This window comes from Zalophus californianus, chromosome 9 (genome assembly GCF_009762305.2).
Source record: "Zalophus californianus isolate mZalCal1 chromosome 9, mZalCal1.pri.v2, whole genome shotgun sequence".
In the NCBI taxonomy this organism is placed as follows: Eukaryota; Metazoa; Chordata; class Mammalia; order Carnivora; family Otariidae; genus Zalophus; species Zalophus californianus.
The window spans coordinates 55858357-56002535 of record NC_045603.1 but is presented as its reverse complement, the minus strand read 5'-3'; the positions used below and the strand labels follow the sequence as shown (position 1 = coordinate 56002535).

Here is a 144179-nt window from a genome sequence, read left to right as displayed (position 1 = left end):
CCACTCCCCCTGCTTGTGTTCCCTCTCTCGCTATGTCTCTCTTTGCCAAATATATAAATAAAATCTTTTTTTAAAAAAAGGGCACATGGGAAGTAAGAAATGTGATGACTCCTTGCATATCTAAAACTCTCTCCATTCTGCTTATATACTTGAGTGATCCTTTGGCTAGAAATATAATTTTGGATTGAAAAAAGAATTCCCTTAGAAATGTGCAAGCATTGTTTTAATGCTTTCTAAAAGCTATTGTTGGTGATGGTAAGTCTGATAATGGTCTGTTTCTCATCCCATGGTATGTGATATGCTTTTTCTATTCTGGAATCTTTTAATCGTTTTGGTGTTTTGAAATTTTTGTATGAAAGGTCTAGTGTAGGCAGAATTATAAGATGTCTCCCAAGATTTTCCACCTCCCTGATCTATATGCCCTATATAATCCCAGGGTCTGTGAATGTGGTGAGTTTTACTCCCATTAACTGGTTTCTATTTATGGCACAGTTGACCTTAAGATAGGGAGACTACTGGGGACTTGAATTAATTACGCGAGCCCTTTAGAAACAAAGAGAATTTTTGCTGGTCACAGACAAGGAAGCCAGAGATTGAAAGAATAAAAATGATTTGATTCACCATTGCTGGCTCGAAGATGGAGGGGGTCCCTTGGCAAGGAGTGCAGGTGGCCTCTAGATGTGGGAGTGGCCCCAGCTCAAAGTCAGCAAGGAAACGGGGACCTCAGTCCTACCATGACAAGGGATTTTGCCAACATGAATGAGCTCGGAAGCAGACTTTTCCCAAGAACTTCCAGATGAGAGCGCCAGCTGGCCAACATTTTGATCTCAAGCCTTGTGATACACTGAGTAGAGAACCCAAAGTGCCTTTTATTTTAGATTATTAAAGTGTTTGGTCTTTATTTTTCATGTCACAGTTTTTCTCACATGTCTGGTCATCCTTTTAATATTGTAAGTTACATGAGAACAGAGACTCTGTTCTTCTTCCACTGCTGATTAAATTCTCAATAAGTAATTCGAAAATTAATTGAATGAGTACATGAATGAAGGAACGAGGTGATAGAACTTTGTGTACAAGGGAAGAACATGGATGATAGAGCTCTACTTCATGGCGAACAGACTAGAAGAAGGCTTCTTTCAGAGATGAATCCTCCAATATTTTGCCTGGGGTAAGTGCTTAGTCATTATGAACACAGAGGTGATTGAAGGGGACTCAGGGAGAGTCAGGGTTCAGTATACATATTTATTCTGCCCCCTTGTTCTCAACCCTCTTATCGCTTCTGGTCGTCATTCTACCAAGCGTCCCACCATGCTCACTGAAGAGCCTCTCCAAGGTTGAGCTGGGCACATAGGAACCCTCTTTGCCTATAGCCCCTTTTTTTCATATTTTGAACAGATTCTAATTTCCTCTACATTGTTTCATCGTTTTTTATTTAATGCCCTTTCCAGAAATTTGCTCATGTCTTTATCTGCTGAAGTTTCTCTCCATTTTCTTCATTGTTGAGGATTTATAACATTTTTATTCTATTATTTTCATTTTAATGTAGTATCGAGAGTGGGAGAGGAAGGGAGGAGACAAACTCTTATGCTCAGCTTACGATCTTGAACTAGAAACCCACTCCCTAATTCTCATTACTTTTTCCTACCTTTAGGGCTGTGACACCACAAACCTTTTATCAGAGTTTGGAGAGAAAAACAACCAAACTAAATTGATATATATTAAGCTGTAAGTAAATGATGCACTTATTAATGATGTTTTATTGTTAATCTAAGAGAAACTAACTGGTGGAATTATAGACTAAGTAAAAGACTCTTTTGAGCAGAGAGCCTTTCCTTAAAATAACTCTCAAAGATACTTTTTTACAGAAGTGTTAGGAAAGAAAAATGGGAAAATGAGTATTGAGCTTCCCCAGTGCCTCCTTCTAGTAGAAAAGGCAAGAAAAAAAAAAAAAAAAGGTTGAGCATGAAGCTCAGAACTCACAGATCTCTAAATTCTTGGGTGTGCCCCTGGAGCAGAAGAACAAAAGCGAAATGTCTGCACCCAAACAGATTTCTCCTGTGTCTCAGACACTGTGTCAGAAGTAAATTTCCATGGCTCTGAGGCAAGGGTCAGCAAACTGTGGCCCACAGGCCTAATCTGTACTGTCAACTGTTTTTATCGGTAATGTTTTGTTGGAACACAGCCATGCCCTTCTGCTTATGTATCGTATGGGGCAACTTTTGCAGACCGCAGCAAAGGTGAGTAATGTGGCAGAGACAGTGTAGCCCACAAAGCCTAAAGCATTTACCATCTAGCCCTTTCCAGAGAAAGAGAGCCTGCCCCTGGTCTAAGGCAAAGAGGAGAATCCCATTCCTCTTGCTAGTAACTGATTTAGGAAAGGGCGTATGACCAATAATCGTTAGTGAGGAAATTGTGGAGAAGACAGCTGTGGGGCTTTGAGGGCGGATTTTCGCCCTTTTAAAGGAACACTCTTTTATCTCCTGCTGTGTTGTGTCTGGAAGTGTGAAAAGGGCCTGGCTCCTGGATGGTGTGTTAAAACCATTAAATTGACCAATTTAAGAGCTGCCCTCCCTCAGGACCCCCTGTTTTGTAAATACTCCTTGTTGTCTAAATCATTTTTTAAAAAGATTTTTATTTATTCATGAGAGAGAGAGAGAGAGAGAGAAGCAGAGGCAGAGGGAGAAGCAGGCTCCCTAAGGGGCAGGAAGCCCGATGTGGGGCTCGATCCCAGGACCCTGGGATCATGAACTGAGCCAAAGGCAGACGCTTAAAGACTGAACCACCCAGGTGCCCTAAATCATTTTTAAAAAAGATTTTATATATTTATTTGAGAGAAACAGTACGCGCAAAGTGGGGGAGCAGGGAGTGGGAGAAGCAGGTGCCCCACTGAGCAAGGAGACCAATGCTGGGGCTCGATCCCAGGACCCTGGGATCACGACCCAAGCCGAAGGCAGACACTTAACTGACTGAGCCGCCCCGGCGTCCCTGTTTAGATCATTTTGACTTGAGTTTCTCTTACATGCAGCTCAAAGGCTTCTCACTGTAACACCACCCTGCTTCCAACATGAAGGCTGACAGGAGGAGAGCTAAGAAAAACTAGGCTTCTGTTTCTATTTTCTTTTCCACACTGTCTTGAGGACTGTGCTGCCCTAGTTCCATACCCACCTTTTAAGGAACGAAATGTGAATGAAATGTTTCTCAGAACTGCAGCATCATGTCTGGGCCAGGAACTATTTGGGTCCCTTTGTCTGTTGGAAGCTTCTAGAACATTAGCAATGTAGAGAGAAACTCTTGCTTTAAGAAGTATGGAAATACGTCCGTCTGGACTCTTTTAGGTGTCTCTAAGTTGCTTTCTTGAGGATTAAAGAAAAAGGGTAACATTTAAATGCAAACATCAAGACGAACCATGAGAGATGATGGACTCTGAAAAACAAACTGAGGGTTCTAGAGGGGAGGGGGGTAAGGGGATGGGTTAGCCTGGTGATGGGTATTGAGGAGGGCACGTTCTGCATGGAGCACTGGGTGTTATGAACAAACAATGAATCATGGAACACTGCACCGAGAACTAATGATGTAAGATATGGTGATTAACATAACAATAAAAAAATTAAATGCAAACATCAAATGTATCAGGTTTTCCGGTTTCTATAAATTTTTAACACAGTTACGGATTTCAATTCATATTATGTATATATAGGGTTTAAATATTTTATTTCTTTCTTCAGGTAATGGTATAAAATCATGATAGTTTCTAGAAGCATAAAGTGATTATTTCATTTTGTCTTACTAATAAATACTGAGTGAAGCATTTTATGCACTGTCCCAAAGTAGTATCTTAAATTGAATTTAGTAAATCCAGTAACTTAAACTCCTTTGATTCACTACCTAATCTACATAAATCAAGGTTCCTTAGAGAACTAATTGAAGCTATTTTCCCATTTGTAGTTGAAACAACTATTTTTTTCAGTGCAACCCCATTTCATAATAAAATTCTTGCTGGTAAATTCTCTTCCAGTATGCAATTGCAATAGTCCTGAAGGCACTTTTAATTTTGTTAGGTGCAAATTGTTCGTGTTACGAGGTGCAAAAATCATAAAATAAAGGTGAAATTCCCGATACATGCAGCAAAATTTAGATCTCATTATTTATATTGCTCTATTTTGTCTGTTTAATCTCTTACAAAGTCTCTTTTTGTTTCAAGAGGACAAATAGACACTGACACACTTTTGAGAGGGGATTTTGAAGTACACAGTGAATGAAAGTTAAAGAAATATGTTATATTCTTACATGAAAATATTCCCTTTTTTCCTATTATTCCATTTATCTATTTGTCAGTCTGATTTTGGCAGGAAAAGAACTTTGGCAGGAAAAAAACAGTCTTACTCTCTACTTGGGATAAATACATACATTCATGTAAGCTTGATAATAGCCCTACTATTGTTATATTATATAACACTACCACCATTATCTTGCAGGATAAGAAACCAAAGTTTTTTAAGTAAGGTGGCCGAGGCCACAGAACCCACAAGTGGCAGTCGCTCTACCAAGTCTGTTCTGTCTGACCAGAGAGCCACCCTACGATATTCAGAGACATTCAAGATCAACGAAAAGAAATGAATTATTGATATGAATTTAAGTTAATAAGAATTGTTATAATAAACAAGACAAGTCTATAAGATGTCTGGATCAATCCGTGTTGGAAGAAAGAATTTAGTTACTAGTTAATAGAGTTTCCACTCACTCCTCTTGTTTTTCTGATAAAAAAATAATAACAATGGTGAAATAATAGCACCTATTTTCTCAGAACATCAAAGTGAACAGAAATCTTTCACCTCCATCTAACTCGACTTTTCCAAAACGAATAGGAGCTCTGACAACTCAATAGCAAAAAATAAAAAATAAATAAAAACAGAAACAAATAATCTGATCACAAAATGGGCAAAGGACCCGAGGAGACATTTTTCCAAAGAAAACATGCAGATGGCCAACGGGTGCATGAAAATGTGCTCAACATCACTAATCATCAGGGAAATGCAAATCAAAACCGCAATGAGATATTACCTCATGCCTAGAAGGATGGCAATCATCAAAAAGACAAAAGATAAAAAGAGTTGATGAGGATATGGAAAAAAAGAGAACCTTGGTGCACTATTGGTGGGAATGTGAATTGGTATAGTTACTATGGAAAACACTACGGAGGTTCTTCAAAAAATTAAAAAAAAAAAAGAAACTTGATATGATCCAGCAAATCCACTCCTAGGTATTTATACAAGAAACATAAAAATCTATATCAACAAAAACTTGTATTTGATTGTTTATTGAAACCTCGTTTATAAGAGCCTAAAATCTGAAAGAACCTAAATGTCCATCAAGAGGTGAATTGATAAATTGTGGTGTTTTCATGCAAGGGATACTACTCGTAAATAATGAACTGCTGAAACACAACAACACAGTTGAATCTAAAGTGAAAGTGAATCTAAAGTGAATCTAAAGGGAAAGAAGCAAGGTACAAAAGGCTTTATGAGTCCATGTATAAGAAATTTTAGGAAAAGGGGCGCCTGGGTGGCTCAGTCCGTTAAGCGTCTGCCTTCGGCTCAGATCGTGATCTCAGGGTCCTGGGATCATGCCTCACTCTGGGCTCCTTGCTCAGCGGGGAGCCTGCTTCTCTCTCTCTGCCTCTCCCTCCCCCCACTCATGCTCTTTCTCTCAGATAAATAAATAAAATCTTTAAAAAAAAAAAGAAATTTTAGAAAAAGCAAACTTACAGCAACAGAAGTCAGATTAGTGGTTTCTGGGGGCTAGGTTATAGAGGGAAAGGATTGGCTGCAAAGACACATGATGGGATTTTTTTTTTTTTTTGAGTGATGAATATGTTCTATGTCATGATTGTGATGATGATTATGCTACTGTGTACATTGGTAAAAATTCATCAAATTATACACTTAAATTGCTGAATTTTATTATATGTGAATTATACTTCACTAAAGCTGACCAAATGAAAAAAGAAATAGCAAATATTCTAAGAGTTGATCAGATATGAACTTGCTTGAATTTTGTTTTTCTCACAAACGTACTTTCATCTGTTCTCCTTCTTCCTTTCTTTCCTCAGACCATAATGTGACCCTTCTCATATTTAAGACCAAACTCTATCTTGACTTGACTTCATTCCTTCTGCTACATTGATTCTCTCCATTTCCTTCAGTATACTGTCTCTGTTCACTTTCTACACCCTTGGATCTTCCCCGGTTCCTCCCTCTTAGCCTTTAAACATGATAAAGCAACACGGAAACATACATTGGCCATAGTTTCAGGCAATCCTTGTAAAACAGGTTATTCTGTGTGTCTCGACTCACGCTCTTTCCTTGCCTAGAATTCCTTTCCTCATCCCTTCATCCAGCACCCTCCATTTTTACCTGATCAACACCACCTAAACAGTCAATGTTCTCAGTTCCTCTGGAATCTTTCCCTTATATCTTCTGCACCTTTGGCCCTAAATATTCCATTTTCTGTTCTCTGATTTGCTTATTCCACATTGCTTTAAAATCAACTCATTTTGAGGCTGTTTTAAGGGTATGGAATTGTGTCACTACATCTAGAATGTAGCAACTGTTTTGTGTTAAAAATGAATAATATAGTTTTGTAATATATAAAACATATGTAAGGGAGAGTCTTCATGTAAAGTGCTGATGGTGGGGAAAAAATAAAATGCTTATGGTGAGCCATTTATAGAAATTCAATTAAATTACCTTTGGGGCAAATTTAAAAAAAAAACCTCCAAAGATGGGTTACATACTTTGGAAATACTGATCTCCAGCAGAATTTGCAATATGCATTGTGTAATATTTAAAGCAATTGTCAGATTCTGAAGTTACATCATACGGATTAATTCCTTTAGAATTCTGGATAGACATGGCTTTTGTCATCTTCATTACGCCTTGTAGGAGAACTACACACATTTCAAAATGCTTTCATATATACTTTGCCATTAGGTATGTTCAGCTGCGCTGTAGCAGAGCTAAGGCATGTATTGCTATGTTATATGGTTGTATCTACCTCAAGGTAGAGTAAAATTCCTGCCCCTGGAGGTGCTGGAGTTGAGGCTGGATGACAGACTGTTCCCACTGGGCCTTTCCCCATCTTCAAAAAGATACAGATTGACCACATAAAAGTCAGTGTCCTCTTGGCTGTTGACAGCGACCTTTCAGGAGAAGTTATTTTTTATATAGGTCATATGTAACATAAAACTTAAAGCTTTCATTTTTTTTCCTTCAGAATTAGAGAGCTATAATTTAATCCAAAGCAGTCATATGTCACCAGGCAGTCCTTCACGGAATTATGTAATCATAAATCACAGTTGTCCTTAGTATTTTAAAAACACGCCATAGTTGTGTTTTCACATAGGCCTTCTTCCCTCCTTAAAGGCTTGCTATTTAAATTGGTCTGGGTTAAAATACAACTGCTGCTGGATTTGTGAACTGCCAATAAACTGGACAAACCAAATGCTCCTGGTATCAGATGTCCCATGCTACACAGAGCTAGCAAGTACAATTTGCTGTAGACATGATATTATTTAGAGCTCATATTGTTGACACAGGCACAAATCAATGCAGGTGGTAACAACAGGAAACACCCATGAGCATCTCTTGAACAATAGGTGTCACTCTTCCTCCTAAATCTGGCCCCTATTTGCTTTGGAAGAGCTAAGAAGTTTAGTTTTGTCATTTGCTGTTTGTAGATATTGTCTTCATAAGTCAAGTCTTTTATTAGCATGAATAGAAAATAGTGTTTCCCTTGTCACTTATAGACAATAATCACCCACTTTACAAATTGCTGATTGAAAAGATCATGGTCATTAACATTTGTTGAGCAGCCCCTGGGTACAATGGGCTATAACAGGAAGAAGAGAAAGGAGAAATAAATGAGAAAGTGAAGGGCAGGTTCCAGAGAGAGTATTTAAGCTGCCCATCAAGACTCTCAGACATACTGTGTGTGCTAGAAAGGCAATTTAATTTAGCAAGTATTTATTTGCTATTGACTGAAGCACTGGGATAGTTTTAAAAGATGATTTTAAAAGGCCCAGACATTGTATGCTCCCTCAAAGAATGAATGTCCAGCTATACAGACAGAACATAAGAATGTAAAAAGTAACTGACAATACCAGTCAGTAAATTAGGTTAAATGAGTAATGAAGAGCATAAAGGCTACAGATGTGCACAGCTGTATAAGGAAGAATATATGACTTAGGAGAAATCGATTTTGAGGTGGATCTCTAAAAATGGGCAACATTTGATTGCAGGGAGGAGAGTGAGGGAGGATGTACTGAGAGTCAGTGATAGGTTCCTACCTCTACCATGCTGGAGAGGATGTAGAAGTTGTTCCGGAATAATGGGAGGCAACCACCAGAAGATGGTTTGTGGCATGACTGTGGAAAACTCTGAGTAATAATAAATACATTTTGCTTTAATGGATTCTGCAAGACAAAAATAAAGGGATGAAAAAATATTTTTTACTTTCCTTTTTGTGCTTGGTAGTTGGTTTTCCTATGGTCTTTATTAACTTCCCCAAACACTGACTCGTATTTCAACTAACCTGCATATCTCGGTAACTACTCTGAAAGGCAGAAGGCCAGGTAACAAAACTGTGCTCAACAGCTTACTCTGGGAAAATAGATACCTGGAACACGAATCACTCTAATCAAGGCCAGTGTACCCTTATCTGTGTAAGAGAGGTTTCAGGTGAGCTGGGATTCAGATAAGGAAGAATTTGTATCCTGCTGAAGGCATCAGCATACATATATCCTACACTTGTGTTGTCTTAGTGACTGAGATGGCACCACCACTTGAGTTTGAGAACTCTTCCAAAGGTTCTTTGCATAACCAAAAAAGAGCTGTCAAAACTCAAGAAGTGGTGCCATTTCAGGCTCTATGATCAAAAATTGAGAAGATATTGAAGATGAGTACTATCTCTGAGATATCTGACATCTTTCTCTTTGGGTGACTGCCACTCTGTCTGACTAGACTCATCGAAGCCCAAGGAATCCTTACCTCTGCTCTCTGTCAACAGTAAACTGAGCATTTGAGCAAACCTGTGTGCCTCTGAGTCATGCACGTGGGTAAGACCATGGGGTCTTCAGGTCACAAGAAGTAGAGTCTGCACAGGTCCCTCTCAGGGCTGCTAGTGATCCGGTATCAATGCCTTCCTGTTTGGGAAAATGTTTACATCGGCTTTCATATTCAGAAGAAAAGTACTCCACTGACTTTTTGAAGAATATATTTATTATTGAAGAGAGGGAATAGGGAGAACTGGCTACTTAGTAGACACAGGGAAGAATTGCCCCTAGGTGCCAAAAGAGTCTTCATTCCTTCAAAGAGTTAAAATATCGATCTGTTTTAGAAGTAGCACTACAAATTAAATGTGAATTGACAAAATAATTTCTCTTTTATTCAGTCATTGTAAGTAAAGAAATTGTTTTCCATAATTAGTGTTTTAAAATGATGATTCAATGCTTGTCATCTACTATGGCAACTGAAAAACATCGGCATAGTGGTTTTTGGTTAATTAAATATTTTTCATAAAAATTTGTTTCTTTTGCACGAATGATCTTAGCTATAGGGTGGGCAAATATTATGCTTCCTTCTTTTATTACAAAAGAAAGACCATGAAAAGTACAGTGTAGGGAATATAGTCAACAATCTTATAATACTGTTGTATGGTAAATAATAATAATAATAACCCAAACAAAAGAAAGAAAACCAAGAAGTTGCTTGGCTAGAATTCTATATCTAGTCAGTCCAAAACCCATATTCTTTCCAAATCACAGCACTAAAACTCATAAAATGACACTTTGAAATATGCCTTTCCAAAATGAAGGGGGGTTAAAAATCTAGGAACTGATTTGAGTAGACATAAGAATTTACTATGTGATAAAGGAAGCATTTTGTATCAGTAGAAAAGGAAGGGATAGTTTATGAATGGTCATGGAACACTGTTAAATCATCTGAAAAAAATGGTAGGTCCCTTCCTCACATCAACATAAATTCCAGATGGACTAACAATTTCAATGCAAAAGGTGAACCCCCGAAAGAACTAGAAGAAAATAGGTGGCTATTTCTGTACCTCTCGTATGAAGATCACTTGCTAAATATTACAGGAGAGCAAAAGCCATGAAAGAAGCAACTTTCTTCTTTTCAAAAAAAAAAAGAAAAAAAGCAAGTGATGTATTTGATTATATAAATTATAAGACTTCTTTAAGCCAAGTTACCATATACAGAATTAAGATGAACGATTCACCAGAGAAACATTTGCAAACTATATCACAAAATGATTTTATGGTTGATATACAAATAGTTCTTACATATCAATAAAAGATGAACACCTTAAATAACAATGGGAAAATGTCTTCGATAGTAAATCCGTAAAAGTAAAAGAAAGAACCAATAAATATCTACAAAATTCAGTCTCACTGTCATAGGGATTAACTAAGCTCAGAGCTGGACTGTGTATGTTCCAAATCCAGGCGTGGCTACAAAGCTAAACTTTTTTTGACCTAAGATAAATTATTTACTTTAACATTTTAATCCATGAAACGGACTTAACATTTTTGTGCCTCATTTTCCTTGCCTTTATTACGGTAGTATTAATAGGGCATACCTTATAGTATCTACTTCATAGGATTAATGTGAGGATCAAATAATGTAATTCATTTTAAGTGCTCTAAAAAGTGTTCTTTTAAATCGGAGGGGGAGACAAACCATGAGAGACTATGGACTCTGAGAAACAAACTGAGGGTTCTAGAGGGGAGGGGGGGATGGCTTAGCCTGGTGAAGGGTATTAAAGAGGGCACATATTGAGTGGAGCACTGGGTGTTATACGCAAACAATGAATCATGGAACACTACATCAAAAACTAATGATGTAATGTATGGTGATTAACATAACATAAAAAAAGTGTCCTTTTATAGCAAATATTGGAGAATTTTTGTGTAAATTAAAATAGCAATAGAAAAAAATAAAATAGCAATAGGAATCCATTTTTTACTTTTCAGGTTGTCAAAAATTTATAGACATCATAATACTTCTGGTTAAGACTGGGAAATTAGTCCCTCATATACACTGCCAATTGAGGGTAAATTGATGAACTCTTTCAAAAGAATATATCAAGCTTTAAAATGCATAAATCCTCTGATCTAATATTTCCTTTTCTAGACATTTGTTCTGAGTAAATGAGTAATGTTTGTTAACATGTTATTTTCATTAGGGAAAAATTAAGTAACTTAAATGTCCAACAATATGAAAATAGTTAAATAAATTATGATACATATATTCTTTTTATTGAGGTATAATTGAAATATTATATTAGTTTCAGGTATACAACATAATGACTTGTTACTTGTATATATTGTGAAATGCTCACCACAGTAAATCTAATTATATTCTTTAAAAGTATACATGTGTTAAGTATATACATGTAATATATATATATGTATATATACAGGTATGCTATATTTAATGCTATATATATAATTTGTATATATGATGTTCTATGTGGAAAACAAGGCACAAAATTATGATCAGATTATATGTAGATAATACATGAATATGATGTACACACAGGCTTATCACTGAACAGGGGAATGACAAATGATTTGAACTTTCTTAACTATTGTTTCTTAAAGATTTACAACGATTACTTTTATAATAAGAACAACAATAATAAGTGCATTGCTGCTGTTTTCCTTAAAAAGACAAAGGAGATGTGGGGAATATAATAGGCATGTAGGGGAAGTTGGTTTTAGTATCTATGTGGTTCAAATTCTAACATGGTAAGTGGGAGCATTATCTCTAGGGCTGCACCTCATCCAAGTGATGAGTGCCAACCCAGCCCTTGTTCATGGATTTTTAACTAACTAGACTGAACGGTTCTTAAAACAAAGGGAGAGGCTGTGAATGTCCTGAGCTAAGAAAAAAGGCAACTTCTTGACTTTCCCATTGACATCATTTAAACTTTAGCAAATCACCATCTAAATGCATATGAATTAGTAACTCACATGGATAATAGAAAAATTGCATTTGGTTTTCTGACAAACATTTATTGAACATCTAATTCCATGCCAGTGCTTTGCTAGGCCTCAGGGATGCTACAGAAAAGAATAAAGGCTCTGACCTGCTCTAGCAAACTGCTCTCTCAGATGAAGCAGAGAGACATGTAACAAGTACTGGCTGTAGAGTAAGGCAGATGTTATCATGAGGGAAGGGCCGCATGTTGCTATTCACTAGATATTTACAGAGCGTTTACTATGTGCAAGGTGCTGCCACACACACTGAGGATATAGCCATGAACCTACTGATCCCTGCCTTTGTGGGGCTTACACTCTAGTGAAGGAAGAGAGAAAAAATAAAAGAAAAATATAAACTACAATGTAGGGAAGATGGTGGGAAGTTGTAAAGAAAGCCTAAAGCCAGGAAAAATGGTAGGGGAGCTGTTGTAATTAGATAAAGGATAAGGGGAGCCTGCCAGCGAACATAATATTTGACTGAAGACCCAGTGGAGTGAAAGGAGTGAGCCATGTCAATATTTAGGGTAGGATCATTTTGGAAGAGGGAAAGGAAATGGAGGGAGAGTCAAGCAGAAGCAGAGGACCCAGCAAGGGCAAAGACTCTGAAGTGAGAGCATAGTGGTCCTTTTCAAGGGCTGTAGATGGCCCATGTGCTTAGAGGTAGTGAGGGAGGAGCAAATATAGTATGTGATGGTGTTAGAGAGGTAAGGGTAATAATTCAGATTCTATATGGCCTTGTAGACAAATGTCAAAGTCTTTGCCTTTTACTGTGAAGTCACTGCAGTGCTTTGAGCATAGGAAGGGCATGATCCATATATTACAGTAGGATTACTGTGTCATTTTCTTGCAAATACAAAAACAAGGATGCCAAATATGAGTATATTGCAGTGATTTAGGTGAGGATGGAGGTAGATTGGAACAGGTTGGAGGCAAGGGATAAAGTGAGAAGTTGCTGGATCCTGGATATATTTTGAAAGCCAAGTCAACAGAATTTGCCGATGGATTGGAAATAGGGTATCACAGAAAGAAACCAGTTAAAAGTGACTATTTTTTAAACATGAGTAATGAAAGAATGGAGTTGCCATTAAATAAAATGGGGAGCAACTTTCGAGAGTGGAAGGTAGGAGTTCAGTGCTTGACATGTAAAGACTGAGATTACTGAAATCCACCTAAAATGAGATGTCAAAGAAGCAGAGGAATAATAGTTCAGGGCAGAGATTGGGGCTGGGGTACAGATATGAGCATCATCAGCATTTAGATGGTATTCAAAGTGATAAGATAGGATAACATTCAGAAAGACTGGGTGTAGACAGAGATGACAAGAGGTTCAGACTCCAATGTTAAGAGACTGGGAGTATGAGATGGAGCCACCAAAGGAGAGTGAGAAGGAGCAGTCCTAGGGGTAGAGGGAAAACAATCTGGAAGCCAAGAGAAGAAAATGCTTTAAAGAGGGGGAGATTGATCAACTGTCAAGTGCTGTTGGTAGGACTGAGAAGTGGGCCCTAGATTTGGAAACATGGAAGTCATAGGTGACCATAAACCATAAAAAGGCAATTTTAGAGAAGAGATGGGTATAGAAACATGAAGGACGTGGGTCCATGAAAGGGCAGGAGGTGAGGAGTTAGATACAACTGTTCCGAGAGTTCTGTGGCTTAAAAAAATAGAAAAAGAAAAAAAAAAGGAGGAAAATTGAAGCATATGGAGAAGGAAATGGTGTCCAGATGGCATCCAGATTTTTATTTTTAATATGAGAGAAATAACACTGGTCTGTATCCTCATTTTAAAAATCCAGAATAGAGAGAAAAATTGATGATGCAGGAGAGGAGAAATTACTAGATCACGGGCATTGAGAAGGCAAGGGAAGATGGAGTGTCTTAGTGCTGTTCTCTAGAAAAACAAAGTTTCATATGTTCATATTTTACTGGAAGGGTAAAATCACAAGGAAGCAGAAATGAGGATAAAGGGCATGTGGTGGGGAAGGAAAGAAAACAAATATAAGAGAATATTACCGATCTGACCACAGCTTTCTGACAAACTGATTGCTCAGTCTTGCAGGACATCTTCAGAGATGCCATATCAGAGAAGTTAGGAAGTCCCCACACAGTGCAGAATTTGTTCAACGGTTCACACCTCTCCTCTGAAAACTCAGGCTAGGAAGAAAGAGATGTGCATGCATCGAAAAGAAGTAAGGAAGTTGCCAGTGGGTTGTGCCCACAATGACTCTGGAAGCTGGGAGCATGCCCCAAGTGGGCCTCTTGTCTGGAACAGTAGTGGTGGTGGCAGCAGGAACCTAGTTCTTTGGTTGTGTAAACTGTGGTTACATTGCTCCTGCCAGAGGAGCACTGGTCAGTGCCTTGATCTGAGGTGATGCATAAACTGGAAATAGGACAGAAGGTTCCGGCTTTTGACTGGAGAACTGATAAGTCCTCCAAAATAACAAGAATGACAGGAAGTTGTTTAGGCATAGATGCATATAGGTGGGTAGTGGTGGAGTTTGTGAAAATTCTCTTCTGTTTCCTTCTGTTTTCTCAACAAAATCAGCTGGGTGAGAACAGGGGATTGATGAAGTTGGGAGGCTCATGGAGAGAGGAGGTTAAAATGATCATCTAGGAGAGTGGGAGGCATAAAAAAGCCGGGGAGCCTGGGAGCACTCATCTTGTCTAGGGAGTCTGCAAAGCTTCCTGGAGAAAGGGATCTGGAAATTGAGATGTTAAGAATGAGCTGGAGTTAATCAAATGGGCAGGGGACCTATCTTCTGGAAAAGGGAATATAGTATGTGATGAGACCTAGGGAGGAGAAAAAGCATAACACATATAAATATTACTGACCATAGTGCACAATGAGCAAAGCATAGGAATTGAGTCTGTAGAAGTAGATGGGTAGAAGATTCGCTTTTCAGGTCTTATATTTCGTAGGGGTTTGGTCTTGTCAACATTGATAATAAAAATACGGGCGCCTGGGTGGCTCAGATGGTTAAGCGTCTGCCTTCGGCTCAGGTCATGATCCCAGGGTCCTGGGATCGAGTCCCGCATCGGGCTCCCTGCTCAGTGGGGAGCCTGCTTCTCCCTCTGCCTCTCTCTCTCTCTCTCTCTCTGTCTCTCATGAATAAATAAATAAAATCTTTAAAAAAAACATTGATAATAAAAATACTTGGTGAATTAGGATGATTGAAGTGCAAGTCAAGGGCTAAGAAATTTATACCTACTTGTGAAATCAGACACACTGGGAATTCCTGATGTCCCCAGGGAAAGTCACAATTAGTCCCATGAACAAAAAAGTAAGCATAACTGCAATTCACAATTATGAAAAGTGTTAATCATTTTGCAAATAAGAGACTACATTATCTTCATTCAGCTCCTCTGTAATATCCCTATGGCTATTACATCAGAGAGGAATTTGATAATATACTTATGATACTTAGTATCTTCAATAGAAGATCCTAAGAGCACACTCGGAATTACACAAACACAGATCTATGCACATACATAGATATTCATATAATTGGCAGGGAAGCTAGATAAAATGTGAAATGGAAGAACATAAAAATAAAAACAATTACTATCTTGGCAATAAGAGTTCTTTCACTCTGCTTAGCATCTCTCTGAAAATAAGAGTATGCATTAGCATCAATTCAGATAGTAATATGTTCTGATACTTATATCTCTAGGAGGCTTTTATCCTTCCCACAAATAATCGAAAGATACTTGGACATAATGACATCTTAAACTGTAGAGAATTAAGAGCAAGTATGACAAAGTAATAAGACTCCATTTTTTAAAGAGTCACACTTGGGGCATATTCAGATTTTAGGTCTTCAGCTAAACTTGCTAACACTCGCTAAGTGTCCTACTTATCTAGTATGTCCTGAAATCGTGCATCATCGAGGACATCCCTTTGATTTTATTCATTCCTCACTGTCACATTGACGTGTCTACAATGTTCTCAGAGTTAGGTTAAAAGCTACGGAGAATGCTAAAAGAAGTACCTACCCTTGGGAAGATTCCCAGAGAAAACTCATGAGAACTACAGTTCTGCTTTCATCCCCCACTCAAGTAAGGTAATTGGCTTAAGTCCGTGAGGCTTCTCAAAGTGAAAGAAGGGTCTGGTAGAACCACAGGAATCATGAGTGCTTCCATCATTAGCCATTAAAATACAGTGGAAAATTTAAGTCACCACATGCATGACATGCTGTGGTCCACAGAGGGGGAGAAGTGGTATGCTTCCTTTAATTACTCCCACAGAACTGAGCACATGTCTAGCCATGGTCTTTTCTTTTACTATTTTCCAAATAATGAGTACTCTAATTGCTTCAGTTGGAGTGGCCCTTGCTCATTTTAATGGTTGGCTGCCAGTGTTCTTTCTCTTTCTTCCTTCCCTCTATTCTCTACACACACAGTCTCCCCTCCCTCCCTCGTTTTTGGTCTGAATTTGATGAAAGTCTGGTTTTTACTCCCTGAAAGTTTAAGTGGTTAAATTAAATCACAACTTGCTTTGGTCAATCATCTAGGGAGCTCTTTAGGAATTGGGGAAACATTTTATTTACGACTCAGCTTTCCACCTGTGCTGACATGGCATGGAATTTACAGCTATATTGAAAGCGTTATAGCCAGCACCTCAGAAATTCCACATTCTCCTGAGCTGCATTATTATGGAACATTTGTCAGGCAGCCAATTGCTGTGTCAGCCCCTAATTGATTTATATTAGCGTCTGTAGGAATGAGGTGGAGGGTGGGGGTGAACCTGGGCTCACTTCAGACTACCCAATTGCTGAATCTCCTATGGACATGAGAGATTTGCAAACAGAATTGAATGTAGACACTGTGTTTTCCTTTTGTTTTATTTTTAGGCAACACGTTTAAAATTGCAGATGTTAACAAGGCCAGTATAAACTTTTACTACTTTGTGAAAAGTTTGGGGAGCTTAACTCCCTATCACTCAATTGTAAAGAACGCCTGCCCCCCCCCCCCCCCAGGAATGGGGCGGGAGGGGGAGTGGATAAAGAAAGCTAGAAACACCTTCAAAATGTTTTTCTCTGTCAGCCTTCATTTACAAATAAAAGAGTTAGCTCTAATGGCTCTTTTTTTACACTTAGATTCCCCTCCTCCTGGATTAGAAACAAGTCTATATTACTCATTTAGAAACACCTGGACTGAGGTTAGGTCCAAGTTGAGGGAACCTGGAGAAATCAGCAAAAGGGATCATAGAGAGAATGCCCAAGACACTCATTCACCACCACATTGGTTCTCAGGTTCAAATCCTTTACACAAGAGCTCCCAAACAGTGGTGCTCCCAAAGTGTCTTGGACAATATGATTTTAGATGTGAACATCCTTGATGGGCACCACACTCCCTGCCACTTCCTAATGTATCATATGTGGTTCACTGCACACGTTTAGATTATGTGCCTGGTCCCTGTTGCTATATGAATTTGCAACGATTCACGCACTGCCATCGTGAAACTTCAGCAAGAGGTATAGGGCAGGGATCAAGGATGATAGGAAGTGGCTGTGATGTGAGTGTGGAGACCACAAAGCTATATCATGAAAGGGAGGAGTTCCTTAGATTCATCTAGGCTTTTGGTTACAGGGCAACCACAGCTGAGAGTGACTTTAGGAAAGGCCTGCCTCTTTCTACTGGCCACAGAGAATGTGACTGGCTGGTCAGCAGAGGTCCTGATGGCAGGGCTGGGCTCAGAGTGCCTCAGGCTCGCAGAGCTCACAGAGCTCACAGTGTTCCTTGATCTCCATGTGTCTGGGTTATAGAAAACTTTGTTCACAGCATGCCTGTGTCACAATGTACCACGTGCCTTGATCACAACCTGCTTCAGTTTCACGCCGTAGACTTGACACACCTTGGTCAGAAGGCACCTTGGTCACACCATGCTTGTGCCATAGTGCTCCTTGATCCCCACATGTCTCAGTCCCTGCATATTGGTCACAGAACCCCTCTCAACATGGTACATCTTTGTTGCAGCACAGTGTGCTTTGGTCATAGTATATCTTGGCCACAGTATGCTTTTCTTCTTGTGCCTATGTCTATGCGGATGGGTCACAGCAGCCCTTGGTCATTGTGGGCCTCTGTCTCTATGGTCTTGGGTCACAGGCACTCTGTGGTCACTGGGTGCCTGAATCATGCCTCATCTGGGTCATAGCATTATTGTGGTTACAATGTGACTTCTGTTTACAAAGTAATGGTAATTAGAAATCATCTCTTAGCATGTATATGTTCTCATGGGAGGTGGAGAGATGGGCAGGATTCCAGAAGCCAAGTAAGAGAGGCATCATAGAGCCAGTAAGATAGGTTCTCAAAATCAGGTTGATACACGTAGCAACAGAATCTGTGTCCCAGAATGTTGAAGTGGGCACTTTAAAAACTATCTCTATGCTAATGACTCCTGAATTTATGAATTCTCCCAGACTCATATATCCATCTGCTAGTTTGACATTACCACTTTTATGTCACTCAGAATTGATGCAGCTCCAAAACTGGGCTGACATGCTCTTCTAACCTGATCGTCCTGCAGTCTTCTGCATCTGAGATCAGACACCTCCCTTCCTCAGGTTGTTCAGACCAAAACTATGATCATTCTTGACTTTACTTTTTCTTGTACCCCACTTCCAACACATCAGCAAATCCTGTTGACTCTAAATTCAAAATACATACACAGTATAATCCTCCTTACCTTCATTTATAGCTATAACTCTAGTCCAAAGGCCATCTTGCCTAGATTATTAAAACAGTCACATAATCTCTTACCCTCTTTGTCTACTATCAACAGAGATACTAGATGAACCTGTTAACATAGAAGTCTTTCCTCTGGTGAAAACCCTTCAAAGTCTATGCCTGCTGCACTGGGAAAAGGCCAAAGTCTTTGCAATGACTTCGAAGGCCCCACAGTCTGACCTCTGTGACCTCTCTGGTGTTCTCTCCTGCTCTTTTCGCCCTTGGCCACCCCCTTCCGGCTATCTGCTCCTGCTTGGACACCTTTGCACTTGTACTTTTTCTGTTCCATGTGGAGCCCTCTGCCCCCAGATATCAACAGTGCTGAATCCCTCACTTGTTTTCAGCACTTAGCTCAAATGATCCTGAATATTGTCTTACTGCTAAGCACATTCCCTTGCTTTATTTTTCTTTTTAGCATTTGCCACTATGTAACATAGCACGTATTGTACTCATTTTGCTTATTGCCCATCCTCCACAGTCAATTCAGGGAAGGCAGCAACTTTTTTTAGTGTGTCCTGGTATTCCCTGCTAGTGGAACAATGCTTGACATATGAAAAAGTGCTTAATGCATGTTTGCTGGATGAATGAATATTAGGCAATTACTGCAGTTTAAATTTCATTTCGGCTCTTTGTTTTTCTTTTACCCTTCTGAAAACTCTTTTGAGGCTTCAATGTTAATCCCATGTTACCTGTTTGGTCCCCTACACTTTTGGCTCTTTTATTTACTCCACCTACAAACTCTTACATCTCATACCTCTCAGGACTTAGACTAATGTACATGCTAATCATTCACATCTCTTCATCAAGCACACTTTTCACTCTCCTGACCTTTCTACTCTCTTTCTAATAGCCCGTTGCAATTTCCATGTGGTTTTCTAATAAGGTCCTTAAATTGTATAAAATAAAATTCATTGCATTCTACCAAACTTGTCATGTTCTAGAGCTCAGTTAATGGTGCTACAATCTATCTAATCACAAAAGCTAGAACTTTGGTGTCTTCTGCAGTTTCTCCATGATAGTTACTTCTAACTTCAATTAGAAGACCTCTTTTTGGTCAGGATGACATTTTGATTTCTTGTTTCAGTCTTCACCTAGCAAATATAAACAGCTATGTAAGCATCTATGGGCATATGTGTATAAGATATGTACACACAGAGAGCACACAACAATAACAGAGTCTAAAGTCACGGTTCTTTTTTTTTAATTTAAATTCACTTAGCCAATATGTAGTAAGTACATCATTAGTTTTTGTTCTATTAAGCTCTAAGTCAGAAAACGGGTAGATAGAACCAGAAGTTTGACCAAGAGCCAAAAGTTCCTCAGGTGTCAAAGGGAATGAAGCCAGGCTCACTGCATGAAATTGGACACTGGGGCAGGGCTCTCTACTTGTAAATACAATGGAAAAAGCATTGACTACTGACCAGGGTGAAGGTGTTTTTTCAAACTATACACTTGCAGCACTTGAAGGAGATAGACTGGACTTGAACCAAGCTGCCAGCCAGCTCCCATGACCGAATTTGCTAAGTGCAGCATATCACCCATAGTTTCTACTCTAAGAACTGCTTCTGGACTACGGGTCCAGCAGTGTCCCCAAGGCAACCATAAAAAAACACTGTAGAGAAAAAAAGTGGTCCTAAAGGGAGCAAAGGAAAATTATAAACCTGTAAACGAAAATTCCAAAGCACATAGCTAAAACTAACTAAAAGAGACAGTCAATAATATTGACAAGTGGGAGACTGTGTCTTGAAAAAATAAAAATAATGGAACGATCTATATGTGATTTTGAAATCCTTTTGTTTAAGATTCTCAAAGCCACAAAAAAGTAAGACCCAGGGAAGAAAAATTGTGAAATGTCAATTAGCAGATATAACTCAAGAAGAAGTGGTTAAAAACAGACACAACTAGCAATCATGTATATATAGAGTCTTGACTTTAAAAAAAGAGGACCTTTTAGAATGTAGTCAAAGAATTAGAGAATTCAGACACCACTGAGCATCTGCCTAGAACGAACACAGGAGAGTAAATGAAAAATGTAAAAGATAATTTGAAGTTCCAAATTACATCTTAAAGAATTTGAGAATTCAAAAACAAACAGAAAGGTGTATAAGCAGTTTTTTAGAAAATAATTTTCCAGAATTGAGGACAGGAGTTTTCATACAAAAGTGCATCCTTAGTTTCAGGTATGGTAAATAAAAACAAACCAAAATCTACACCCAGTACAGTGAAATTGAAAAGCATAAAAGATAAAATAAAAAGTCTCGAAAGTTATGAGAGAAAAGATGGGTTAGCAGCAAAAGAATGACAATTATACTTAGAATTGATTTCAACAGATGATTCTGGAAGACAATGGAGTACTATCTCTGAAATGTCAAGAGAAAACTACCATCAATTTAATGCTTTATACCAAGTTAACCCCAATTCAAGAGTGAGGATAAGATGAAGATATTTCTAGACTCATAAAGGCCATGAAAATATACCTTCCAGCAAGTTAAAAGAACTCTTAAGGGATAGAATTCCTTGATAAGAAAAATGAATCAAAATTAATGAAATCAAATATTAAAGCAAAAATGATTGAAGGAATGGTACAATTATGTTGGGCAATCTATAAGCCACGTGAAAGAAAATTCTAGAAACACGATTGAAGATAGTGGGGGTGGTAGGAAGTGGTAGGAACTCAGTGTGTAGGAAAAATGCATTAAAGTCATTAAGAGAAGGACAAAGAAGCTTCCCCTCTTGTTAGAAAAAAACGAGAGAGAAATGCATGTTAAAATTTTAGTAGTAAATTCCCAAAGAATGAAAATACAAACAATAGGCTGAAATTAGCAAGGGAAAAAAAGAAGTGAACAAGAAAAATTTCAGCCAGGGGAAAAATGAAGAAAGCATAGGAAACAGAAACAAAATAAAATGGTAAAAATAATTCCAAATATATTAGCCACCTCAAATGGTAACAGTTGAACTTCTCTATTAAAAACTAAAAACCATGTTGGGGAAAAATTTCAAGTATGTTCTGATTAGAAAAGATACACTTTTTTATTGTGGCAAAAAAGACAACAAAATTTAGCCTCTTAGCCATTTTTAAGTGTACAGCTCAACAGCGCTAAGTGTATTCACATTGTTATGGAACAGATTTCCAGAACTTTTTCGTCTTGTCAGTCTGAAACTCTACTTATTAGAGTAGAGCAATTCTTCCCCTAACCCTGGTAACCATCATTCTACTTTCTGTTTCTATGAATTTGATTACTTTGGATACATCAGATAAGTGAAATTATACTTTTAAAATCACACAGAAAATTGGAAAATGACAGGGTTGGAAAAGATACACTAAGCAAATAGAAAATTAATTGGTGTAGAATAGATAAATATTGGACACTCCAATCAGCTTAAGCCTTGAGCAACACTGCTTTTTAAGGAGTGGGGCGTGGAAGAAGTATCCATGGAGGAGACCAAGAAAAAAATGATTGGTAGAAAAGGAGTAGAATAAGAAGAATGTAGAGATTCAGAAAGTAAGGGTTATGCAACAATATATTAGGTCAATCCAGTGAGGACCTAAACACATGAGGAAATTTGGAAATTTGGAGTACTGGTGATCTCTATTGGTGATCTTGGCAAGAGCAATTTCAATTGAATTTGAGCAAATTCCTCTCTCTTAGATTGAAAAGGAATTATGCTTTTGAGAAGTTGGAGAAAAATAGGAGAGATGATAATCTAGAGGTGAGGCTGAGGGAAGATAAATATTGCTTTATAGGACTCATATAACTGTATCGATAGATTGAGGGCAAAGGGATTAAGATGGAGGGGTGGCAACTTGTCTCTCCAGCTGCATCTCATTAGCCCCCACATAGATTACATTTTCTTTAAGAGGGGGCCCTTCACTGGTCCCTGAACAGCCCCATACCTTCACCTTTCTTTGATAACAGTTACTGCTTCCAGGGCCTAAAATTTCCTTTCCCTCTTTTGCTGCTTCCTACTCATCTCCTTAGACTTAGCTCAAATATTCCCTCCTTTGTTAAATCTTCTCTGACTCTTCTACGGGAACCAAACCCTCATTCCATTGTATTCATTGATAATATGATAATAAGATAAATATGTTATATATATATGGAATATGGTTATAATAAGTTTTTAAACACCCTATCTATAAGTTCTATTATCTATGTCATTTTTAGGTATGATTTTAAGCATGGAATTCCACCCCCCTTTTACAAGTCATATTTTTTCTGCTTCTTTACACACTTGGTAATTTTTTATTCTATATCAAATATTATGAATTTGAAATTGTTGAGTGCTGGATAGTTTGGTATTTCTGTAAATATTCTTGAGTTTTGTTTTCAAAGACAGATAAGTTACTTGGAAGTAGCTTGATCCTTTTGAGCCTTGATCCTTTTAGGTGGGACCAGAGCAGTCTTTAGGGCTAATTTTGTCCCATTACTGAGGCAATGTCCTGAGTACTCTACGTGATGTCCAATGAATTATGAGGTTTTCCACTCTGGTTAGTAGGACCAACTACTGGCCCTGTGGGAACCTCAGGAACTGTTCCTTCTAATCCTTTCAGATGGTTCTTCTTTCCCTGGCCTTGGGTAGTTGCCTCACATGCATGTGCTAATGGGTGTTCAACTAAAGACTCAAGGGAGATGCTCTGCAGATCTCTGGAATTCTCTGTGTAGTCCTCTCTTGTGTAGTACCCTAGACTCCCAGCTATGTCTCCTTGACTCAGATAGATGGCTGGGCTCCATTTGGCCTTCTTCCTGAGCCATGGCCTGGTATTATAGGGTTCACCTCATTAATTTTTATTTTCTTAGGGTCCATTGCCTTTGTGATTCCCAATGTCTAATGTCTGAAAATGATTGTTTCAATAATCAGTATGTTTCAATGAGGAAAAAAATAGGAAAGCTAGGAGCATGGTTTTCAGATTAAAAAAACTGTAAATCGGGATGCCTGGGTGGCTCAGTTCGTTAAGTGGCTGCCTTCGGCCCGGGTCATGATCCCAGAGTTCTGGGATCGAGTCCCACATCAGGCTCCTTGCTCAGCAGGGAGCCTGCTTCTCCCTCTCTCTCCTTCTGCTTGTGCTGTCAAATAAATAAAATCTTAAAAAAAAAGTAAATAAAAAAACTGTCAATAGTAAAGTTTTTAAAATTATAAATGCATAGCTATAAACTTAAACATTACCGGTTAAATTCTAACTTTGAATCACAATGAGATTTTGCATAGATTTAATGGCTTCTCTTTTCCTGTACAGCTATTATTATTATTAGCATAGAGCTTTTTGGATATTAGCATCCATGTAATATAATATGTAAACTATAAGGCCACTCAAAGGAGCTATGCTGTGTGGACAACGGTCCTTTATTTTCTGGTAGTGATCAGATTATAACCAGTTGTGTCCTGAGAAAGGCAAATCACATCCACTGATTTATTATATTAATATCTAGTTTCATTGTGAATTTTACCATAAGAAAATCATCATTTTATCAGGGTATGACTTTCTCAAGAGAAGAATTCTTCAGGGATCCAGGCCATGTCTCATTCATTTTTGATATCCCAAGAACCTATCACATTGCTGGTACTCATATATTGTTAGGTGCTAAGAGACATTGAAACACAGTTGCAAAAATCTGGATAACCAAGTATACTCAATAAGCCTCTTTTAAAACTGTATCCACAGTTGGGATGGAAATAGGACATTGTAACAGCTGCAGGATGTACTACTGCAAGAGGATATTCAGTAAATGCTAGTGGGGTCAAAGGCTTAGTGAACTACAGCAACAGTGGAACCCAGGTCCTGGCATCTGTGTTGGGGCTGCTCATTGAGGCCAAACCGTTCATTTTTAAAAGGGAGCTTTAGAAATTAATGAAGAACAAAGTCAATAAGAATCTTGGGCAGTTCTTCACAATAAAATTACTATTTCAAGTTGGGGCGGGACAAGCTGTTTTAAGTACACTCAAAATACAATGTTCAAGTGCAATAAACAATTTTTCCTCACTTACATTAAGTTAGGCTTCAAAGCAAATACTCTGGATTTAGGGGGGAGACCATATTCCATATAGTTGTTCAGAGACCCAGTCTCTTCAAGTGAGGTCAAGAAAGAGTAGCTCTGGGCTATGGCTTTCCAATCAGGTAGCTGCAGGAAAAGGACATGGAAGGGTGTGTGTAAAGGTTTTGTGGACCGGGCTTGAACGCAGCACTTTACACCTCTGTTCACATTCCACTGGGGCAAGAAGTCACACGGCTACAGATGCACCTAAATGCAAGGTGACTGAGAAATACCTGGTAGCTGGGCAGCGATACATGCAGTTCCAACCAACCAAAAAAAAAAAAAAAAAAAAAAAAAAATCTGTTGACACACCTGGCCGTCTGTTTTAGTAAACTGAACAGGAATTGATATTCCTACTGACTGTTAGGCCATATCATCTGGTGATCGTTTAAAAAAAAATACAGATCTTTTGACTTCCTTTATTTCTTCCTAGATGTCCTATTGACATACAGGTTAACCGTTCTTAGTATTTCTCATACAGTGACATCTCAGCTGGCTTTGTACCTAACAGCTTCCCTCTGATTTTCTCATGACAGTTCATATAAAGTTCTATGGGAAATCATTGCTATGTGCGGGGCAAAAAAGAAAAGTTTGCTTTTCCAAGTTTCTGGATTCTAACAAAGAAAAAAAAACATTTCAGGGCAATAATTTGTCATGTGTCTAGGAGTTTCTTTGGGGAAGAAAATTTAAGAATATTTTAGTATTTCTTAATAGCCCAAACATCTAAGAGGATCTAGCACAGTAGATACTCAAAAAAGTGTTTGCTAAAACAAAAATGAGAAAATATGCACAAGGACAAGTGTGCTTTTGCCAAATTTCAACTTTGAGCTGCACATAGGTCAGCATAAAGTCACAGAGGTGCATAGGGGCTGGTCAGAGGTACTGTTCTGTACGGTGAAAAGTTGGGGGGTTGGGGGTTACATACGGGGTATGGCTTGAAGGGTGGGCTGGATCAATGAGTGAAAGGTCCTATACACCAAACTGGGATTTAAATCGTAGCCATCAGTGGTTTTTAAACAGGAAAGTGACAAATTCAGATCTATTTTAGAAAAATAATTCTGTGAAACAATGAATTGGGTAAGAGAGAGACAAAGGACAAGACTCTGATGCAAGAGACAGATAAGGGTCTGAACTTATCTGTGGCAATGGGCTAAGAAGGGGGGCATAAACAATCTTGAGGACATTCAGGTGCCAAATCCACAGGAGTGGTGGTTACTCATAATTAAGCATGGAAGGGAGTACCAGAATGGCAACTGTTCTGGGATGCAGATGGAAAAATCCAGATAATCGACTTGTTCTAGGACATGCGGAGTGAAGTGCATGTAACACTTCTAGGTAGTTCAATTAGAATTAGAGACAAAATTAGTGTCAGTTTCAGGGGCCCTACTAAGCTATAGCACTTAACACAGTGTACTATAAATATTTATGAGCCTGCTTCCTGTCCCACTGATCATTAGGACAAGGATCATTTTACTTGTTCCTATATCACCTATTCAAAATATACAACTAAGTATATATGAAATGTTTGACAACTGATAGTGTGCTATCATATGTCAGTTCTGAGCAGTAGATAGATCAAAACAAACCATATGTAGAAGCATCAAAGTGACTACCCAAACAATGGCAATAATCTCATGAAGGCATTAGGTGTTATGTTCAAACAGGATTTAAAAAAAGTTAAACTTGTCGAAAGCCAAAATCAACCATTAAACCCAATAAAGATATGAGAAAATTATAGCAATACAAGAGTGAAATTGTAAGTTGTGAATTGCTTTGCCTTATTCCTTAAAAGGAATTCTCAAAAATTCTTTAATTAAAAAATCTAATTCTAATAAAAAGCTATAAGTGAATACTGGTTATAATTTCTGTGTTCATGGATATCAATCATCATATGGGAGGATACAGAATTCAGACCCTTGACACTAAATAAGAATAAGAAATTAACTTGCAATTTTTATAGCAGTGAGAATTTGAGAAATTGTACACATTTCAATCTATAATATAGACTTTCATGTTTTTTATCTTGGTAATATATTTCAAGTAAAATCAAACATCTTTATTAAAAGACACCCATCACTATCAGATTTCTCAAAAAAAAAAACCCCAACAAATTACCCCAAATATTGGGATAACTCAGTAAATATATGTTGGCAAACCCTCTTTTCTCTTAAAAGAAAATCCCAACTGAAGTACCTCTGTGCCATTTTTGGACAAATCTAAAACCTCTTGAGATTCTTTCAGAACTTTCTTTTTATACATTAGTTTAAGAAATACCTCATGGAAAAGATAAATTCTGGTAACTGGATATTTCTAGAATATTGAAATTATTCAATTCATGAGGAAACTGTACCCCTCTTTGAAGACTCTAATAGTTTTTTTGGCAGGACACTGAGTTATTCAATGTGTTAATAGAATGCTGTCTTAAAAAATAATGAGTTCTAAATTATCGTATTACACAAGTCTGACCACTGCAGATTCCAAGAGTGGGAGGCACAGAAAGGGCGCTCTGCGGTAACATTTGGTTCTCATTCACTTTGAAAAATACCACATCTATTGTAATATTGGTTATGAATTACTTCCTATCACATTAAATCAAAAAGACCAAAACCCCTCAGGTGTGTACAAACACCAAGGCACTTTTTTTTGTATCAAGTTTTTAAAAATAGTACCATTGGCTTTATTCTGAGAAATAACTTTTGGTTTCTTTCTGTAAGAAGACTGTGAAAATAAGTTTGTTAATGTTCCAGAGATTATATTTTATAAAATTCTGCCTGCCACAATTAAGGAATATTCATCTCCCAATATCTTAAAAAACAGACAAGATTATACCTAGTAACAATGTTATCATTAGCGTTAGTAATGAAGAAAAAACAGTGCCAAAGTTGGGCGAATATCTATTAAGATACATTGTACATGAATTGGTTTTTATCAGAAAGCATAGAAAGATTAAATTGAAAATTTTAAGCATTTCTTCTCATAAATAAGCCAAATGATTTGATATTTTTTCTGAAGTCCATATTGTTATTTTAATACCTACTAGATAAAATGGAGTAGACTCCATTTTAATATGGAGTCTCAATATCATATATATATTATTTTCCTGCAAACGTCAGTAAAAAATTGAGCTCCTCCTGTTTCTCCATACAGCTAAAATTCTATGTAATCCATAGGTTTCAGCACACAGAGTGAAAGGGAAACGTCGTATTAATGTAGGGTGAATCTAATTTTTGAATTTCAAGTGCTAATGATTTAAACCTTTGTGGCTAAGTCCGGAAAAATTAAATTCTTCAAAATAGGTTCAAAATCATTGAATAGAACCCTATCAATGCTTGCATCACATCTGGCAATAATGAAGACAAATTAACAGTAAGATTTTGAAAATCTGGCAAGATGATAAAGCCACAGCATACAAAATCATTTCTCTGCACTTAGTCACTTGTGGTTCAGGGAAGGATCAACTTCCTGGACTCTGGTGTCCATATCAAAGGAGGAAAATCTTACTGCAATCTGGGTTCCAGGTTTCTGGCTCACAAACAACAAGGCCGTACACTCACAAAGCAGGAAAACGACACCTGAGAGGAACCTGCTTTTCTAATATCTGCTTTCACTTTAGTTCAAAGAACTGACAATGGCATAAATTCACACCTTCATCACGTTAGATTTTAAAGCTTAATGTGCGATGTTAACTCTTCCCACTCATATTTAATTTCTCTTGGCCAAGAAGATTTGTCTTTAAACTACAGATGTAGACAAGAATTTGCTTAAAAAAACAAAACAGTTGAATTATTAAACTTGTTTATGTCTATTACTTGAAACAATGTCACTTCATTTTAAAAATGACTGTATTCATTTTCTGTGTGTATATATGCCAGTCATGTAATGCCAATTTCATCTAAATATTGTTTAAAACAAATATTTTAAATAGCTTAAGTAACAGATTTGGTACTTAGTTTTTAACAAGTAGAGCAGGACGACCAAATTCGAAAAATATTTTGATTCTTAAAGAATGTTGCAGAATAGTTTAAAAGTATCTTTTCTATTAGAACTGCTCATCTAGCAGAAAATCAGTAAGAATAGCCAAGAATTCCATCAACATCCCATTATCACCTGCAACAGATGAAAATGCACCTGTTATAGCCATTTTAACTATAGAAATGTGCAATAAACCACGCTCTTGTTATAATTAAAGGGATGGTGAATGTGAAACTATTTGGAAAAGCACAAGGCGTTAGACCACATAGGCATTATTATAATTAAAGAAAGATGCTTTGAACAGTGATTTAAGCAATGGTGGCTGTGCTACATTATACCAGATTATACCAACAAATCTTACTTGTAAAGTTAGGGATAAATTAACGCACCTCTAATCTTTGTAGCTCTTCTTCATTTGCAATGTGCTTTCACATATACTCATCTGATTTGAGTCCGTATTACCTCAACCCTGTGTGTTAGGCAGAAAGGTCATTTTTTCACTCGTATTTTAATGTGCTGAGTATAATTTCCATCAATTTGAGACATGATAATATGAAATTATTAAGCCTAAAATGTGTTGAAAACAATAATAACTGTAATTGTATAGATGGGGCTTGGGATCAAAATGACACATTTTATTAAATGCAATGTGCAAAATAAAATTAAGTGAACTCTATTCAAAAAGGGTACAAGACAGGTATTATTTAAAATGCTTTAGTACTCGTTTTCAATAAAAAGAAATCTGGCATTATAAAAATACATAAAATAGTCATGGATTCATACCATTAATTTACATAAGATTTTTTTTTTGCATAAAACAAAGTTAAAATAGTTTAAAAAGGTATTCTTATATGAAAGTTACTCCCAGTATAAAATTTTTATAATTTTTTGTAATTTTGGTCCATCTATATAAATAAGACACTGTATCCTTTTAAAATTCATAACTCCATTTAAAAACATAGGATTCTCTCTTTTAAATAAAAGTCCACTTGAGGTAGTATGTTCGAGCTCTTCTTTGCTCCCATTCAGTCTATGTGTCCAAGTCATAAGACTGAAAATGTGGAGTCCTGTGGTTTTCTAAAGTCTGTTTATAGGTACACGTGTGATTTTCTTGCTGAAAATCTGTCCTTTCTTTCCCATATTCCTCTGACTCAGAGTCCAAGTCTGGGGAAGAACGAGCTTTCAGGTGAAATGCTCTTGGCTGACAATCCGCTGGCTGTCCAAAGCTTGAAAAGGCATCCAGATGAGCTCTCTTCAGCGGCTTTCCAAATGTTCCTGTAAGAAAGAAACCCCTTGAGCATATGGGTCCTTTGGCTAGCATGTAAATCAAAACACATTTCAAATGAAGAAGCACCTTAGCCTGTAAGCACGATTAAGTGTTTTCTACAGGTCACTTATGGTATCGGGTGTATGTGCATCCATGTTACGGAGAAAGAACTTACGGAATGGAGCTGGGGAATGAATACATATGTCCCATTCTTTATCATATTTCATCACCTAGAGTAATAGTAATCATTGAGCAATGAAGTTCCCCAATATTACTTCTTCCAAATCCTGGCTTTAGTTCTTGACAGTCCACAATTCTCTATGAAAGAGATCTGGATTGTTGGTTCCAAGTAAATTGTGCCTGGATATGGAAAGTTTCTTTCCAAAGAATCCTTGTCTTGCCCTTTCTTCTTTACTGGCAAAATATTATTTAACTGACTCAAATTCTTGTCACAGTCATATAAAAGATATTTTCATTTTTTAAAAAAGGGAATATAAATAATTATACTGTGACAAAATTTTGTAAAAGCTGCATAAAATATTTTAAAATTCCCTTTTTTTAACCAATTTGTGGTTCATTTTCCCATATCTCCATTCAGTGAAAAGATGATCTCAGTTCTTCCATCCGTTATCCCCATGCACTAGACAAAAAAAATTCACAGACGAGTCTTGGCGCGAGCCAGCGTCTAACTACCACCAACTTGGGCTTTAAGGCTCTGGCAGTCTCCTCCACCAAAGCCGTCCAGCTTGGCTGACAAGAGGTTGTTGCCAGGTGGGACACTGTCCACCCTTGGACTCTGGTCGAAGGGTGACCCACCAGACATCCCAAACCACAATCATGCAGCGCATACAACTCCACCCCAAAAGCTGCTGTAGACCAAAACCACTTTTTCCACATGGCTGACAAATGGAGCTCCTAAGTCACTCCCAAAACTTTTCTTCTAGATGATGCCACACACAGAGCTAACCAGAAAGCTCCTAAGGCTTAGTTTCGGATTAAACACATAATCAAGTAAAATCCCCCATGTCTGACTTTGCATTTAGGAACACGTATGCTAACTCATAGGATGTCATGACAACATGATTAAAAAAAAAAACACAACAAACATTTTTCACAAGTTTGGCATTTTATACTCATTGCTCTCCCACATGCAACTTGGAATAGGAATCCTGAGTCAAGGTGTCTAATAATTTAATAAACTTACCCATGAAAGAATTACTTAAAGGAACCGATGCTGGCTCTGGACTTGGACTAAAATCTAAAGAGGACTTGTTTAGACACAAACTTCTCATTCCAGGTCCTTCATTTTGAGAGTAAGTAGAGCTGATTAACTTCCTCATGTGTGAAGGCCATCCTATGTCACTGACACTCTGTTCACAGGATTCTTCTGAAGGATAAGGACTTGGGTAGCACTCCTTTTTCTTTATGTAACTGGGCTCACAGTGGTCCATTAAGGCTGTTCTCAGGTCAGGGCCACAACCTTTTAAATTTGGGGACAATATCAGAAAGAGACAGATTTAGGGCTTCTGGAAGTCCCTCCAGGGAACAGAACAGAACTCGGGTAAGAAAACCACATACCTGTATGATAGGCTTCAAACGGATCTGAGCCGTACATATTCCCCTTCAAATACACCGGGCCTGAGGACCCCAAAAAGGGACAAAGGAACGGATCTGTGGCAACTTCCACGTCGGCTTCACTACTATTGTCAATATGGCATGTCCCTGTAAAACAGGTATCTCAGTCACTGAATGGATTTGATTCAAGTACCCTTCAACATTCTCTCCACTTGGGGGATTTCCCATATTTATAGATAAAAATTTTGGATAGAATAGTATATAAAAGAAAAAACTGGAGAAATTTATCGTAGGGTTTTTAAACATTTACTGAGGCCTATGGATTAGTAACTGACTAAATCTGTGCCATCTTACAGAGGGGACTCGATGAACCATTGTACTGGATGCGTTCACCTGGGCGCTGCCCCCCAGTGGCTTCCAAGAGAAACTGATCTGTATATGCACACTGCAGCCAAAGCGGCCATGGTCCGAAACACACAATGCCATCAGCACTGCTCCCTTCAGATGAGCAGGACCAGGAAGTGGCATTCAACAAATCATCTCTGAATGCCCAGCTCAAAGATGAGTTTGGCCAAAAAAACTAAAAACAAAAAACAAAAAAACCCCCCAAAAAACAAAAAACCACTATTGTGAGTATCTAAGCCAAACAACCCAGAAATGATGTGCCAGGTAGGAGTGGCCACAGCAGTTGAAGGATGAGAGATGCAGTGCAGGTGAGAGATGCCGCGATGGGCCATGTGCCTGGGAAGCAGGGGAACCGGGCAGTCCCAGAAGGGCTGTGCAAGACGTGATCACTAGGGCTGGTGGCCCCTAGAGCTGCTCACAGCTGACAGATCCCCAGGCCCAGCGTCCAAACAACACATTATTATGTTCCAGTTCTGTCACTTTAAACTTTCCCAAATGTCTTTTCAGTAAACCCTGCTACATTTGAACAAGCTTGCAACCAAATGAGCCTAACCAGAACACCCACCTGTATGTGCAAATCTTCTATCTATACACCCTCTGTCACTGCCTTGCCAAACACTTTTTGACTATTTGTTGCAATTTTCATCTCACTACTGCCCACACTATGAGACTGAAAACAAATATTCGTCCCTCTCAACTACAGGGTCCACCATGGAGCAGATATTCAATAAATGCTTGTGGAAAAAGATGGTAAAATGCTTGAAGAGAATGTCAATAGTTTCCTCTTTTGGAGCCCTTAATATGTGCCAAGCACCATGCAGTTTTCCAACATCATTTTATTTAATTTCACAACCTAATAAGGAAGTACTATGTAATTGCCCAAGGATACACAGTTAAGTGTCAGAAGCAGGTCTTGAACCAAGCTTGTGTGCGTGTATTACGGTGCCTCCATGATTATTCTTAAACCATGCAATTCTTAAAGCAAGAGTCAGAATTTGATTTCTCTAATAGAATTTTAAATCATTTGACTTTTAAGACCATACATGAAACCAGTTAATGTCATTTAAGAAAGGGGAACATTCAGGGCCAAAGAACATTTATAGCATAAAGAAAGTATCACGTTGCATGGAGAAATTAAACCTTAATTCTCCCACTTGTCTTCTCTTATTATCAGAAACAAAGATTTTTCTGGTATTTAAGAAAAAGGCATAGCAGTATTTAATTTCAGCTTTGCCAATGGTCTTAGGCCAGTTCCTTAATGGACGAGTGTATCGATTGCTCGTGAAAATTAATACTGTATTTGAGCCTTCCATCAGATTATTTCGAGACAACCACAGCCTGTGTTCATTTTAAACACTTACCACTGCTGTCATGTTGTGGTAAGAAAAACCCGCCTCCTGAAGACGTGACAAACTGGTGGTGGCTTCCACTTTCTGAGGAGATGTACCCATCCTGTCTGTCGGCTAAGGTTCCCTGAGATGACAAGTAACTAGGGATATCTGCTGGCAAGTTGGTCTCATCTAAAATCCAACAACAGCATTCTGTTAACCACGAATGACCATACATACCCGACAGCCTTCCCTGATGAACAGTATGTACTGTTTTGGCTTCTGTACCAATCAAATAAATCTACTCCTGAAAACCCACCTTGACTGTCTCGTCTTCAGGTAAGGAAGATGAGGGCTCTGCTGCTCTGGGAAGCACAAGCCACTTCTCTATCTTATCTTCTATTGGATGCCCCTCCCAAATGTCAAAAACAGATGATTCAAAAGATAGAGCCTTAGGAATTTTCATGGGGTAGTATCTAAGCTCTTGAATTAAGCTTGATTTCTGCCATATTTCTGACTTAATATCTACCGATACAGGAGTTTGCACATATTAGTCAAGTCACAGCCCCCTCCCACTAGTAACAGAATCCTCCCTAGACGCCTGCACACACATATGCACACGGGTACACACGTGACAAGAGAGAGCTACGTCAGAGAGTAACCTCGTAAATGAAGGGCTGCTCCTATTCTCCATCACCTGTGTGTGAAGGAGTGAGGCTGTTTTACTCCGTGTTTTGGACTATATCCTACAGCCAACAGGATCTCCTGATAAGGTTTTAACAAAAAAGGATTAATCTTTAAACATCGGCTTTATTTTGGGCCGGGGTGTTATTTTTAGCTAACCATATTCCTGCAGCTTGAAGCAAATGAGTCACCCTTCTCACAGGGCCTCGGGCTGTGAGACACACATTCTGGAAGAAAATTACCACAGGACCACAAACACACATGACTATGGCACCCCGCGCCAAGCTTCTGTTTACACACCTGTGTTGGTAATGCTGCAATCTTCATTCCTCCGCCTTGTGTGGTATATGATGACCACCCACACGAGCGATGTGCCCACCACACAGCAAACCACCGCTATGATCACGACACCCACGGTGGCCCATCCGTCATCGTCTAAGGACGAGGCGGTCATCTGAGGGGAGTCACAGGTGGGAGTGGGCATTACGCTGAGACGCACGTTGCCTCTCTCAGTGCCGAGGGTGTTAGACATTTCACATGTGTATTTCCCGGCATCACTGACATCAGAGTCCACAATGATCAGCAGCTGATTGCCTGCTGCAAAAAAGTGCCTTTCGGTGACCACCAAGGGGCTGTCATCCTTGGTCCAGTTCAATCTGGGAGGAGGGCTGCCTCCAGCGATGCACTGCAGGACAGCCGTTTCTCCCTTGGTTACGGTTCGGTCCAACAGGGGCCGCAAAAATGATGGTGTTTCTGAAATGACAAGTTATGTCCTGAATCTCCTGAATGAAATTAGGTTTTGCATATGGTAAGACCTACCACTTGAATTTACTAAAATTGGAACCCAACATCGTATTCTTCCACGGCTTCATGTGTATGCTTCTATAAGCCCAAACATGTATACAACATTCAGAATTTCATTTCATTATTTGCCTGTCATTTGCTGTAACACCTGTTAAGGATAAGGTTTACTGTTTTTTAAACCTCAATCTCTCTCACTCTTGACAAGATTGGGAATGGTGGAAGAGGGGCAATGCAAAAATTCTAGACATTTCTTAGAAATAGAAAATGTATAAAAGTAATTTCAAGCATGGGGGTATGTTGATGGATAAAAAAAAGTCAGAATGTTTAAATTTTTAAAGGGAAACTTTCTAGTGCTAGATGACCAAACCTATACATAAATTCTGAAAGTACTTTTATTAATTTGGTGTTCATAGGTTACTTTGCTCAACTCTTCCAAAGATACACATATGATGAACATGTTCACATTTTTTAAAAAGCTCCTGTTCGGGCAAAAGATAAAAGACAAACTCTGATTTCCTGAATGGAAGGGTAGGCCAAGAAAAGAGTAGATTTTTCCCAATCTGCTCACATGTTTTAGATTCTTGGATGTGTTTTATAGTGTGAAGACTACTGGTAGCAGAGTAGAGGAAGGGGGAGGCAACAAAGCATTTACTTTTCCCTGCCCCTTGGAAAAGAGGAAGCGGATTCATCTCACCGGCCACAGACTTAAAGATGTAATGCACTCCCGACTTCAAAGCTCCTGAGAAGCCCTCTGTTCTCTCTAGGGAAGGGCAGTGTCCTATGGATTACCTCTCACCCTTACAACTCCTGACACTTAGGGCCTTTGGGTGAGCTAGTATCTTTAATTTCTATCACAGAATCAGACAGTAGCCACTCACCTAGGACAGTCAGAGTTGCATTTGCAGAAATGCTTCCTGCACTGTTCTGAGCTGTGCAGCTATAAACCCCGATGTCCTCGATCTTCACATCCACGATAAAGAACACATCATCCTCAGGCATAACATGCATGCGTCTCTCCCTCGCGGCGGGGAAGTCTGTGCCCCCATCCTTTTGCCAGGCTATCTGCGGGGCTGGATGTCCCAGGGCAGCGCACTCCAAGCGCGCCATGGCCCCGGCGCGGATGGTAAGGTCCATGGGGGTCTTGGTGAAGGAAGGGAGCACTGAAATCAGAGAAAGAATGTGGGCATTAGCACTATAGAGTTTTAGAGGTTCATTTTCATTGTTTTTGTTTTTTTTTTTTTAATATATACTTACAAATGCCCCTGCCATAGCTCAGGCTGGGGTTATTTCTGATTGCAAGACAAGGAATCTGAAGTTGAGATGAAGAGATCCCCTCAAGGTTACACACAGGTACAGAAATGATGAAGTCAGGCCGAGACACAGGTCACCTCCTGTACAGACTGAAGGTCTTTCTCCTATTTTCCAGTTACTTTTTAGTTTCCTCAGTAATTATCTGTGAGATCTTGGGCAAATCAATTAATCTCTTTGTACCCTGACCACTCACTTCATCATCATCATCATCATCTTTTTTTTAAGTCCCTCCTGGCTCTAACATTCTATGACTTTAGATCTGTGTTTTGTCCTACAATTTTAAACTCAAAATTGTTCTATGCATCAGGCCTCAGCAATCATTTATAAAATGAATGCATTAATGAATCATATACAAAAATCTTCTACCATGGAAGGTACAAATGATTAAATTATACAGTGGTGAGGTTCCTGTCATAAAAAAATGTATTCGGGTCACACAGAGCAAACAATTACATATTTTTATTAACAGCAGCTAATACTTATGGCATTGGGTGAGCATTCACTGTATTCCAGGCTAAGTCCTTTACACCAATTATTTTATCTAATTATCGTATCTCTGTAAGGTAGGTACTATTGTTCCTAATAGATAGATGTGGAAATGGAGGCACATGAAGGTTAAGTAACTTGATAAGAGTCACACAGCTATAAGCAGGAGTGGCAGGAATCAAACCCAGATCTCTGAATTAAAGGTGGTGTGCTGGAATGCTTCACGGCCTCCCACATCCGACTAATATATTGTGAACTCCCAAAGAGCACAACCCATGGGCGGCTCATCTCTGTGCTACCCGCCACGATGGGGTCCTAAATGCAAGCAACTGCTCACGTAGATACCAAGAATCTTAGTTTTGTGGAGAGAGAGAGAGGCAGAGAAAGGGAGGATGAGGTGGGTAGCTGTGAACAGAAGATGAGTTAGGAATAAGAGAAAGAGAGAAAACCAAACCTAAAAGGTGTCTTTAAATGCAAATGGAAAAGTTAGATCACATACTGTTTACTGTAAGCTTGGCTTTGACAGAGTAGGATGAACCGAAGTGATTGGAGATGACACACTGATATTTCCCTTCACTGGTAAATTCCACGTTGCGGAGCCGGAGAATGGTAGTATACTCCATCACCTCGCCACCTTGGGCCCGCAGGTGTGCATAGTTCTCCATTTCGGCATCATGCAGCAGTTCATTGTCTTTTTTCCAAGCAAAAGTCATCGGGGAGTCGCTGCTGCTGGCGGCTGAGCAGATAAAACTCAAATTGGAACCTTTTATTGCCGACTGTGTTTCTGGCTGGACAGTGATCTGGGGTTTAGGAAAATCATCTGTTCAAGATGGAGAGGAGGAAACAGGACAATTTTAAGGCCTAGGAGTCCAAACACTACTCAGTTTTTAATACCAAGAAACTCAAAACAAGTGAGGGCTTAGGTTTTACCCTTTGTGTATGTTTCATAGATGGGCTAACAGTCCTCATGTTGAAATGATGGCCTGGGACAGTGTTTATATTCAAAAATAATAGTCTCATCTCAGTTAATGATTGATAAATAGGTGTCGGTCTCTATTTGAAGTGAACAAATTAGTTTATAGTTTATCCTAGGCCCCTTATGCTTTTTAAAATATAAACACAAGAAAAAATCAGCTAAGAAACTTTTAGGCTCATGCATCATCCTTAAACGCTACCGGTAGGAAGTGCAATTTTTCCCATGTTACCCACAAATAAGCAGCAGCAAAATTAAGAAATCAATATCACTAAAGACAGCAATTAACACCCCATTTACCAAAAACAGAACCCATATTAAAGAGCAGTAATTTTTTAGATAGAGTTGAAACAGTCCTCAGCAAAAGAAAAACCATCTCTCAAACTCCCTGTTGAGACCCTGGCTTCAGCATGGGGTTGCGGGTGGACCATCAATCAGGCACTGTCAGAGCTGCATGATAATTAGAGCTGGGCAAGTCTTTCATTCCTAACGGTTATTTTTAGTTCTCTGTGACTTTTCGGAGAAGTTACCTTTTTTGAACTGCAGTTTCTTGGAGATGGTCTAAACCCAAAAGGAAACAGCTTACATCTACCAAAATGTATTATCTGGGTGCTCTGGAAAAAGGACACTCGCATGCCTCTGTGTGTGCGTGCGCGCATGCATGCGTCTGAACAAACGGGCTTTGGGAATGCTCTGGAAACTCCAATGCTGCTCACTTCCAATAACATGTTGTCATCAAGATGGTTTTTTCTTCTGTATGATTATTCTAGAATTCTCATCTGATAAATCAATGTTTAGATTCACAATGGAGGGACTGAAAGAAAAATCTAAAGATACCATATACACGTCCCCATATAATAGAGTTCTTATCTTGGGACTAGAGAACTGCGAAATAAGCACCATGGGAAAGGCATGGCTCAGGCCCTTCTAGACAAATGCCAAAAGCTTATTTAGATCCAAAAGCTCCATCAGACATTTTATTTCCAGAAACTGTTGGCACTGTTTAATGCTGCAACCTAAAAAAAAAGTATTTTTCTTGTACTTGACTAAACAATCGTAGGCAAAGCAGTTTCAAATAAATTTTTAAAGACCAACGTAAAATCAGGTTCTGTAATATCTTAACACACATGCTAAAATTTAAGCTAACTTTGATTTTGTGTTCTATATGCACATTTATTTTTACAAAGGTCTCCATGGCAGTGAAGAGTAAACAGCAGTGTAGTGTAGTCCACAGAAGCCTGCACCAGGAAGAGGAGAACCTGGGGTTTCGATCTGGATCTGCTGACTAGCTACGTGAGGTTTGAAATTTCTAGCGTTGAGATGCTTAGACGCTAAAACAATGGACCTTACGCTGACTGATAACAAATTCAAACTATCTATTACATGTAATGCTTTAACCACTAGGAGCAAAATTTTTAGCAGCCTGTAAATCAGGCTGATAATTTTCTCCCTGTACCCCAACATGCAGCATTGATACGGGTTAGTTCAGTGTCTCCACAAGCCAGTCAGCAGACTTCCCACTTCACAGACGCAGATACTGAGATTTAGGGAGGAGGTGGGGTTGCAACTGCCCATCAGTTCTCCCAAGATCTAAGGTCCTCGCGTTCCACCCAACCCCCTGATGTCCAAACAAAGACATTTAAGGAAACTCTTTCTCATCTGTAACATTAAAATCATCAGCATGCTATAGATCCATTTTCATCTACCTCAGCAGATATAAAAGCTTCATTAAGAGAACATAAGCTTATTCAAGACCATTCATTGGAGGGAAAAAAAGAATGAAGGCAGAGGCAACAGTTACACTCACCACACACAAAGCCATCTGGGCTAACAGCAAAAATACTTCTTCCTTTTAGCAGCTGAGGATGGGCACAACTGGCATTTACAAAGCTCTGAAAGTTGTTTTCTGCCACCCACTGTGGGAGCCATTTTAGTTGGCAATCGCACAAAAGGCTTGATGTATTTAAATGCCTGAGGAGAGTAATTACGTTCAATTTGTTTTATATGAAATGCAGATTCTACGAGTAAACTAACTCAAGTAAATATTAACAAAGCAATGAATGTGGAAACAAAATACACACACACCCCATGCAATAAATATTCTCTAGTCCATCTTAAAATGTACGAAATGTATTAGCACCATGTTGTTGTTCTTACTGACCTACTATGAGGGAGAAATGCTGATATATTGAAAACACCTCACTCTTGAAGGCTTGCTATCATGATCAGGTCCCACAAATTTAAATTGCAAAATCATAACAGAAACAAAAAGAAACTTCTCAACAAAAGGAACAAATCGCCAACTCCCTTTGCTTTCTGGTATGAAAATTAAGTAATGCTAAGAACGCAATAGATACGATTTATAGACACGTGATCTCGGCTGACATACCCCCTGACAGCTTCCCTGACACCACGTTTCATTTGAAACTCTTGGAAAGAAAAGGAAAGCTTACAATTGCTGTAGTTTCTTCATTTGTGAAAATGCATTGCCTTGTAATGACATGATTGCGTTGTCACTCAGATCTCTGAAAACAACCAAATTGAATACATTAGAGGGAATCATGGTCACTGCCTTCCTCAGGCAAAAGCTGGGCCCACACTGTCCACCCCATTCAACAAACTACTCCGTGTGCTGAAATGCACCAACTGGGCAACTCCAGAAGAACCCATTAGGAAGCTTGGATCAAAGAATACGAATATTTGTATCAGAGGCAGGTTCTGTTATAGTAAAAAAGATTTGCTTTATATCATCATGTCCAGGTTATTTGACTCATGGAGGCCTAAGCTGTTCTGTATTTTTTTTTATAGTTTTATGGTTTGTTCTGCCGTATTATTTTATTGTGTTTCTCAATATTCAAATTAGTAACCAATAGTAACTTTTAAATACACAAGTAAAATTTCTCATAGTTACGCTTTTTAAAAAACCCATCATGTATAAAATTCTATGACATGCACTGCGTTAAATGATTTACACATTTACATAGTATTACATTTACTCCTCATAGCAACCCAAAAGAATATGGTTTTACTACCTTGCTCACCATGAAAGGGGAAGATGTGAACTCAATTATTTTCCATTTCAAAACCTACGCTCTTGGTCAGGAGCCCATTCTGCCACACGCAACTCACCCGTAGAGAGAGTAAGGCCTTCAGACAAGATGTACTCGCTAAAACACACTCTGGGTAGGACATTTATAAAACCAGAGAATATTCTAGGCTGACTTTATTTTTAACTAGTGCTTACAGGCAGTTTGAATTAAAGCACTCTCCACAATGATTACTACTCTGTTTCTCTTTATGGGGTCAGAGTATACATAAAGGATTCTGAATGAGATGAAAGGTAACAGAGGACAAAGGTACCAAACATGGGCAGAGAAAGAGGCTGGGAGAGTCAAGACGGTTTAAAAAACTGCAGCAGAGGTTAATACTCCAATGATCCACTAATTCCACTTTCCCAGAAATGGAATGGGTCAGATGACAAACCCTTTGGCTAGTTTCCCTTTGAAAATAATTTGTTTCAAGAAGTCCAGCAACACTGGTCCGCCCTTCCAAATTCTGCTTTGCAGAATCATCTGACTCCAGCCTGAATTGCTTCTGTCAGCATGACTAGCAATCCAAACCCCCCTCAAACTAATAAATGAGTCAGAAGACAACAAGGTGGTCACAGACAACGGCGAAATCGTCTCTCTCAACACACAGTGCAAATGTGGGTTTCCCCAATTGTGTTCCGAACTTTTGTCCAAGTTAATAGATATTAAAACTTTTGGCTATAAACATTCCCTACTAGAGTGGAGATACTTTACATCACTTTGTACTTTTTCTGTACAAGTGGAAATAATCCCATGGTTTTAAGAAGCTGGTTGGTTGCGTGCTCATGCAGGTTTTGACTCCTATCAAGGCTGGCTAGCTTGCCCTCCTAGTGGGTGGAAATATCTGCGTCCCTAAATGTCATTTCAAAAACGTGTGAGGGGGTGGCGCAGAGACTACGAAGACAAGAGCCAGTGTGGCACAAGGACACACACGGACAGTAGAGGCAGCCCTGGTGTGAGTCCTGCCTCGGGCAACTGCGAGACGATGGGCTGGTAGCAAAACCGAATAAGAGAAAGAACAAAGGTGGAAAAACAGGTTTTATGTTTTATAATTAAACAACAGCAATGACTCATAAAAGTCTCAAAGTAGTGTCACTACTCTCCTAATGTCACCCCTAAGGACCATGGGAAATTGCTTTTTTAATCTTTAAAATGCAAGTCACCATCTTAACTGTTCAGCAGAATCAATGGATACTCAAAACTTCCACTTCTTAAAAGTAAAGGTAACAGGAGCTACTGGATAATTTTCGTATGAGGATTAAATGAGACTATATATAAATACCTGGCATAATGCCTGATGTATAGTAAGTGCACAATAAATGGTAGGTTTTTGAAAATTACATATATCACTACTTAAGAAAAATAACTAACTCAAAGAAAACCCAATAATGTATAGTGATGTCCTCAAATGCAAAGGAAAATGTTTACCTATATACTTTCATATAGATACATAGATAAACTGGTAGAGAATAAGCAGATGTGTAAATATACTTTATGGTACAGAGAGAATGCCAACAAAATTAGATTCTAGTTTATCTTTCATGACACATAGATAGATAACCATCTTAGGCTCCTTTAGGGTAACGAAATTCCAGTCACTCACAGATGTTCTAATGCGTCCAAACCGGTAAAGGCTTTTTTGGTAATAGATCGAATCCGGTTTCCCTGGAGTATTCTGAGGGGGGAAAAAAGTTACAATGGAAGAGTTAAAGCTCCATTTGGGGGTGGAATTCTCATCAAAAGAATTTCTTTTAAAATCAATAGGGGAAAAAAAATCATTGTGAACAATTCTATTTTCTTCAATTAAATGATATACCCTGTACAAACGTATTCATGCCATCTATTTCAGTAATATAATTCAGCATGGTCTCAAAGCATTCAACAGAGAACCAGCAAATATAGGTATTCAGTAAGTTAGTCAGGCGGTTAAACTAAAGACGTGATTTTCAAAGTCTTCTTAGGAAGAGGTAGAAACTTCCTTCCAGGTAAATGGTCTCAGAAGTGTAATTAGTAAAACAGACAATAGTGGAGGTCTTCTCCTTACGCTCCCTCCCCATAGACAGTTTCATCATCCACGGAAGTTTAGGGCTATATGGAACTCGATTTGAAAACTTAAGACACAGGGTCTGGCCACGGACAGGGCCACTGTAAGGTGAACAGAAGCAGGTTTCTGCCTGTACTGCCTGGAGCCTACTGCAGTGTTACCAGTGGGCACTGGGGCTTGCCACTTACAGACTCTGTGAGCAGAATGCAACACTGAAAGTTCCAAAATGGTGAGATCAGGAGTGTCCTTCCACACAACGATAATCCCAAGATTCTAAGCACTTGAAACAATTTAACATTCTGGGCTGGATATTAAAAGAAGTCACAACTCACCAAAGTGTTGAAGAAAACCGCCATACCAAGGAAGAAAAGCTAATTAATACCCATCTTGTATAACAACACTCATCTGGGGAGATGACCAAGGGAAGCGACCAGATTCAGCCTCTAGTTCTAAACTCTCTCAAATCTCAGCCTGCAGAATGGACTTCAATGGGTGTAGGTCAGACAGGGAGGCAACCATGAAGCAAATCCTACTCACAGCCGCCTCAGTTTGTCAAGCCCAGAGAAAGCACCGTTCATGTCTTCAATAGTCCAAGAAATTTCATTGTTCTTCAGATCCCTAATTATAAGAAGAAATGTTACTGAAACTGGTACCAGGCGCTTAACAAAAGATATAAGCATTCTCCTTAAAGAGATGCTCAGAAAGCTAAGATTGCCACCCAGGTGGCATGTAATTCGTAATAAATTCCTCATAATCCCCATCATCTCCACCCGTTTCAAAACAACAGAAAACGCCTTCCCTCTCCCAACACTAAGTTTTTGCCCCAAATCAGGACAGTTGATTCTGTCCCCTTAATTCCTCTATCAAGATGACTCAATTCTGAAAGACCTGAACAATCTGAAAAATACATTAAACTTTAAAAACCACTGCTCCAACCACACAAGTAGGAGCTGGCCAAAGCACACAGCTTGTCTTTCAATTATGTAATGCTTCAAATAGTGAACAGAGCAAAAGTTTCTGACAGTGCAAAAACAAAAAGCCCGTTGCACAACATTAAAATGAACATTTCAGAGATTCTTCAAAGGTCAATTAATCTAACTCTGTCTTCTTCCTCTTAGGACAGAAATCAAGTCTGGATATGATAAACAGGCATCTTCTTTTGCTGCCCTTTGTATATCTTTTATGTTCTGTGTACTTTTTCTTAATCTGCATTTTTATAAGAAAAATCAGTGGATTTGAAATCGTTTCCCTTTTGAGCAGTTACCAACTTCCTGGAGATCCTGAGAAGGCTAAGTGTAATCACCAAACCAATCTGATCATTGTCCTTTTTAATCCCTTTAAGAAACACATATGGATGAAATGGACTGATTCTAATCAAACTGATCTGGGAAAGATTAAGACACTACTTTCTGAGTCTGTACATATTTCCTTCACAACAAAGGAAATCTGCTTGGAGAAAAGTGGGCACGTTTAGGAACCAATTAGGTTCATGTATGGAGAACAAAATGTGTACTTACAAAGTCTTTAAACTGGAAAGCCCCCGGAAGGCACAATCAGCAATGTAGCTGACTTTGTTATTCCCAATGTGCAGTGTATTTAGTAAGCTTAGGCCCAGGAAGCTTGAATCATCCAACCTCGACAAGTGATTGAAAGTTAGGTCCCTGTAAAAACAAAAAACGAAAAACAAAAACAAATAATAGCCTTTATTTTCCTATTCAACACAATGATTTGTTTTCAAACAACAGGTAATATATGTAACCACAATAAGCCTTATTTTAACACTCTGCCTTCTTAATAATACTCAGGTAAACATTATTTCTAATACTAGTAATTAAAAAAATTCTCTTTATTTGAAAATAACCATCACTGATTTAGCCCATGTGCCCTAGAACTCAAGTAGCACAGTTGGCTTCAACTTATCACAACAAAAATATGACTAGGTTGCATGTGAAAAAAGCTGTCACCTTGGAAACTTTGTTATGAAAATTTCACAGATCAGTGGTAAGAAGCTCATGCTCTGGCATGATCCCTGCTTTCGAACCTGAGGAGAATAAAAGGCAACTCACAGCTCACTGAGTTTCTGGCAGAACTCCCAGGCATCAGGGCTGATCCTGTTGATGGCATTTTGGCTGAGATGAAGTTCCTGCAGCATCAGCAAGCCGTAAAGCCAGCCTTTGGTAATCTCTGTTAGGTTGTTATGGTCCAGCTGCCTACATTTACAATAAGAATCAAAAGCAGGATCAAAAGTTCATTATCTAGTCTCTTCAAAGGAGACATATGATTACAACCTATTACATATTCCTATTGTTACAAGATGTTTAGCCTTTGCTATATAAAGACCTCAGCAAAAAATACCACGGGCTTATAAATTCTTGGTCATGTTACCTGAAACAAAACTGAGTATTAAATTATAAGATTGTAAATTATGAGATTTTAACATAGGATTTCAAATAAAGCTAGTGCATGTTCACTGAGCACTCCACGATCATACTACCGAAGCAGGAATTGTGATAAGCCACACTTACAAGATCTCCATGTTGCTCAGCCCCCAAAAAGCTCCATCCATAAGTTTTGTTACTCCATTTCTTTGCATTTTCAGAGACTTCAGAGCACCGAGCCCTTGGAATGTGAGCCCATCTACGTTTTTAATCTTGTTCCGGTTCAGTTCACTGCATTGGATAGAACAGTTAAACAGCTTGTATGACAAAATTCTGGAGGTGGTAATAAAATGTGACATTACTACAATATAGTTAAACCAGCCCGTATTAAATTACATACAAGGTTTTAAATTTCTAAACATTTTAATTGAGAAGAATTTGGATTTATTAGCAGGGAGTGAATTTCCTCCTGAAATGTGTGATATATTTTTGGAATAGTGAAATATTGAAACTAGACTACGCTTTACTTTCTAAAATGCTTATCAACTCAGTGTATTTGTTTTTAGATTATCCAGAGGGAGTATACTGAATATTATGTTAAAACATGAAGTCTATTCAGGGGCAGGGCTTATTCTGCTTACAAAAGTTGGTTACTCTCTCTTTCACGGTTCTTTTTCTGTTTAATGCTTTCTCTTCAAGGCAGTCATTTTCAACCTTGGGTGCACACTGAAATCACCTGGAGAGTTTTAAAAATTACCGAAGCCTGGATCTTACCCCCCGAGGTTCTCATATAATTGGTCTAGGGTGTGGCCTGGACATTGGAATTTTTAAAAGCTCCCCAGTGCCTATAATGTGAAGCCGAGGTTGAAAACCACTATATCGTAGGAGCCTGTTCACAGATCATTCCACCACTATTAACGAGACAGCTCTTTGCAGCCACTTAAGCTATGAGAGCCTCCTGGAGCTGCCGGTGTTATTTTCATGAACCGCAGCTGTTGGGCGTCACCATGATTTCGCCAGTGCCACAATGATGCCTTTGTATGGAGATCGTTCAATGATGACACTGTTCATTCCTTCAGTACCAATCGAACCTGCCCCGTCAGGCAGGAGTTTGCACTAGGTGACTGTGAAGGCTCTTTCCGATTCAGAAATTCGGCCACTCTAGTTCTCACAGGGAAGAGAGCCACACCTTGCTTCTAAACTCCTTCGGTCACGTTGTGGATTTTAGGCAACAGACCCCAAGGGTTTAGAGGAGATGAAGAAACACTGTCTAGGAGAACATCTTACTTACAGGTGCTGCAGTCGGGGCAGTTTAAACATCTTCGGTGGGATAGCTGAGATGCGGTTCCTGTTCAGTTTCAACACCAGGAGTGTGCTGGCCAGATGGTCAAAATACCCGGGTTCCATTAAAGTGACTCGGTTGCTGTTGAGATACCTGTTAAAAGGGTGAAGATGAGCTTCTCCTTCTGGCTCTTTGGAAAGTTAAAACACATACATTCTCTGTGTTATAATCTCCAGAGGACCTAACCATCATTTGTATCAATGGACACTTAAAAATTAAGTCTTTGGGTCCTTGTGGACCAACGTTGACTACGATTCACGCATACTGCTAAGGAAAGGGTGACTGGAGTACTTGAAAGGTGTAAGAATTTGTTACAGACGCTTATCCAACTTTTAGAAAATTCACTTATTAATGAAACGGAGTGGTTTAATTTTTTAAAGAAGCACTTTTAATTCCACATGGTTTTTCTAACAAAGGATGCCTAATTTTTTGTAATCCGAAAAGTGCAACAACAAAATAAAGACTGTGGTTATTTGGGTTTATGGCAAATTACACGTCAATAAGAAAGTTATGTTACTGATAACCAGCAGTTAAAGAAAAAGGCAGATTTTGTTACATCTTAAAGTTGATTTTTTTTATTATTATGACATGGTATTTTCATCATAGGTGAGTATTTTTGTTAAAGAAGACTTGACTTGGGCGCCTGGGTGGCTCAGTCGTTAAGCGTCTGCCTTCGGCTCAGGTCATGATCCCAGGGTCCTGGGATCGAGCCCCACATCAGGCTCCCTGCTCAGGGGGGAGGCCTGCTTCTCCCTCTCCCACTCCCCCTGCTTGTGTTCCTGCTCTCACTGTGTTTCTCTCTGTCAAATAAATAAATAAATAAATAAATAAATAAAAAAAGAAGACTTGACTTACAGATATTTGAGTTGTAGAGGCAGAAGGGGAGTTTTAAGCTCTGTAATATTATTGCTGCTCAGGTCCAAAGTTTCGAGGGACTGAAATTGTTTCAGATGTTCAGGTAATATTTCAACAATTCTGTTTCCAGCTCTGGAATTTAAGGATGGCACAGGTGACAGGGTTAATAATAATACAACAATCTGAAAGGTGAGAAATATTTTCTATTCCTAATTTGTTCTTCAGAAATAATGGAAAACTACAGTTCTAAAACTGTACTTTTAGAAGTTAAACAGCAATTTTTGTCACTTTAATTTCACCTTAAATAGTAAATCATATTAGAATGTATGAAAGCAATCCCATATAAATCTGGGTGTGTTTAACAGCTGTGGTTATCCAAACGCTAAGCACTTAAAAACCGTCTGATTTTTACATATATATTTTTTTTATGGTCACCAGTCCATCTTCCTTATCATTTTATTAAATGGTATATAAATTGACTAACACTGAGTTGGTATTCCAGGCACTGATGTGTTAGTTCCCTATTCTTTTTCTTGATTCCTAATCTATTTCTACTTCTTCTCCTGAACAGTACCCATATGACAGGTACCAACGAACTTAAAATACTCATCAGATTGGGTTTTTTCTTTTCTTAAGCCGTGCGAGAGAGCTCTCTCTTCAAGAAATAGCAAGTTTCAAGGTATTGCCATAGTCTTTGAAACCAGTGGATATGCTCCAGGGCTTTGAATATTATAAAGGTTATTACATAAAAGCACACCAGTCTAAATAATCTCTATTTAATTAGATTAATACAGTTTGACATTAACAGTCTTAAACACCAGACCATGATGACCAATATGGTAGCCACAGGTAGCACTTTAAAAATTAAAATTAAAGGTTAAAATTCAGTTCCTTAATCACAGTAGCCACATTTCAGGTTCTCAACACCCACATGTGCTTGGTCGCTGTCAAATGGGTCAGTGCACATACAGAACATTTCATCACTGAAAGTTCCATTGGTGAGCCCTATACTACACCACAGATGAAAAACAAAACAAAACAAAAGAGGCCAAGTCAAATCTCTTAAAAGGTCAACAGTACAACAGCTTTCAGGGGGAAATTCAACACTAAATGACAATCTTGCGAGAAAACAGGAATCAAACTGATGTGCAAGCCATCTTATTTGTCATATTAGATCAGGGAGCCTGGACTTTTTAGACCATCATTTGGCAGGGGAAAACAACATGTCAACGTGGCAAGGCCAGGAGGAAAACAAAGTCCACTTCCAAAGAAGGTCTCTTTACAAACCCATGGAACAATGAAACAACCTGAAGGCTCTAGGCAGAACTCTATACGTGATATGTCACACACTGCTGTTTTTATACATAGTCTATGGGTAAGCCTCATTTAATGAGAAAACTTAGGAAATACATCTCATGTGTGTGTCTTTCTACCAATACCGTATTTCTATAGTGCTTTGAGAGTTTCATTATAACACACAGGCCTCTCACCATCTCAGAAGGTCCTTGAGTTAAGAGTACCTCGTGTATTTTTCACAAAAATCCTATGCTGCGTTCTGACACAGCACTTTCACGCTGCTGGTCTTCTCTGCCATACTCTGAGCTCCTCTGAAGTAGGGGGATAGGTCCCTACCCCTCTGTCCTGGACTGCATATGAAACCTAAGAACGTTGAGAACACCTCAAATGTCAAGCTGAGGCTAAGCACTGTTCATATAGTATGCCACTTAATCACAGAAATGTCTCTCTAGTAATTATAGATAATTGTAAAATTAGGAAACTAGAGCTTTTAACCTACGAAGGCATATTGGTCCCAAAGCAATTGCTGAAGGCTTGTTTCATAGAATACACTGTCAAATATATTTTGGCAATTAAGTTCTTATTGGAGATGCACCCCCAGAAAGGGCCACAACTTCTCACCCTTGCAGAAATGCTGAACTTCTGGTTTCAAACTAATGTGGGAATCAACACAGGCTCATGGAGCCATCACCATGCCAACGCTAAGGATGCCCTGGAAATAGGGTCTCCCCAGTCTTGCTTGCACCCCAGGAAGACTACCCAGGGGTGTGCATATGTTTGTCATCCACCAGAGGAGAAGACCAACTTCCTGAATACGTGCCAATGTCAGGTGCTGATTTCCCCACAAGAACGAACAATAAAGGGAGAAAACAGGTTGGACCTTTTCTATTTAAACAACAAACAAAACTTCTCAAAACATTGTTAAAATCCTCCAATATGTTATTTTTAAGGACTGCAGGGAATCATGTGTTTTGATCCAAGTCATCAGGGAATCTAACTCTACATTCTGAAGTTATCCTATACAAGGTAACAGGCATAGGTGATATATCTTAAAAGCTGAATTTGTGATTACAATAAGGTTAAAAAAAGGGGGGGAGGGGATTTAACAGTACTATTTACAAGTAACAAATATCAAACCCCTTAGTCTCCCATAAAGTCTTACAGACTTTGTTTAGAGTCAAGTCAGCCATGACCTCTGATTTTGACCATTTCCCACATCTGGATTTGCCAGTGTATAAACTCCTTGATCTAGTTGTGAGGTACAGGGTAATGCAAGCGAGACAATTAGTCAGTTTCTAGATCCCGGAGATGGATTTAGTCCAAGAGAGAAGCCACGGGGCCTTAGGGTCAGGGTGTGTGGGTTAAACAAAACCACACTTTAGGGGACAAAAATGCTCTCTTAAACACATAACCCAAATGTTTGCATTACCAGGATATCCTCCCACAAACAGCAGAGTAACCCTGAAATGCTCCCCTCTCTCCAATGCCCTCCCCTGTGCCTAGTCACTGCCTCCCATCAAACTCTGCATCTGGTTGTGGCCCCCAGGCTGTCTGAGGCTTGTACAGCCACACTCAACATTTAGCAACACAAAGAAAGTGCTCAGCTAGAGATTTTTGCAGTAAATGGAACAAACTGGTTTTTTGTGGGAGAGAGAGGGAGACCCACAGGTGTCTATCACGTTGGTCAAATAAGGCTACGAGTTAGATAACAGGCCATACAATCTTTGGTTTATATGTTCGTTTGTTTATTAAGTAATTATGAACAAGGTATTAAAACTGCCAATTACTTGAGTGACGAATAAAATTTTCCTTGCAGTTAAAGTATGCTCCAGCCAAAGCCAGCAATTTCCTGAACTGCACACTTCCTAAATTGCAGTGTGAAAGTGCTCAGTTACAGATGGAGCGTGCACAGTGCCCTCTTTGTCAGACCTGCTTCCTTGCACAAAAATCCCTTACAACTGCCAGGACAATAGTCCCTGTATCACAGAATTTTAACTCTGTGCTAATGGAACTGAATTATATCCAAATACCAGCTTCATATTAGCTCTCAGACTAACTGACAAATAACCACCTGATTTGTCCCAGTTAACAAAACAAACTTGCTCTATATCATGCAAAAGTTTTTAAAAAAGGAGACAACGCCATTAAAACTAGATTGAAAAATCTTTTTAATCACCTAAAACCCTCAAAATAAACATAATTCTAATAGAGTTGGTCATGAATAGCCGCTTCTAAAAGACAAAGATTCAATTCAACTCCAGCTTTAATTTTTCTCCAAATACGGATAAATGCCAAAACTGACGAACACACTGAAAGCACTGCGGTTAATTAATATTTTTGGCAGGATGTACAATGCTTTAAGAAAACAAACAAACTGTGTGAATACCTTTTTCCATGACTTGATGTGGAAGTACCATCTTTCCATTGTTCAAAAATCACAGTATGTAAGTCGTGTAAGTATTGGAAGGCATTGCAACCTTGTGCAAATCCACCTCAAAAGGACACCGAACATTTTGGTCATCTGTGTCTGTTGACAGTACAAGGTGTTCCAGGGTCAAATCACTGCCGAGGTCAAGTAGAATTAGTCCCTTATGGGCACACACACACCTGGGGGCTTGGTCTGTGGGAGCACAGATGGTTCCCTCAGGCATCCAAGAGGCCACAGGAAAAACAGGAGTCCCAGGTAGTTCACTCAGCCTTCGCTTCTCAGGCTCAACCATAACGGTTTCACTTTGCTGCTAATTTCCCCTTTCAACCCACTTTGCCAAATACCTTTAAAATGCAGAACCAATCAGAGCCTGCCATTTTCTTACGGTGGTATTTGCTCTGAGAGTGCTGGAGAGCTAATGAGGAACAAGATGGATACGGTCCCTGACCTCAGGGAGCTTATGTTCTAGTGGGAAGAAGAGGCCGGCAGATGGAAGCGGTCACCACGGCGATAAGTGCCGTGCTACGGGGGCAGTGGAAGAAGAAACAACAGCCTCCCAAAAAGTGGTGGGAGGGGTCAGCAAAACTTACTACAGCAAGGAGACAGGCTAGTGTTCCAAGCAGAAGCAAGTGTGCGGAAGGGAAGGCTTCCCTTTGAGGAAATGGAAGAAAGCCTTGATGGCTGGAGTAGAGAGTTCATGGGTGAAGACTGGGGAGAAGATGAAGTCCATGGGTGAGGTAGCTGAGAGAGGAATGTAGGTTAAGTGGGACCCTGTAAACCTCGCAGGCACTGGGCCTTTATCTTGGGGGGAGCAGGGCAGAAGATTTCAGATATGGGGTGACAATATTAGACACGCAGTTTAGAAAGTGTGCTCTGGCAGTAGTGGGTAGAAACACTGGTGGGGGACAGGCATGACCAGGTGCAGGAGCACCAGCAGGTGCAGGGGACCAATGACAATTTGTTGGGACAACAATGACCTTCTGCCTAGCGATCCACTTTGGGGGTGAAGCACCACTCTGCATCTGGTTCCCCAGAGCACAGGCTGTGCTCTTCTCCCTGCTTGACACAGAGGCTCAGGTTTCCAGCTCTGCAGCCTCTGGACACTGAAACCCAGTTCGGCACTACTAGAGTTCCCATCCACTCTCCATTACCGCTTCTGTGTGTGTTGCTGACGTGGAAGGCCTTCTAAAGTGTGTGGTGCAGACTGGGATTCCAGCTGGCTCAGGTGTGAGATGCTACTGACCATTTTAATGTCTGTTGTCACTGGGAAAATGGACAAGTGTGTTATTCCCATATACAAGATTGTGCTCATTTGTTCTGATCCTCTGAACGCCTGCACTGAATGTAAACCCAGACTAAATTATAACAGTAAAATAAAAGTTATGAGGTTAGTGACGTATCACTCGGTAAGATGATGATTGGTTTTACTGTCTGACTCACTCCTATCTCCACAAAGCCTAGGAGTCTCAAAAGAATTTCATGGACCCTAAAGTGGATATAAACGGTGTCAGTTTATTTCCAGAGTCTAAAAGGAGAGTGGAATATTCTTTGTGAGGAACCAGCATATCGGGTTTTTTCCTACTGGAATTCCTGAACCAATTAAACTGCAGCCTCTTGATGAATAAGAAATATCTGTCAATAGTTTCAACTGTCTCCTACCTATTATAGATGTTAACAGGCAGCTTAAAGCTTTGCCACTGTGATGTGTGAAGAAAGACGTGTAATCTTAGCTATGTAAGAGAAAGTTATGTGCGTGTGGCATTGACCTTTTAGAGAAGGTGTGCACAGCGAAGCTTACTTTGAAACCATTTTTTATATGTTGCAATGCCCTCTCTTCTTAGAATGCATCACTCTAACCACACCCCTTGAGTCCAATTCAGTTAGTGTAGCTAACAAATGGCTGAAGCTGTGGTCATTCTACACAGCCATAGAGAAAGCATATTAACTGTATTGACTGGGACAGTCAGCCTGGCTCCCAGGAAATACTGATTTCTATATATAACTTGCAAGCAAACATGTTAGCACCCATTTATAAAAGAATTACAAGTTGTTAAAGAAAACACTACATTTTTGCAAATACATTAAAAAAGAAAAGGTCACTTACATTTCCAACAATAACTTCTTCATCCCCCAACTAAATGCTTCCTTGAAAACCACCGTGGCTGGAATAACTAACACCCGATAATGTTAGGCTTCTTTTAACAGAGAGACTTGGCAAGCAAAAGAACCTCTCCCATGCAGATAAAAATAAACTGTCTCTGCTCATCTTTTTTCTAAAAGATAATTAAGAAGTTTCATTAAAAGAACACATGTTCAGACTGGTCCATTGGCACTGTGGCATCAAAGAATAAAGCCAACTGAGGGAACTTTTGCAAGGAGAAAGATTCTTGATTAAGAACTAATGATACTAAGCAGCAAATGGGCCACTGTAAGGAGCAAAGCGTCCCTTCTTTCAGCTAAAAGCCAGGTCAACATAAAATATAATTGCCCTTTGGATCAACAACATGAATAAAGATGGTCGTAATATTTTAATACAGACATCCTACAACCATCAGGGCCATATTTATATGCCAATTATAATACATGTTAAAAATGAAAAAGAAAGAGGGGTCAAAAGCCCATTTTCACCACGTAGAAAACAACACTTTTGGATCCCCAAGTGTGAGTTCAATTTAGTTCTTTATGTAAACACAAATTTAAGGGTGAATCCCTTAAAATTTAAGATGCCAAAGATACTTACTGAACAAGTATTTTAATCTGAAATGATTTAATTATGTACAATAAAAATTAACTGTGACCAGTGCTTCATCCAGAAATTCTAGATCAAGCTTTAGAATGGCTAGTAAGGATTTATCCGAAGTGTGGTTCAAGATGTACATGTACATCAGAAAATGGTACGACCATTACAGCTACCGGCCAAAAGAAGGTAAAACTGCCATTCCAGACATTAACCGACCAGTTAAAAGTAGGATCTTGTTGAAAGAGCAATTCCAATCACAGTTCCCTAGCAAGGGGATTTTGATTCTCTTCTCGGTTGTATTTTGATTTACTAGACTTTGTGGACCTTGATTTTCTCACCTGTCAAGCAGGGGGACATTGAATGGAATGATCTCAGGCACGCCTAAGGAGCTGTGATTCTGGATTTGGATGACAAGCCCTGCAGAAGACCAGATTTGCTACAATGGCTCAGGCAATCATTATGTAGAAAATGGAGTGTCTTGCAGAACCTGCCTTGCTCTGGGGGGACTTCACCTCTGTTGGAAGTCCCACTGCCTGGCTGCCCATCTTCATCCTTGGTTTCCTCCCTCATTTTCCTGGAGCATATCCTCCACTAGCGTTCCAAGAAACCATAAGCAGAGGTACGTCCCTCAGTGTTTGGAAATGTCTTTATAGGATTGACAGTTTGAGTGCATATAGAATTTAGAAGCCATTCTCCCTTGGGATTTTGAAGACACTGTTTTGCTCTATCCACAGCACTCATGGAAGTACTGACTGAGGAGCCAGAGGCCATTCTGATTCTCTCTCCCCGTGTTTCTCAAACGTGGGCAGGCATAGGAGCCGGGGGGCGGGGGCTTCTCTTCCAGCAGGTTAGATGGAACCTGAGAATCTGCATTTCTACCAAGTTCCCAGGTGATGCAGATGTCGCTGGCAGCACAACGAGGAGAACCACCGTCAACCCCTACAGGTGACCTGTGTTGTGTTCTATTTTTTTTTCCTCCTCTCAGAGCTTCTCTTTACTCCTGATATTCTGAAACTGTCCAGTGATGTCTCCAGTGTGGGTCCTGTTTCAATTGCTGGCACTCAGTAGGGCCCTTCAACCTAGAGACATGTGTTTCTCAGTTCTGGGATACTTTTTTTTGTATGTCTGATAATGTCCTCCCTTCTAGTTCCACAGACGTCTCTGTGGAATTCCAATTAGATAGGTGTTAGACTTCTGCCTGATCTTCCTATTTTCTCATTTTTTCCTCTCCCATTTTCCATCCCTTTGTTTTTGGTTCTTGTTTGGAGAAACTTTTCAACTTTCTTCCAACACTTCTATTACCTTTTAAAGCATCTGTTATATTTTTAACTTCCAAGAGTTCATCCTTTTCTATATATATTATATATACATTATATATTATTCCTTATATAATAAGGAATAATATTCCTTATTATTATTACTACTACTGATTTACCATTCTTTACTTGTTTTATGGATATCACATCTCTTTTCTTTCTGCACATATGTGGTTCAGAGGTTCCCTTTTCCTTCCACTGTCTCTGGTTCTCTTTTTCCATTTATTTCAGACACTGATCTTATTTATTTTTTTAATTTTAGAGAGGGGGAGAGGAGGAGCGGGGGCAGAGGGAGAGAGAGAATCTTAAGCAGGCTCCACACCCAGCGGGGAGCCTGACGTGGGGCTCGATCTCCCAACCCTGAGATCATGACCTAAGATGAAATCAAGAGTCGGACGCTTAACTGACTGAGCCACCCAGGTGCCCCGTAGACACTTGATCTTATTTGAAACTTCTACAGAAGTCTGGTGATCACTGGGCTAACCATTCATATTTAATAAAAAGCACTCAAAAGCTTACTGAGGACTGTGTGCAAAATAGACTTGTTGACTGGCGAGTCCCACCACAGACGGCAGAGAGGGGACCTATTTCATGATGGGATCTCCACATGTCTTATTGCTCCAATCTTCCAGTCTCTGGTCTGGTGGGTCTAAGCATGACTGCTAATATCTGGGAGGGCTCACAGGTGAACAAGCTGGGGCAAGGGAGTGTCATCCTCAGGGTTCAGATAAGATTTAGTTTCTGTGATTGCAGAATATGCTACCCTCAATCCCCACCCCTTCCTTGCCCAGCTGGGCTTGTGTCCCAAATTCTAGAGACTGTTTCAACTCTCCAGAGGGTAACTTCTAGTCGTCTGCCTATGACAGTCACTAGGATTTGAGTTTTGGAGGATGAGTATGGAGGAGAAACCTGGAGGTCTCATTGCTTCTTATAAAAGAGTTTTAACCTTTCCCCCATTTTCAGTCCTACTCTGCACCCCTACCCTTATGGGCTTTGAATTTCCAAACTCAGAATGGTTCTGCAGAAAAAACAATATGCTGCTTTTGGGATCCACTCCATTTTCTTTTAAGTCAGTTGCAATTTGTCCATTTGCTTGCAAAATGTTTATGACATTTCTTATCTGGACTGTCTTCTTACCTATTTTATCTTTGTTCCTGTCTGTGTGCAGTTTTTTTAGAACTTACTTCCATTTTAAGGGAGTTTTAAGAAAGAGCAGAGTGAAATGAATACATTCAGTCCACTATGCTTAATAGGAAGTCTTCAATAGATATCAAATTAATGAATAAAAATGCCTTTTCTCTAAAAAGCAAAATAAACCACAAAACCTTCCCTCAGAAGAGCTCCTATAATTTTTTACCCCAAAATTCACCCAACTTAAGCTTTGTATATTTTAATGAAAAATCAGCCTATATATAGGATTTTCATTTAAGATTACAGTACAAACCAGAAAACATGACTTTATTATTCTGAACCTCAAAGTAATAAACAGTTCTCATACAGAAGATTAATTCTTTATGTGAACACATCAGGTTAAATTAATGTTATTTTATTTTCTGATATGGTTCACAGACCAATGGACTAAGAACATCACATTTAACCAAGTATTTAAATTGTTCTTGTGAATAAAACATAGATAATATGGTGATGATGACCAAAAAGGCAGGCAAGCTCATATCCCTTATCTTTATCTGTAGACTGACACGAACCTTTAAAGGAAGTTGCTAAGATACAAATCACTGTACAAAATTTGATGCATTACAAGCTAATAATGAAACAGCAAAAAAAGAAATTAAGAAAACAATCCCATTTGCAATTGCACCAGAAATAATAAAATGCCTAGGAATAAATTAACCAAAGAGTTGAAAGAACTATACTCTGAAAACCATAAAACACTGATGAAAGAAATTGAAGACATGGAAAGATATTCTCAGCTCACGGACTGGAAAAACAAACATTGTTAAAATAGCTATACTACTGAAAGGAATCTACAGGTTTAATATTACCCTTCTGAAAATACCAACAGCATTTTTCACAGAACTGAGCAAACATCCTAAAATTTATATGGAACTACAAAGACCCTGAATAGCCAAAGCAATCTTAAAAAAGGAAAACAAAACTAGAGGTATCACAATCCCAGAGTTCAAGATATACTACAAAGCTACAGTCATCAAAATAGTGTGGTACTGGCCCAAAAAGAGACATAGATCAATGGAACCCGAACAGAAAGCCCAGAAATAAACCCCAATTATATGGTCAATTAATCTTCAAAAAAGGAGGTAAGTATAAGTAACAGGAAAAAGTCTCTTCAACAAATGGTGTTGGGAAAACTGGACAGATGACATGCAAAAGAATGAAACTGGACCACTTTCTTATACCATACACAAAAACAAATTCAAAATGGATTAAAGATCTAAATGAGAGACCTGAAATCATAAAAATCCTAGAACACAGGCAGTAATTCTCTGACACTGACCATAGCAACATCTATATGGGTCTCCTGAGGCAAGGGAAGCAGCAGCAAAAATAAACTATTGGGACTACATGAAAAATAAAAGGCTTCTGCACAGGGGAGGAAACAATCAACGCAATTAAAGACAACCTACCGAATGGGAGAAGGTATTTGCAAACAACATATCTGATAAAGGATTAGTATCCAAAATATATTAACAACTTATATAACTCAACATCCAAAAACCAGATGATCCAATTAAAAAATGAGCAGAAGACATGAACAGACATTTCCCCAAAGAGGACATCCAGATGGCCAACAGACCCATGAAAAGATGCTCAACATCACTGATCATCCAGAAACGCAAATCAAAACTACAACGAGATATCATCTCACACCTGTCAGAATGGCTAAAATCAGAAATGCAAGAAATAACAAGGCTGGTGAGGATGAGGAGAAAAAGGAACCCTTGTGCACTGTTGGTGGGAATGCACACTAGGCAGCCACTATGGAAAACAGTACAGAGGTTCCACAAAAAGTTAAAAATAGAGCTACCCTACAATCCACTAATTAATCGTACTGCTGGATATTTACCCAAAGAATATGAAAACACTAATTCAAAGGGATACACGCACTCCTGTTTATTGCAGCATTATTTACAATAGCCAAACTACAGAAGCAGCCCAAATGTCCATTGATAGATGGATAAAGAGATGGTGTGTACACGTACGTACACACACACAGTGGAATATTACTCAGCCAAAAAAAGAATGAAATTTTGCCATTTGCAATGACATGGATGGAGCTAGAGAGTATTATGCTAAGGGAAATAAGTCAGTCAGAGAAAGACAAATACCATAATTTAACTTACATGTGGAATTTAAAAAACAAAACAAATGAGCAAAGGAAGGAAAGAAAGAGACACAAACCAAGAAACAGATTCATAACTACAGAGAACAAACTGCTGGTTATCAGAGAGGATGTGGGTGGGGGAAGGGCAAATAGGTGATGGGGATTAAAAGTACACTTATCTTGATGTGTACTGGGTAATATGGAATTGCTGAATCACTAAATTGTGATAATATATCACAACTGAAACTAATATAACACTGCTAACTACGCTGGAATTAAAATTAAAAAAAAAGAAAAGGAAGCTGCTAGTGGGTGCGGCTGCATCTGTGGCCCTTGTGCTGGGGCATGGACAGAGGTGGGCATAATGAAGTGCAAATGTCACAGAACTACATGCCTAGCTAGCTCATCTATTCAATCAATCAGGATCCCAAACCTCTCGATGTACTAAAATGATGGTCTAGAAGCAACCAGAGAAATTAATTTGGGATAAGGCAGTGTTTTGAATTTTTAATCAGTCATTTTTAAAAGGCCTATGTGAAAGCAATTCTTATGAAAATGACAATAGACCTGGGGAGCTTGGATGACAACTCAACAGGAGCCAATAATACAACACGGTCCTTAAAGGCTAACATAATTTTAAGCTTCATTAATGTCCAGTATTCTGGTGAACAGGCATGGTCCCACCATATATTTTTTTTTAATTTAAATTCAATTTAGTTAACATATAGTGTATTATTAGTTTCAGGGGCAGAATTCAGTGATTCATCAGTTGCATGTAACACCCAGTGCTCATTATATCAACTGCCCTCCTTCATGCCCATCCCCCAGTTAGCCCCTCCCCTCCAGCAACCTTCAGTTTGTTCTTTATTGTTAAGAGTCTTTTATGGTTTGCCTCCCTCTGTTTTTATCTTATTTTATTTTTCCTTCCCTTCCCCCTGTTCATCTGTTTTGTTTCTTAAATTCCACATATGAGTGAAATCATAGGGTATTTGTCTTTCTCTGACTTATTTTGCTTAGCGTATCTTGTTTGGGTACCATATTTTACACTGCCATGCTAGATGAAGTGTATATGGGAGAACCTTAAGAGTCTAGACCTGCATTGCTCAGGACAATAGCCACTGGCCATGTGTAGCTACTTAAATTTAAATGAAATAAAATTAAAAACGGAATTCTTCAGTACACTAGCCACATTTCAAGTGTTCAATATCTATGTGTCTAATAGCTACCACAGCGAACAGCACAGATATAGAACATTTCCATCACTGCGGAAAGTGCCACTACATAACCCTGGTCTAGACTGAGTATCATATAGAAAAGGGTAATTGGGATTTGAGCCAGGAAAAAGAGAGGGCTTTAAGAAAACCTTGTATTTTAAGACTTACAGGTATTAATCTGCAGAAAAGAGAACAAAGTTGTTCTCTCCAACACACAGAACTAAGACAAGAGGTAAAGGTAGGGGAAGAGTTCAGCTTAACAAAAAGTCCTAGTAATTAGGACTATTCACAATGGAACGGTTTATCACCAAGAAGTAAGCTTTGTCCCTGAAAGTGCTCAAGGGAAGGCTGGATAACCTCTTTTTTCCAGAGATCTCTCCATAGGGAGAAATGTCCCTTCCCATTCTAAGCTACCAGGATTGCATGCACTCAAAACCACTACCAACAAAAAAAATTGGTTTTGGCCAGTTATACAATCTACCAAACCATTTCTAATTCCTCTCATCCTTTAGCTGATACTTAAATGGGGATGATGGTGAGGAAGTGAAAGCAAAAAAGACAAGAGGAGGAGAATAAGAGAAAGAAGGATTTATACAATTGACTACATTTCCTGATTTTGTAAACATCCATTCATCTTTAAAAAGTACTGCTTCTATTCGTAGGCCAGTGCCTTGTGCAGGATTACATGGCAATTAGTGATTAACTTCAAAAAGCATCTTATTTTTTTTCTAAAAAAGAAATGCTCATTTTGATTCTATTCCAATGTTTGTTTTGAAATAAAAACATTTAAAATTGCTCATGCACAGTAAAACTGACAGTCCAAGAATGTACACCATGTTTATCCTGTGCTGTAGGGTACTTGCAGCATGAATATTACCTTGATATTTCATTTTGCCTTCTGCCTCGTTCTAGAGACTGCTCTATTTGCCAGCTAAAGCTTCACAGGGAGGACGGGAGACTGTCAGGCAGGTGATTTTAGAAAGGAAGCGCTTATACTTTTAACTGCCTTTCCTTTCATGTTTTGAATTTAGTACTTAAGCAACTTTCAGCCAAGGAAAGAAGTGGTGCTACTGGTTAGCAGCCTGTTTCATTGTTTTGGTCTCTCTACCCAACTAGAGCCCGGAGCCTCTCATCTATGGAAGATGGCAGAGATACTAAAATGAGGACGAGGCAGAGGAAAAGGAACCTGGGCCAGGGGAGAGACATGTTGACTCTTGCTACCCCATCATGAAAAGCAACTGGCTGTAACTTTATGGTTTTGTCTGTCTTGGCAGCACAAGGCTTGCTCAGCACAGAAACGTCTCCGGCAGAAGTTGCACTAGATACTTCAAAGCAGCAATCAAAATGGCTAGCATGACGTTGAGGGGAGAGATGAGAAAATGGTGCAGGTTCAGGATAAACACTGGTAATACAGAAGACTTTGTGGCAAGCTATGCTGGAAGGTCAAGTTCAAGGGAGTGGGGGTCAAGTTTATGGGCTCTGGGAACCGCCGCTGCACAAAGTTGTCTGCTGGGTCGCTATGTCATATCTAACAATGTTGCTACCTTGGAAAAAACAAGTTTTAGTAATGAAAAAGATTTTCAGTGCATGTGGAGAGGCTTGAACAGAAAGGTTAGCTGAACAGTTTTTTCTACAATTAACTATATACAGTATTAATTGGGACTGGGCTACCCAGTCATTCATTCAATAACCACGCACTCCCTCCCAGGTGCCAGACACTGAGCTACAGGCTAGCGTTGCAGTGGGGATGAAACCACACATGCGCTCAGCCTTTAGGAAGTTTCATTCTGGTGGGGGAAATGGACATTAAAGAATCACAAATATACAACTGACAAATGTCACTGTGTGTATGATAATAATGTGGACACTGTACATAAGGGTGATAGGAAAATGTGTCAGGTGACACGAAGTCTGGCTAGCAAACGCTGTGCAAGGGTAAGTACTGTAGGCAGAGAGAAAAGTCTGTAACGGGACCTGACACAGAGCAAGCTGACACACTGCTAGAAGTGAGAAATGAGTCCAGAGGAGGCTCAGTGGGGAAAGAGGATTCTGATCATCCAGAGCATTATAGGTCTTGTCAAGGATTCTGCTCTTAACCTAAGAGCCACGACAGGATCACAAATTTATGTTTCAATTAAACTGACAATTTGTACACCTAGCAAACTTGTATTGTGGGGACCAGTTTTATGATTAATTGTGAAGATAAACATAGAGGGTAAAGAATACATCTCTGTGTATAAACTCTTTTATGTGCAAATCACGTATAAACACTTTAAAATCCAATAAGAGAATACAACTTATATTACGATGCTTATGTGTTTTGTAAGACGAGCTTTATGAGCTTATTTCCATTAAACACAATAACATCTGGTTTGTTTATACTGGTGAAGGCTGCAACCCTCTGATGCAATGTCCTTTAAACACAAAGACGCTAGTCCATTCATCCACATCAGCAGCGCATACATTCGGGAATGAATTTTTTAGTTAAGGGGGTCAAATTCTATGGGATCCTCTATACCCACAAATGGGTAAAGAGGAGATATGGTTTATGTCCACTTAATCAGAACAAAGCTCCCTGATTCCCCAGAAACTTAAATTCTAATTTTGACTAAACCTTCTCCTCACTTACCTACTCAATATGACACACTGGTAACCTCCTTTCAAATGCTAATTTAGATAGGTTTGGTTTAAAAACAAACAACTATTTGAACTTTACCACATAGTTAACAAAATTACTTAGCTACATCATCACTTGAAAACCTACGTAACATTTATCTTCCTTATATGAAGCTGTGTCTCTGAGCTGTGAACTACTAAAATATCAATGCTTTAAAAATGCTTTAAAAATCACAAAGTAAGTTTGATGAATTAAATAAACTCTGCCATACAACCAAGCAATAGTCTCTTAAACCACTGTCTCCCAAGATGATTTTTTTATTAGGCTGATTTTTGAAATGTTCAATGAAAAATGCATGCTTACGGATGAAGTTCCCACCTAATATGGTGCTGGGGTCAATATACTGATAACAGAATACTGCAGATCTGATTTCTAATCACACGCTCAACTCCACTCTTTTCATCATACATAAGTCAATGCTTATACGACACCCACCCTATGGTCAATTTCCTTTTGTGGGGACAAAGAAAGGTGTGGCCCTAACATACAGCAAGGCTCAGAGCTCAGGACTGTTCTAAGGATGAATGGATAGCAGGTATTTGGCAAGTCCTAATTGTTTATGATCAAAAAAGCACGTTATTTGTCTTCATGGCATTTGATTTTGAAAATGAACATGGTTTAAAGACTACTTGAAAACAAGGAGAGATGAGGATTCTATGCTTCAATGAAATATACTCATTTCATTCCCCTGCTTAACAAAAACGTCCCCCAAACCTTTAAAACACCTAAGTGCATCACTACAATGTACCCCCATGTCCTTTCCTTCTCTAGACCTCACACACCCTTGCCCTCTGCATACTCGGAAGCTGCAGCCCTCTTCTGCACTGGCCCAGCCAGGCGTCTGTCTCCCCATCACCCTACATGGAGGTGGAGCATGTCTTTGTTGTCTATTTTCCCGTTATTCATTATTCAAAGCCACCTGAGGGCAGAGGCCAAGCTCTACTTTTCTTTGTTCCCCAGCACTTAGCACATAGTAGGTGGTGTTGCTGGGCACCTAAAACAGCTCAAAATCCACCTTATAGATGCACGAGCCCTTGGGCTAGAAATGCTGCTCAGTTATTAATTATAACTGAGTGTTCACCAACTCTTTGAACTATCTGGAGAGAGCAAAAGTTTTCCAGATAACCCACTCCAGATGCAAGTTCGTTCTCCCTCCCTCGTCTACTGCTGCCAGGAGAAGGTTTCTAAATCGCGCCTTCCTCCTTTGCCCCAACTGCTGTGGCTCACACTTCTCAGAGTCCTCACCTGTGCATTATGCCATTCGATTCTGCGACAGAACTACCTGAGATAGAGGCGCAGACATCTCACACTGTTCTTACAGATTAACAAAGAGGAGGTAATGAAGTATGCCTGAGGTCAGACAAGTCACTAGTGAGAGACAAGACAACAACATGTATGCCCTGTTTCCAGCTCGGGTCTCTCCCTCGTCCACTCACATACTTAATGGAACCTCCTATGGGCCAGATTCTGGCCTGGGCCGCTGAGGGGATGGACAGCTCAGTAAGACCTTAGTTCTACCCTGGAATGAGACATGTGACAAATGCCACTGAAGAACCTGCAGGAGTTTCAAAACTGAAGGCAAAAAGTCACCACTCTTCTCAGAATTCTACAATATTGTTCAGGCCACACAAGCTGCCAACATTCTCTGCCACCCAGGACTTTTCTCTGTAGCATGTAAATCACACTGGACCTCAGGAAAGGACATAACTCCCATACCTCCCTGTATCCCAGAGCATCCCCAATACAGGAAGACACGTGATGTCACGGACCACATCTCACACCGCATGAAGCCAGTGCACAAGGGGAAAACATCTATCACAAATCACCCTTGAAGATCCCTTATAACACCAGCAAAATATTCTTATGCAAACATATTCTCCTTCCCTCTCCCTCTCTGAGTCCTACAGGGCCAGTTTTGACTTAAGTGTTGGAACAGATCGATTTTGTGTTATTTTTTTTTTATTTTGAATTTTTAGTTCAGGACCCGATGGAAGTAGTTCACATGTGTGCTGGGCACAGGGTCAATGAAAAACCCGTATCTCTGAAGACCAAAGTCATCCCTGGTGGGTTGAGATACTCAAGCTTTTAAAAAAGGGAAATACAAAAGGGGACTTTTATTTCCCACACACTTGCATTGCAAACACACTGCAAGGTGTGTACGTGCTCACTGGTGAGAGTGGTGAGCTGAATCCCTTCCCTACTTAAAACTAATTCTTTTACTTATTATTGTTGCTGTTGTTAAAATTTATTATTATTATTTACCAAGCATGGAGAGCTGAACATAAGTAAAATGTAGGCATGCTCTGTTTCCACTGTAAGTTTTAGCCACTAGCACAAACTTAAGAGGAGAGCTACCTGAATAATGCTAAGTGCGTGTGGCTTTCCGTAAATATTCCTTAATTGTTATACCTAGCACCAACTATATGCCGTACACCTGCATTAAGTGCTGGGGAAAAGGAGAGGCAGCCACAAGCCCTAAAGTATAGCATGGGAGAAAAATACAAACAAAACCATTTCATTACCATGTAAGAGTTGGACACTAATAGGCAGGATGGGCCTGGACAGGGCAGGGGAGGCTTAAGGAGATGACCTTCACCCCCAAGATGCTGCACATGACCCTTCCTCCCCTGATTCAAGTGTCACCTTCCTAGCAAGCCCTCCCTGCATCCCCATTTAAAACTGTCAAACCCCATTCTGCCACACACTCCTCTGCCTCCTCTCTGCTTTTTCCACCCTAGCACTCACCACCTTCTGACCACATCTCTTATTTATTTGACTTTTTGTCTTTCTCCTTCCATGAGAAGGCAGCTCTGTGAGGGCAGGGATTTTGTCTCTGTTCACTGCTGAATCTCAACCTTAGACCAGTGCCCAGCACATAGTAGGATTTGGTAAATACTCAGAAGCCTTCCTGGACCACATTAAAGGGCAACTGCCAGGGCTCTTCTAGTCCTCCTCGCTTTTCCTTGACAACATTTATCAAGAACCTGAAATCATCTTTTTAAAAAAATTTGTTACTTATTGTTCTTTTACTCCTCACTAGAATGGAAACTTCACAAGAGTGAGTTGTCTGCTTTATTTACTGCAGTGTCCCCAGCCCTTAAAACAGAGCCTGGCACTGCTCATTTATTCAATGATTTTCACTTGAGTGTGTGATCATCATCATCATGATCACAGCTCAGTCACTGAGCACTCAGCATATGCCAGATGGTTTTATCTGCATTCTCTTTCCAAATCCTCACAACAACCTATGAGGTGGACACTGTTACGTTGTCTCATTTTGTAGATGAAGAAATACAGACAGTAACTTGCCCAAGATCTCAAACCTAGCAAAGGGAAGACCCAGCAAATAATTCCAAGCCATCCAACTTGAGCTTTGCTTTAATCACTGTTCCACTGCTGTGACACAATGCTGTTCACTCTGGGCTCCTGTAGTGGTCCCCCACCCCACCAACCACAGTCATCTGCCCTCTCTACACCACCCTCGGGCACCGCTAGGACATCCTCCACACTAAAGCCAGGAATGACACTGTCAAATAGCAAAACTGATCACCTCACTCAGCTTTAAATCTCTTCACTGGCTGTCATTGGTAGAGTACACATTTTGGGGTCGCTCCAGCAAAGTGATCAATATTAATAATAACCACTCTGGAAGATGACATTGCCATTTCCAGAAAAATTAGAGACGATGAAGAACATGATGGATGTGGGGGAAATGCTCTACCGTTGAGATAAGAAATAATGAGAAAAGGCTTATTTGATTATAACAACTGGAGTCTATCAGTAGTTCCAGAAATATTTATGCAATATCTAATCAGAACCGGTAAGGTAGATGTGTTCAAATGGATATTCCTGGGTCCCACCTGATCCCATTAATTCAGAATCTCTAGGGATAGGGTCAGGAGATCTACATTTTTTAACTAGTAATCTGGGTACTCCTTTGACATTCGGGGACCTAATCCTTTCAATTCTAACTTACAGGCAAGTACTTACATGTTGGGCAATATTATATAAACCATCAATGTCAAGACGAAGACCCTAACCAGCTTTCTTTAATGAACAGTGAGAACTCTCTTGTTCAACAATAATGTTATAGGACTCGTGGAGTCAAACCTGTCCTAACTCAAGTCACAGTTTTCAAAACTGTCCAATGCTTGCATGGTTCATGCCACCTCACAGGAAGCCAAAACTACCACATCTGATAAAATCAACTTACTTATGTTAATGGGGGAGTTCAATGCTCACTCAACCACCATCCCAAGACCCTGGTATTTTACCAGGCTTCCCTGACATTATCAGAAATGGTCTGCACATTATCAGATGTTCTTCTCTGGATATGGGGTGTCATATGCTCCTGAAGATGAGCAAAGAAGAAGGTCTCACCAGGTGAACGTCCCTGCCTCCAGCTGGGAAGGGTCCCCACAGCACAGACCAGCAACGGGATGGAGCACCAACATTAAATCTTTTGCTTAAGACTCCAACTGATTTTCCTTTAACATATTTTCAAATGATTTAACTTGTGAAAATGACCCCAAAAATCTGTCTCCTCCACGAAATGTGAAAAACAAAACTAAACAAAAAAACCCTTGATCAAATAAAAGTCAAACAGTCCTGAGAGCTGCTTGGAAAGACATGGTGTTTTAACCGTGGTGCCATAGCAATTTTCTAACCTAAGCCATGGTATGTAGTTTAACGATTTCTTTTGAAATTTCAGAAATATAAGTACTGATTTTTAGCTCTGATGTTCAAGTGCTTCTATATAAAAGAAAATGTTCTACCCTATATAACACAAGACAGAAATTAATGGTGCTTTAGAAACAATGACTGTGTATTGCAATATCCAAAGAGGCCTACAGGAGAAAACACATTTGTAGAAGAAAACAGCCAGAGAAATACATTTTCAACATATTTCATAGGTATGAAGACAATTTTTCACTACCCATATTGAATAAGCAGTCCCATCACATAAATAACCCTCTGCAGATGCTATGCAGTCTAGGTAATAAATAGGATCTACCATTACATAAAATGAACAAAATAATCCCTGGTCAGACACAATGCAACAGATTAAGGAGAAAGAAAAGTGAGATTATTCAAGGTCAGTAAAGATTACTTAGCACTCACTAAAGTGAAACAAATGAAAATAGGGAGAACGGTTCAAATTTTGAAGGTTTCCATCTTTCCAGACTGCATTTCGGTTTTCTAATTATATACAAAAGCTTGGAAGTGTAAAATCACTAGGTTATTTATTTCCAATGGAAGTTTCTAATTTCCTTACAAGTTCTTAGAATTTCAACTCTATACCAAGCCAAGGGGAAGACTGTTTTCCTCCACCCACCAGATTCCAAAACTCCACTGTGGACCCTCTCAGCCATGAAGCACGCAATGACCCTCAACTCAAGACTCTCTTGAACATGCTGACAGAATCTGCCAATAATACTTAGGGCAAGAACAGCAGGGGGAAGCAGCATTCCCTGGGATTTAGAAAGGCTCCACTGGTCAAATGAGAATAGCTAAAGCTGTTTAAGATACCAAAACCAGTACTCCACTTAGACTCTAAATTCTTAAGCAAATGTGAAAGACAAAACAGGTATTAATGCTAGCATAAAAATGTTTTTTAAATTCAGTGTTTATTTGTCAAATACCAACTCCTTTTTCTTTCATTCCTTTCTGTGTCTGATCTTTGGAAAAACCACATCAGTATCAAATGTCACTTAGTTCTTATTCAAACAGAGGAAAGCAGACACAGCGGCTGCACCCATGACTTAGGTGACCTGGGCCCTCCGTAAAAACCACCCTCTATAAATCACCAGATGTAAGCAATTGGGTAGTGATCACTTTAATTAATTGAACAGCTTTCCTGAAATTTACTATATAATTTTAACCCCCACGACACCTTTCCCAGAAGCAACCAACAATGGTGGGCTTTTCTTGTTTAAGGAAGGAAAACATTTTAACCTCGGTGGCTTAGATATATTTTTAAATTATTCAAGATTAAGGTGGCAAGCTTCTTAAATTTTAGAAATCAAATACTGCACATTCTAAAAGCTACCCTTAAGTGCCGAAAGTCAAAATTATTCCAAAACATCTTCAATGTGTGACACTAAACATGTTATCTGTCCCAAAAATACAGAAAATTTAGCAGAATTTTAATTTTATTTGAAAACTCATCTTTGCAAAACAATATGCAATGGTACTTATAACTTCAATCACATACCTAATTTTAACGGTATAAAGTTGATATTTTTTGATGTTTCTGAGCCTCGGTTTTTATTACAGGTGCCACACTTAAAAGAGAATACTCCAGTGCCCTTATTACCAACTCCCACTTTCTCTCACAAAACAGCCCCGATCACCCTCCACTAGGAACTGTGTAATACCTAACCCACAGATCCCATGCCAGCCACTGAGTAATAAGCAGAATTAGTCCTAGTCTGCAGGACATAATCAAACACATGTCTCTATGAGTGAAGGCAGTGTCTCTGAACCTGGATACCAGGTCAGCAATGACAGCAATATGGAAAGTTTGTTGTTACAATGCTACTTAAAATTTAGGAAAGAAAGAGGCTGGGAAACAAGTCAACCAATTTAAAAAACGCTTCTCCATTATCTACAGAAGGAAGTATTCATATTTTTGCTTGTAAGACCTTTACTCTAGCCCATATGGAACTGCTACCCATGGTCCCTGCAAACATACATGCAAAATCCTGCTAACATTCACTTACAAGGACAGAAGTGTAATATTTGCTGAGACTGGTCCTAGATTTGGAATGGTCTCCAATTCATTGTTGTTCAGTTTCCTTTAAGTGCCAAAAAAAAAAAAAAAAAAAACAAAAACACAGAAAAAGGCTGATTAGGTCATCTGTAAATCACAGAGGTGAAAACTTTATAAAGTTATTTAAAAATACCTCCCAAGTTTTTAAATAATTTATTGTAATCCAAATGTTCTTTACGGTTAAATAGCATATTTTATTCAAATCTCAAATAGAAAGTAAAACTCACAATTCTCGAAGGTTTTGAAGGTGGCTCATGGAATTTGCCTTGATGAAAGACAATCTGTTGTGACTCAAGTCCCTACAAGAAAACAAAAGTCAAGTTGTAAGTAGTTTCCAAAAATCACTAATAGTGCTTAATGATGTGCAAGACAGAATGGGTTTATGAAATTCCTCTACGACACTAGTGACAATGTAAGAAATAATTGGTTCATCCTATCCCCAAACTAGATGGCAACGAAACTGCCAAAATCAAAAATACAAATTCTGAGGACAAAATTAGTTCAGGAAACTGGCAGATTCAAGGGCTTTAAGCCCACAGATTTTCAGGAGATGTGTTTTGGCACAGGGTGAACAGATCTCTTGTGAACTGGCTGTTTTGCCTCACCCTTCCCATCTCCTACCATCTCCTCACTTCCAACCTGATATGATGAAGTCATGTCCTATGAAAAGTGGCTAATTAGGAAGGCTGCTGAAACTCTAACGTCTAAAGAAACCTTTTTATTATCATAAATTAAGCATCAGTGTTCTTATTACAGGCAAACAAAATAGAAATTGCTCTTCACACATATTTGTTTCTCTGGGTTCAGGCACCAAATTACTTAAGGTATCATGGTGTGTGTATGTGTTGAGAGAGTCAAAATCAACAATTCTGCTTTCCTGCATTCTCCAAATCTGAGTATCAGATAATATAATGTATAATTTAAACCACATAAACCACCTACAAAGTAGGCTATCTAGGAACCTATGATCAGATTTCTTTGCAATCATTAAATAAATCTGCTTCTTAGAGACTTCATCTAACTTATTAACAATTTCCCTAAGACATCGTTATTTAAAAAAAAAAGCAAAACAAAACTCCTACATATACAATATCCTAGACTAGGCCATCATCTTGGCATTTAAGACTCCACAATATTAAAGAAAGCCTGGTAAATATTTGCTTACATTTCTTTCTGCATGGACACACTAAGTGTGTGCCTGCCATGTGGTGAATTGAAAGTGAAGTGGCTAGAACAGCTACTGAAAAACAGACTTACAAACAGTACGGCTGAAAGCTCTCCCCCCCCAAAGAGGTTCACCAACGCTTACCAAATGAATTCTCTCAGTGTTTAAAAATGAAGGCTTTTAACTAACCAGCGTTTTAGAGAACCAAACTGGATTGGCACACAGCATGAACCAAAAATGAAAGGCAGAAAAATAACACCCAGAGAAACAGTGTAACTTCATCTAGTCTCTGAAGTTAACAATTAGAAATCAGGGATCCTTTCAATCTTTGCATGCTTGTTTTGAGAACAAACCTGGATTTCTCTATTTCACCTAAAAAAAAAAAAATCTGCAAAGGTTTTATTTGAAACATGTTTGCCTAAAGACCTACCAGACAGTAACAGACATGAGTAGATTTGTTCTGGTAGAGTATAACATGAAAAAAATCTGGCACAGTCTTTAAACTATAAAAATCCTGCAATTACAACCACCGCTGTGCATGCTCACCACGCTGGAGCCAGACACTTTCCCTCACAGCCCAGCTCACGTCCGTCTGGAGTTCATCAAGGAACCCGTGAGCCCAACAGCTCATGTTAGGATTCAAACAAAACCTGTGTGCTTTTAGCACCACAGACAGTCACAGATTTCCCACAGGGTTTCAAAAACAACCAGCGAAAAGAGTCCTTCACCTGGGAGGTTGCCTGAATCAACAGAAAGTCTCATTTGGATCCACTTAACTAAAGAACATTGAACAAGCAGAAAACTGCATCCCCTATTGTTTCAATGTTTAAAGGGAAAAGGGGAACCGATCTGGCATTTACATTTAATACAGGTGGTTTTCTTTTTAATTAGAAAAAAACGAAAACCACACTTCATTTTGAGGATTATTCATAGGGCAAATCCTATGAGAAAAGAGAGTGTTTAACTTTTTTCCAACCAGTAATGGGATGAGATCTCCAACAAAAGACTTTTAAATGAGAAACTGCCTTCCGAGAAATGTGCACGTGCTGGAGACCACTCATTTCTGATCCAGAAGTGGGAGCTGGCAACCTTAAATATTTTAGTTATTGCAACACACTTCCATTCCTGAGTTTTGTGTACTATTAAAACCACATTATATGTAGGAGAAAAAAAAATCACCCCTTAAGTGACTTTTACTGCTAAATACTTAAAGCCATGAAACTTTTAATGTGTCTAAATTTAGATTTAATACAGTTTATGTTTCAGAAATGATTACTTTCCAGTTAAAGGATGTCACATTTTCCTAAATCTTCCCTATATTGTTTTTATGGCTAGACCACATTAAAAACAAATACAAGTTGTACAATGTCGGTATTTTCCTCAAACCCATGAGAACGTTCAGTAAGAAAAGCAGATTCTTCATTTTCAGAGTTCCATTAATGAACATCTTCCCCAGGAAACCTTTCCAAAAAAACTTTGTGTAGTGAGGTTAATAAATGGGATAAGTGGTAAGGCGGGGAGGTGTTAACGATTTACCTAGAACTCAGCTGGCCAAATGCTAGAAAATCAAACTCTACAAGGTAGGAAAAAAAGTCTCTCCTCCTGCACATTAGCAAGTGAATAAATATATGTGAAAATAATTAATTTATAACATTTAGTTCCAGCCACCATTTTGCTCCTTTTCACATTTGGAAATCTGACTTCCAAGTCAAATTTTAAAATGCAAATCCAGCACAGCTCCTTAATCAATCCCACTGGGGCCTGCAGAGCTGCTAATTCAGCAGAAATCTGGAAAGCTGAAAAACAAAAAGCCAGGCTGTAGCTGTTTTAAGACACTGATCCAAAGTGACTCATAAATCAGCCTGCTATGTTCAAGTTTTAGTCTGGAAAATATAGAAAAACAGCTGTGAAAACCATAAGGACCATGACCCCCCACCCCAGCCCCAATTCTGGTACCGACCAGACGATTTATACAGGAGAACGCTAAAGAAGGCACAGCAGCAGAAAGTACCTTTCGGACTTTCGCCTCAGCCCAGCTCATGCAAACATTTCTACGTGATAAGATAAATAATTCTGAAATTCCAGTGAAGTTTTAATACATTAAGCTCTCACTGGCAATTGAGCAACTTTTCCCTCTTTTGGCTAAGTAACATATTCCAACAAGCAACTCCTCTTTGGGTTCAGAACTCTTTGTAAGCACAAACTCTAGATGTAAACTCAAGTCTGCCTTTAACGGCAGTTGTAAGCAAAGCTTCAAATAGTTACTGTTTTAAAAGCCACTTTCATCAAAGTATTACAAGTCACTTTTTGAAAAGAGAACTACATTATTATTTTACAGCTCAAACTATTCAATTTTTCACATGTGAGATTAAGGCAATAAATTACAACTAAAAGTGAAAAACATACACATGTAGAGAAATTTTTTTTTAATTTGCAAATTCAACAAATGACACAAAAGATAAAGTTTGCTTAAATGGTGCTCTCATAAATTAGCCCTAAGGCAAATGTTTACTATCTTAATTACCCAAGAAAAAGTTAGGATATGGGAAAGAACAATATGTATTTTTCTACTTATTTCTGAACTCTGAAACAGTCTACCTAAACACTTTTATAATTATGTAAAATTTAAGAAACAGCTATCTTATGCCTCTTGTTCCAAACACCGAGTAACAGAGAATTAAAAGCCCAATTCCACGTGTTTTTCTGCTTTCAAAGGTGGAGAGAGGAGACCTCTAGAGCTTTAGGCACAAACAAAAGAAACATTTACAATAAAGAATTTAGACCACATGGTTTGGTGACAACTACAAAGTTGGTTAAAAGTCACACAAGTACAAGAATGACAGAGCTGTCCAATGAGTGATCACAGTGGGGCTTCTGACAACAGACCTAGTGCTTATTTATACAAGTGGAACTTATTTTCACATATATTTAAGGAATGTGGACTTTGTATTGAGACAATTTACTGCTGGCGGAAATGTAATTAAAGATTGTGCTAACTAAATAAACTGTAATTTGTTTTTTAGTGTGCCACCAAATTATCTGCAAAACAAAATCCTAATTAGGTCAGCTACTTTTAAGACAATATTTAAATAGGTATCAAAACCCTTTCGGTTTAACTTAACTTTTAATCAATACCAATAGTTATTTTTTTAAAGACATCCAAATTCACACAAAAAATATATATTGTACACTGGCATGACCTAATAGGCTACTTGACATGAGAAACTACTAATATAAGCTAAATTTGGTGAATCATTCAAGCATTTCTAAACACACCCCAGGAAGAGCTATTCATTTTTTTCTCATCTCTCTATTATTCACACATGTTCACCTCCAGTCATTCCAAATGTTCAGTTCCATATGTTGTCAATAGAGCCATTCACATTTCATGAATAAGGCAGCATGACCTCACAAGAGGCAATTGAACAGAATTAGCCACAACTAATTGAAAGTCTTCCTGCTTCAGGTTAAAGCCCTTATCTCCTTCAATTATAAAACAAAACCAAAAAAACTACTAAACAAGACATCCCATGATAAGAGATTAGAAAATCTAAAACTCTAATTCCACTTTTTTTATTAAACTAAGGTTTATTAACACAAAGAATATGATTTTGATGGCTAACCATCCCATAATTCACAAAGATTTTGATTAGCACAATGATTTAAAAACACAATTTCTTTAACTATGGAACCAAACTTCCTACTACTATTAGCAGGATGTTAGGATAGTCTAGTAGAATTGTTTTAAGAATGTAGAATTTCCATTGCAATTCTGCTAGGCCCAAATCTAAGGGTTAAGGATGGACTTCACTTTAATTTCTTTTAGACAAGATAACTTTTTTTTCTAAAGAAACACAAGTTGTAATTGTTTACATTTTACAATAGTCCGCCAATTTTAAAAAACTAGGGCTGGGAGAGAATAAGGAGACGACGTTTGGAAAGAATCAGCCTTTCTAACTAAACTACATTTTCTTCCTTGTTCTTCCACGCAGTTGGCAGTGATTCAGGTTTTCAGACTTCACATCTAGCATCCAAAAACTTGCATAACAGCGCCCAGTCCTCCTAAACTGCTGAGAAGCTACAGAAATCACGCCCTTCGTTCTGAAACCTCTAGCTCCTTTCCTTCCACATCTACTGATTAATTTCGCCAACTTCTTACTGGAACGAGGATGTGTTACAGTGTGGTTGAGGCTTTACGGAACTTCCTATAGCGACATTAAGCACGGGGGAGAGAACAACAAAACGATGCCTACTATAGCTTGGACAGTGACGGACCTTTGTTGAGGAGCCTTCTCAAACGAAAGGAGCTCATTCAATTACTGGTTGGGAACAGGAAAGGGGGCCTGAACCAGTTAGAAACTGTAGTTGAGCCACAGGACCTTACACTCTGGGAGAACTGCGAACTCTTGTAACCCACAGATTGCCACCTCTCCTGTCCCGCCCTCGCAGGGGCGCGCATTTGAATCCACTTGGCAGGCTCTGGGCTCAGGACGTTGACTCTACTCCTCCGAGTTGTCAGTGGCTCCCTTCCCTCGCCCACCTGCGGCCAGCGAGGGGCAAGCCCAGGGCCCACTGCGCGGCCCGCTAGGCACTAGGCAGGGCGACTGAGGCCTCGACGGCTCCTTTTCCATCTCCACCGAGCGCCGTTTGAGGCCTGGGTCAGGAGTAACTGCCCCAGAAAAGGCAACCGCGCGCCCAGCGCCCCTGCCCCTCGCGAATCTCGAGCGGCTCCCCCCTCTGCCCTCAAGGAGAATACTTACAGGCGAGCGACCCAGGGTGGGAGCGACTCGGGAAGGCGCGCCAGCCGCTGGCGGCTGCAGTCCAGGAGGTCCCCGAGGCAGCGGCAGGGAGCGGGACACAGGCGCTCGGCGGCGACCCCGGAAGGCTGCCCCAGCGCCCCCGGGCCGCCGCGACCGCTGCCCTCGGCCGGGCCCAGGCGTCCCAGCACCGCACCCAGCAGCAGTCCCAGTGCCACCGACGGCGCGCAGAGCCTCGGTGCGCCCATCGCGCTCTTGCGGCCTCTCGCTCTGCCCGGCGCTCCGCAGCCGGCGCGCGCTGGCGGCCCGGCACAAACTTGCAGCCGCGAGTGGCCGCCCGCGCTTGGAGCCGCGTGCAGGCGCCCTTCTCTTGCGGTCGCCGGCAAACTCCTTTCTTTTACGCCCAGCAGCTAAGCCCTTTCATGCCCCGGAGCAGCGAGAGGGAAACCAGAGAGGACGGCCAGCTGCGGCTGCCCTGCAGCCCGAGTGGCGTCGGCGCACCGAAGTCCCTCTCGCCCGCAAAGAAACTTTTTCGCCTCCTCCCTGCGTTAGTGCGCAAAGTCCCGGCGCGGTGGAGTCGGGAGGTGGGGCTTGCGGGGCTGCCGCGCGTCCATTGGCCGGCCGGGCCCCGTCGCCCCGAGTCCACGTGACAACAACAGGGTTCCAGACCCCGGCGGGAGCGCGGGAGAAAGTGGAGCTGAGATTGTAGGAAATTTGGAGTTATATTTTCCAGCCTCTCTGGCCAGCAGTCTCCACTACGTCTTGGGAAACATATATCAAATGGAGTTGAAGAGAAAAAGGGAGTGTGCAAACAACTGAACAACTATTAGGCCAGCTTTCGGAGTTGGAGGTATTTTGGCAAACGTGAGGGGAGTAAAGTTAGCTCAGTTACCAGGAAAACTTTAAATTCCAAATTTTTTTAAAAAATTAGAAATTATCCTACCATCCACAGATGAAACAGTGGTTTCAGTGAAAATACAGTTGTTCTAACATTAGTATTGGTCGATTTTTCCCGTACATATCGGCTCAAAAAAAAAAACAGTAAAATGTAAAAGTTTTTGGAAATGGTATATTGCGTTACAAATAGCCAGCTTTAGTGCACTGGATAGAGCTGGGGGCAAATTATGGGAAATTACCTTCTAATAAGTTGTGATGGCAATCATAGAGTGTATGCAATAGCTAGAAATAATAAAAACAGTCACAGTTATTTCAAGGCAAAATGAAAAGTAGGGCCTTTAAGGAAAAGATTAACATAGGCACCGTGGTCTACCTGGGCTTTGAGTGATGACAAATTCTGATTGAGAACGCTACCAGGCTAGAAGTACTTGTCTACCTGCGTGGGGTCGGCGTGGGGAGTGGATTCAGGCATATGGGACTTCCCCAGTGAAGTCTGTGTTCTAACTTAACTCTTATAGGTGATTAAACCCCAGAGTTCATCTGTGAATACCGTGCACCTCTAGGTGAGGATATATACCCAGAGAAAGTAACTAACCTGTTGTGGTAAAAAGAGGAAGCTTATTTTAAAATTCAACTTCTGCAGTGATTGTTTCTTATGCTGTCTGCCAAAGCATTCCTTTCTTTTTTTTTTTTTCCCCCTGCCAAAGCATTCCTTAGGGGCTGTTTAAACCTGTTCATTATTGAGGAGTGGAGATATTTTGTAGAGTGGAGACTTTAACTCCAATTCCAGTGCTTTTTAATTTCCACTGTAGCAAATCACCTGTAAAAGCTACCATTGGTGTTAACTCCACCACTTTTTTTTTTTTTTTGATGATGTACAACTAGGAAATATTTATAATGATGGCACCTTGGTTTTGAATGATCATTCTGCCTACTTGGAGTGGTCAAGAAATACCACAGTCATGCTATGGAATTTCCAGCTCAGTCTTCTCCATCTGTTTCATGTAAGGAAAGTCAGGCTTAGTGCATTGGAGTTTTTAAAAAGTAAATGCCTTTATGTATAAGTGTGGTGACTTACTAATTGACATATCACCCATATGACAGAGATAGTCAGAAATGGGCTACCATTTTGAGGACGTTTGGCTCAGTTTCTTTCCCCATTTTCCACTTCCTTTATTTCATTTTCTGTGAATTTTGTTCACACCTCTGTGCTGATATTGACCATATCCGTATTTCTAGCCCACATCTTTCCCCTAAGCTCTAGACTTATATATTCAACCACTCTCTAACTGGATATTCAAATATACCATGTCTAGAATTAAATTTCCTCATCCCTGAGCCTTACTCCTTTTCCTCGTGAGTTTCTTATTTCGAGGAATGATACCTCCCTCTATCCAGATGTCAACTACTCCAGAAACTTCATTCACCCTTAATATTTCCTCATTGTCACCATCACCTCTACATTCAATCAATTAGCAAGTCCTAATGAAACTAGCAACTAAATATATATCTCCTCTCCGTCTCCATAGATGCAATGCAAACTCAGACCACCATCAGCTCTTGGTTGGATTACTGCTACAGCCTCCTTCCTAGCTGGCATTGCAGTCCTTTCTCCATAGTGCACTCAACGTGATAAGCCAAAAGCTCAAATCTGAGCCTGTGACTCAAAAGCCTAATTCCTACTGTTCTCAGAGCAAAGTTTAAATTCTCTAGCATAACATAGTCTTTGTATTGGGCTTCTACTCGCCTCTTTAATTCATTTTATTTAATCATGTTCCTTTTATTCTAGGAACTACTGGCAATTCTTTTCCCATGCTGCCCTCATTGCCTTTGTCTCTCTTTCATCCCCATGGGCCTCTGTCTCTCTTCTGTCTGGTTGGTTTGCGCTTCAACTTAAGCATTCCTCTTTTTGAAGAAGGCTTCCTTGAATCCCCTTTTAACTATCCCTCACACTTTGAGCACATCCACTGTTCACTGGAATGTAATTGGCCATTTTCCTCTGCTACTTCCTAGATAATGCTTAGAATTTCCATATAATCATGTTTCCTGTATATCCTTTAAGGATTTTAGCAGATTTGTGATGTTAATTAAGTTACTTAAAATTTCAGTACCTCAGTCTCTCCATCTGTAAGTTGGGAATACAATAAAAAATTTAAATTTAAAAATTTGATTTCCATTACGAGTTCACTGGATTAGCTGTCACTCTCTCTTCCTTCTGTAAGATTTATTGACTAATACCTACAAGTAGTTGAAATCTAGAGGCTATCAGCCCCTCCCCAGTACATCCTTCACATGTTTGCTCCTTCTAATAGGATGTTGATCCATAGTAGTTCCAGGCTTGTTTATATCTATAATTACACAAATGAATTAAATATTATGTTAACCAAATGAATCCGAGTGCAACCAGAAAGTAGCTTTATTCCTTGTAATGAATAATGAATTTGATAGCTTAATGAAAGCTAATGATGAATGTGAAACTTGGGAGAGATTCTTAAAAGGTAATTACTAAAACAATGCTATCAGATTAGATATGGGCAAGACAGTTGAATAACTGGGGAGAAATTATAGATTAGGAGACTTCTTCACACAGATTGCTTTGCAAGCATCTCGAAATTCTTATTTCACTTCAAAGTAATTGTAAGTGGAAATCAATCAGCAGAGGATGTTTTATGGATGTGGCTTATGCTTGCTCAGAGCTTCACATGGTCATTGAGGGAGCAAACTATGAAGACATGAAATGGTTTTAGCACACATTAAATATGGCTGTTCTCCATCTCAATATGACCTCAACCATTCAGTCAATAGAAAGAGGAACTAGTTCTACATGGGAACTTTAAATCACTTTACTATTTTCCCAGACTTCTCAAACCCTTTATGAACCATAGGACAGAACTTCCATGGAGTGGCTACTGAATGAGCCAGGTTCCTCACACCCCTGTGCAGCTTCTTTTGTATGTATGTAGACAGTAGGAATGGAGGCAGAGTCCCAGAAATGATGGTCTGTAATAGAGGAGGAAAAAGAACATAAAAATCTTTTAATCTCCTCAGATTTGTCAGTGAATAACAGTGGTCCAGGAACAGTTTTAATGTGTCATTGAATTCTCTGATCTTCTTATGAGGTAGTTTATCTGTGTACACACATACACACCCACACAAATCTATTAGTATCAAATGTTGATTCTCTGTTCTTGTGGCTAATCTCTCATAAATAAGGATGTAGTGTGAAGGAGCCAGATTCATTTTGAGTGGAGGTCTTTTAACATTTGAATTAAAATGAGATCAAGTGCTGGATTTCTGTACTCCTTCAGAGGTTTACACTGGTTAACTGGGTAGTTGAAAATTGACTCTATTGGAAATGACCTAAATCACACCAGACAGTTTCTCATTAATAACTTTGTCCTGGTGAATGACAATTCCCATTGATTTTTAAAACAGCCTCCTATCGCCCATTTTGTGGTTAGTGTAACCCAGCCCCAGTTCTCGTTTCAGTTTTCCTGTTTTTTTTTTTTTCCTCCCTCTGGCAAGTGTGAGACTTTCTTATCTTGAGTGTTGGCAAGGGCAATGACTCACCGATAAAAAGTAATAGAGGTGCTAAGCTGTCAGTTTTAACATCCCAGGGCAAGAATGAAAGCTAAACACTCAGTACTTGCTTTATCATTACAATGAATGACACAGTTTGTGTAAGTGTGAACTGTGAAAAGGGAAAAGAGATAAGGCAAAGGAGGAAGAAAAGCACAAAAATCCCCAGATAATGGTGCCAAAAGCAAATGTTGCCATACTCTGTAACCTAACCATATCTTTTCACATTCATTAAGGCATTTTAGAAGATATAGATAACCCGCCTTTCTCACAAAAAGTGTAATGCTTTACTTAGAGAACAGGAGAGTAGAATCTTTCTTTATAAACGCCCTGCTATGAACATGTCCTAACTCTTTAGAAAATAGTTAGAAAAATGAAGATAACCACCCATCTGTGTCTCTCAAGTTGGCCAACCGTGCGATATTACTGTAATTGAAAACAAACAATGTTATCTGAACATTCTATTCATTTAACCACAAATTACACATATGCTATCTTTTATTTTACCCATTTCTCAAGTCACCCACTAGGAATAATATGTGCTCTGAGGAGAATTCATATTGTGAACACAACTGGATACCCTAGAAATCACCTAGGTGTAGCTGGGAGCCACTGGGAGGTGGGAGCCCTGAGGTGGACTGGGGAAGAAAGGGTGAAGGCTCAGGGCTCTGACCTCCTCCAGATTCTCCTCAGTAGTGTATCCTTTCCCAGCAAAAGATCCTTTCAATGGTCTCCAGTTTCTCCGTTCCTTTAAGGACTTCAGGGCACATTCTCTTCTTTCAATGTCTGTTCCCTGCTTTTTCTGTAGCCAGCGGTATTACTAAGACCCTACTGGGAATCTCAACACATAAAAAATAGCCCACCCTGTCAGAAATGCAGAAATCCAAATGATTGAGAGTTTGTTATGGAGGATGCAAGGTAGTTAGAAGTCTGACAGGGAGGTCATACGTGCCATAGCTTTGGCGCACATTACCTCATGGTGTTGGTCAGTAAAACAGATGAAGACTGACACAGTGCTGAACAGTAGTATTGCGTGACTGCAAAGTCCTGTGTAGATTCTAGTTCCTGTTACTTAACGCCCACATTGCTGTTTTCTTTTCATGTTTCAGGGAGATAAAGTGAGTTCACTACAGAAACATTCTGCTGCTGGGATTTTTGACCAGTGGAATGTTGGAATTAAGGAAACCCTCAACTATTTGTCCTGAGGAAAATAATATTTAATCTTAAAATAGAAAACAAACAAAAGCATTTTATAACCTTAATATAAGATCCTTAATCTATGTGTTATGACAACATACTATACATATCCTGAGATTTTTAATAGGTCTTTTATTATGCCATCTCAAAAAGTTACTGCATAACTCAATTTGTTATGATTTATGCCATGAGGTCAAAAAGAATCATTAGGCATATTTACTAGAAAGACTCATATATTCCTCCTGGGAGCTTTTCTACAGAATATTTTTCTTCTACTTCTTGGATGAACAGTTGGCCTATACACTATTCTAAGATTTAATTTGCATCTCCAAACCATGAGAGCACTCATAAATGAGTTATTTATTGCTTTTATTTATGGATTCATCCTCTTACACTTTTGATGTTTACCCAAGTCTATCAAATTATCATGAATCAAATTGTCATGAATATTCTCAGAATCAAGTCCCTTGCATTAAAAACTCTGCTTCTATTCCTAAATATAAGGATCTCTATCAAGCTACAGTTTTTACTGTATCATTATGCATCATTCTCAAACAGAGAATGAAGAAGTATTTTGGTTATATCGGGTCAGCTTCAACATGACTCTGTGCTCCTGTTGTAGTAAAGGCAGAACAAATACTTTCGTTCTAAAATCTTAAGTTTTTAGCCCAAAGCTTTACACATTTCTATTATGTTTATACGGATATACAGAAAGATTCCCTCAGAAATACTGACATAGAGCTTGCAGAAGCTTTCAAGGGTACCTTGCTTATCCGTTTGCCCCTGGCACAACCATATCTGCAGCAGGCAACCTCCTCCGCTCCCACAATTCTTTCAGACTTGAACACCTTTTTCAGTCAGAGCATTCATCCTTACAGCCCACATAAATAAAGTCCTCCTGCTCTCTTGCTGGTCATTTGAGCTTTTCTGCTTCTACTGGGCAAACTAGAAGCTGTTCCCAGAAATATTCCTTAGTTTTCTTCTTTGTGAATTAAATAAGTGCAATTCTTTCTTTCTCACAAGCACTACTGTTCCTCTATCTAACACCCTCATGAGGATCAAGAATGTCTCTTTTCTGGTTATTTGCCTTGTTGGATATTCCACCCCTGTCAAGCTTTCACTGTTCTAAACATTTGCTGTGTGTTCACTCATTTATTACTTACTACCACCCTGTATGCTATCATCCCCATGTTGCAGACAAGGAAACCGAGGTATGGAGATGCTAAGGAATTTTCCCAAGTCGAAGCTGGGATTGCAACCCAGTCAAGCTTACTCCATGGTGCCCCCTCTTAACCACTATGCTACACTGCTTTCCACTAGAGTCAGAAGAAGCAAGTTTCCAAAGCCTTCCGGAGAAGGGGTTTCTCCTTGGTAGATTGGAATCAATAGGGGAAGCCTGCATGGAATTTGCCTCGTAATTCTTGAAGGTGGCTGACTGCAGTCACTGCCTCTCCTTTCTTTCCTCCTTCTCCCCTCCTTTCTTCATTGGTCCAAATTTAGGAAAAAACTTGTCTTTATGTAGATGTATAAATCAGTCACCTTACTTTCTGATTCATAAAGGTTAAGATCCCTGCCCAGTATCAGAGTGCTCATTGAAATCTAACTATTAGAGATTAACTAACTATGTGCTCAGACATGATTGTCTCCCTAAAGTTCTCTTCTGCAATGTCAATACACCTTCACCTCCAGGAGTATCACATAAGGTGTCGTTGGCATTTTAGAATCAGTGTTCTGTAAAAGTCCAAAAGGCTTGCAGGAGAACCTACGTGGTTGCTAGTCAGAAGAGGGTAAAGATGCAGAAAAGGAGACAGGCTTGGCTTTCTTTACAATTTTGTCTAGGGCTGTACCTAATTAGGGAACCATGAATGGGATACATTTGTCCAAGAAGCCCAGAGAAATGAAATATTAATACTAGAATTATATTTCAGCTGTTGAGATGCTTTACATGTGGTAGCAGAATTTTCTTTTAGCCCTTGGTTTATTAGGTAATGCTAGTTTTTATGCTTTTCTAACTCTTGTACAGTGTACGGAGAATTTTTCTTAAAGTGTCCCAAATTGGCTAGTTTGGTTTCCCAAACTTTTTTTTTTTTTTTTTAAAGGGTGCCCTTCAAAGACCTTTGCCCTAGGAACATCTCAGAAGCTTCCTTTCTTTAGGGGACTCTGTGCAAGTCCTCCCAGTGATGCTTGAGTTAGAGTGTTTCTTACATTCAAAGACCCATCATGGAAACAAACTTACTGGAGTTCTGATAAAAATCTATATTTTCTAATATTATAAGAGAAAGTGCTAGAGACACAGGCTCACCTGTATTAAAAGTTGTGAATTCATTTTTGAATTTTTATTATCATCCAATATTAAGAGCTCTCGTCTATGATTTTATGAGTCTGTACACAAAAATAATTCATATAAAGTATATTGATTTTTTCAGGTATTTCTTAAGTAAGTTATTAAAAATAAAGTTCATTTGAACAGTTTTTCCTAGAACATTAAATTATTTAATGCAGTGGTAAAATTTTTAAAAACCAAGACCTATCTGAAGAACAGGAATTTGGGCACAATCTTTATTTCACCTAATGAGAATATACCGTAGGAAGTTAATGAAAACATGAATAATTAATTATAACAAATGCTGATGGGTCTGTCCCAAAAGGATTCTATGGCATTAGAAGTTGATGAGCATTTTCCTGAAGTTTGTGATTATTCATTGAAATTGATATGCCTGTAAAGGGAACAATAAAATGTACTATATTTTTTTCTTGTAACTTTGGATCTTTTCCTATAGTTTTAATGAGAGTACATGCTAAGTGTCTCAAGGTGAGGGTAGAATTCTCCATCTTGTTAGTAATTATACTTGACTTCTTGTGATCCAAGACAAGAATGTTGGAAACAAAATTATGCATAATTTGAACATACTGATTGCAGTCACAAAAACTCTTTCTAAAATTTTTGCCCTAGGCAAAAAAAAAAATTAAATCAGCTTTTATAAAATCACTCAAATGTAGCATGCTCGCCTCCATTAAAAATAACTAAAATATCCTAAGGCGATCCATATTTGGTAACTATAGTTACTTCTTTAAGATGTGTTTTATGTGTGACTAGATCTGAAATTAAGAGCATTCTGTTTCTTAAAACTCTGATATTTAAAAAAATAAAAGGTTTAGGTCAGAGAATCTTTAAAATATCTCTCATCTTTTGTCATCCTTAGTTCTAAAACTTTATGCTGGATATGATTCATCTTTGTACTATTTAGAAGGCCCAGGATAAAACAAGAGTACTTATAGATGATAGATAGTGTTTCTCCAAGGGTGATCAGTATAACTTTAGCATCAGACCCAGGGGAGGCTTAATAAACAGAAAGACTATTTGGCCCCTTTCTCAATGTACTGAATCAGAAATTCTCTAGATGGTTTCTGGGGATCTGCATTTTAACACACCCTCCAATGTTTGAGAATCTCCAAGTTGCTACTCTGGAATCGTGGGGGATTAATTCTCCTATTATCATGTGGCCTTTCTTATAGTTTCTTTCCATGGGTGATGAAACCCTTACCATGAGTGCATGAAGCTCCTCTCTCTTCCTACCCTGCTCTGTGGAATATAGATGAATCTTACAGAGTACAAAAAAGGATACTATGACTCTATCTCGGGTAATCATGGTTGCCTAGGACCAGTATGGAAATTTGGCAAAAAAGAAGCATAGTTTCCCATATATTTACGTGGACAAGGAGAATATGTTCTGTGGTGCCAAGCAATAGATATTTATATGATATGTAACTATAAATAATATGCTACTGTACAAACCAATTATACAATCAGCCAATACTAAAATACCACCTATCTCAACAGGCCGAACTATTCAGTGACCTATTTATGCTAAAGGCAAAGGAAGAAGCACTTAAAGTTATAGAAAAATCCAGAGATCAGGAAATTCCTGAGTATATTTCTGTTGCAACACTTGTCAGGTATTGTGTGTGTTGGTTTCTTCCCTATGACGTATGAGCTCCTTGAGTCTTTGAGCCCAGGAACGGTCTCAAATCCCCATCTCAGCTGGTGGCACCACCTCTCACCTGGTCACTGGGGCTTCCCTTCCACTCTTCTCTTTCTCTCACAATTTGCAACTCGCCTCCCACATTAGGAAGTCCTGTCAGTTCTGTTTTTGAAATATATGCTGATTCTCACCAGTTACCACCCCTCCATTCCCACAACCCCATTCCAGCTATCTTCGTCTTTCTCCTGGATGAATAGACAAACCTCTTACCTAATCTTGATGCCACTCTTGAAGTCCTATTATCAGTTCTCCACAAAGCAGCCCGAATCTTTTTAAACATAAGCCAGACTCCTCTACTCTTCTGCTCAAAATCTATCTGCAGATTCTCCCACACTTGATATTAAATCCAGAGTTTTCACCGTGATGTGGTCTGCAAGGCCCCGCAGGAGTTGCTTCCTTCCCCGACCTTATCTCCCACCCCTCTGCTCTGATTTGTGTCACTCTCCCTCTGGCAGCACCACGCTTGGTCTCTTTCCTCTTGTTTCTGGAACATACCAAGGTTATTCTCACCTGAGGATAGTTTTAGTTGTTGTTCATTCAGCCAGGCCTGGACTGTGCTTCCTTGCTCACCCCCTAGCTCATTCTCGCCTCAGTAAGGTCTCTGCTCAAATTTCACCTCCCAGAGAAACTTCCCTTCCACAGCTTCAAAATCACCTCGCTCTCCTCCCTCCCTGCCCCTAGATAAGCTCTAGTTTTTGCATTATTTTACTGCTTTGTATTATCACTACCTGAAATTACATCCTCTCTTCCTTTCCTTTCCTTTCCTTTCCTTTCCTTTCCTTTCCTTTCCTTTCCTTTCCTTTCCTTTCCTTTCCTTTCCTTTCCTTTCCTTTCCTTTCCTTCTCTTTTCTCTTTTCTTTTCCCTCCCTCTCCTTCTTTCTCCCCCTCTCTTTCTTTCTTTGTCCTTATGTCTTCCACCAGAAGGTAAGGCCCTTGGCAGAGTGGGAACTTGGTCCTGTTTTACCAGTAAAACTCCACTCCTAGAACAATGTCTGGCATGGCACAGTAATCAGTGAAACTTCAATGGATGTCTGTATCTCCAGAGCAATCCCATATCAGAGGTTTGTGTATGGGGCTGAATGTCTCATTGAATGACTATTAGAAGCTTTGTGTTTCCAGTTGCAAATAGTCCCCTTAAGCAGAATGTGCCCCTTGCAGATGAGTGCCCTTACCTGGTCCTCTCCTCTGTCTCCTTGATCATATTTTTCCATTAGAACAGGTTTGTTTTCTCCTGTTTAGATGAAAGAAAATCAAAGAGAAGCTAGTTCTTATTAAGTAAAAAGCATCATTATGGTCTGAAAATATGCAGGGGATAATCTCAATCTGTTATCAGTTGAGACCTGATTTGTGACTCAGTATGTGGTCTGTTCTGGAGAAAGTTCCATATGCACTCAAGAAGAATGAGTATTCTGTTGTTTTAGGATGGAATGTTCTGTATGTATCTACGAAGTCCATCTGGTCCAATGTGTCATTCAAAGCTCTTGTTTCTTCCTTGATCTTCTGCTTAGATGATCTGTCCATTGCTATGAGTGGAGCATTGAGGTCTCCTACTATTGATGTATTATTATCAGTTATGGTTCTTTATTTTGGTTAATTGGTTTATATAATTGGCTGCTCCCATTTTGGGGGCATAGATATTTACAATTGTTAGATAAAAAGCAATTTGGGGCTCATTTCATCCTGTAAAATAATCTAAAAATTAATTTTGCCCAATGAAAGGATATAGGGTGACATTCAGATTATCATGAAGCAAGGCAATATTAGAGATAAGACAACAGACTTAATAATGGGCCTTTGTTATTTGTTTCTCTCTTTCTCTATGCCAATAAGGATCTAAATACTCTGTATAATAATCTACCTGTTATTGGTATTCTTCCAATTACATGTTTCAGATTTCTCATCAGATTCTCAGAGGACTCCAGTTTAGATTTTAGGCATTAACTGTCTCACTGTCACATTTCTAAACAGAAAGTCTATCTTTATGGAATGGATACTTTAGAACGTGTATAATTGAAAATCTGAAGGCTCCCAGCCAGTATAGTGGTCTTATGGAAAGGTGTCTTCCTATTAATACCTTCAGAAGTATCTGAAAAATATCCTCTGCTATAATAGGAGGGGAAGTATGGCTTCTGATAATATTATCCACAGTGTTTGGAAATAACATTAATGATTAATGCAAATGAAATAATAAAATTGCTTTATGTTACAGTCTCTCCCACCCCCCGCTTAGAATTCAGTTTGAGGATAATTTCACATTGGTGGACAACTGCTTCCCACATGTGAATTACACTTAAATTATACCAATGATGTCATTGACATGGAATAAAAAGTGCTGTGATTTTTAGTGATGGCTATTTCACCACAGCTGTGAGCAATGTGTTCCATAAAGACTGGTATAATTCTCCCAGGAGCCATGTTAAACCCTCACTCTTGCAACTCTTTAGTAAAATAATAATGATTAAAAATGGATGCTAAAGACATTTACCCACAAGGTCAGTATTTTATGTATTTCCTAGTTAATAAGTGCAAAAAAGGTTCTGATATTATTATATACATGATATATTAGGCTAACGTGCAGTACATGCTTTATTATTAAGCAAGTCTGCAAATTAAAATACAAGGGTGATCAAGTCCAATAAGGGTGATTTTCTGGTTTGAAATAAAAGTATAAGCACATGGTGCCTTTGAACTTTAAATATTTGAAGAAAAATAGCCTGGGTCAAAGGTAGAGCTAGATTTTTTTTTTTTTTCTTTAAAAGCTTTAAGATTGCCTACTCTTATTTTGGTTGGATTAAAGAAAATCGTTAGCATTACTGTAACCTGGGTCAGAGCCGGCCTGGGGGGGATGGCTGTGTGCCCAGCAGACCCATTCTGTGGGCAGCTGCTGTGGTGGCCCTCTGCCCAGGTGTCCTCCATGGAGAACAGTTCTCTCCTTGTGGGGTCTCGATGATTCACCATTGAATTTTCATTGAAGAGAGAGAGTTTTCCAAAATGGGAAAAGAAAAACAACACCAGGCAGCTGAATAGAAGCAGCTGTATTTAGCATAGAGAAAGTGAAGTCACTCCTTATGTTCAGAGTCCTTCACCTGCATGCCCCACATCTGATGTGATGTGCCTGAGCAGATTGCTGCCTTTGCCCAAGACATCTGTCTGTCTGAGTCCTGGTTCGCCACATTCTGCAGAAAGGCTGTTTATTCAAGTCATTACAAAAATAAAGCCTCCTGGGTTGGGTTTGTATGGGGAGGGATGATTATCCAGGAAGGCCGAAGGCTTAAAGTGAATGTGGAAAATGCCTTTGCTATCTGTGTTCTGAGCTTATGTATGCATGAGCTCTGAGAATGCATAAGTTATTTCTAAATTATTTAACATGATATCCCCTGAACTTAGCCATGTGCCTAGCACCGAACACATTTTATGTGCTGCAAAGGGCTGTACTGAAATGAATAAAAGGGAAAGGAAGAAACTTGAAGTGGGAAAATAAAAAGGATGCTGAGCATCGGGTCTAAAAAAGTGGTATGCGGACATTTTCAGAGAACTGCATGGATCCCTGAACTGGAAGAACTGGGCTGTTGAACAGAGTGCGGACCAGCGTGGGTGCTCAGGACTAAGAAGGTACACTCTGCAAGGTAAGGACACGGAATGCCTTTCTCAAAGCTCCTCACAGTGTGGAAACAGGGCTGGCCTGACAGTTTATAGAAATTGCCCTTGACAGGGACAGACCCTGCAATGGGCACATATCCTCCTGTGGTTAAGTCCTGTTCAGCAACACTTGCATCATGGCCCAGTGCATTTTTTTCCTTGTGGTATTCCTTCCTACTTTCCCCACTAGAGTGCACATAAATCTTAAGAACACTGTGGGTTGGCCTCTAGGCCTGGGAGATGTAGAGTGGTTTCCAAAGACACTTAATTTGCAATCAGGAAGTAACTCAGACATCAAGCTATTTTGGCTTAATTAAGAAAAAAGATCTTTGACAACTACAAGTAGAAAGTTCTTGGGATGGGACAGCCTTTAATAGCTCCAGACTTGGCAACCCTCAAAAGAAATGCTGCCAGGTCTTAATTTTAAAACTAAGGCTATGTTTATGCAACATTTAAACAACTGGTTAATTCAGTGAAACTATTGCCACAATTTAATTTGACGACATGTAGATGAACACACCTTAGATTAACTAATTCACCTTCCAATCACTTGTCAAGATGTTGCAAAAGTGAACTGATTTCTGTTTTGCACAACTGAGATTTATGGTATCGTTGAAGAGCCAAGGTTCAATGACTTTGCTTGAATTATGACTAAAAACACTGTCTTACATTAATAATGGTGGGGATATGAAGATTTGCTTTTAAACGTAGTGTGACTTTTTGGCTTTTACTTTAGTGACATATTTATCAAAGATAAGTATGTGCTGAGTGCTCAAATGTACGTTTAACCATGCTTTTATCTTATACTCAGAAAACTACAGCAGTCTTTTTATTTTGTATTTTATGATGTTAATCTCTTTCCTCCTAGCTAACTTATATTGTTAAGGAAATCTTAAATATTATTTCAGAGTGTAATTTTCATCCTTAAAAACTTTAACACTACATATGTGCATAGATATCATCATACCCAATCTGAGTGAACATATGAAAAATAATAAAATTTTAGACAGGTATACACGAAGGTAAGGAATATGAAAAGTTTAATTGAATTTTAAAATTCTTGTTCCTTATCTGTGTTTTCTTATTTTCTGTGATGAGTACATCTTGCCTATGGAAAAATTTTTAAAATTTTTTTGTCTTTTTTAAAAAAAATTTTTTTTATTTGTTTATTTGAGAGAGAGAGCGGAGAGAGAGAGCAGGTACAAGCAGGGGGAGCGGCAGGCAGAGGGAGAAGCAGGCTTCTCACTGAGCAGGGAGCCTGACGCTGGGCCCAGTCCCAGGACCCTGGGATCACCACCCGAGCCGAAGGCAGACACCCAACCGACTGAGCCACCTGGATGCCCCTTCTCTTTGTTTTTAAAAGTTTCAATAATGCCCATTGCCTTGATTAAAAAATAGTTGAAAAAAGTAGAAAGCACATAAGAAATTATAGAATAATCCAAACAGTGTAGTAATCATATCATAATCAATGTAAATAAGTTAAACTTTCCAGTTAAAAATCAAATCTCAGATTGAATTTTAGAGCAAATACGAAAATTGGCCATGTTCAGTTCATAGGATATATATTTAAAATATTTGAATGAAGATTTACAGTCAAAGGACAGAAAAAGTTTGTTTACCAGTTAGTGGTAAACTAAACAAATTGGTGTAGTTATTTTATGTCAGAAAAAGTAAACTTAAAGTCAAGAAGCATTCCTAAATGTGAAGGCTTCAGGTCACCTCTCAGATATAATAGTTCTATTTTTTTAAAGTAATCTCTACACCCAGCATGGGGCTCGAACTTATGACCCCGAGATCAAAAGTTGCATTCTCTACTGACTGAGCCAGCCAGGCACCCCTCACACTTCTATTTTTATATGCACCTAATAATATAGTCTCAAATTGTATTAGAGAGCTTATAAATACATCTCTCAGTAACTGATACATCAAAGCAGACAAAAACATCAGCAAAGCAATAGAAGATTGAGCAGTACAGTTAACAAGTTTCTGGGAACATTACACTCCACAATTGGAAAAAAAATATTGATATAATAGAGCTCATATTTCCTAAATCCAATGAAGTTAGAAATTGATAAGTATGAATCTAGGAGTAAAAAACAATTAAAACACTTACAAACACATTTTCAAGGAACTAATTGATTTTAAAAAATCATAATTGAAGTTATAAGTATTTAGAACTAATTGGTAACAAAAGACTATATAATAAAAATTTGGTGTAGAAACTAAAGTAATTTTTGGTATGGGTTTTATAGCCATAAATACAACAGAAGTGAGCTAAAAATTAATGAGCTAGATTGTTTATACTAGTAATACAAGATGGTTTAATAGTAGAAAAAAATGTAATTTACTACATTAACAGATTAAATGAGAAAAAGTTTTTAATTATATTAATGAAAATAGTAAAAAAAAGTTTGACAAAATTCAACATTCATTCATGATCATAGATCTTAGCAAACTAGGAATAAAATGGAGCTTCCTTAATCTGAAAAAGGTTGTACACAGATGTGTACAGAAAGTGTTATACTTAATGTGAAATGTAAGAAGCATTTTTTTAATAATCCAGAACAAGCCAAAGATGCCCATATCATTGGTTCTAACCAATGTTAAGCCAATAAGGGAGTTTTACAAGTTTATTTGGTACAAAAATCAAAATACAAAACTCAATTCTATATCTGTGTACCTATAAAAGTCAGGAAAGGTAAATAAAATAAAATGGAAAAATATGTTCTTTCTAATATCCCCTAAGTTGATAACAACTAACCACCATTACCAACAACAAAAAGCCTATCAAAATATGCATGCCTTTTATGGAGAAAATCATAATATTTTAATGTAAGATATTAAATAAGGTCTAAATAGGAACATATATATCATGTTCTCAGGTCCTATATTACAAAGAAGTGAATTCTTTTGAAATTTTCTAAAATTCAAAGTAATTTCAACTTGATTTTTCATGGACTTGAATAAACTAATTCTAAAATATACATGGAAGAGCAGAGATGAGCAATGTGATGTTACTGGCACAACCATATGCTATAACAGTGTGTATTGTCACAGAAGAAAGACAGTTAGACCAAGGGACCAAATAAAGGATCTAGAAAGATCCTTTCCTATTTGGAGTGTGAACTTTGGAAGAACAGGCACTGTGAATTAGTGGGAAAAGAAGGAACAATGTTACACATGATTCTGGGAAAAGTGGTAATTCCTGTGGAAAAAATAAAATTGGAGCCCTGTCTCCTCCCAGACACAAAAATTAATTCTAGGTGGGTTAAAGACTTAAATGTGAAATGCAATATTTGAAACAGATACTTTGAGAAGACAGTATAACAGGATATTTTTATATTCTGATATTAGGGTATGGAAACATCTCTTAAGATATTTAATAGGCATTTAAATTAAATAATTTTGTTTAGCAAAAGATACCATCAATAAAAAGAGTAAAAAATAAGCCAGGGACTGGGACAAAATATTTCCAATATATGTCACTGAGAAATGTTTGCTAACTAGTATGTGTAAAGAATTCCTTTGGCTCAGAAAGTTGGGAAGAAAACCCAACAAAACCTAATAGAAAAATTGGCAAAAGGCATGAATAAACATTTCAAATAAGAGGAAACAGGAAAAGCTCATAAGCATATGAAAAGATGATAAACATCATTAGTAATTAAATAAAATTCAATTTAGTTTATATGTTAAACCACAATGAAACATTTCGTATGTACCAAATTAGCAAGGATTTTAAAAGTCAGAAAATTCCAAGTGTTTACAAGGATATAGAACAGGGGTTGGCAAACTTTTCTGTAAAGAGACAGATAGTAAATATCTTAGGCTTTGCAGTTTATAAGGTCTCTTGTGACAACTCAGCTCTGCTCTTGATTCATGAAAGCTGACATGGACAATAAGTAACCAATTGGTGGCTATGTTCCAATAAATCTTTATTTACAAAACAGGTAGCTGGTTTGATTTGGCTCATGAGCTGTAGTTTGCTATAGAGAAAAGAGAAATCACATGGGCGTATATGTTTTGAAATTATAAACTGAAGAGTCCTTGCACAAGCCACTCCTGTATATGTGATGCAGAGTAACTCCAGCACATGTACAATGGAGGCCTATGCAGGACTTATCATATCAGGATGTTTATAATAGCAAAATACGAGAATCATCTCAAATGTATGTCACCAATAACATGGATAAATTTATTTTGAAGGAGTCCTACAAAGAAATACTATACAGCAGAGAACATGGATGAACCACAGCTAGAGGAGCAAATATGGATGCATCTCAAAATCATGGTGTTGAAAAAAAGGAATAGGTCACCAAAGAAGACAGTATGAACACATTTGAATAAAGTTCAAAAGAGGCAACACTAAAAACATCTTTCTTAAAATCACATATGAGGTGACAAAACTCAATTGAGAAGCAATGGAATGATTATACAAAATGCAGGCCAGTGTTCACGTCTTTCAGGAGTGACAGAATATGATCTGGGAAGGCTACATAAGGGCTTCTAAAGTACTAGGGCTGTGCTGTTTCTTAACTCATTTCATAGATCTTTTGGTTAGGTTTCATTTTATTCTTTAAATGCTAAATATATATGTTATCTACCTTTGTCTATGTGGTATTTTGTAATAAAATATCAATTTAACTACAGTGTGTGACCAGGGTACTTGGGTGTGTCAGTTGGTTAAGCATCTGATTCTTGATTTCAGCTCAGGTCTCGATCTCAGCATCGTGAGTTCAAGCCCCTTGTTGGGCTCCATGCTGGGGATGGAGTCTACTTAACAAACAAACAAACAAACAAACAAACAAAAACTATAGTATGTGATCAAGTTAAGTAATGTTTCAGGAAGATTACTCTGGTGGAGGGACTCAGGACAAACCAGAGAGGAGGAAGAACTTGGGTGGAGGAAATGGGAAGGATGGATAAACCTAATGAATTATTGTTGTTATGATGTTGACACTTAGGGTCTCTTTTATGTTTTCTGAGCACCTGTTATAAATACTTAAGAAAACAAGGGAAGAACTATTGAAGAATTTCTGAGTAAACCAAGTAATTTACCCCTAGAAGAGCCTAAATGAAATGTTTATTGGAGCAAACACAAAATAGAAGAAAAAACAAAAATTTGTTGTGAAAATTCCCAAGTAAATTTGAACAGCATTTGTCTTGACATAATAAAAGAATAGGTCATGTTAATATTATTTATTGAATAACAAACCAACCCCTGGCTCCATACAAATAGTAGCTGCTTAGAACATAGAAACATGGGAAGAAATGTGATCATCTTACTATGGTGGTTAAGAGCACGGGTTTCAATTCTGAGTGATCTTTGGCAACGGTTTTAATGTTTCTAAGGCTGAGTTCCTGATCTTTAAAATGGGTGTAATGGTATCTATTTCAGATAGTGTTTGTGGGGCTTAATGTAATGCTCTTATGTGCTTACTGTATTGCATTACACACAATAACAACTTGGTAAATAACAGGTAACAAAGATATAATGATATTTTAATAAATATAATTAGGTCTTTTTAAAGAAATAACTGGTAACTTTTTTTCCCTAACATTCTCTGGATATGTTTATAATAGTATTTTTACAAGAGGAACTATCACCCACATGGTTTTTTGCTGCTTTGCTGGTATTGTTCTTCTCCTCCCTCACTTCAAAGAAGCATTGGATAATACAACTGGATTTATTTTAGCTCATCCTTCGAGACATTTACTTTTCTTTCAATGACTTTGGAAAGGGCACATTCACTGAGTAAGACTAGTTATGATTTCACAGAACATATATCACACTTCTGTGATTTGGGGCGTATCCTTAGAGAAAAAAATTGAACATACACACCACACTCCTAGCCTTCTGCAAGAGATAAATGGGTAAAAGCTGGGCTTACATGCGTTTAAATTCTGAGTTGTGAGCTTCACTTTCCTGTGGGAAGCTCAGTTATAATAAAAAATAGAGTGTGTGAAAGGAAGGAAAGTAAGAGCCCTTGCAAAGGAAGGAAGGCTGTCACTGTTTAGAGTGAGTAATTTAAATCAACTGCCTATACAACTCAAATCGTGCTGATAAGGGTTGAATTTCCTGCCTTATTTTTTATTGGGAACATTCAGTCTTTAATGGCTCAAAACTTTTCTCCCCCATTTAATCGTAAGAACAATAAAGTCATGTCTTAGCTACATGAATGGGGATTACTTTAGGGTTTTAAAAATATGCATTGCCTTGGGAGAAAAACATATAACCTTCAAGGTGAAACTTGAAGTATTGCCCTTAAATTATTAATTATATTTTGTGGAGATGCTATTTCAATCTCACTCGACTTTTGAATTTGATTATTTAATGCTTGGGGCTATACACAGCTACTGTAAGAAATTAACTTCAGAAGTATTTTATAAAAGAAAAAAAAGACAAAGAAAATGGAAACTTTGTTTCTTTATGAAAAACCTGAAAAATCTGGCAATTTTCTCAAACTGATCAAGTAGGTGATCTTTTATTTATCATATTTATAGTATTTTAATAGTTAAGTTACTAATCACCAAACTAACATGTATATAGTACCAATTTGCAGGTGATTTTGGTATGTTTTACTTGAGAGGAAAAGTTAGATTTTCTTGAAGATGTAGGTAGTCTTTGCAATTTTGGAGGATGCATGGAGGGTGGTGGTAGGCTGATCACTTCCAATTATAATTTGTTTTCATTCATTGGTCTTCTTACCAAGGTTTTCATATGTCAATCTAAGTAGATAATGAGAAAAGGAAAAGATCAAATAAATACACATGGAATAACAGAGACATTCTTGCCAAGGAATACATTCATTAGAAAAATTCCACAACACTGTCTCACAACTTTCTTCAAAACTCAGAGAAGATAGGTGATGACCAACTTGATGTTTACATAGATGAAAAGAATGGATACATTGAATTGTAGCAATTATAAAAAATTCAGTTTGGTAAGATCCAGTTGAACTTCTCATGACTTCTTAAAACAAATGATCTGAGTGCATGTTTTGCTTTTTGAGAATTATATAGAGAGGAGGAAATCTCAGTGTTGGTTTGGTAGGATATGCATCCTCATGGAAGTGGATCAGATGGTTACAATGCCCACCGCTCTCTCAGATGGGTGACAGAAGAAATGGTGAGCTGTGGACTGAACTGAAATCCTTGTTCACTCAGACTGTTTACCATCTCTCAGTGATGAAGGATGGAGGAATATGACAGGCAAGAAAACCTGAGTGTGTTAGTAAATAAAGTGAAAAATGAGAGATAGGCTCAGGCTTATTTACTCCATAGCAATAAGAACATAAATGACAGAGTCCAAATTTCACAAGACTGAGAAATGATTATAATGGATGATACTTTTTAATGCTTGTGATACGCTAGAAACTTGAGTAAGAATTTTATATATTTCATATCATCTCTTGACTTTCCTGACAACACTATATAGTAATTACTTTGTTACCACCATATTATGAGGAGGAAACTGAGGCCAAAGGAAGCTAAATAAATTAGATTGAAATCACAAGTTAAGTGAATGAATTAGCTCGGTTTTGAACTTAGGTCTCTGATTCCATAGCCTATATTTTCAGTCTCTCACTGTGGTTCCGGGGTATGAGAAGACTAAATGACTCCCAGTGTAGGAGATCCTACTGTGACACCAGGATTAAGTATTCATTTGATACTAATATTCTTGATCAGTTTGATTTGAGGATCTAATAGAATATCTATGTCCTCTGGGTGACCAATGGTAAATACGAAAACTCTGATAAGAAACATTTCCTATTATAATTTAGATAAGCTGAAGAAAACATTCTTTAAATGTTCCATCTGTTAGCTAAAGATTTTTTTTTAAAGATTTTATTTATTTATTTGAGAGAGAGAGAATGAGAGATAGCACGAGAGGGAAGAGGGTCAGAGGGAGAAGCAGACTCCCTGCCGAGCAGGGAGCCCGATGTGGGACTTGATCCCGGGACTCCAGGATCATGACCTGAGCCGAAGGCAGTTGCTTAACCAACTGAGCCACCCAGGCGCCCAGCTAAAGATTTTTTTTTTATGAATATCTGTCAGATTTCCAACTGCCTATGGAGGTTCAGAATAAAGGGTATCAGAATAAAGATGTCCCAAAAGAATTCATTTTAGGGAAGCTGTGAAATAAATGAGGGACTAGGCACTAAGTTAATTATTGCAGCCATTTAAGATGATAACATAAAGTCTGTGTCATCAAAAAGAAAAGTGATGAGGCGCGCCTGGGTGGCTCAGTTGGTTAAGCGACTGCCTTCTTCTCAGGTCATGATCCTGGAGTCCCGTGATCGAGTCCCGCATTGGGCTCCCTGCCCAGCAGGGAGTCTGCTTCTCCCTCTGACCCTCTCCCCTCTCATGCTCGCTCTCTCTCTCAAATAAATAAAATCTTTAAAAAAAAGTGATGAAAATAATAATTAGCATTGCAGAATATAACTTGCATATATGTTATAATTATGGCTGTATTTTAAAAGACACTCTTTAAAAAACCCAAATAAATCAAATGCTAACAAATGGTTTTGTCAAGTTTTGAAGATTTTTTCTTCCTCTAATTATAAATTTTAAATAATGTAGTTTAATTACTTTTATAATAGAAAAGAATGAATAAATAGAAAACCAAAACAGAAAAGCAAGAATATGATTGAAAGAGACATTTAAGGCTTATAATACACAGGGTTTCTTTACCCATGGATGTGGTTGATGATTAAAAAGGAGGAGCTGAAGATGATTCCTAGTTTTTCTGAAGAGCCAAATGCATTCTCCAAAATAAGAGGAGGAGCAGGTTTGGGAGGAAGATAATTGAATTCAGTTTAGACATTGTTGAATTGCAACTAACCCAAATACTGAATGCAGGAGAAGGAGGAAGAGATTTTTGGAGGAAAAAAAAAAATCTGTTAAGTTTTTGTCATTGGGTTTGTTATATGCTGAATATCCACCAGACAACCGGTAATTTTATACTGATGTTTGGAACAGAAGTTAGGGTTAGTGATTATCATAGGAGAGCTATCTGCTGATGAGTAATGACTGCACTTCTGAGAATGTGAAATTATCCAGGAAAAAGGTTCCAGGGAGAAAACAGAGCCAAGGACAGAACCTTGAGAGACTCGGGTATGAGCAACGGATTTGAGCAGGTGAGACTGGGGGCATGGAGTCCATTTCAGAGGCTGGTCCTATGTTTCTTCTGTGAGTTAATGAGAACATTGAGAATGGAGGTTGACATGGAAAACAATTTAGGTGTAAAACTGTGTTAGGAAGTTGATGAAGAAAGGAAATGAGGTTAACTTCAAGGTACCTACTGGTTTGAGTGATTGAGTGAAGGGTGGTGTCACAACTGATTAACGGGATAGAGAGGCTGAGCAGATTCAGAAAAATTCATGGATCTAGATTTTGAGTCTCAAATGTCCATGGTCCAACCAGGGAGAAATAGCCAGTCAGCAAATAGATCTGATATGAGTGAGGTCAGGGCCAGCAATAAAGACCAATGTGGAGATGGTGGTGAAAATCATGGCGGTGGGTACAGTGTTCCAGAAAAAGGAGGTCAAACAGCATCAAATGCTGCCAAAAGGGCCAGGACAAAGACTGAGAGGTGATCGTTGATTTAGCTGTGGGAAGAGTCATTGGTACTTTGGTCAGGGTACAAGATCAAAAGTCCAGTTGTGTTGGGTTGAGTAGTGAGTGGGGGTGAGGGAGTAGCAACAGCAAAGATAGACTGCTTTCTTAAGAATGTTGGTAGATATAAGGTGTTGAGTCTTCTAGACTGAGGGAAAGAGGCATGGCATGTTTTTAGGATGTTGAAAAGGAGTTAGAGAAGAAAGAATGGTTGAAAGTACTTTAATATGGAGATAATGGATAAAGTAGGTTCTCTAGAGACGGTGTTGGGGGTGGGGTGGGAATGGAGTTGCCATGGAAAGAATAGTGATACTTAATTTTCTGAGGAGACCACCCTGAAGTGCTTTGCAAACACATGTTAAAACAATAGTTCTCTCCCTCTCTCTCTGCCAACTTAAATCTGTGTTACAACTAGACTGGCATTGTTCCAGAAAAATAATTAGCAATCTTCAAACTAATAAATTCTTATCACTCTTCACCCTTGAGCTAGCTATTGGAATTACCCAAGTAAGAAGTAGCTCTATTAATAATCAGCTCCTGATATTCAGATTGTCTGTCCTTTTGACTTTGAAATCACAGTCCATTTCCTCTCAATCCTTTGGCAGTGGAGACTGTCTTATGTTTGAGATGCCACTAGGCCTTCAATGTGAATATTCCATGGAGCTTATATCTTAAGTCAGATCACCCCAAAATGTCCTCCAAATTTAGTGAAAATCCATGAGGCAGCAATAGAGAAAAAAATCAATTTCACTTACATGTATTTTAAGCATATATTACATATTTTCCACTTCTTGCCCCAAACCTTCATTTTCCAGAATGAAGAAAAAACAGACATCTGGAGGGATGAGGTAACTTGTTTGGGGTCCTAGTGCTCCTGGTTGATAACACAACAGGACCTATGAATGAGGCTTCCTGCCCTGAATTCTAGTGCTTTATCCTGTGGCATACAGTTACATGAAACATGTAGTGGCTTTTTTGTTCTTTCACCCTTTTCCTGTAAAACTATATCTATATTTTATTGTAGGTGGCCTCAAACTGTAGGCACATCCTCTTATTACTCTGGATGATTTAATTTAGGTCTGTTTGAAACTTCTGTTACCTATGTATGTGACAGGAGCTGGCTGCCAAATAAATGAAATACTATTTCTGCCTGCCTTACTGGTGATCTTATAAACTAGCTGTGAGTGGTCTATTTTCTAATTATCCCCTTTGTTGGGAGAATTGATTTGGAGCACTTCTTCAGCTTTAACATTTGCATGGTACAATGTACTATATCCTTATTTAATACAGTAAATAAAAATGAGGGGTGCCCTGGCTGACTCAGTTGGTAGAGCATGTGACTCTTGATCTCAGAGTTGTAAGTTCGAACCCCAAGTTGAGTGTAGAGATTACTTAAAAAATAAAATCTTAAACAAAAAGAAAAGAAAAATGAAAATAAACAAACCTATCTTAGAACCGGCATGTTATTTTTCCCAGAATTTGGTTGGTTCTAGTTTTACAGATTTAAATATAAAACATATGAAAATATTCTTTTGAAAATTGAGACTTTAAGATTTTCTTAGAGGAGGAGGTTCTGCATGTGTCAATTGAATTAAACATGACATGGGATTCCCAGAGTGGAAATTTGAGCCTTTCAGAGAATGCTAGGTGGTTGGACTGAAGGGACAAATAAATCAGACTTGGAAAGCTTATAGGTCTTATCAAATCTTATTTACACTCTTGGGGGTGGCAGTGTGTAAAACAAATTAAGATGTGTCACTATTGATATCTAAATGCCATGATCGTTTTTCAATGCTTTCCTGGAGTAATAATCTTACTTAGTTTGGGTTGATGTCATTTTGTTTCAGAATTGGAAGTTCTTTTCTATTCCTCGGACTGTTGTCTTTCATTTTAATTATATTTTTTGATGCTAGAGATTGAGCACAACTAAGCAAAACAAACCAATACTCATTGCTGACTGTGTTGTACTCAAGGATATTCCTTCAAAGAGAAGACATAAAGAAAGTATATCAATTAGGAATGAGTTGGTCTGACTTTAACAATTAAGCGGGTAGGAATGGGCTTAAATTATAGCTCAGCTGTTGGGGAATCCCTTTTTACTCTAAGAGGCTGAAGTCTGTAACTTAGAAATAACACTAGTATGTTAGAAGTTCTTATATGTAATCCTTATTTGCAATGAGGATCACTATAGTGCATGCACTTTGGCATTTCAAGGTCTGAAAATTGTCACAGCAATATTTTTTTAATGTTTATATCAGGTGATTTTATTTTTCTTTGATTTTAAAAGACTTGCATGCATCTTGTCCTAAATTTATAAAAAACAGAAAAATATGAATAGAAAATAATAGTCCCGTATTAAACCTACTGCGTAGAAGTAACCACTGTAAACATTTAGGTCTTCTTTACTCCTAGATTAAAAAAAAAGTTAATCATTATCATAATATAATAATACTAACAATGCCAATAGTTATAACATTTATTGAGAATTATGAACCAATAAATTCATAGTTTGTTTATTCAATTTATCACATAAATTAATAAAAGCACATAGAGTAGTGCTTTATATATTCTAGGTGCTTTATGTAAGTTTCCCTATTTGATTCTCACAGGCATATTATAGGGTAGGTGATATTACTGTTCCCATATTATAAAGGACTAAAACAGAGAGGTTAAGTAACTTGCCCAAGAGCACACAGAGTAAAGTTGTGGAGTATTTGAATTCAAATTTAAGCAGTCTTACCCCAGCGTCTGAACATTTAACCATTACCTTTGCTGTCTCATATACATGCTCATTTATATTTAGTTTAAATCATACTTCAGAAGTGATGTAACATCTGCTTTTTTTCTGCAAACGTATTATAACAAGGATTCCCCATGTTAATAACTTCTTCATAAACATAATTTAAATAGTCATCCAATGCGTCATTATATGACTATATCCTGTTATGTGTAGTTATTCTGTTTAAGTGAGGCATTTAGTTATTTACAGATTTTTGATATTATAAATAATGCTATGATTAAGTTACCTTTACATGAACCTTAGCATTTCTTATCATTTTCTTAGGACAGATTTCTAGAAGCCTAGAATTATTGCTTGCTATGAAGACATTTTAATGTCACACTTTTTAAAATTACAATGAGTACAAGTTAATTTTGGAAAAAATTACCACATCTACAAATAAACTCCAAGTCTTCTTTAAAAGTTAATTAATGGGAGTACCTACGTTTTAGAAGCTTTTATGATGTGATGAGAGAAGGCAGGGGTCCAAGCAATGGGAAACCATTCTAACTCCAGCCTGACCTTTGCTCATTAATAAGCCACTGCCTTATCTTTGTACGAAACCCCTGGAGCTAATCCACACATGGATTGCCCATTGATTTTAAATAGGCTGTCTTCTCAGAACAGCTTTTTAGGGACACACAGAAAGAAAGGAAATTAGGACAGAGATTGCAAAACTTCTATAGATACTTAAAAGTTACAAAACGCCATGTTGTTTTTAATCACAATTCACAAAGACCTCTTTGTAATGTGAAAATAAAAATAACAAAATAGAACTCTGTTCTAAAGTAGCATTTAGCATGAATATGGGAATTTGAAGGTACATTATGAAATAAAGGCATGATATACTCTCTACAAATGTCTGTATTTTCACAGCAGAAGCCAGCTCCAGTAAAGTGAGTAGGTCTAAGGTAGTGTTGGTGTGATTCAGTAGCTGAAAATGCGGTCGGCTTCCTTTGGTAACTCACTTGCTCTTTGCTGTATTCTTGTTCAGTGCTTCTCTTCTGTTGTTCATCCTGGCTTTATCAGTCCCCTCTCACTGACCCCAATCTTAGCTGAACCACCACGCTGCTCTCTTCCTGCCTTCTAATAGGTTCTCATATTTTCTACCTTGCTGTCCTTCCCTGGACTCTGAAAGTTAGAAAACCATTTCTTTGGTTCTATCTACGTTTTTATATACATATATGCATTTACATACATGTGTATACATGTGTATATGCATGCGTTTCTATACACATGTGTGCAAACACACATATATTTGGGGATATTTTAAATATATACTGTCTTCATTAACCACTAGGCCTGACCCCCAGCTGAAAATGTAAATCATTATTCAGTGTTCTGTCTATTCCTTCTCTTCACTCATTCAGTGTTTTCTTGCTGTCCTGTGTCCTGGGCAGGTTTTTCCATCTGGGCCCAAATTTGTCATGACTATTTTCTGAAAAATGACAGCTAAGTAATTGAATGAGCAAATTCAAGCTAAATGAAAGGACATGTTCCTGGCTCTGGTAAACTGAAAAATGAAACGGAGAGGGTTAAATACAAAGTGGTTACAATGAGAATACATCAATATGCAATTAGGGTTGGCTAAGAGATTAAGTTCCTGCAGTTAGACCTTTCCTTAAATAACATACAAATGCCCCCTTTCCAATGCTCCCTCAGGGAAGGTAGAACTATGTATAATGTTACCTATTATAAAGGATCTATCAGTTCTTTATTCTGAAGCTTTAGATTTAAATTCTTGACTTTAAAGGAACACTATGTAAAGAACTCCCTTTGGTGAGTCTCTAAATACTAAAGAGCAATGGCTCCCGAATTTGGCTGCACATTTGAATCACCTGGGGAGATTTATAAAAATACAACGGGACCTGGGAATTTATACTTTTCAAAAGTTCTCCAGCTGATTTTGATGCTTAGCCAGGTTTGGGAACTGCTGTTTAAGTGGCTGCTTGGATATTAGCTAAGTCAGCTTCTGTGCCTTCACTGGGTATGCAGTAGGTGGCTAACAGTTATTGAGCTCACATGTTGTGCCAATCACCCTGGCATTTTATATCCTAGGAAATTTGCCTCTGTTTGTAAGTGGCAGAAACTGGTCAAAGAGGTCAAAACAAGACTGCACATTCATTCTTACGTATGTTGATGACTAAGATACAAAAAAAGGTTAGGGACAGGCTAGGTTAAAAATTCACTCTTTAACTCTCACCTTAGTCAATCAGTTTCTTTCACCATAAAATGGAAATAATATCTTTGTAGGATAATTTTTACTTGACTTTATTCTAACATAATTTTATACTTTGAGAAGTTTTGCAAAGCCAGTACAGTCCTCCTATATACCCTTCACCCAGCTTCCTCTAATGTTAACATCTTGTGTAATGTAATACCTAATATAAACATTGTTTACAACCCTGGTATAGTCTTCAAAACTAAAAGATTAGCATTTGAATTTCTCCAGGTTTCCCATTAATGTATTTTTTCTCAATTTTATTGAGAAATAATTAAAATACGTCATTATATAAGTTTAAGGCATACAGCATGATGGCTTGATTTACATATATTGTGATATGATTACCACAATAGGTTCAGCAAACATCCATCTTCTCATATAGGTACAATAACAAGAATAAAAAAAGCAAGAAGGAAAAAACATTTCTCCTTGTGATGAGATCTTACAGGATTTACACTCTTAACAACTTTCCTGTTATCTTTTTTCTATGAATTGGTGTGTGTTTTGTTTAGATTCTGCGTGTAAGCGAGATAATACAGAATTTGCCTTTCTTTCTGAGTTATTTCACTTAGCATATTAACTTCAGGGTTCACCCATGCTGTCAGAATGAGGATTTCCTGGTTATTTTTTAAGGCTAAGTAGTATTCCATAATTACCGCAACTTCTTTGTCTGTTCATCCATTGATGGACACTTAGGTTGTTTCTATATCTTGGCTATTGAAAATAATGCTGCTATGAACATGGGGAACAGATACCTTTTGAGTTAGTGTTTTCATTTCCTTTGGATATATTCCCAAAAGTAGAATTTCTGGATCATATGGCAGTTCTGTTTTTTTGAAGATCCTCTATACCGTTTGCATAGTGGCTGTACCAATTCACAATCCCAACAAATGTGCACAGGGGTTACATTTTCTCCACATCCATACCAGCATTTATTATCTCTTGTCTTTTCTTATATGGCCATTCTGACAGGTGTGAGGTGATACCTCATTGCGATTTTAATTTGCATTTCTCTAATGATTAGTGATGTTGAGCATCTTTTCATGTACCTATTGGCCTTTTGTAGACCTTCTTTGGGAAAATATCTGTTCAGGTCCCTTGCTCATTTTTTAATTGGGTTATTTGGGTTTTTTGTTTGTTTGCTTTTGAGTTGTGTGAGTTCTTATATATTTTGGATATTAACTTCTTATCAGATATGGGTTTGCAAATATTTTTTTTCCCATCCCATAGGCTGTCTTTTCACTTTGTTAATGGTTTCTTTAGCTGTGCAGAAGCTTTTGTTTGAGGTAGTCCCACTTGTTTATTTTTGATTTTGTGGCTTGTGTCATATCCAAAAAATCATTACCAAGACTTATGTCAGGGAGCTTTAGTCTCACCTTTTCTTCTAGGAGTTTTGTGGTTTCAGGTTTTACATACAAGTCTTTCATCTATTTTGAGTTAATTTTTATGAGTGGTGTAAGATACAAGTCCAATTTCATTATTTTACATGTGAATATCCAATTATCTCAGCACCATTTATTGAAAAGACTGTCTTTTCTCCATTGAGTATTCTTGGCTCCCTTGTTTAATACTAGTTGACTGTATATGCTTTGGTTTATTCCTGGGCTCTTGATTCTATTCCATTGGTCTATTCGTCTGTTTTTATACCAACACCATACTGTTTCGATAACTGTAGCTTTATAGTATAGCTTAAAGTCAAGAAGTGGGATGCCTCTTGCTTTGTTCTTCTTAGGATTTCTTTGGCTATTCAAAGTCTTTTGTGATTCCGTATAAATTTTAGGAGTGTTTTTCTTCTGTAAAAAATGCCATTGGAAACTCAGTAGGGATTGCATTGAATTTATAGATGGCTTTTGGTAGTGCTGACATATTAATAATATTAATTTTTCCAGTTCATGAGCACAGGATACCTTTTCATTTATTTGCATCTTCTTCAGTTTCATTACAGTTTTCAGAGCAGAGATCTTTCGCCTCCTTAGTTACATTTATTCCTGAGTGTCTTATTGTCTTTGATGATGCTATTTTTTAAAGATTTTATTTATTTGTCAGAGAGAGAGAGAGAGAGAGAGAGAGAGAGAAGCAGAGGGAGAAGCAGGCTCCCCGCTGAGCAAGAATTCTGATGCAGGACTTGATCCCAGGACCCTGGGCAGACACTTAACTGACTGAGCCACCCAAGCATCCTGGATGATGATATTTTAAACAGAATTGATTTATTTCTTTTTTCAGAAAATTCATTGTGAGCATATGGAAATGCTACTGATTTTTGTATGTTAATTTTGTATCCTGCTACTTTCTTGAATTTATGGATCAGATCAGTTTTTAGGTTGAGTTTTTAGGATTTTCTGTATATAAAATCATGTCATCTGCAAATAAAGACAATTTTACTTCTTTTTTACAGTTCTTATGTCTTTTCTTTTTCTTGCCTGATTGTTCTAGGAGGATTTCTACTGCTGTGTTAAATAGGAGTGGTGAGAATGGACCCCCTTGTTTTGATCCTGATCTTAGAGAAAAAGTTTTCAAACTTTCACTGTCAAGGATAACAAGTCTTTTGTTGCCTGTGGATTTGTCATATATGGCCTTTATTATGTTGAGATATGTTCCTTTCCTGCCTAGTTTGTTAAGATTTTTTATCCTAAATGGATGTTGAATTTTATCAAGTGATTTTTTCTGCATCTGCTGAGATGGTCATATGATTCTTTTCTTTCATTCTTTTAATGTGATGTATCACATTGATTAATTTGCTTATATTGAACCATCCTTGCATTTTAGGGATGCATTTCATGGTCCTTTTAATGTGTTGCTGAATTTAGTTTGCTAATATTTTATTAAGAATTTTTGCATATTCATCACTGATATTGGCCTGTAGTTCTTTCCTAGTAGTGTGCTTTTCTGGTTTTGGTATCAGGATTATACTGGCTTTGTAAAATTAGGTCAGTAGTGTTTCCTCCTCTTTGATTTTTTGGAAGAGTTCGATTAGGGATTGGTGTTAATTCTTCTTTAAATATTTGGTAAAATTCACCAGTGAAGCTGTCTGGTCCTGGACTTTTCTTTGGTGGGAGATTTTTGATTCCTGATTTAATCTCCTTAGTAGTAATTGGTCTATTCAGAGTTTCTATTTTTTCCTTTTTCAGTCTTGGTAAGTTGTATATTTCTAAGAATTTTTCCATTCCTTCTAGGTTGTTCATTTGTAGTTCTAATATCCTTAGCGTGTAGAGTTAGTGTGTTTATTTTAGTGATCTTCGTGATCTTTAGTGATCTTTCTTGCTTCTTCATGTAGGTGTTTACTGCTATGAACTTCCCTCTTAGAATTGCTTTTGCTACATCCTAGAAGTTCTGGTATGTTGTGTTTCCACTTTTGTTTGTCTCAAGAAACTTTTTTATTTCCCCTTTAATTTCTTCTTTTATTCATTGGTTGTTCAGAAGAGTGTTTAATTTCTATGTGTTTGTGAATTTTCCAGTTTTCCTCTTATTATTGATTACTAGTTTCATGCCACTGTAGTCAGAGAAGATAGTTGGTATGGTTTCAATCTTCTTGAGTTTGCTAAGACTTGTTTTGTTGTCTGTCATAGGGTCTATCAGAAAATGTTCCATGTGTGCTGGAGAAGGATTTTTATTCTGCTGTTGTTGGATAGAATGTTCTGTCTGTTAGATCCATTTGGTGTATGGTGTTGTTCATATCCACTGTTTTCTTATTGATTCTCTGGATGGTCTATCCATTGTTGAAAGTAGGTATTAAACTTCCCAACTATTATTGTGTTACTGTTTATATGTCCTTTTAGTTCTGTTAGTTGTTGCTTTATATATTTAGGTGCTCTGATGTTAGGTGCATAAATATTTATAATTGTTATAACTTCTTGATGTATTGATCCTTTTTCATGTTATGATAACCTTCTTTGTCTCTTTTTACCATTTTTAAAGTCTATTTTGTCTGATATAAGTATAGCTATCCCTGCTTTTTTTTTTATGTTTACCATTTGCTTGAATTATCTTTTTTCTATCTCTTCACTGCCAATCTTATGTGTGTCTTCAAGGCTAAACTGTGTCTCTTGTAGGCAGCATATTGTTGAATTTTGTGTGTGTGTGTGTGTGTGTGTGTGTGTGTGTGTGTTAATCCATTCAGCTATTCTATGTCTTTTAATTAGAGAATTTAATCCCCTAATGTTTAAAGTAATTCTTGATAGGTAAGGACTTACTATTGCTGTTTTGCTAATTGTTTACTGATTATTTTGTAGATCCATTATTCCTGGATTCTTATCCTTCTATCTTTTTATATTTTGATGTTTTGGTGTTTATGTGCTTTGATTTCTTTAGCATCATTTTTTGTGTAATTACTACAGGATTTTTCCTTATGGTTCCCATGAAACTTACAAAAAGAAATATCTTAAACTTATAACATCTTATTTTAAACTGATAATAACTTCAACATAATTTTCAAACTTTACACTTTTACTTCTTCTCCCCCTCACATTTAAGTTACTGGTGTTATAATTTACATTTTTTATATTGTATAATTAATAATATGTTATTGTACTTCTGGTTATTTATACTACATTTTTTCTTTTAATTTTTAACTAGATTTGTAAGTGAATTATGTACCACTATTACTATATTGCAGAATCTGACTATGACTATATATTTACCATTACTGGTGAGATTTACACTATCTTTTTCTGTTTTTATGATGTTAATTAGTGTTTGTTTACTTCCACTTAAAGAACTCCCTGTAGCATTTATACAAGGCAAGTCTGGTGGTAATGAACTCCCTAAGCATTTGTTTGTTCAGGAAAGTTTTTATCCCTCCTTTGTTTCTGAAGGACAGCTTTGCTGGATGGAGAATTCTTAGTTAAGAGTTCTTTTAATATTTTGAATATCTCATCCCATTCTCTCCTGGCCTGAAAAGTTTCTGTTGAGAAATCTGCAAATATTCTTATAAGGCTTCCCTTCTACATGACTATTCTCTTTTCTCTTGCTGCTCTTAAAATTCTTCTTTTTTTTTTTGTTTTTGACTTTTGACAATTTAATTATAATATGTCCCAGTGTAGCCCTATTTGGATTCTACCTATTTGGGATCCTTTGGGCCTCATAGATCTGGATGTCCAGTTCTCACCCTAGGTTTAGGAAATTTTCAGCCATTATTATTTTAAATATACTTTCTGTCCCTTTCTCTCTCTTTTTTTTTCTCCTTCTGGAATTCCCATGATGTGAATATTGTTTCTTTTCATTGCGCTCCACAACTCCCATAGGCCTTCTTCACTCTTTTTTATTTTTTTTGCTCCTCTATTTGAATAATTTCCAATGTCCTATCTTCCAGGTTGCTGATTTTTTCTTCTGCATGGCTGAGTCTACTTTTGAAACTCTATTGAATTCTTCAGTTCAGTTATTATATTTTTTCAGGTCTAGGATTTCTAGGTTTTTTTTTTTTTTTTGATGGTTGCTAATTCCTTGTCAAACTTCTCATTTTGTTCACACATTATTTTCTTAATTTTGTTTGGTTGTCTGTTCTTGTAGTTCACTAAACTTCCTTAATGGGATTATTCTGAATTCTTTGTCTGACAGTTCATAGATCTCCATTTCTTTAAGGTCACTTTTTGGAGTTTTATTAGTTTCCATTGGTGGTGTCATATTTACCTGACTTTTATAATCCTTATATTGGCATCTAATACATTTGAAAAATTGGTCTCCTCTTGCAGTCTTAGCAGATTTGCTTTGGTAGGGACAGTTCTTCACCAGTCTGCTCAGTTTGGGTTTCTGGTTGTGTCTGCTGGTAGTGTCTTTAGGTAGGTGGGTCCTCCTGTTATGGTCTATTTTTGTTCAAGGCAACTGTTTAAGGTTGAGGGTAGGGATGGTGGGATGTACCAGTGGCCGAGGATAGTTGGATAAGACTGCTGGCTTGGTTCCCAGTCCAAATGAGTCTGTAGGATGGGCTCTGTGATTCTCTGGTCAGGCTCACTAGATGGGACTGGGTACTGTATTCAGTAGTACATGGGGCTATGAATTAACTTCCCTGCCTTGGCAGGTCAGCAGTTTAGTCCTCAAGGCCTGTACAGCTCATTGTTAGGGAATCCAAATCAGGCCAGAGTGTACACTGAATTCCCTGGTCAGGTGAGGCCACTGGTTTTGCTTTGAAGATGAGGGAAGCCCATGAGCTGTATTCTTTGTTCAGGCGCCATTATGTATGTATGTATGTAGGTAGGTAGGTATGTATGGCTTTTGAATGGGCTCTGTAGCTTCCCATGTACTCTGGTTAGGTTCCCTAATCAGAAGGGCTGAAGGCTTTATTCAGGGATGAGTGGGATTATGAATTAGTTTCCTTGCCCAGGGTGCAGTGGGAGAAGCTTCTCTAAAGCTGGTAAAACTCTTTGTTTGCTGTGTTAACTCCAGCTGACCTGTGCCCCAAGTGTCCTGACTGAACAGAACCACTGGCTTTGTTTTGCAAAATATTGGCTCTGCCTGCCCACCTCTCGGCTCAAATACAGCTGGGCTGCACAGCTTCCAGGAGTTGTCACTAGCCCTTCTGGTCAGATGGGGTGGGAAGACACTCTCCACAGTGAGTAGGGCTGTATCTTAGCTTTCTTGCCTAGGTAGGAGGGGGAGGAGTTATTCTAGATTTACTGTCAGTTTCCCAAACAGGCTCTCAGGTTAGAAAGGGCTGGGAGCTACCCTCAGCCCTTGGCTATGAATTAATCCCCCTGCCTGTGCATAGCAAGGCTTTGCTCTGGGGGCAGTCGCTTCTGCCCACCTGTCTCTCAGATCAAGTGCCACTGGGCTGCATTGCTTCCAGGAGTTATCACAGTCCTTCTTGTCAGATGGGGCCTGAAGATATTTTCCACAGTAGGTGGGCCGGTGATTCAGTTCCTTGCCATGGCATGGACAAATTAGGCTCTAGGGCTGGCCGAACTCCTCATTTAAGGATCCAAATCTGGCAAATCTTCACCCCACTGAGTTCTCTGGTTGGATCGTGCCCCCGATTTAGTTTTGCAGATGAGCAAAGGCACCATTGGATTACTACTTGAGCACTGCAGGTATGAATTAGGTCTACCAAGATGCATGTTCTGGTTGTTGCAGACCTTTACCCCTTTCTCCATCATAGTCAGATTCCCTGTGGTTGAGCTCCTCAGATTCCCCTGCAATACCTGTGGTGTGAGATCAGAGTAGGGGCTCCCATGAAGCAACCCACCATGCTGGGGGGAGGGAGTTGGTTGTCCCCTTCCCACCAGGTTATCTTTTCCCACTGGAGGATTTGGAGGCTCAGGGGAGACCTCCCTGTGTGGCGCCTTGGGGGAGGGAGAATGTAGTCACTATGTAGCCACTTCCCTGATGCTTATAATGCAGTCTGTTTGGGTCTTTATGGTATAGGAGGTACTTCAGCCTCATTCCCATGTACTAGGATTCCCTCACTGGTCTTGTTCTTGAATAGTTGTTACTTGTTTTTCTTGTGAGGGGGAGTGAAGTCAGGAACAGCCTATGACATCTTGATGATGTCACTCATCCTTCATTTTGGATTTATCTGATGTTTTCTTTTTTCTTTTTTTTTTTTTTATAAAGTGTTTTTTTTTTTTTTTTAAGATTTTATTTATTTATTTGAGAGAGAGAGAGAGAGAATGAGAGATAGAGAGCACGAGAGGGAAGAGGGTCAGAGGGAGAAGCAGACTCCCCACTGAGCGGGGAGCCCGATGCGGGACTCGATCCCGGGACTCCAGGATCATGACCTGAGCCGAAGGCAGTCGCTTAACCAACTGAGCCACCCAGGCGCCCTATCTGATGTTTTCTTAAATTACACTGGTGTTAAGAATTTGGGGAAAGTATACCATAGATATGACAAACACACCCTTCTTGTTCCATTGCAATAGGGCCTTTGTAAGATTTTTGACAATGTATTCCCTCTCAATAAAGATATTTAGGAAAACACTACATGCTTATTTGCAATGCTCAAATAATCCTTACATTAAGCAGGATCTTCAAGACCTTTTCCACCTCTAAAAGTCTAAAACTAATAAGTGAACATCACAAATAAAAAATCACACATATGAGATGGATATGGAATTTGGGTAGAGTACAAAGACTGGAAAGAATCAGCTCTCCAAAGAATAACCTCCATCTTAGAGAGTAGTAGGGTTTTCCTACATGGGGACTGAATTCAGAATGTGATATCTCCATTATATTGGGGGCTTTCCCCCATGTGAAGGCTTTATTAGAGTCCCTGAAGAGGCATCTGTAAGTAAATCTTTGCTGGGTGTATTTAAAGCCACTGGGTTGCTCTTGTGGTTTTCCTCTGTGTTACTAAAAATTAAATTGATGTGTAGTTAAGTGGAAAGGAATCTAATTTGAAAGAAAGCAATGATCTGATTCTAACTATGTCTGTGGCTTGGATGTTAAGTTACCTTTTTTTGCTTAATTTCTCTAACTGTGAATCCTCATTTTTACTGAAGCATAGTGTCTTGTACTGGACTCAGAACCTATCTCCAAAAGCGGAGGCTATGGGCAGGTGACTGGAAGTGATGCTTGGGATTTAACCTATACACACATGCTTTTCTGTCTCCTTTCCAGATTGAGCTTGGGGGATTTGTTTGGACTGCCCAGTGAAAAGAAGCTACTTTCTAGTTGTTTGATAGACCCACGGCTGGGAAGGCAAAGCTATGTGCTCAATGGTGCACACTTCCTAGCTCCTTCCTTCTGGAACTTTTGCCAGCTTTAACTAACCCTGAAAGCATAAGGTGAAGAAATGCTAGCAGGAGAAAATTCCTCAGAATTTTCCAGAAATGTTGATATTTGAGGTGTGGAAGTACTTTCTGGGCTGAAGGAGTGACCAAACCATAAGGAGCTTTATTGTCATGCCTTCAGGATACATAGACAGGCACCCTCTAGATGTATTCTTTCTTTTTAAAACCAGTGTTTCTGCTCTTGGTTCACTAGAAGTGAATGCAGTTATTAGCTCTTGCAAGGCAACTGTGAAAGATAGAGACTGTAGCATGGAAAACAAAACAAAACATATCTCCAGAAATACAATGCCTACCCCTGGCAAATGGGATGATTTCATATTTCAACATATGTATTATAAAGGTTCTTCATTATAAAGTATAATTTGAAGAATGAAGACACCAGGGGCACCTGGGTGGCTCAGTCAGTTAAACCTCCGACTCTTGGATTTGGCTCAGGTCGTGATCTTAGGGTTGTGGACTCGAGCCCGAGTCAGGCCCCACACTCAGGGTGGAGTCTGTTTGTCCCTCTCTCTGCTCCTCCCCCTGCTCTCTTTCTCTCTCACATGTGCTCTCTCTAAATTAAATAAATAAATAAAATCTTTAAAAAAAAAGAATGAAGATACCAAGTAAACTGATTTATCTGAAATGTACTAAAGTTCCTTTGGAGAAGTGGGGGGGGCAACTGTGACACTGGAAATGACATGTTGGAGTGTTTAGTGTATATCTTGGCACGACTGTGGTGCCAAGGAAAATGCTCTTGGAAATCAGAATGCCTGGTTTAGGACCGAGGGTGCAGCCCCCTGCTACATGTATGCACCCAACAAATCTTACCATTTGGCTTCTTCATCTGTTACATTAAGAAATCAGACATGATTTCTAAGATCCAGTTTCTAAATTCTATAGTTCTTTGGTGTTCTTTTTTCTGAGACTTCATCCTTTATATTGATGAAGCCGTTGATTCTATATTGCTACTATACTGTAATTAAATACATTATACTTAAATTCCTTTAATATTCAGGAAATACTTGACCATACACTTTTCCAGCTTAAAAAAAAATAACTTCTAGGTATCCTCACACAGTTTAATCATTTGTTTGAAAAATTGATACATTTTTGTTTTTGTGTTTCTTAACTAGATAAAATGCTTCAATCTCAAGGGAGAGAATAGTTTAGTTATGAGATTTGAATATTTGAAATAGAAAATAACCTTATACATGAATATATAAACAATTTAATGAATAAATTGTCTATCTGCCCCAGATCTTCCTAGTTATTTTATTGGCAGGAAAATGGTTAAGTGTTTGGAAAACAGTTTCATTGTGATAAGTATAATCAACACATTTCCTGTACTATGTTAGAGACCTGTTCATAACATTAAAAGAAAAATAAAATGACATAATGTCTGGGAGAGAATTCTCTAATAGAAACAGACTCGGGTCCATGGTTTGTGGTTTTGCAAGTACACAATTCCTTCCAGGAGGTCCTCTTGACAGATTTGTCTTTATCATAGGAGTATCATGTAGCTCTGCATAAAGGTGGGATCATTCCACTGTGGACTGTTCCATTCTGTTATCCTTGCTGACCAAAGAGGGAGAAGCAAGTTACCCAATCAAACTCTAAACTGTGCTACAAACTTCCTAGCTCCTCCTTCTGGAACTTTTGCCAGGTCTAACTAATCCTTGAAGGCATAGGGTGAGAAACATTTTAAGGATCTTTGATGACACCTTCAGTAAATGCCCCAATACACCGAGAGGCAAATGGAGCTTTGTGATGGGTCAGATGTATCATAGAATAAGTACACATGTCACTTCACATTAAGTTCTAGTCTGAGATCAATCCCAATTTTTAAAGTTAATTACTTTAAAAAATAATGGGGAATCAAGTTCTTCATTAATGGTTTTCTATAATGGTCTTAATGGTTTATAATAAACAAAATAAAATAAACATGTGGACTGCTTCAGTGATTGCTTTCCAAGTCGGAATAGTTGCGATCTATATAGGAAATAGCAAAGTCAAACATTTTCAACAATATATCTGAAACTTGTCAGCACACTGTGAATAAGGATACCATGCTTCATTGTCAGTCGTGTGATAAATATTTAACAGCTGGTCTCTGGAGAAAAGCTCTGATTTTTGTAGTGTTTGCCCATGTCTGTGGTGTAAATATTTTCACAATGGCCAATTTCAAGCTACTAAGGTTACCGTATGTGGAATTGGGAAGAGCAATGGCAAGGTCAGCTCTCGGGAGCCAGTACTAGGAAGCTTTATCACAACACTGATTATGCCTGTTACACGCATGGAGGAAGAGGGAGAACAAGGTGCAGAGTTAGGGCCATGGATTAATAAACAGAGAGGAAAATGCATGTTTCCCAGGTTCAGTCAGGCAAGCGCAGCAATTTCACAGACATCCCTGTCTACTTCAGAAAATTAAGAACAACCTTCTTTATAAAAGTAGATTAAGATTAAGATGTAGTTCTTTCTTGATGAGGCTTTTACCACTGTTTTATAAATTGGATTCTTAAGAATTATGTGTTTTTCATCCAAAATGATGTATGTAAGTTACTTCCCTGTATGAAATTAGAGAGTACTCTTGGGCTGTTTGGCATACTAAACAGGAGAAACCACAAGTGAATAGTTGAGTGTCCTGCTGTTCAAATTCTGAATGAAGACAACTCTGTAGATCGCAGCCAGTTCAGCTTCTTAGAACTTTGAAGAAAAGAAATTTGGGAGCTAGGACTTTGCTCCTATGGCCTGTGCAGTGTGACGTGGGTGCCTTTTGGGGTAATGTTTTAGCATTGTCAAATCCCCTTTCTTACTCTTGGTCTGAATTGAGCCTTATTTCTGTGTGTGTGTGACTAAAGAGGAGCTAAAACTACTATCCTGGCATTTGACAGGAAAAACTCTGAAGGCAAAGCTGATAATGGTGACTTAAGAGTCTTCTTTATGAGAGTTTTCGTTTAAGTGTTTTATGGTGTTTGCTATAATCAAAACACATATAAACCCTTTTGGATTGCTGGTATTCCTCATGTGTCTGCTTAAAATAGCTCTTCCTCAAGCTAAGGACTTTTTTTTTTTTCCCCATTTGTGAGGGGGAATGAGCCTTCAATGTTAGCTTGACAAATGTTTTTTAAAGACTTATTTATTTTGAGAGAGAGAGAGTGGGAAGGGGCAGAGGGAGAGAATCTTTCAAGCAGACTCCCCACTGAGTGAGGAGCCAGAAGTGGGGCTTGATCCCACAACCCGTGAGATCATCACCTGAGGGGAAACTGAGTCAGACGCTCAACCAGCTGTGCCACCCAGGTGCCCGTGCTTCGCAAATCTTTTAAACACTTTCTCTTTTTCTCCTGTTTCTTTTCCTTCTTTCCCACTCTCTCCTTTCTGTCCTCCCGCTCTCCTCCCTCTCAGGCCCTCCCTCACCTCTTTTCAGGGAGAATGAGAAGAATAAACCTAGAAAATGAATTACAATCAAAATACACATACAGGAAATTCCAGGGTTAAGCTTCATGTGGCGAAGTTAACTTGGCCATCGGTGTGCTGCATTTTTTATTTTTCTGTTGTACCGACTACATTAGTAAAAGTTAACCAGATGTCCTGCATTAGGCAAGACAGTGTCTTAGATTTCAGGTTTTTTTTTTTTTTCCCTCATGACAATATTTCTGCACAAACATTCCTACCAGGGCCACTCTGCTGCGTGGCTTATTTTGATTACAGCAATGCTAAAAGCCTCCTTGACCAAAATTGTCTTCTTGATTCCTCGAACGTGGACATTTGATCTGAGATAAACTGCAAAAGTCTCAAGAAGCAGCATCAGAGAACTAAATCATTCACTAGTAAGATCTCTTCATCTGATGGATAGATTACCACCTATTGCCATCTAGCTGAGAACACGGTCCATAACAAAGGGCCAGGAATTTTTTCTCTAGAAGGGGGGGAGTAAAAAATGGTGCTTTGCTTGAGTGGCATCAGGGCAGACAAGAATGGGAGGTAGGAGAAAAGAGAGGCTAGATGCAGGTGGAAATAATTACCTGAAGGAGGGCAAGGGAAGTGCGAAAAGCAAGAGACTACCTGGGCACACTTGACTTTTCTGACTGCCCTGTGGTTCTCAGAAACCTCTGCTCTTACCCCAATTCCCTGATCTTCCTATTCTTCACCCTTCCCTTTCTTCAAAATTCATTTGCTTTTGCTGCGCAGGGTAAGATTTATTTACTAGTCCTTAGGGCATTTATTTCTCTAATTTTCCATAACAAAGGAGAAAAGCCCATCCAACTGACTTGGTTCATTCTCCATTCTCTGATGATGCTCATTTACTGATTTGACTCATCCCTCCTAAGATGGATCCTTTAACCCAGCACACTCCTAACTTGCAGGTGAGTATGCATCCCACATCTATGCTTGGAATCTCTAAATTTGAAATCACATCTAAACATATGGTGACTTTATGCTAGTGATAGAACTCTAGGTTTAAATTTGTGCCATCACATAGTCAACTAAATAGTGTTTGGTCAAATCCTGTGGAACATGCAAGTCATCTGTGAGCTGACCCACTTTTACATTTGTAGTCTGACCTACTGTCATTACTTACCACCCCCTAAACCTGTGCTCCCAACATCACGGTTAATCACCAAACAATGTCACATACTATTCTTCTCTCTCTGCATAAGCTTTTCCTGGAGTACTGAAAGCTACTCCTCCCAGTGTCTCTTTTCTCACTTCCATTTGAAATATGTGTGCTTTTCTTAACGAGGAAGATAAAGTACAGTTTTTATTTTAGAACTAAAGTATGCTAAATATTATTTAGTAAAGTAAGTGGAAAAGAACGAGTAGAAAATTTTTGAAAAAGAATAGTAATGGAGCAGTAGTTGGAGATAGCCTAGTATTAACAGTATTATCAGATGTTAATAATGAAAAATCAATTAATTAAATTCAATTAATTAAATCTTATAAAGGCTTAGAGAGGTAGACCTAAATATATAGAGCCATATAATGATAATGATCATAGATGTAGAGTCTCAATCATGAAACAGTCGTGAATTCTTCCTAAATTAATTTCTAAAAGAAATACTATTTATATTACAATTTCACAATTTTTTTCATGGAAATTGACAAGCCAAATCTGATACAGAAAAATGTCTAAGAATTGACATTTTTTTAAAAAGAAGGCAAAAGAAACACTTGCTCTACTGTATCCTGAATAAAAAGAGTTAATAGTAATTAAAACAGTGTGGGGCTAGACGAATGAATCAGGGAGATACAATAGAATCTCCAAAATGGATAATACGTATATTAAAAGTTGATATTTGATAATTATGGCACTTCAAGTATTATAGGATAACTCTACTTTGAAAATACAAACTGTGTTTCTATTTCCCACACTTAAAGAATGAAAATAAAATTTATTGGAAACTTCAAGAAGAAAATATAGAATAGTATCTTTAATGCCTCCAGCTAGTGAAGGCTTTCATAAATAAATTGAAAATCAATTTAAAAAATAAATTGTAATAAAGTTAAAAGAAAAACAAGTGAAAGATGGGATAACTACATGTAACACATATAACAAAGGACTGTGGTGTCTATATTTTACATTTTAAAAACTGCAAAATTTCATTAAGAAAAAGACCAGTCAGTAGAAAAATGGACAGGTATATAAGCAGTCAATGTGTAGAAAAGGAAGTATAGTTAAATAATAAATGTATAGAAATATGTTTTACTTCATTAATAATCAAGAAAATATGAAACAGAAATTAGCTGCTAGTTTTAAACCGCCAAATGGGAAGTCTTTTCTGAGAAGGGTATGGGGAAATAGGCACTCACACACAGCCGAGAGAGCAATGTGGCTCCATTTATTAACATTTAATTGCACATAACCTTTGAGCCACTGGTTTACTTCTCAGTAGACATCAGAGAGATTTGAACAAGGAAGCATTTGCAAAGATATTCACTGAGCAGTTAATTGAAAGACTGAGAAACTTATCTTGTTTTATCAGTAGGGGAGTGTCTAAACATAAAGAAACTGTAATGTACTATAGACATGTCAATGCATCTATGATATATCATTGAGAAGAGGACATTTAAATAAGAATAAATGATATGATATTTGTTTAGAATGCATATATACTTGGTGATTTCATATTTGTTTGCAAATGTTGGAAAAAACTTGGAAAAGATCTATACCAAACTGGTAACTTGGCTGTCTAAGCGGATGTGTCTTGGAGTGGGAAGGTAAATGTTCAGGCTTTATCAAAACAAATTCTCTCATTTTTCTGAAACACTGATTCTGGCACTAGGCTATGATGTGTCCATAAAAGTTTATCTTTGCACTTTTACTTTCACTGCTCAGTCCAAAGGGACACAATTGTCCCTTTCAGCAAAGCTGTAGGTCCTTCTTGTTATCAGTAGATGCATGTATTGGCAAGAACTTGGTAGAAGCCCCAGAGAGTGATGGAAAAAGTCCTTCTGGAATATGTCCCGCCCTCTAACCTTTGCTACAAGAGATGTCAGGAAAATACAGTTTCTCCACTATGGGATCTTCTTGTGAGACTGGGTGGCTACCCTCCTCCGCGTCCTCTGAGGAGGGTTTTCATTTAAGGAAAACTAGTGCTAACATGAAACTAGGTATTTTGAGGAAGCTTAAACATGAGACAATGGCACATGGTTAGGGTTACAACACGGATTTGCTGTTATGTTTATTGATGCATCTCTGAAGGGAATCCTTGCTTTGAAAGTGAATTTTGGGGAATGGAGAACCTATCCCCCCCCGCCCCCCCCGCTTTGCCTTGTCATTCTTTGTGTCCAAATGGGTGCTTTGGGAACATCCACTGCGACTCCTAGCGTTCTGAGCCGTTGAAGGCTATAAATAAAATTTCTACCCTTAGATCTTGGGAGAATCAACATTTAAAGCTTTAGTCTTAAGGGATCCAAATAGCCATGGTCTGGTCTTAGAAGATTATTTTCAAACTTCTTAAATGTACTGGCTTTTTGTTCTGTCCTTAAGTTGATCAGGTGGTTGTAATGACTTGGAAAGAGGTATGTATAGATAGCTGTTCATTTGGAATAATTGATGGTGACTAGGGAAATGGCCACATGGAGAGTTCTCTATTGAGAATCCATGTGAACTTTGGAGGCCTTGAATGTCTGACCTGTGTACACACTTGGTTGACATGGGCTTGAACCTAGTCTCTGTGATGTATTCTTCCCCAGACTCTCTTGAATTTTCCAGGTAAGTGCTTCAATTCCTAACTTTTCTGTGCTAGCAGAGACCTGATTTTTGTGGTAGGAAATGTTACCGCCTCTCTTATTTATTGGTGGGCCTATTTAAAATGTCAAAAAGGATGCTGTTTAACTTTGGAGTCCTCAGTACACCTACGAGAGAGATGAATAACATTATATTCATTGGAATATTAGTATCTTAATACACAAAATAATATCACATAAGCATCCATTATAGTTTATATTAGGTTAAAGTTATAAATTATGTCATGGATACTTAATTACAGTGAAATTTCAAGTAATTTATTAAGAATGGGCCAGTGAGTGACTGGCACCACAATTCTGAGTGGCCAGTTTATGTTTAGTGTGAATTGAAATGTGTGAGGTGAGAATAGTCCCCTTCTTGTTTCTTTAGCTTTCTATTTGGCTTGGTAAAGGTTAAAAACTTGGGAATGAATATATTTTTTGTGTGTTTTTTGAATTATCATAAACATTAATTACTTCCTCATCTTTATGTTAACAGTAGCTTATTTCTGTTTTGTCTTTTTTTTTCTCCTACAATTTTATCTGACTTTGCTTGGGCTTTTACAATGTACAGTACTTATGATTGGATGCTGTGTGGAAAGAGCATGGACTTTGGTATTAGGGAGGCTGAACTGCAAAGCCTATCCCTGACACATACTAGTTTACTTGTTGTGTGACCTTGGGCAAATTATTCTTAAGCTTCTTGTTTAATAATAACATGGAATATTGCAGGGACTTTGTGATAATTACAGAAAATTTTCTTCATGCACTACTGCATACACATATGTGTGCAAATGTGCATATATGTGTATGTATGCACTTGTGTTTACAATACACAGTACTCTATAAAAGGTGAATTTGTTCAATGTAGTATATGAATTTTTTTTCATGTGTGCATCTGTCTCTACCACTGGAGTCTAATCTTGAAAATAGCATTAACTATGTATTATTTATTTGGCATTCTTCCCCCAGTACTCAGTGTAGTGATTTGCACAAATTAGGTACCCTTTAAATGTTTGTTTCATTTAATTATTGAGGTTTTCTTTTTATAAGAATAAGTTTTATTGAGACCTGAGCCCTAAGGTGCTTGTGAATTAATTTTCAAAAATAAAACTTTGATGTATTAGCATCTTTTTCTTTCCTAAAAACAAAAGAAACCAGCTTTTATTGTTGAGTTCCTGACTTCCTTTTGATTTTGGGGCCAGATCAGGGGTTGGAAATCGAATGGATGACAGGAAAACACAATGCACTGAACTACTCTGGGGGAAGCCTCAGCCATCTTAGCACTCAAATGTTTGCAATTTTTCAGCCTTGCTTCATCTGTAAGTGATTCTATTTCGGAGACCAGGAAGAGAGAAGTTAAAGGTCAAGGGAATCCAGTTCACTGGAGTAGTTTGTAACAATCAGGAGAACACAGAAAGCTGAGGGAAGCCGAAGGTCTTCCTGTCCTGGCTATGTGTACCACATGGAAATCGATTTGTACTACAAAAAGGGAGGTGGTATAGGGAGAGACCTAAAGAATATAAACAGATTTAGTTCAAAATTATAATGGGAAAGGGGAAAGCAGAAATACAAAGTTAACAAATGCCAATTGGCATTTGTCTCTAAGTTGGTGTTTTGAACTTTGCAATCTTTTGAAGAATGATCTAAACAAGGGTATTTTTATGCTGTTATTCTAGTGCTCCTTATTTCTTGTTGGTATAAAGACCTCACTGATGTGAACATTCATTCACCAGGGGTAATTTGTGGCAATCCTAGCAGCTCCATTTGCCTAATTAACACGACATCAAGGTTATGTTACTCTGCCAAGTTCATGAGGCCACAAAGGCAAGAAGGGGAAGGCTTTGGTTTCTTATGTATGTACAAATGGCAAAAGCCCCAGCAGTCTTGAATCTTTCTAAGTATGACATATGTATGTACTTATATGTAATATAACTCATTATCTATATTATGTGTAAATATGAAAGAAAATAGCCTTTAAAGTATTGTTCTTGAATTTTCCAGGGCAAATATTCCTCTTTCAAAATATAACTTTTGTAACACAGAGACGAGCAATAGTAGCCAAGTGCTGCATGTTTCATTCATGCAACAACTATTTTTGAGTGACTACTTTATACTAGATACTATACTAGGGAAGTAGCATTGAACAAGCAGTATCTTTAAAAAAAAAGATTTATTTATTTGAGAAAGAGAGAGAGAGAACGAATAGGGGAAGGGGCAGAAGGAGAGAATCTCAAGCAGACTCCCACTGAGCATGGAGCCTGATGTGGGGTCCACTGAGGGGGACCCCCATGACCTAAGCTGAAATTGCGAGTTGGACACTCAACTGACTGAGCCACCCAGATGCTCCTGAACAAGTAGCCATCTTTATAAAGCTGAAAGTTTAACAGAGAAAGGTGGGAAATAATAATGATAATATTAATAATAATAATAATAATGAATTGTAACCAATATTTACAGGGTTGTATGTAGGGCACCTTAGTCCACCTACCAGGGAAAGATGGAAAGCTTAGTTGAGAAAAAAAATTTTAAAGATTTTATTTATTTATTTTGAGAGAGAGAGAGGGGGAGGGAAGTAGAGTGGGGGGAAGGGCATAGGCAGAGGGAGAGAGAGAATCTTAAGCAGACTCCCCGCCAGGCATGGAGTTTGATGCGGGGCTCAATCTCAGAACCCTGAGAGCATGACCTGAGCCGAAATCAAGAGTCAGACGCCCAACCAACTGACCAACCCAGGTGCTGTGAAAAAATTTTAAGTTTTAAAATATTTTGAAAGCTGCTAAAAAGCAAAAGAACTTGATCAAATTTGCACTTGGTAAGATAGATCATCCTGTGGAGAATAAACTGGGCTAGGGGATGGGGTCATGCAAGATGAAGGTGGAATTTTTCCTAGTTCTTTGGTGGCAGTCTTCTGGAAGCTCAGATCCTTCCAAGCAGGTACAAACACATCAAGGAACTCTGGAAATACATTCCAGGACTGAATATGCATGTAGGATGGTAGGAAACAGGTTGGTTGTCAGGCCTTGCTAAATTCAAGTCTATGAAGAGTCATTGGTTCATTGCTAGGCAGGGAAGATGGAGAAGGGCCTCCTCACTGGGTGCAAAGTGATCAGGTATTAGGAGTTCCTGAGTTTTCTCCCTGGCAGCAATGTGCCTCTCCTGACGTGTCCGTGTTTTCACTTGTGATCAGCTTAGACCTTGACTCAACAAACATAACTTTTTCCGTAGGAGACTTTGCCTCTTGTTTTGCTGCTTTGGCTCATGACCCTCAAGTCTCTGAGCAGGTTGGGTTGTAACCCATTTGCCAGTTGCAGAAAATTTCCTCTCTGAAATCAACTTTCTAAATGAAGCTTTAGGATTTTAAAGGTTTTGACAAATTGCAATATATCTCAGAAAATCTTGAGAGAAAGTTATTTAAAATAAAAGCCAAAACAACTTGTCTATTGAAGTAGAAATCTAGACATTAAATAAATTAAAATAAAATAGTCTCACTCATTATTCCATTGCCACCCCCATTTTCAAATGTATGCATACCTTTTAAGCTCTTCATTATATCATCATTGAACCTGGTTAGACACCATTTGTCAACTGCAGATTAACTGCTGCATTGCAGGTGGGCAGTACATTTCCTCTAGATTATAGCACATGCATGACTAGACAGCTGTTGCATGACTTCATGCCTAATCCTCTATATGTGCACAGTGGAAAAATAATATGAAGGGAGCAGAAGGCCACTCATTCCAGAAATGTCCTAATCCTTAAAGTTGAAAGTGATCATTGAGGAAAACGAGTTGCTTAAAATGGAACAGAATTGGGATATTCTGAAATTCAACTCTAAATGTAAAGTCAGACTTAGGACTTATCCTTGAGAGTTTACTTAAATGCTTGAAAAGTTCTTGCTTTGCTTTATAGTTCTTGATGATCTTTGATACTCAGAGTCACAAAGAATTACACTATAAGTAATCACACATGTACTATGAGAGAATGGTTTCTCATGCACACTGATACAGTCAGATTTGGCTTTTCTTTTCTTTTGGCACAATACATACCATAGTAATCAAATTGTAAGCTCTAATTTTACTTGCTGTGTCTCCACATTTATTTTATTGATAACTGGTACATGATTTATGAACGTGTGTGTTTTTTTCTGCACGTTATGTGCTCATATTTCCCTTCTTTAGAGTTTTTGCTTTAATTCTTTTAGTAAGAGAGCTATTTTTATTTTACACTAAATTATATTCTGCATATTTAGGGTAGAATTTATTCTCTTTGATAATCATTTATAATTAATGAAGTAAGTTGTAAAGTCTTTAATTGAATACCATTTGAAATTACTAGAGTTTTGAAATTGGAACCTTAGTAAGAATTTTTACCTGATATAAAATGAATTATTTCATTATAAAAGCAAATTTCTACCTAAATCTGTAAACCTGCCTTATTTTCTTCGTATCTTAATTTACTTAAAAGATCAAGTTGTCTGGGAAATTTATTGTGATTTTTTGGTCTTCATTAGTCATACTTTGTTTTGTATAGTAATCATATGTACATTTTTGGCATAATCTTCACACAGTGTTTTTAGATTATGCAATGAGTGCCTTTGGTAATTTTAAGTGCATATCATTTTCAAATATAAAACCATCTGTAAAATATACTAGGAACACATTCAAATCAATGCTGCTGTAGAACCTTATGCAAAGTAAAGAACACCATGAATATTGACCATCTATTTTACTTGTTTTATCTTTCTGGATTCCTCTACTTCAGGATTTTCATAAAACAGGGCTGTTTTCTTCCAGGAAAGGAGAGATAAACTGCCTCTCCTCTCTGATCTCACTTCAAGCTGTGGCTTTTCAGTAGTGTCTTTCCCCAGTCTACATCTGGTAAAGCAGCCTCTAAACGACAAAGTATCTCCTGCAGGGAATGCATTTTTTGGCCTCCTTTTTTGTAAAGAGGACTTCAGATGAAGCCAGGCCTGGTTAAGAGCTACCCATCATTTTAATGGAGCCTTTGCTGAATTCAGCTGGGGTAATCTTTACATTCATTTGCAAAGGTATTGTAATCTGTTGTGTGTTAACCACGGTTTTTGAGAGTCACTTCTCCGTCTTCTACACTCTTCTCTTAATATGATCTTCTCTGAGCCAGCCTGTCTAGCCCAGTCCTGAGAATAAATAACTCCGAGTTTTCATTTCTTGAGCACTAATGCCTAATGCCCTGTGCTATTGCTGGGTTATGTGAAACCCTTTCTTATGTTGAACACAAGAAGCCCATGATTATTGGTACCACAGATTCTCACATTCTTAATCAGTTCCACCTGGCCAATAAACAGTAAAGCCAGGACAGCTTCTCTTCTGTGTGGGTTTTCTACTTTATGGGTAATAAAACTGTCCTCGGTGTGATTTAGGAATCCCTTTGATGCCTGCTCGTTTACTGTATTGTTATTTCAGGGGTGTTGGCAGTCCCTGGTGCAACTTCACCGTTGGCATCCCCGCACCGTGTCGGTGAGGTAGTGTGGGCAAATTGTGGGGGAGACCCCACTGGTAACGCATTATTTTTTTTCCAACTTAGGTCCATCAAAGAAAGAATTAGAAATGGTCTGTTGAAGCAAGCAAGCTTAAGGGTGGTTAGGTTCCTTTCAAACATGGGGAAAGGAGAGGGGAGAGAAAAGGGGAAGAGGAGATGTAATGTCATTTTGTGACCTCCATGAAAATTCTGCATTGTTTAGTTGCAATGGTATTTTGTTAAAATCAAACCATTGCTGGAAATCAAGCTCCTGGTCTGCAAGTTAAAGAAATGATTGGACTAATTCTTAGCTTTTCTGTATCGAATTAGCTAGTTAGTCAAAGTGCTCTCTGCAATTTCAGGGAAGAGAGGGGTATTAAGAACATTCCCTCCTGGCCCTTTTCCAGCTCCAAGTTGAGGTCCTTTTGTTTTCAAAGCATGGTTTTGGTAATGTGTTAATGTTTCCTGGGGGGTGGGGGGTGCGTGTGTCATGGTCACGATGGTTTTTATGTTTTTATTTTTGTTTTTTCTGGCTGATTTGTGTAAGATATTTGAAGTGGAAAAGACTAACTGTTGTAGGAGTTTAACTTGTATCAGATCAAAAGAGACAAACTGAGGCATCCGAAGGAAGTGGATGCTTTGTGAACTTGGGAAGCTCTCATAGGTTGGCACTATTTATTTTGAACTATTTCTTTTAACCACATTAAGCAATAACTGTTAAAAGGGGAACTCCTTTGGAATTTGAAATGGTTTTGTTACACAGTACCCTTCCTTATATTAGTATTACCTCTTCCTGTCTTTAAGTAATTACTATTCCATTCAAGATCACTTCTTGAATGGAATAAATGCCATCAGCCTTATCATGACTATCATCACCACGTTTTAATGATAAGCAATATTAATTGGCTAGACCTCAAAGAGCTAGGGAAAGTTCTATAATATACAAGAGAGAACTCTTCTGTGAGTGCCTAGAGCCCAAGGGTTATTTATCAAATGTCAGATAATTATTGTCATCATCTGTGTATATTTTAAAAGATCCAGATTGTCTCCTATAGTACTCCCTCCATCAGTTAATGTACCTTAATGAATATTTTCAAAATATCTGTACAGCTTTCAAAAGATTTTACTATCAATATTTATTACTCCACTTTGCAGATGGTAAAATAAGCTACTACTAGAGACTGCATAGAGTATGGTAAGAATGAGCAGAATCTGTGTATGTGTGTGAGACCATTTGGCCAACATCTGCTAGAAACTGTAATAACTGCTGGAACTAAAAAAATAAGGAAGGCAGTAGTCCCTATTTTTAAGAATTACATAGTGTGATGGAATGATAGATTTTCAAATCAATAATTACAATAGAAAGGGACAGAACTGAAATAGAGGCTAATTTTGTCTGAGGTTGTTGAGTCAAGCTCCCTGAAAAGGTAGCTTCTGAACTGAGTTCTGAGTGATGAATAAGGGTTTGGTAAAAGTAGGGCAAAGAAGAATATTGCAGATAAAGGGAGAAGTCAAAAAGTCATCCAGGAGTGAAAATCCATGATCTGTCTGGGAAGAGCTGGAGTGTGGAAGAGAAAGACAGGAATCAAACAATGTAACTTCTCTCTGCTTAGTTTTTACTTATTAGCTTATTATTATTTATTATTATTATTATTATTACTTATTATAAGTTTTTACTTATTAGCTGCTCTGATGAGGGAGCAGGTTGACACTTGTCTTCAGTGTCCTACAAATGTAAATAATTGAAAGTATTTTAGAAGAGTGAAAAATGCAGCATTTCTAAACCCAAATAGCGGAGTCTCCAAGCAGTACCTCACAAACACATGTCTAATTGTTCTAGGACTATTATATCTGCTCATATAAATTCTTTATGCATGTATGCATTTATTAATAATGGATACTTGGTGTTTTTAAAAGTATCTGAAGTAATGATTTTGATAAGTTTATATTATTTGATGACAATTAGCACAGGAATTTCTTACATTTATGTAAAATCAACATTTCTAGCTGGTTTTAAAGAAGAAAATAACTAGTCATTGATAAAATTGGGTTTCAGTAAATCTTGGCTGTGAGGAAGAAAGACTGTTTTATCTCAGTTTTTTTTTGTCTACCAAAGTTAATATTTATAATACTTTGTCTCATGTGTTTCTCCATGGAAATACAATTTTTTCAAATACTAATAAGTTAATGTGCCATCCTAATTGAAGCTTGACATGTAGGAGATGCTCAGTTACACTCCCCACATTCTACATGGCCTACCTCTTTCACCCTTGGGGCATATGGAAAGGGAAATGTCAAAATATCTTTTGAAATGCTTATATAACTTAAAATAGCCCAGGGTAAGATTTTTGGTTTAGGAAGTGATGTAGGATATAGCTGAAGAATACCTTGCTGGACAATTAGAAGTTGCCTACAGAAATATAATTTTCTGTGGAAAATTTAAATATTTAACCTATATTAAAATCTAGGAAAATTATTTATAAAAATGCAGAATATTATTCAATCTTAAAAAAGAAGGAAATCCCGTCAAATGCTACAACATGGATGAAACTTTAGGACCTGCTGCTAAGTGAAATAAGACAGTCACAAAAAACAAAAAGTACATAATTCCACTTATATGGAATTCCACTTATATGAAAGCAGTCACATTCTTAGTGCTGGGAAGTAAATTGGTGGTGCCAGGGGTTGGAGGGAGGGATGAAAGGGGGAGTTGTTGTTCAATGGGTATAGTGTTTCAGGTTTGCAAGATGAAGCTCTAGAGATCTGTTGCACAACAGTGTGGATATAGTGAACACTAATGTACACTCAAAAATGGTTAAGATGGTAAATTTTATGTTAATGTGTTTTTTACTAGGATAAAAAAAGCAACAAAGCAACAAAAACAAAAGGTATTCATTCTACCATGAAGATTCACATTAAAAAGAATTTCGAGATGCAGCTTTTTAAATTCTTGTACTGTGGACCTATTTTTGAGGCTCTGTCTGGGCACATAAAATTTTAATTTTGGTCAGTTAAAATATATTAATTAAAGATGTAATTTGTGATACATGACATGAAACTTTGCTTTAATTCGTTCTTTCATTTTACGGTTGAGTACTTTATAACTTGTAGATGTTGTTCCTTGCCAAATGCATTGTTTCATGCATTTGGGCAGGAAACCATTTCCTTCCCCTGAAATCACAATTCATTATTGCTCTGTATTTCATACATGGGAAAGGCTTATCCTGACTGCCTTGCGTTGCTGCTGGCTGGGTGAGAAAAACATGGAGTGAGGAACTATAATGACTCTGGACTGTGAAAAGCTCTGGGCTTGCCTCTGAGCAATGGTTCTTCTTACTGCATGATTTCAGAGCAAGGAGAAACTGTTGGGGGAGAGATGGCAATGAAACCAACCAACCCAGATGCCATGTTTTGGGTTTTTTCTTTACAACTAGGGGAATGGGCTGGTTATAGCCAGAGTTGTACTTGGGATTGTATTTTCTTGGACTGTAGGGTTTCCTGAGCCCCACAGGCTGGGTCAGGGTGATGGGAGTGTTTAGATGCACTTAGGAAAGTGCTTCCAAAGGAGTATTTGGTCGGTGGTTTCCAAAACTTCCTTGTCCCTCCTACACCCTGATGACCCCAAGCACCAAAGCAGACAGAAATCTCACTTGTAATTTGCTGAGGGAATCGTTAGGAATTTTCACAGGAGTCCTAGTAAGGCCAACCATTTTCCCTGCTTCTTCCCCCATAGTCTCACCTTACACAGTATCACTATTTACCTCCTAACATACTATATAATTTAACTATTTATTATGTCTTTGTATTTCCTTCACTCCTTCTAGGAAGATAAGCTCAAAGAAGACAGAGATCATTTTGTCTCTTTTGTTCACTGATGTATCCCAAACATCTAGAATGGCTCCTGGTCTGAGTAGATATTCTTTCAATATTTTTGGAATGAAATTGGTCTCAAATTTAAACCTCAAAAGATTTAAAAAATATATCCCTTCCTTTGATTACTACCAACACACCAATGACCTGTTCTTGTCAGAACTCTAGCTTGATGTTTAGGTTCTTGTAACCAACTACAGGGATGGTTTCAGGGATGCCTAACAACTGGCTGATACCTGTAATTCAAATGTAGAACTGAACAGTCTTAAGAGCAAGACCATGCTATCATACAGACAAGGATTTGAAGCCTACAAGTTGTGTAACCTTGGATACATTGTTTAAGTTCTCTGAGACTCAGTTTCTTTTTAAGAGTGGTACAACAATATTTAATTATTGGGATTGTTGAGAAGAGTAAATGAATTTGTTTTGTGCATGACACATAGTATGCTGTTAATGAGTGATAGCTGCAAGGCAAAGGAATAATTAATCTGGTAGTTAGAACTCTTTTATTACAATGCTATTGAAAGTATTTCATTTTGCAACACGGTAGTAGGGCCGGTGTCATCCTATGGAAAATCAGTATAGAGGTCACTTTTCTCATGATATCTTTCACTAGCAGTACCAAGTAGGACCTTCCCAGAATAACAGTTATCCTTTATATAAATCAAGGATCATTTTGCCATTTCTGATGAATGATCAAGGGAATCCCTTGAGAAAATCCCGTTCGTTGTAATGATTGCCATGGGAAAAGATGGAAAAGTCAGAGTATTTTTTTCTACCATTTTACATTTTGGGCAAATTCTTGAATGTGTATGAGTTCCTTGAAGAGAATTCATGGTAAATAACCAATTTCCTGACAGATTGTTTCACTCATTTTCATCTCCCTAATTTGTTCTCAGAGTGAGTTCTAAAGGTTTTACCTTTACACATGGAACAAAAGTGCAAACATTTTGAGGGCCTTATGAGCTGACAAAGAGATACTAGGCTCTAAGTCCCTGACTGGCATGTGTCTGCTCTTGAAGCCACCAGCACCTGTGAGGACTAGTCACATTCTTTCTGGAAGTGCCTCCCTTGGTGCTGTCAGTAGCTGCTACATGATCTTGGGCAAGCCATTTCTCTTTTTTGAATTATATGATTTTTAATGTTTTTTCATGGTCAACAATGCTATCCTATGGAGCTAGTGTTTAACGTCTTTTTGAAAATTTAATACTTTCATAGGATAATCATTAATATGCAGGGATTTTTGATTCCTAAGTAGTCCGACAAAATGCCTATTTGATAAGCCCTTATTTATACATAAATAAGATGAAAAGGGTAAATGGTGTTTGTTAGACTACAGTGATGTTTGGTAAGCTCTGCAGGTTAAGGACAAGATAGTCTAGGAGCCAATTAATAAAAGTTGAGGAAAATTAGATCTCGTGATGTCATTTTCTTCAAATTGTTCCCTTTGGCAGAATCCACGTATTATGATCATGGTTTCACTTTATTCTCTCTCAGTTGTCCACCATTTCAGGCTATTCTGTTAATTAGTTACAAAAGGCACATGACTTAGGACCTGAGAGATATTTTAAGTCCTTTTGAAAATATTTGAGTCCTGGAAGCAAATGATGTGTTCCAAAATCTGCAAAAGAAAACCATAAAACTAACATTGATCAATGTTTAATTAAATGTCTGCAGAATACAATATTAAATCAACTTCATTAATTGTTAAAATGACTATTCATAAAATTTTCATGACATTTGGAAGCAATCTGTAGTTTCGATTTCCCTTTTTATAAGAATTCCTGAATATGCAAGATGTTTATCATAAAATATAACCAATTATAAATTTACTAAGATGCCTAGCCAAAGAATTTCAGAAGCAAAACTGTAAAAATCCTTTCATAATTTTCTACTAACCAAACTTATGTGTGATTTGAGTGTATTTTAACATATTGTTATAGTAAGTAAAATAACAAGAATAATAATGGCTAACATTTATTTAATGTCCATTATGTGCCACATATTATTGTAAGCTCTTGTCAATTATGGATGTGCCACTGCTTTTTTTCCCCCTCTCCCTCTCCTCATTTCTAATCAGTCTCCAGTCCAACATTTTACCAACAATCTTCCCTTAAAGCTGTCTAATTCTTTTTCTCTCCATTGACACCTGCCTCTTCCTTCAACCCAGGACCTCTCTGTCTCTTGACTGAACTATTGCAAAAGTCTCCATGCATCCCCTCCTGTCTCTGCAGTTCAGTCTCCAGTGGTAGAGGGATCCTTCAAACTGAAAGTCCATTTAAAGCCCTTCATGTCTCCTACTACTACTCTGAGAAAGTACAAAATCTTAAACATGACCTACAAATGTCAACCATCTTACAAGCAGCTTTTTCTTAGGAGTCCCCTCTTTATGCTCTGGCCAAGGAATTAGATGTGTCCTGTAGCCTTCTCCCTCAGGGACCAGGAGAGAGGACACAAGACTTGCTTAAGCGGAATGTGTCTGATATGTGGAGGCATTGGGAGTAGAGGAAGACGTATGTAAAACCGAGGTTCTATCAAGGAGGGATTGAGAACTGGAGAGGGAAAAGGAGAAACACATATTTGTTGAGACTTGATGCATTCAAGGTCTGGCTATGTGCTTTACATGCATGGTGTCATCTGGGAATAATGCTCAGCACAGCCAGTGAGGTTAGTGCCAAAGCCAGTGTTTTTCCCACTCACTACACCATTGCTGTTTGATCACCATTATAACCCCAGTTGCTTCAAGACACCAATTATCTACCCAATAAGTGATGGGGAAATTGAATCCCAGGATAAGTCACCTCCTGCTTAGGGGCATCACCTTTGAAACAAACCATCCTGCTTTCCCTTAGGAGTTGAGGTGATTCCTGTGGGGGCTGAGTGACTTTTTCTACATACATCTTTCTTCACGACTATATTCTGGAGATTTGAGACCATATTAGTGAATTATTGTGAGGGACAAATCTGATTTTCATATATCTGTATATATAAATTCTTTCAGCATGACTGCTCTGAGGTATTGTTTTCTCAAAAGTAAAATTTAGCAATTCCCTGAGTACAATGACACAGTATTTCCATGACTTTTAAAAGTACCTGGGTACATTGTACTTTTTAGTTTTTATTAGCATGTATGTATAAATATTTTAAAAAGTTTCACTTGAATGAGGCAGGTAACCACTTGGAGGCTTGCCTGGCAGCTGCTTACCACCAGCCAACAAATTTCTCATGCCAAAAACTCCTTCTCTTGGCAGAGGAGCAGATGAGCATCCAGATGATAGCCACGTGTGAGAGGTGGCGTGTCAGCCTCCATCAAAGTTCCTCAGAAGCTAATGCATAATTCTATTTTTATTTGTTGCTTACTCTCCGCATGGTTTAAAAAATCTGCTTAAAGATGTAACAAAGACTTAAGGACACTTTTAGATCAGCTCTTTGACTCAAATGGAAACCAGCAATGACTTCAAATTGTTCTTTCAGCGTTGTTTCCTGAATTTTTAAGCTAACAGCTATGAATATTTATTTGCACAAGCTACTACTTTGTATCTCCTTATTGAAAGGTTTCATTATGGAAATTTTGATTATATTTTCTTTCCAATAAATCAGATTTCAGCAAATAAAATATCTCATATCTGATTAAATGTGAGATGAGAGGAAATGTAGGACTGCCCAGGAAGCGACTATAGGCATATAAGTGGTGTGAAGGGAAGCCCACGGTGGATCTGCACTTTCTTTTTATTCCTGGACCTTATCTCTGCCTCTTAAATCAGGTACTAAAAGAACTTCTAGCTCACTACAGATGATGGCCAAAAACAGGGCTGTTCTGGGATGGGTGAGAATAGTTAAGTAGAAACTGGGTCTCTGTTGCATAAGTCTGATAGCACTCATGCTCTCAACACTAAAGTGTGTATTATTCTCTGGGTGAGTGCGTGTTGTTGGAGTTAGTAGCATGGAGCAAGGAGTGGGAGTGAGAGAAGTATAGATCTGGGTGGAGTTCCGTTCCTTCTGTTTTCTAGAATATGGCCTTGGCCAAGTTTTCTAAGCTCTCCAATCTTAGTTTCCTTATCCGTCATTGCAGATCATAATACCTTCCATAATATTGCTGTAAAGAATAAATTAAGGCAGGTGTATTAGTTTCTTAGGGCTTCCATAGCAAATTACCACAAACTAGGTGGCTTAAAATGGCAGGAATGTATTCTCTCACAGTTCTGGAGGCTAGACGTCCAAAATCAAGGTGCTGACAGGGCCATGCTGCTTCTAGGAAAGAATCTTTCCTTGCCTCTTCTAGCTTCTGGTGGTTACCAGCAATCCTTGGCATTCCTTGCCTGTGGTGACATAACATCAGTCTCTGCTTCTCTCTTCACATGGCTTTCTTCCCTCTGCATCTGCGTTTCTCAAATTTTTCTTTCCTTGTAAGGATACCAGTCATTGGATTTAGAGCCCACCCTAATCCAGTCTGATCTCATCTTAACTTGAGTATGTCTGTAAAGTCCTTATTTGAACAGAAAGTCACAATCATGGGTACTGGGGACTAGAACTTCAACATAGCTTTTTGGGGGACACAGTGTGACCCATAACAGTATATAAAATGTTTAGTCCTCTGACCGTATATATGCACATCTGGTAGCCTATTACAGTTTCAGTTTTAGAGATGTAAAGAACATCTTGCTATTGGAGAGCTTCCCTTTGATCCCATGGAAATAATTTTTGTGAGCTTCAGTTTATCCCTGTTTTCCTTACTTATATTCCATGGTTTATAGACCCGTGTGTTCCTACTTTTGAGAGTTCAGAGGTCATGGAGTGCAGCTACCCCATCCAACTAGTTTTGGAATAGATTCTAGAGCATCCCTGACAAGTTGTTGTCTAGCCCCTGCTGATAATAGCTCCAGGACAGGATTCTCAGAACCATGCAAAGAGCCTATTTCACCTTCTGATTATCAGCAAGTTCTTCCATGTCGAAGGTTTAGTCACCAGTTCGAGGTCTAGATCTGGGAGCAATATAACAGCAAGTCTAAGTCCTCTTCCTTAGCTCAGCCTTTCACAGAGTCCAAGGCAGGGATCAGGCACATCTGACCCCTCATTTTTTTGCACTAACCAACCCTGTGTCTTTATCTGGGCTTCTCTGATATGATTACCAGTTCCTCAACATTTTGGTTATCTTCTTATTAATACTCTTCAATTTTTCTATGACAAATAGGGTTATTTTGCTTGTCGGAACAAATAGTGGAGTAGAATCCCTTGGAGGTTTACCTCTGAAGCTGGGTGATAAAATGGGTGCTGGGTCCAATGCCAAGGGAAAGTACATCTGAAGCTGAGCACTCGAGGTTAGCGAGTGGGCCCAGGAAGGGGACCAGGGGGTGCCAGTGTCTCCAACAGGGTTTGTGGTATGCCTCGTATTCCAAGTAATGCAAAAAAAGAGATACATATGTACTTTATATAAATAAATATTGACACTTTGAGCAAGTTATTTTAACTCTTTGGAAATGGGAGAGTCATAATAGGCAAACTATTTAGACTCACAGGGAGCACATTTCTCCAACTGTTAAAAAATAGTACAGGCAGAACCTGTGTTTTCTATCCGAATTTATCTATGCATTTTTTGTTTGCTATTATTGCCTAGTAACAAATTATATTTCTGATTGTTATGTTTTTATCTACTTATTTACAAGTTTCTACCAATGTCCAGCAAACTGATGCATGAACTCATCAGTATCATTTTCATCTATATTGCTGTCATAATATACTTCATGAAAGCATGTTGTATGCATATCATTATGAAATTCATAATCAGGATAGAAGGCATGTGTGCAGTCAGGGTTTTAACACATATACACACAAACATAAACTGTAGTCCACAAGTATATAGTGCATTTAAAAAAAAACTAGGGCTGCTTGTATCTGTTTTACTTAAGATATCCTGGCTAATTCAAAGATCGAATGATACACTGTGAAAATAACTTTAACTAGTGATAGTGGACGCTTAATGAGACTCACTGTGTGCTGGCCTGTGTTCTATAAGCTTTACATGTGTTCACTAATTTATATGTCTTCACAACAGCTCTGTGTGGTACAGGCTAATCCTTTCACCAGTTTACAGAGGGAAAACTGAAGCACAGGATGGTCAACTGACTAATTCAAAGTCATATGACTAGCTAGTGGAGGAGCTAAGATTCAAATGTAGTCACTGTCTCTCAAAAATCTGTTCTCATAACCACTATGCTCTACTGCTACTCTTGAAACATATAAAAATATAAAGTAGCTTATTCATGTAGTTTATTATAAAATGATGTATTTTGCTTGGAAATGGAATTGCTAGAAACAGGCAAAGTTTAGTTAATTTTTGAAGTTTACATTTGTTTGATTATTTTAGTCTGAGATCAGCAAATTAGATATTAGGCAGCCATATCAGGATAGATCTAAATATTAGTAACTATGAAGTCTGGATTATATTGCGGGTGTTTTGTACAATATTAGGAAGTCCTTGTAGTTGGATTTAGCTACAAAAAATTTCCTCATACCTTTTGTGTGTGTGTGTGTGTGTGTGTGTGTGTGTGTGTGTGTATGTGCGCATGCGTGTGTGCATGTGTGCATGTGTGTGTGCATGTGTGCATGTGCCCCCTTGGAAGAAAAATTAAAAGGACCATTTTTTAATAACATAGAAATTATATTCTACTAGTCTGATAGATTAGTTTTTATACCTTGATTGTTAGAGGGTTTACTTCTCCAACAAAACCAAGATATTCATAGTTTGCCTTAAATCCCCTTCTCATGTCTAACATTCCAATACTCAGTCAGGCGATACCCCTACTGTGAATGACTATGAGTTTCTAATGTCAGCTTTGTACCAATTTGAAAAGGAAAACTGTTGATAAAACTGGGCATCTTCCAAATTCTTCTGGTATTTATTTGCCTGACATTACTCGTTCAGGTCACCAATACTTTTGGTGACATTGATAGATGAAGTAGCAGGTGATTCCCAGGGATGGATATCCTGTTCCAAATCTAATTGATTGTGGCACAAAAGCCTTTTATGTGCTTGTCCCATGACCAGGGGAGAGGTAAAGAGACTATATCCACTGCTCTCACAACATGTGGGAAATCAGTGTTTGAGGAACCGTCCACATTGGGGGTGGCTGGATAGATAGAGACGGAAAGGAGGATTATTTATTTCTCCCATTTAACTTTTGTTTGTAAAGAACACTAATTCGATATGAGGTTAGTGGAATGTGGTCTGTGTTGTAGAGAAAGGGTATGACATAATTATGAGCATGGTTTCTAGAATTAGATTCCTTGGGTTCAAATGCATCTCTTTATTGCTTCATAGCTATGTTTTCACAAGCAAGTTACTTATTAACTTTGGGCTTTAGTTTCCTCATCTACAAAAGAGGAGTAACTGTAGTAGCCATTTCATGGTTTATTATTAGTATTAGCAGTTAATCCTTGTAAAACACTTAGAATAGTAACTGACACATAGTAAGCCCTCAATGAATGTTAGTGATTACCATTACTGTCAATAAAGAATGCCATTATTTCTTCTTCCATTTATGACTGGCCAGCTCCTATTAATTTTTGGATATCCCATTATCCTGTCCATAAAGTCTTCTCCAACAGCCATTTGCTTCTCCTTGGGACTACCATATTAAATTCCCCACCACTTTCCAAGAATATGCTTTTATGTTTTTCTTCTCCACTAACATTTGAACTCTCAGATATCAGAAATTATTTAATTTGGGGACAATACCCAGCACAGTACTTAGTATATTAGACACCTGTGATTAGTAAGTAAGTAAAAATTGAGAGTTTGCTGAGATATAGCATAGGCTTTTCTATATTTATTATCTATTCTTGCTCCTAAGTATGCTACCAAGATGTAGTTCATTGCCAGAATCCATTACCGGTAAGAGCAAGACAACTGAACTAACCTAAAGAAGGTTACCAGAATCCCACTAAAATTGAAGATATGGTTTTGGAATTATACTTACTTTTGGCAGAATGATAGGAGGTCATACAAATTCCAAAAGTCATAGCTGGTTTCCTTGCCTTTAATCTCAATCCTTTCTAATCATTTCTATTTCTTTCTAACACGATTCTTTCTAAAACACCGCTTTCAACATTTTTTTCTGCTCCAACTCTTACAGTGTTTTCTAATACAATTATAGATACAATTATAATAGCTAAATTTTTGAGTCGTTATTTGGTATCAGGTACTGTGCTAAGCACTTCTGTGTGTATCTCACTGGATAAACACTTGTAATATGTTTATTAGAATGATACCCTATTAAAAAGGAAACTCAATGAGAATAAGATCCTTGCCTTTTTAAGTCAAAAATGAAACTATTTCCAGATTAATGCCGAATGAACACTCTCAAAAAATTGAGTGAATGAGCTAGGCATTATCACTATTACTGTTTTATAAATCAGGAAAGTAAGAAACAGAGAAAATAACCCAGAAAGTGAAAGGTAGAGCCAGGTTTTTAACATGTATAGTCTGTCCGCCTCTTGGACATCCTTGTGGATGAAATGCCACACTTTTCAGCCTAGCATTCAAGGAGCTGCAAATTCTGCTCCACTACAAGTTTTAGACAGGCTGCTTTTCTCACCTGTTCATTGAACTCGCCATGCTCATTTACGGTGGCAACGTGTTTGCCCTCCCTAGATTGTCCTTGTGTTTTTATTTAATTGTGTTGTATATATTGACCTTGTTCCTCTGAATGGATTTTAGCTCTCAGAAGGCAGTGTGCCTTACTCTTCTTTATTATTTCTTAGTGGTCCAATTTCAATAGTTGATCTTTACACTTAAGAAACATTAAATATTCATTAATTCAGTGAATATTTATTGAGCACCTAATATGTGTGTTTTTGGATATGGAGATGAAGCAGTTCTCATGGAAGACAGTGCTGCTACTTTCAAGAAACTTATATTGGAAGGCAAAAAGTAAATAAATAAATACATAAGGACAGGGATGAAGGTAAGTGCAGTGAAGAAAATAAACCTGAGGAAAGAGTGGGCAAGTGATGGGAATTGGCAGTGTTGGATGGTGGTGCTGTGGGGATGGGGGATGGGTGAGGAAAAGTGTCTCTAAGAAGATGGCACTTGAGGTAGGTGTGTGAGACCTGGAAGATGGAGGCCGCTGTAAGACAATCTGGGGCAGAGTGTTCTGGCTAGAGGCAACGGTGAGTGGACAAATAAGAATAAGCTTGACATGTCTGAGGAAGAAGGATTTCCTCCATGGTTGGGGTCATGGTGACTGGAGGGACAGACTCAGGCAGTGGCTAGAGTAGGTGGCATCTTGTGGGCCAGAAAAAGAGGCTTTAAATTTATGTAAAGTGCAGTGGGACCCCACAGAATGATGTTAAACAGCAAAGATAAAGATTTGTTTTGTATTTTAAAAAGATCATTTCTATTAAAAGATAATTGTGTAGCAACAGGAACTCTCATTCGTTGCTAGTTAGAATGCAAAATGATATTCTACTTTGGAAGACAGTGTGGCAATTTTTATAGAACTAAGCATATGCTCACCATGTCCTCCAACCATCACACCCCTTGGTATTTACCCAAAGGAGTTGAAAACTTACGTTCACACAAAAACCTGCACACATTTGTTTATGGCCAGGTTTATTCATAACTGCCCAAACCTGGAAGCAACCAAAATGTCCTTCGGTAGGTGAATAGATAAATTGTGGTACATTCTGTCAATGGAATATTATTTAGCACTAAAAGGAAATGAGCTATCAAGCTATGAAATAACATAAGAGTATCTTAAATGCATATTAATAAGTGAAAGAAATCAATCTGAAAAGGTTACAATACTGTATGATTCCAACTATATGACGTTCTGGAATAGACAAAATTATGGAGGAAAAGATCTTTGGTTGCCAGAAGTTGTGGGTGGAGGGAGGGATGAATTGGTAGAGCACAAAGATTTTTAGAGAAGTGAAAATTCTCTGGATATATGTCATTATACATTTGTGCAAACCCATAGAATGTATAACACCTTTAAAAGGAAACCCTCATATAAGCTATGGGCTTTCGGTGATCACAATGTGTGTTAATGTAGACTCATCAATTGTAATCAACGTACCCCTCTGGTGGGGGATATTCACAACAGTGCAGGCTATGTATATGTGGGGATAGGAGGTATAAGGGATACCTTGTATCTTCCTCTCAACTTTGCTTTGAACCTAAAACTACTCTAAAAATATAAAGTATTTTTTAAAAAAAGTAATTGGAGTAGAATAAGAGGAGAATAATGGAGAGTTGTTAGTAAGCTCTTGTAGTAATCCAGAAGAGAGATGGTAAAAATGTTATCCAGGGCAGAAGTGATAGAGATGGAGGGGATAATTCAAAAAAGTCAAGCAGGATATCATTTGAGGAAGAGCCAATAGAATTTACTGATGAATTGTGTGTGAAGGATGATAAAAAGAGAAATAGAGATGATTCCTAGGTTTTTGGCATGAGATCTGGGTAAACAACAGAGCCATTAACTGAGGCGAGGATGGCTTGGGAAGGGACAGAGGATAATGAAATTAATAAGAGGATCAAGGTTAATTGGTGGATAAAGACATCAATCATAAGTACTCATTTAGTTTCTTACTTATTTGCCACCTTGATCCATAAAGGATTTGAATTATCTTTCAGTGGTAACGTATATTCATAATAATGATAAAATAGCCATAGAAAATAAGGATGAAGAGGAACATAAGCAGAAGTAGAAAGTCAGGTGCAGGGTAGGAAGAATATTTGCAGGTGGTTGGACTCTAAATAGTTACTATTATTCAGCCTCAGATTTGGCTCTGATGGAAAAGGGAATCTTGGTCAGTTTGTTAGTTTCCATGATCAGATTGGACAGAGTATACCCATGCCTCAGGAGAGGCAAACTTTTTCAGGCTTTAAGTTTTATAACAAATTCTTCACAGTGAAGCTGAGAGGAGGGTGAACTGAAGGATGCAGTGTGAGAATTTTGATATTAATAGGTCTCTTTAATAATATAAAGAGAGCCTGAGTAATTCAAAGAAGTCAAAATTGTGAATAGCAACTATATCTGAGGATTGCCTGGCCTTTATAGTTTCTAAGCTCAAATTCTCCTTAAGGGCTGTCCTGAATGATACTGACTGGCTTCAGTAGGAAGACTCAGCTACCAGTCTCTTAGCTGTATTTAGCTATTGTTATTCACTGAGGGCTCTAAATAGTCTATGCTAACCAATAGTCTACACTAACTTTGTACTTGTTGTATGATGATAAAGGTCTTGGTTTGTTGTATTAAAGCTCAGAATGACTAGGGATTCAAATTGCAAAGGCAAACTTCTCTGCTGTCTTTTTTTTTTTTCTTTTCTCCTTCAATATTTAAGTTCAAAAAAATTCTTTCCATGTATCCCCAGAGACAAGTTCTTTGCAGAACCATATGCAGTGGCATTTGTTGATGAGGAGCATACACTCCTACAATTCTACACAGACCAGGTTATCTTGAACTTTGGGCAATGTCTCAAGACACACATGTTTATTTAAACATCTGGTTTATCTGGTAATTAAAAAAATTTGAGGGGAGCAGCTCTGTTTCTCTCAGATAAATTTGTACAAGCATTTTATCTGCAATCTATGGTTAAGGATGGATTTAATAATTTGAACATGAGAATCTCTCCTTAAAATGTACTACAGATGTAGAAAGATAATTTTACAGCAAGGAAATCTACTCAATGATCTAATGAAATTGTTTATTTTACAATAAAATATTCAATCAAATAGAATGAATATTTCAAAGTATTACCTTTCTTTGTATACGTAATGAAAATGCTTATAATACGTAGAAGAAATCATGATGGGAGAGCTTTATAAAATTCATAGAAATGCAAAGTTAAGTTTCATATCACTTAAAATTCCAGATATAAAATATTTAGAATGGGTGATGCAAATATTTTATACACTTGTCTTAGTCCATTTGGGCTGCTATCTTGAAACTACTGGGTGGCTTAAACAATAAACATTTATGTCTCACGGTTCTGGAGGCTGGGAAGTCCAAGATCAAGGTGCTTTCAGATTTGATGTCTAGTGAGGAACTGCTTCCTGGTTCATAGAACCATGTGTCTTCACATGGCAGAAGGGCTAAAGGCACCTTTTGAATCTCTTTTATAAGGGCACTAATCCCATTCATAAGGGCTCTACCCTCATGACCTCATGACCTCCCAAATGCCCTACCTTCAAATACTATCACATTGAAGCTTAGATTTCAGCATATGAATTTTGGGGGGATACCAACATCCAGTCTACAGTAATATTATAATATGCAGAATTGTAAAAACTAATGCCAAAAAGAACAAAGGCATTAGTTTGCTTAAAAGATAGGTACTTTCAAAACAAGGTAATTCCATACAAGCCAGAAGCAGTATTGAGTTGTTAAAATCATAGCAATAATAAAAACATAATGTACTAATATTACGTTATATTTAACACTTATCTTTGAATGATCTCACAATGTATTAGTATATGTTATCTTGATTTTTTTTCCTGTGATGGCAGTCACATTCTCAATGTTTTAAAATCATAAAACACATTAAGATACTTTTGTGCACTAATTTATTCAATTACACAAGTGTTTATTGGGCACCTATGTATAAGGCCCTGTATTAGAAATGGCCAAGATGATTTATAGTCAAGTTGGGAGATAGTTCAAACACAACTAACTCTAATAAATGTTTTAATGAAGGACAGTGAGTTATGAATAGATTAATTTCTATTATGGGAAAGGTCTTGTGAAGCTGAGAGGATTTTGAGGAGACAAATGAAGTAGACTTCTGATAAATGGATGTGAGGAAGTTAGAAACTTACTAGAAATGTGTTAGCATATTCCATTCTATTCATCACCTTCTATTCTTCCTAATAATCTTCAAATATTACAAGACTGCAAAGAAAGTTTTTTCCTGGTTCTGACACACACACATATGTGTGCATATATCTGTATGTTTTTTGTTTTGTTTTGCTAGATTGCATGATCATTACCATTATTCTCAATCTAGCCAGTAGGCTGAAAAGTTCCTATTCAAAAACTCACTTGCATTTGTCTTCTGGCTTCTCTCTTCCACTGGTAAGGAGCATTAGAGGTCTAGGGTCCAGTGTTTGGTATCAGAATACCTTGTCAATTATTAACTTGTTAACTAAATTGAAAGTAATGGAACAAGAAAAAAAAAGATTTTCCAGGCAAAGAGGAACCATGTACTTGAGATTAAAAAAAAACAAAAACAAAAACAAAATACAAAACAAAAAGTCTTCCTAAGGGACAAAGAATGCATTTGTAGAAACCATATGTAATCATCTGCAAGGTAGATTGGAAGGAAAGATAATAGCAAAAGGAAATGATGCTCACATAGGAGGGGGAAAGGAGTGGGACTAGAGATAGTATGTGATGGAAAGAATAATACGAATCAGAAGGACATGCATGAACTAATGGTGATACGTGCCATTTTTAATTCTACCCAACTGATGATGCTCAAAAGAAGAACAATAAAAGGAAGAGGAATGGTGATGGCCCTGAGAAACATGTGGTTAGAAAATTATGAGGGTGGTGAGGGAGCCCTTGGATTGTCATGAAATGCCTTATTTTGTTGTCTAATGTTGTGATGGAAGGATATCCTCATAACTACTTAGGGGAATTATATAAATTAGCAAATAAGATCAAGGACTTTGGCTTCAAACAGACTTGGGTCAAAATCTTGACTCTACTTAGTATTAGCTGTGTGATCCTGAAGAAGCTGCTTAATCCAAGCTTCAGTTTCTTGTTTTATAACTGGCACCAAAGACCTATCTTGTAAGGATGATATGAGGATGAAATGAAATAATACATGCAAACTGTCTATTGCTTACCCTTTAAGGAAGGTGTTATGTTTCAATTCTCTTTCATTTCTTTGATAATGTTTGTTGTCTTTATATCCTCTTCACTGCATATAAAATTCAGAATCAGTCTTGCCATTTTCTTCCTGTTTGAGAAATTCACAGCTTCAGAAAAACATGAGACACCAAATTCATTTTCCATTGTAAGGCACTTATTTCCTTAGTTTTGGTTATTTTTGAAATATTTTCTATGTCTTTGCAAAAATTGTGCTGAAATGTATATAAGTATGGGTGCTTTTATCAGTTGTTTAATCTAGAACATGTGTAACTTTTCAATCTACTTATGTTTGTTTTTCAACTCAGAAAAAAATGTTTACCATATTTTTGGTAATTGCATTGGTTTCATTTTTATTGAGATTTTGTGTTCTAATATACTATTACTCCTTACACATATTGTGTGCATAATGCAGTACACAGGCTGAGGTGTATGCATGTATGTGAAATCAACCTTATTAATTATATTATATTCTACATTCATGTTTGTTTTGACTATTAGAAGTTTGCCTTTCAAAATTTTAATTAGTCCTCTCTAAATGCAATAACTCTTTTCTTCCCTGAAAGATAATTTTCTTACTTTTTGTAAAGACTTGCATTTTTTTTAAACATTTTCTCTTTTATTTAAGATTTTATTTATTTATTTGAGAGAGAGAGAGAGAGCGCATAAGAGAGCACAAGCGGGGGGAGTGGCAGAGGGAGAGGGAGAAACAGGCTCCCCGCTGAGCAAGGAGCCTGATGCAATGTGGGACTCCATCCCAGCATCCCTGGATCATGACCTGAGGTGAAGGCAGATGCTTAACCAACTGAGCTACCCAGGAGGCCCGGGACTTGCATTTTTTTTTTTTTTTTAAGATTTTATTTATCTGACAGAGATAGTGAAAGAGGGAACACAAGCAGAGGGGGTGGGAGAGGGAGAAGCAGGCTTCTCGCAGAGCAGGGAGCCTGATGCGGGGCTCGATCCCAGGACCCTAGGATCATGACCTGAGCCCGAAGGCAGACACTTTACGACTGAGCCACCCAAGCACCCAAGACTTGCATTTTTAATATAAGTGTTGATTTTACTATGGCATATTGAAACATAAATTTAATGTTCCCGAATTTTGATCTGTTCAAGAATAACTGTCAATACTAAATCTCCTATACTATTGTGATTTGGTAATTTCTCCTTGTATTGAACAATATTTAATGAACTATAATTTAGGGCATAAAAGCATATGTCACTTATATATGCACACACACAGTAAATTTACCCTTTATATGTTAAAATTTCACTCTTCTAAATGGTTTTATTTGATTTTTATTTCTTCTTCTTCTGGTGTTAATTTTGGAACACCTAAACTTACTCTGCATTTGCCTAAAAGGTATTTGTTCATTCCTTTTGGATTTTTGTGACTTTTGTTTTTAGGTTTGTTTCTTGTAAACAGCTCTAGTTGCATTTTATTTTTTGATTCAATTCACAGATCTTTTAACATGGGCTTATTATACATCTAATGCTTGTAAATTTTTAGATAACTGTTGTATATTCCTGTTATATTGTCCATTGTGTTATATTTTTCTATATATCTCTCCTCTGTTGCTCCTTGTACATTCTTGTCTTTTTTCTGTATGGTCTGTGTTTTTTTGCTTTTATATCCTCCACTCTTTTTGGAAAGTATAATCTTTGCAAAGTGGTTTCTTTTAAACTACTCAAAGTTATGTTTAATCTCTAGTCTACTAATTTTCAAAGTTGAATAAAATCATATATTTGTGTGTCCATAGTTAAGGCATGGTGTTTAATGTACTTTTACTTTTTTAATCTCTTCCCTCTATCTCCTTTTTCATATAACAAGAAATTTTAGATTTATATAATTTTTATAATATTGCATATTTTTTACATCATACTTTTTTTTAATAAGCAGAATTATATTGCTTTTTTAAGCCTCAGCTCAAGTATTGCCTCCCCCTTTTCCATTCATACTTAATTGAATCTCTGATTTCCCTATCTGGACTTAATCACTTCCTCCTCTTTGAATCTACTACATGTGTTCTTTCCCTCCTGATACCCACTGGTATC

General features: G+C 38.1%; 1 protein-coding gene and 1 long non-coding RNA gene across 4 annotated transcripts; one reads left to right on the top strand and one right to left on the bottom strand.

The window, feature by feature from the left end:
• Positions 1–29411: 29411 nt before the first annotated feature.
• LRIG3 (leucine rich repeats and immunoglobulin like domains 3) lies at positions 29412–75514 on the bottom strand. Of its 3 annotated transcripts, none has more exons than XM_035721865.1 (19): positions 74992–75514; positions 69294–69365; positions 69017–69091; positions 47323–47454; positions 46417–46560; positions 45273–45416; positions 44814–44957; positions 44265–44408; positions 43285–43365; positions 42307–42378; positions 40068–40139; positions 39422–39585; positions 37141–37461; positions 35723–36004; positions 34341–34793; positions 33390–33548; positions 31627–31770; positions 31253–31528; positions 29412–30056 (listed from the first exon to the last, which is right to left on the bottom strand). In XM_035721865.1, the coding sequence occupies exons 1-19, from the start codon at positions 75234–75236 to the stop codon at positions 29812–29814; spliced, it is 3369 nt and encodes a 1122-aa protein (XP_035577758.1). In that variant the 5' UTR covers positions 75237–75514; the 3' UTR covers positions 29412–29811. The 3 variants fall into 3 exon arrangements, with proteins under 3 accessions (XP_035577758.1, XP_035577760.1, XP_035577759.1); XM_035721867.1 differs by lacking the exon at positions 74992–75514 and adding an exon at positions 74616–74861 and having other exon boundaries at positions 29413–30056; XM_035721866.1 differs by lacking the exon at positions 74992–75514 and adding an exon at positions 74649–74861 and having other exon boundaries at positions 29413–30056.
• A 165-nt stretch (positions 75515–75679) lies between these two features.
• LOC113921398 lies at positions 75680–92668 on the top strand. The gene is made up of 3 exons (XR_003519667.1): positions 75680–75838; positions 88236–88330; positions 92547–92668. It is a non-coding gene; the product is annotated as an uncharacterized LOC113921398 (long non-coding RNA).
• Positions 92669–144179: the final 51511 nt, after the last annotated feature.

Bases quoted from the DNA above. Each gene is read 5' to 3' on its own strand.
- LRIG3 (XM_035721865.1), bottom strand. From the start codon at position 75,236: ATGGGCGCACCGAGGCTCTGCGCGCCGTCGGTGGCACTGGGACTGCTG. The intron at 44,409-44,813 runs GTGAGTTGCCTT...TTGTTTTTACAG, and splicing joins TGCCAGAAACTCAGTGAGCT to GGACCTAACTTTCAATCACT. The intron at 34,794-35,722 runs GTGAGTGGCTAC...TTGTCATTTCAG, and splicing joins TGCAACTCTGACTGTCCTAG to AAACACCATCATTTTTGCGG.